The sequence below is a fragment of the Triturus cristatus genome, chromosome 4_2 (assembly GCF_964204655.1).
Source record: "Triturus cristatus chromosome 4_2, aTriCri1.1, whole genome shotgun sequence".
In the NCBI taxonomy this organism is placed as follows: domain Eukaryota; kingdom Metazoa; phylum Chordata; class Amphibia; order Caudata; family Salamandridae; genus Triturus; species Triturus cristatus.
Window position 1 is genome coordinate 895,500,442 of NC_140586.1, and position 144,179 is coordinate 895,644,620.

At 49.2% G+C, this 144,179-nt stretch overlaps 1 long non-coding RNA gene across 1 annotated transcript; it reads left to right on the forward strand.

Moving 5' to 3' along the window:
- Positions 1 to 1,580: 1,580 nt before the first annotated feature.
- On the forward strand, positions 1,581 to 110,059 carry LOC146835368 (uncharacterized). The gene is made up of 3 exons (XR_014960725.1): positions 1,581 to 1,712; positions 82,457 to 82,539; positions 101,008 to 110,059. It is a non-coding gene; the product is annotated as an uncharacterized LOC146835368 (long non-coding RNA).
- Positions 110,060 to 144,179: the final 34,120 nt, after the last annotated feature.

The window sequence follows — 144,179 nt, forward strand, 5'->3', positions numbered from 1 at the left end:
GTGGTGAAGGGAGGAGTGGCAGTCTCTCGGTACGCAAAGCTTGTGAGTTATGCTGGGGCTTGGCGTGTTCATGAGGAAGGTGCCTGTGAAGTCCTCCCTCCTGGCCCTGGAGCAGCCAAGGGCCTGACCTTACCTTCCCACATCTGGTCGTGGGGTAGCTAATGGCTGACCATGCCCCCCACTGCTTGGGGTATCTGGAAGGCATTGGTGTTCCATTCAGCACTAGTCCATGGGAACTGTGACGGACGACCATGCACCCCTTGTCCTCAGGATGTGGGACACGTTAAGGTCTGAACCTGCAACACGTCACTGTCCACCCCATGGACACATGAATGATAACAGCCAATCAGTGCCTCAAGCGCCTTCCCTCTGGAAGTGGATGAGCCCCTTCAGGTGCCCTTAAACCAGAGCGAGTCCTTGGGGTGGCTAAGGTACGACCGGACCATCACCAACTAGGGGGTGGCTAATGGCCTGTCCATTCTTCTCACTTCATGCCCCTAGAAGCATTTGAACCCCGTTTGAAACCCAAAATAAGACAAAGAGAGACAACAGAAAGACAATTAAGTAGTCAAATAAATACTCTTGAGAATTCGCTAAAGAGAATTCTTCTTTTAATGGTTTCAAAAAAGGTGCACATGCAGCCAACGCGTTTCTCCCTGAACAGGGCTTCATCAGGGCGATGTGAGCACCACCCAACGGTGTGGTGGGATGCCGGATGTCACTTCTAAGGCTGTGCTCCACTCCAGGTAATAAAGTTTAGGGTTGGAATAGCAGGTTCAAGTAAGAGCCAAACATAAAAGTCATCGGCAGCGTCACGCTTCAGCGGTCGCATTGAATGGACTCGCATAGAAATCCGTGGCTCCCTTTTGATACCCCCCCCCCCATCTCACTACACCTTGGGTGTGGCAAAGGGTCCACCCACAGCCTACCCTGCCACTGCCCATCTGGGGCCAGAACCCACCCACCCCGTGCCCCTTGCAATGACAGGTGTGGCAGAGGGCCCACGCACAGCCTACCCTGCCACTGGGGCCAGGGTCCATCCACCCGTGCCCACGCGCCCACGCCTCGACCCTGCCACTGTCCACCTGGGCTCAGGGCCCAGCCACCCCTGGCCCCCTGCCATAATGGGAGCACCCAAGGCCCCAGCCCTGCCCCCCTTTGCCTGGGAAAGTCTGAGCGCTCTTCGCCGCTCTGTACAATCTTAAACTCCGGAGCAGCTGAGGTCCCGAGTGCCCCCCACCCATCCACCCATCCACCCTCCCCCGAACTCCCTGGCCCTGGGAGCGGCTGGAGCAGACCAGCCCGGTTCCCCGTCTGCGCCCTCCCGTCTCCTTGCCAACAAAAATAACCACAGACGCAGAGATTACGCGCCCCGCCCGCCCTCGCCTCCGGCAGGCAGCCTTGGGTGTGGTTTTATAAAGTAAAAAAAAATGTAGCCGAACTTGGACGTGAAGGAGAAAGAGGGGGGGCTGGACGAGGAGGGGGGAGAGGAACCTGTGAATGACTCGCTCCCGCCCTCCTCTGCCTGGAGGAGGCCGGCCCGAGTCATTCAGCTTCTCATAAGAGACGGAGGGTGTGGTGGTGTCTTTTTTCCTGTGATATTTGTAGTTTGGGGACCCGCTCGGCGTGCTCGGAGCCGGGAAACGACGAAGCGCGGCGCGAAAAGTTCACTTTGTACCCAGAGGACGAGGGCGGAGGGGCCGCTGCTGCAGGTAAGAGCTGGAATGTACCTGTGTTTATTTATTAATCCCCTCAACACGCATGCACAGATCAACACACACATGTATTCATGGAGAGAGACAGACATGCAGAGAGGAGTTCCGTGCGTGCTGGTTTTGCTGCGCTAAAAAAATGCAGTTTCTTAAATCCGCTGTGTTTCAGAATATTTAAAAAATGAGTGTGAGGGGATAAAAGGCCGTTTAAGTAAGCCTTGGGCTTCTCTGTGCCCGTCTGTTTCCCCAGTACCCCTCTTGCTAGACTCCCGCCTTGACACTGGACCACCCTAGCACCCGGGACCCCTGCGCTTCCTCTGGGCGCTGCACGCATAGAGCTTGATAGATCCCACGCTGCCGATAGATGGCGGCCTCCTGGCCTATCAGTCAGCCCTCACCTGCACTGCACTGTATTGTAGCGCTCTCCTGCCTCGTGGAGAGGCCTCAAGGTGCTTTCTGGTTAGTCGAATAAGTAGCTACTCTGTTGTGTATGTCCACGGGAGGAGGTAGGGTTAAGGTGACAGCTGTAGGCAGACCCTACTGAGGACCTCATCTACCGGTGGCCTTAACTTGGGGGAGGGTGCCCCCCTCCCCCCATGTATTAATAATGTTACTGCACTCGGGAGGTGGATTGAGAATTGAGGAGCAAAGACATTCAGTAAAACATTCTTGAATGTATATGTGTATCTCTTTGTTTCTTTTTTTGGGCGTGTGAATATTTTTTATCTTTTGTTGTGGTATTCAATATCATTTCAATGTTTAAAACGGTGATTATTTTGTTGGACTTTATCTTTTGTTCCTTTTTCTTTTTCTTCTCTTCTCCATCCTCTACTTTATTCTCTTCTAGTTCTTTTTTTCTTATTTCTTCTGCATATTTTATTCATGTTGCCACGTATTTCTATTTTTGGACTGAAATGTTACATTTATTCAATGTTTTGGTTCTTTTTACAAAAGAATGATCAAGTTTGCGAGAAAGAGCCGTTTGGGGCGGGCGGGACATTCTCGGAGCCGCCTCTGTGCGCTCGGGGCCTCCCCGCCTTCCGCAGTCTGCATCCGTGTGTGACGTTCCTGTGATGTAACAAGAGGCCTCACTCAAATGTGCGGGAATCCACCCTTTCCGCTGGGTTGGCACGAGCCTCTTAGTCTCCGCTCTTTTTCGCTCAGCACGGTGACCAGCGCTACTAGGATTATACAATTTTGCAGCTGCATCGTCTTCTGTATAATTATGGATTCCCCGCATTTCCCACATAATTCAGCATCTGCCACATTATCTGCAGATTGTATCCCAACCGAAAACTATTACCAGCTCAGACGGATCAAAAGTTACCAAAACCGCAGTAGCACGTGTTGCTGCGCAGCGGAAGCCCATTGGTGGTTGACTAGTCCCCTTCTGTTGCGTATTGCTCTATTTGGGTGTAAAACTGGTACTAATGGGGGTCAAACATTTACCCATTGTTAAACTGTAAAAATGACAAAATAATGACGTAATACTATCACAAAATTTGCTGCATTACACTGCATAATTTGCCTTTTCATTTCGCATTATTTAGTCGGCCCTGCAGCATAGTTTGGTCCTTAACTTCCGCATAATTCCAGTGCCCTTATCCGTGATTACGGTATGAATGAATGATTGGTTGATGAGAGGCAGAGAGCGCTATGAATCTCATTTCTAGGTGCACGGTTACTCCCTTTAAGTGGGCCAGGCGGGGGAGGCGTGGAAGGGGTGCAGACTACAGCAGGGGGCTCCCACTGAAGGGAGGTGACTACACGAGGGCATAGCGGGGGCCCTGAAGAGGGAGTCGAGGCAGTGGGTAGAGGGGTAACGGCGCACCTGGCGAGAGATGCAGAAAGAATGAAAAAGGGCGTCCCAGGGGGGAGGGGCAGACTGCTGCTCTGCACCACCTTCTCTGCGAGAGACCCACCCCAGGGAGAACTGCACACACACCATAGTCCCCCATTTCTTTTATTCATAGCTTCTTTTGAACCTGTGTACAAAAAAACCTAAACATTTTGGATATTCCAGAATGTAACTTGCAAACTGAATATTTTCTGCAGAGTAACGTGACGGAAGGCGAGGTTAGTCATCTTATGTAAAGCGCCCTGACACGCATTTTACATCGAGTGGGCGCTGTAACGTGACGGAAGGCGAGGTTAGTCCTCTTATGTAAAGCGCTCTGACACGCATTTTACATCGAGTGGGCGCTGTATAAAGCAGCAGATACATGTGATCGAGGGCTGGGATGCTGCCTTCGCCGTAGAGGGCCCACCCTAGCAAGGGCTGCGCGAACATGTACGTGGGCGAGATTCCCAGCAGACTGAGGCCACCCAGGGAGAGCCGCGGCTGTATCAACATGGGATGAGAACCTCAACCGACGGAGGCCCACCCCAGGGAGAGGTGCTCAGACATGAGAGGTCCCCACAGGGCTGAGGGCCACCCCAGGGAGAGATGCTCAGACATGAGAGGTCCCCACAGGGCTGAGGGCCACCCCAGGGAGAGATGCTCAGATATGAGAGGTCCCCACAGGGCTGGGCCACCCCAGGGAGAGATGTTCATACATGTACATGGGAGGGCTCCACCGGGCTGAGGGCCACCGAAGGGAGAGATGCTCATACATGGGAGTGCCCCACCGGGGTGAGGGCCACCCCAGGGAGAGATGCTCATACATGGGAATGTCCCACAGGGCTGAGGGCCACCCAGGGAGAGATATTCATTCATGTACATGGGAGGGCCCCACCGGCCTGAGGGCCGCCCCAGGGAGACATGCACATGTATGAACATGGAAGTGCCCACCAGGCCGTGGCCCACCCCAGAAAGAGATGCACATGTATCAACATAGGGGAGTGACACACCGACCTGAGGACCACCCCAGGGAAAGATGAACATGTATGAACGTGGGAGTGCCCACCAGGCCGTGGCCCACCCTAGGAAAAGATGCACATGTATGAACATGGGAGTGCCCACCAGGCTGAGGCCCACCCCAGGAAGAGATGCACATGTATGAATATGGGAGTGCCCACCAGGCCGTGGCCCACCCCAGGAAGAGATGCACATGTATGAACATGGGAGTGCCCACCAGGCCGTGGCCCACCCTAGGAAGAGATGCACATGTATGAACATGGGAGTGCCCACCAGGCTGAGGCCCACCCCAGGAAGAGATGCACATGTATGAACATGGGAGTGCCCACCAGGCTGAGGGCCACCCCAGGGAGAGATGCACATGTATGAACATGGGAGTGCCCACCAGGCTGAGGGCCACCCCAGGGAGAGGTGCACATGTATGAACATGGGAGTGTCTCAGCAGGCGGGACTCATGCCTGGGAGGCCTATATGTATGTGGACTTGGGAGAGTGGCTTCGCAGGAGAGGCTTGCCCTAGGGCGAGCTCTGCTTGTTTGGGCATGAGGGAGTGCCGCAGTGAGCGGAGGACTGACCCTTGAGGGAGTGCCGCAGGGAGCAGAGGACTGACCCGTGAGGGAGTGCTGCGGTGAGCGGAGGACTGACCCGTGAGGGAGTGCCGCGGTGAGCGGAGGACTGACCCGTGAGGGAGTGCCGCGGTGAGCGGAGGACGAGGACTGACTCGTGAGGGTGTGCCACGGTGAGCGGAGGACTGACCCGTGAGGGAGTGCCGCGGTGAGCGGAGGACTGACCCGTGAGGGAGTGCCGCGGTGAGCGGAGGACGAGGACTGACTCGTGAGGGTGTGCCACGGTGAGCGGAGGACTGACCCGTGAGGGAGTGCCGCGGTGAGCGGAGGACTGACCCAGTGAGGGAGTGCCGCGGGGAGCGGAGGACTGGCCTGTGAGAGAGTGCCGCGGGGAGCGGAGGACTGACCCGTGAGGGAGTGCCGCAGTAAGCGGAGGACGAGGACTGACCCGTGAGGGAGTGCCACGGTGAGCGAAGGACTGACCCATGAGGGAGTGCCATGGTGAGCGAAGGACTGACCCGTGAGGGAGTGCCACGGTGAGCGGAGGACTGACCCATGAGGGAGTGCCGCGGGGAGCGGAGGACTGACCCGTGAGGGAGTGCCGCGGTGAGCGGAGGATTGACCCATGAGGGAGTGCCGCGGTGAGCGGAGGACTGACCCATGAGGGTGTGCCGCGTTGAGCGGAGGACTGACCCGTGAGAGAGTGCCGCGGTGAGCGGAGGACTGACCCATGAGGGAGTACCGCGGGGAGCAGAGGACTGACCCGTGAGGGAGTGCCGCGGTGAGCGGAGGACTGACCCATGAGGGTGTGCCGCGGTGAGCGGAGGACTGACCCGTGAGAGAGTGCCGCGGTGAGCGGAGGACTGACCCGTGAGGGAGTGCCGCGGGGAGCGGAGGACTGACCCGTGAGGGAGTGCCGCGGGGAGCGGAGGATTGACCCATGAGGGAGTGCCGCGGGGAGCGGAGGACTGACCTGTGAGGGAGTGCCGCGGGGAGCGGAGGACTGACCTGTGAGGGAGTGCCGCGGGGAGCGGAGGACTGACCCATGAGGGAGTGCCGCGGGGAGCAGAGGACTGACCCGTGAGGGAGTGCCGCGGTGAGCGGAGGACTGACCCGTGAGGGAATGCCGCGGTGAGCGGAGGACTGATCCATGAGGGAGTGCCACGGTGAGCAGAGGACTGACCCGTGAGGGAGTGCCGCGGTGAGCGGAGGACTGACCCGTGAGGGAATGCCGCGGTGAGCGGAGGACTGACCCATGAGGGAGTGCCACGGTGAGCAGAGGACTGACCCGTGAGGGAGTGCCGCGGTGAGCGGAGGACTGACCCGTGAGGGAGTGCCGCGGTGAGCGGAGGACGAGGACTGACCCGTGAGGGAGTGCCGCGGGGAGCGGAGGACTGACCCGTGAGGGAGTGCCGCGGGGAGCGGAGGACTGACCCGTGAGGGAGTGCCGCGGTGAGCGGAGGACGAGGACTGACCCATGAGGGAGTGCCGCGGGGAGTGGAGGACTGACCTGTGGAGGGAGTGCCGCGATGAGCGGAGGACTGATCCGTGAGGGAGTGCCACGGGGAGCGTAGGACGAGGACTGACTCGTGAGGGAGTGCCACGGTGAGCAGAGGACTGACCTGTGAGGGAGTGCCGCGGTGAGCGGAGGACTGACCCGTGAGGGAGTGCCGCAGTGAGCGGAGGACTGACCCGTGAGGGAGTGCCACGGTGAGCAGAGGACTGACCCGTGAGGGAGTGCCGCGGTGAGCGGAGGACTGACCCGTGAGGGAGTGCCACGGTGAGCGGAGGACGAGGACTGACTCGTGAGAGAGTGCCGTGGGGAGCGGAGGACTGACCCGTGAGGGAGTGCCACGGGGAGCGTAGGACGAGGACTGACTCGTGAGGGAGTGCCGCGGGGAGCGGAGGACGAGGACTGACCCATGAGGGAGTGCCGCGGGGAGTGGAGGACTGACCTGTGGAGGGAGTGCCGCGATGAGCGGAGGACTGACCCACGCTGGACTGAAGATCTTCTTCTTATTCCTTTATTAAGCGCGTGATTACCCAAAGGTGTCCTGGCACTGAAAAGAAAATAAGGTAAAAAGATCCACGTGAATGACTTGAACAGATGTTTTTAGAGTCTTCTGAAACTTTAACCTTATTTTAATGTCTGAGACTTGCTCAGTGGTGAAGCCCCCCGGGCCCCTATGGGACAGTGGCCAGTAAGAAAAGGCCCACCTCAGGAGAAGTGTAGATCCCTGGTCGGTCTCAGCAGCCGACCCCTCTTGGGAGAGCGGAGAGGCTGGCTAGCTGGTGGCCATGAATGACCCAGGAATTAGAAGCTCTCTTTGAGTGGCCCCAACACTGGCGGGTTCACGGCCTACAGACGTCCCCTGCCCAGCCACCACCTCAGGAGAAACATCAAATCCTTAGACTGGATGCACAGAAGTTGAGACCTAGAACTCTCAAAGGAAGTACAAACATGACGAATGTGGGGATCCTGCTGATTCAAGGGGAGCAGAGGCGTGGCACATGCAGCAGAGGCTTGGCACATATAGCAGAGGCGTGGCACGTGCAGCAGAGGTGTGGCACGTGCAGCAGAGGCATGGCGCGTGCAGCAGGGGCGTGGCACGTGCAGCAGAGGCGTGGCACGTGCAGCAGAGGCGTGGCACGTGCAGCAGAGGTGTGGCACGTGCAGCAGAGGCATGGCGCGTGCAGCAGGGGCGTGGCACGTGCAGCAGAGGCGTGGCACGTGCAGCAGAGGCGTGGCACGTGCAGCAGAGGCGTGGCACGTTCAGCAGAAGCGTGGCACGTGCAGCAGAGCCGTGGCACGTGCAGCAGAGGCGTGGCACATGCAGCTGAGGTGTGGCACGTGCAGCAGGGGCGTGCACATGCAGCAGGGGTGTGGCGCATACAGCAGAGGTTTGGCACATGCAGCAGAGGCGTGGCACATGCAGCTGAGGCGTGGCACGTGCAGCAGGGGCGTGCACATGCAGCAGGGGTGTGGCGCATACAGCAGAGGTTTGGCACATGCAGCAGAGGTTTGGCACATGCAACAGAGGCGTGGCAGATGCAGCAGAGGCATGGCACGTGCAGCAGAGGCGTGGCACGTGCAGCAGAGGCGTGGCACGTGCAGCAGAGGCGTGGCACGTGCAGCAGGGATGTGGCGCATACAGCAGAGAAGTGGAACATGTAGAAGAGGAGTGGCACATGCAGCAGAGTTTTGGCACATGCAGCAGAGGCGTGGTACGTACAGCAGAGTCATGGCACATGCAGCAGATGCGTGGCACGTGCAGCAGAAGCGTGGCATATGCAGCAGAAGCGTGGCACGTGCAGCAGAATTTTGGCACGTGCAGTAGAGTCGTGGCCCATACAGCAGAGACGTGGCACATGCAGCAGAGGTGTGGCGCATGCAGCAGAGGCTTGGCACATATAGTAGAGACGTGGAACATGCAGCAGAAGCGTGGCACTTGCAGCAGAGGCGTTGCAGGTGCCGCAGAGGCGTGGCAGGTGCCGCAGAGGCATGGCAGGTGCAGCAGAGGCGTGGCACGTGCCGCAGAGGGGTGGCACATGCAGCAGAGGCGTGGAATGTGCAGAAGAGGAGTGGAACATGCAGGAGAGTTTTGGCACATGCAGCAGAGGCGTGGCACGTACAGCAGAGTTTTGGCACAAGCAGCAGAGGCGTGGCACGTACAGCAGAGTCGTGGCACATATAGAAGAGGTGTGGCACATACAGGCACGCTGAGACAGAACTTCTCTCTTTTTGTGCTTGAACCAGGATGTGCTGGTTGCAGGAAGGAGGCCAGCAGCTCTGTGTCCACGTCCCAACTGGTTAGTACATATCTCCTGCAGCTGGCTATATGTTCTGCCAGAAGTGACATAGAAACATGCTTGGGGCCTCTGCTGTGCTTATTTTGAGCCAGTGCTTTCTGGTGCTCGGCACCGGCACTCAATTCTTAGCACCAGCACTTGTGACAGTCTCAGCCAAATTTGGGTATGAGCACAGCTGTTTATGAATTTAACATACATTAATAATTACTGCTACGTGCCACCCAAGCCATCCTTATAGCTTTGGGGTCCTGGAACAGTCTGAATTGTCTCTTGTAGGAGTGCGATGGTTGGTAGTTGTGTTGGCACAGTCATTGGCAGCGCTGGCAGGGGCAATGGACGGTGCCCTGCTGCTGACGGCCCCGGCACTTATTGTTTTACAAATTAACCACTGGGCCTCTGCTCCCCAAGACACTGGGGTGTGCTTGGGTTTGCAGTGTTATTGAGAGATGTCCGGGCCGAGCTCCCACGCCTGGATTCAAGCTGCGACCAGGGTCCCTATACGAGAGGCAGGTGAACGCGTCCCCTCCCGGTGGCCAGGGCCGAGCTCCCACGCCTGGATTCAAGCTGCGACCAGGGTCCCTATACGAGAGGCAGGTGAACACGTCCCCTCCCGGTGGCCAGGCCCGAGCTCCCACGCCTGGATCCAAGCTACGACCAGGGGCCCTATACAAAAGGCAGGTGAACGCGTCCCCTCCGGGTGGCCAGGGCCGAGCTCCCACGCCTGGATTCAAGCTGCGACCAGGGTCCCTATACGAGAGGCAGGTGAACGCGTCCCCTCCTGCTGGTCAGGGCCGAGCTCCCACGCCTGGATTCAAGCTGCGGCCAGGGTCCCTATACAAGAGGCAGGTGAACGCGTCCCCTCCGGATGGCCAGGGCCGACCTGGATTCAAGCTGCGACCAGGGTCCCTATCCAAGAGGCAGGTGAACACGTCCCCTCCTGCTGGTCAGGGCCGAGCTCCCAAGCCTGGATTCAAGCTGCGACCAGGGTCCCTATACAAGAGGCAGGTGAACGCGTCCCCTCCGGGTGGCCAGGGCCGAGCTCCCACGCCTGGATTCAAGCTGCGACCAGGGTCCCTATACGAGAGGCAGGTGAAGGCGTCCCCTCCTGCTGGTCAGGGCCGAGCTCCCACGCCTGGATCCAAGCTACGACCAGGGGCCCTATACAAAAGGCAGGTGAACGCGTCCCCTCCGGGTGGCCAGGGCCGAGCTCCCACGCCTGGATTCAAGCTGCGACCAGGGTCCTTATAAAAGAGGCAGGTGAACGCGTCCCCTCCTGCTGACCAGGGCCGAGCTCCCACGCCTGGATCCAAGCTGCGACCAGGGTCCCTATACGAGAGGCAGGTGAACGCGTCCCCTCCCGGTGGCCAGGGCCGAGCTCCCACGCCTGGATTCAAGCTGCGACCAGGGTCCCTATCCAAGAGGCAGGTGAACGCGTCCCCTCCCGGTGGCCAGGGCCGAGCTCCCACGCCTGGATTCAAGCTGCGACCAGGGTCCCTATACGAGAGGCAGGTGAACACGTCCCCTCCCGGTGGCCAGGCCCGAGCTCCCACGCCTGGATTCAAGCTGCGACCAGGGTCCCTATACAAGAGGCAGGTGAACACGTCCCCTCCCGGTGGCCAGGCCCGAGCTCCCACGCCTGGATTCAAGCTGCGACCAGGGTCCCTATACGAGAGGCAGGTGAACGCGTCCCCTCCCGGTGGCCAGGGCCGAGCTCCCACGCCTGGATTCAAGCTGCGACCAGGGTCCCTATACGAGAGGCAGGTGAACGCGTCCCCTCCCGGTGGTCCGGGCAGGGGTGCGGCCTGAAGCCCTGCGTCGCAGGCGCTCTCCGGGTGCCCGAATGTCCCGAGTTCTGATGTTGATGGGATGTTGGTCCAGATCCTGAGAGTGCAGCCAGAGAGGGCCTTTCTTCATGTCCAGCCTGCTGAGGGCCCCTCTCCTGGGGGTGGGGGCGCGCTGGAAGACTGCAGAGGAGGGTTTTAAATCCAGGGGTGTCTTGTAGACGAGGCTAGGGCTTAGGGTCGATATAAAACATTGCATTGCCCACAGCTTATTTTAACTTGCATTTATTTTTCATTTAAAGTGTGTGCGTTATTTTGTAAACTAAATAGTTCACAGATTATTGTCTTCTTTTATCCGTACCTTTGACCCCGCCCTCGGTGCATTCAGGATGACAGCTCCAGTATTGTGTTTTTTAATTGCACTTTGACTGCTGCTGTGTCTTCGTATGATGCTGGCATCCCCTGGGGTGTGCCGGCACAGTGCAGGCTTTGATCTTGGGGGAGGGGGCTCTGGGCTAGGGCCAGCATGACGCATTTCCTCCTCTCCCAACTGTAAGTCCCTTTTCGCCTCTCACCACTTCCCTGCGTGCAAAGCACACATTTGAATGAAGTCCTTTTTTTGGAGCGGTGCCCGGGCAGACGCCCCATCTTGCTCCGCCCTTGGCGTGCCCGCGGCGCTCCTACTCGAGGGCCGGCTTGGCTGGCATAGGCCCCAGCAGGAGGAGCCGGGGATTACTGGCCCCAGACGCCCTGTCTGCGCAGGTGGCCCCACCCAGGCCGTCCCCGCCCTGCGCACCAACCAACCACGGGCAAAAGCGCGCTCTTCCAGAGTTATTTTCCACAGTTGTGTGCCTGAGTCGGGTGGGACGGTGGCTTGTGGTGTTCACCGTCGCCGTGCACCGTGTGCACAGTTCTCGTCCCCCACTTACTTCCCTAACCACCCGGCGGAGCCGCCAGGAGCCATGGACGGCGTCTTCGACCACCCCAGATGGATTCTTGGGAAAGACGACGAAGGTCTTGGAAGAACTCTCCAGACGCGTCTAGAAGCGGCCTTCTGGGACTTGGACCGGGGCAGGCCTGGAGCGGGCTTGAAGACGCCGTTCAGGTGCAGTTTTTGCTTCGTCAGTGCACGTTTATAACTGAGCACGTGACACCATCGCGGTTCTTTTTTAATGTATTTGTCTTTCTTTGGGTTTTAAAGTGACCCTCGAGGGCTCCTCTCTTCAGAGATTGGTAGAGAGAGGGGGTTTTGGTACAAATTGCCCACTTAGTAGAAAGTGACGCAGAGTTTAATGTTTCGGGGCAGATTTACCAGACCCTTGCGTCACTTTTAACATGGGAAAAGTGACGCAAAAGTGGCGCAAGGAGCTTGCCAATCTGCCCCTTCCTTTGGTGGAAACGCCGGAAAATTGGTGTTTTGTGTGCGTAAAGGACCTGGAATGGGTGTGTGTGTGGAGGGGGGGCGGAGCTTGGGCCTCACACAGCAGAAGGCAGTCTGCTGGTACCACGAGTGAGGCCTGACTGAGGATGACGCATGTGGAGGCCCTGCTGGTGGCCCCTTGGCTTCTCTGGTCCAGGGTTCAGGGTCAGATGCCATCTTTAGGGGAAGATAGAGCCAATGAGAGAGAATTTAACGCCTCTGCCAATCGAGGCGCACGAAGGTGGCGCGAGAAGTGCATTCTAATGTGGGACGCTCGAGGCCTACCACCCTAACCTTTAGCCAGGCCCACAGTATAAGTCCATTAAAGCGCCTACACGCAACTCAATTTCTAGTATGCGCTATGAAAAACTCGTTTCACTTAGCAGCCGTTGGCTCGGGGTTACTGATTCGAGCCTGGCATCATCTCGGTGAAAGACTGTAAGGTGGAGGCACGGGAAGCTGCATAAGGGGGCTGCACACCCCCCCCCCCCCCCCCCCCACGGAGATCTGTGTGTCACGTGTCTGAGGCCCGGCGAGGCCCACTCCGCCTTTCATCCGTGCGGCGGCCACATAATGAGGAACCGTGCCTTGGGTGATAAACTCCGATGTTTAAAATTAAATATAGTGGTAATAATATTAATTCTGATTAAAAATTGCTCCAGTGGATAAAAGAGATTTAAGTGCAGCTTGGGCGTGGAGTAGGTAGTCGGTGATGTAAGCCTCGGGTGAGCCCGCACCACCCACACGTCTTTATAGCCTCGGGTGAGCCCGCACCACCCACAGGTCTTTATAGCCTCGGGTGAGCCCGCACCACCCACAGGTCTTTATAGCCTCCAGTGAGCCCGCACCACCCACAGGTCTTTATAGCCTCAGGTGAGCCCGCACCACCCACAGGTCTTTATAGCCTCAGGTGAGCCCGCACCACCCACAGGTCTTTATAGCCTCGGGTGAGCCCGCACCACCCACAGGTCTTTATAGCCTCGGGTGAGCCCGCACCACCCACAGGTCTTTATAGCCTCGGGTGAGCCCGCACCACCCACAGGTCTTTATAGCCTCGGGTGAGCCCGCACCACCCACAGGTCTTTATAGCCTCGGGTGAGCCCGCACCACCCACAGGTCTTTATAGCCTCGGGTGAGCCCACACCACCCACCGGTCTTTATAGCCTCAGGTGAGCCCGCACCACCCACCGGTCTTTATAGCCTCAGGTGAGCCCGCACCACCCACCGGTCTTTATAGCCTCGGGTGAGCCCGCACCACCCACAGGTCTTTATAGCCTCGGGTGAGCCCGCACCACCCACAGGTCTTTATAGCCTCGGGTGAGCCCGCACCACCCACAGGTCTTTATAGCCTCAGGTGAGCCCGCACCACCCACAGGTCTTTATAGCCTCGGGTGAGCCCGCACCACCCACAGGTCTTTATAGCCTCCAGTGAGCCCGCACCACCCACAGGTCTTTATAGCCTCAGGGGAGCCCGCACCACCCACAGGTCTTTATAGCCTCAGGGGAGCCCGCACCACCCACAGGTCTTTATAGCCTCGGGTGAGCCCGCACCACCCACAGGTCTTTATAGCTTCAGGTGAGCCCGCACCACCCACCGGTCTTTATAGCCTCAGGGGAGCCCGCACCACCCACAGGTCTTTATAGCTTCAGGTGAGCCCGCACCACCCACAGGTCTTTATAGCCTCCAGTGAGCCCGCACCACCCACAGGTCTTTATAGCCTCAGGGGAGCCCGCACCACCCACAGGTCTTTATAGCCTCGGGTGAGCCGCACCACCCACAGGTCTTTATAGCCTCGGGTGAGCCCGCACCACCCACAGGTCTTTATAGCCTCGGGTGAGCCCGCACCACCCACAGGTCTTTATAGCCTCGGGTGAGCCCGCACCACCCACAGGTCTTTATAGCCTCAGGGGAGCCCGCACCACCCACAGGTCTTTATAGCCTCAGGTGAGCCCGCACCACCCACAGGTCTTTATAGCCTCGGGTGAGCCCGCACCACCCACAGGTCTTATAGCCTCGGGTGAGCCCGCACCACCCACAGGTCTTTATAGCCTCAGGGGAGCCCGCACCACCCACCGGTCTTTATAGCCTCAGGGGAGCCCGCACCACCCACAGGTCTTTATAGCTTCAGGTGAGCCCGCACCACCCACTGGTCTTTATAGCCTCGGGTGAGCCTGCACCACCCACAGGTCTTTATAGCCTCAGGGGAGCCCGCACCACCCACAGGTCTTTATAGCCTCAGGTGAGCCCGCACCACCCACAGGTCTTTATAGCCTCGGGTGAGCCCGCACCACCCACAGGTCTTTATCCGGTCCGGGTTTGCAGTGAACACGTCATAAGCGCACAGACCGTTGAGTAAAATACTTTACGTTTGTTATGTTGTGGTGATTTATAAAGCGCTTATTCTGCCACCGCGGTGCTTCAATTATAAACGGTTCTTATCAAACACGTCTCCTTGGAAGGATGAAAGGCTTGCCAGCCCGAAAGACTTTGCATCTGCGCCCTTAAGACCGTTTTTAACCCACTGAGTTGTCTTGCCGCCTAACACACTATGGTCCGACCGGCTGCGTGCAGATGGCCGCTTTATCCTCGTTAAAAATAATGAGGTGGGCTGTAGGGTTATGCGCGCACATGTGGGATTTATGGGCCGGGCCTGCACGGTATCAACCAGGGAGGAAGGCTGGGCCCAAAAACCGAGACAGGAAATGGTTGAAGCTTTCCAGCCTGGGGCGACACGTGTGAATCGGGGTCCCCATAAAAACTGGGTAACAGGGCTCTTAAGGCGAGGCGGGGCTAGCGTAGCCTGAGAGCGGCAGTTTGTGGAGAGGGGGTGCAGTGTGCCTCTCTGGGGATGGGAAACCAAAAACATGTTTTGTTGTGTAGTCCATGTGACATGAAACAATTTGAATTTGAACCAGAGAATAGAGGAAACCAATTGTGACACTTGCACACATTTAAAAAAAATGAGTATGTAGCTCTTGCTTAGAAATTGTGCTTTTGTTATAGATTTAAGTAAAGCTTGTTCTGTAACTATACCCTTTCCACGCCAAAAAAACCAACGCTGTTTCCTCTTCTTACATTTTCAGTCCGACAGAGCGCAAAGATGAACTATGCCCCAAACTCGGCCGCATGTTCCGCATGTGGCGAATGGCCTTTCTGAAGCAGAAATAGTGCCCCCGGGGTGGTTACATTAAGTGGGTTTGCCCACTTCCTGCATGGTTCAAACTCTTATGGAACGTCACGTTTACCTCCTGACCGTGCCACTGGAATTATGCGGCACAGGAGGAACCTATGCAGCAGGTGGCTAAACTATTCGAGCAACAGGCGGATTATGCTGCTTCATGCGGCGCGTTGTGTGGTAGATTCGCTTCGCTGTGTTGCTGTGTTCTTGCTCGTAACCCTCCCTGCCTGGGCTCGTTCCGCGCGCACCTTTAGTATCAGTTTAACACCCAAATGCAGCAATAAGCAAAGCAAAGGATTCCCGTCAACTCCTGGTAGGAGCGTTCCTTGTGCGGCAACAACCTTTGTCACATTTTATGTAATTTTTGGTCCGTTTGAGCGTTTTCGTTAAAATCTGTGCAGCAGGTGATGTATTATGGGGTGAACTCCGCAAATCCATAATTATGCGGAAAATACCGAGGCCCAAAGTTATAGCCGCCGTCTAATCTTTAGTTCTCCGAGCCCAGGTCTCCCTCCTCACAGCTCTTGCTCCACAGCCTCCACTGGAGCTGGAGTGCAGTGCAGCAGCCGGCAAGACCTGAGGGTCTGCAGTGTGAGGCGGCAGCCGGCACAGACCTTGTCGTGTCCACTCAGTCGCATGCAGCCGGCACAGACCTGAGGGTCTGCAGTGTGAGGCGGCAGCCGGCACAGACCTGAGGGTCTGCAGTGTGACGGGCCGCTGGCACACACGGGTACGCGCAGAGGGCAGTAGTCTGTAGTACGACGCAGGAGCAGGCACATACTGTAGGCGCAGAGGGCGTGCCTGTGTGCGTGTAGTGTGGCGCGGCAGCGGGCGCAGACTGTAGGCCCGAGGGTCTGGTGGTGTACACCAGCAGGCACACACGGGTAGGCACAGAGGGCAGGCCTGGGGGGTCTTCAGTATGACACAGGAGCAGGCACATAGGGGTACCTGTGGGTCTTTAGTATGATGCAGGTGCAAGCACACACAGCTACGCACGGAGGGCAGGCATGTGTGCTTGTAGTGTTGCACAACAGCAGGCGCAGAGTGTAGGCCCGAGGGTCTGGTGGTGTACACCAGCAGGCACACACGGGTAGGCACAGAGGGCAGGCCTGGGGGGTCTGTAGTATGACACAGGAGCAGGCACATAGGGGTACCTGTGGGTCTTTAGTATGATGCAGGTGCAAGCACACACAGCTACGCACGGAGGGCAGGCATGTGTGCTTGTAGTGTTGCACAACAGCAGGCGCAGAGTGTAGGCCCGAGGGTCTGGTGGTGTACACCAGCAGGCACACACGGGTAGGCACAGAGGGCAGGCCTGGGGGGTCTTCAGTATGACACAGGAGCAGGCACATAGGGGTACCTGTGGGTCTTTAGTATGATGCAGGTGCAAGCACACACAGCTACGCACGGAGGGCAGGCATGTGTGCTTGTAGTGTTGCACAACAGCAGGCGCAGACTGTAGGCCCGAGGATCTGGTGTTGTTCACTAGCAGGCACACACGGGTACGCGCAGAGGGCAGGCCTGTGTGTCTGTAGTATGACGCAGGAGCAGGCACATACTGGTAGGTGCAGAGGGCGTGCCTGCGTGCGTGTAGTGTGGCGCGGCAGCAGGCGCAGACTGTAGGGCCGAGGGTCTAGTGGTGTACACCAGCAGGCACACACGGGTAGGCGCAGAGGGCAGGCCGGGGGGGGGGGGGGTCTGTAGTATAATTCAGGAGCAGGCACACACTAGTAGACGCAGACGGCCATGCCCGCTGGTCTTCATATGGCGCGGCAGCAGGCACACACGGGTAGGCGCAGAGGGCAGGCAGGCCTGTGGGTCTGTAGTATGATTCAGGAGCAGGCACACACGAGTAGGCGCAGACGGCCATGCCTTCATGTGGCGCGGCAGCAGGCACACACGAGGCCCGTGGCCTCCTCGGATCTGTGCGACGTCAAGGCGGAGTGAGGTCATGTCTCGCAAAGGGCTACCCGGCCCCTCTCCACAGCGCATAAACGACCACCGCATACACTGTGTCTACACGTGCCTGTAGTTCCCTGGCCCGCATAGCGCCTCCCTGACGAATACACCTCCCTGGCCCCACACAGCCCCTCCTCCTTTCGAGTGTTTTTTAAAGTCCTTTCCTCTTGGGAGACAGAAATGACCCACAGTTTAGCACTGAAAGGAACGGAAATAACGTGACTGGAAGCCACACTGCATTTATCATTAATGATTGCAAATGTTCTTTTTAATAACAAGATGCCAGTCGACTCCCTGGGTCCATGAGCATGCTGCAGAGAGCTGTCGCTGTGTTGTACGTCAGAGGCAGGAGTAAGGTGTTGGGGTCTCGGTATATAGGGCACACACCTGTAAGGTCAGGTAACGAAAGCTGGGCGGGGGGTCGTGAGTAACTTGTCCATGCAACGGCTGCAGGGAGCTGCCCGTGTGCTGTACGTGACGCAGACAGGGGAGCAGGAGTAAGATGTTGGGGTATCGGTATGTGTACGGACACGGCAGTAAGGTCAGGTAATGAGGGGTGTCGGGGGCTCGTGAGTAACATGTCCATGCACTTGCTGCGTGGAGCTGTCTGAGTGTTGTACGTCACATGGAGGGGGCAGGAGTAAAATGTTGGGGTCTCGGTGTATAGACGGGATACAGTTGTGGGGGGGGGGGGGGACTCGTGAGTAACTTGTCCATGCACGTGCTGCAGGGAGCTGTCTGTGTGCTGTACGTGGCACAGACCGGGGTGCAGGAGTAAAGTATTGGGGGTCTCGGTGTATAGAAGGCATACAGCGGTAAGAGCCGGTTATAAGACAGAAGGTGGCCGGGAGACTCAGGGCTGTGAACTCTGATTCTAATGCAAAATGATAGGGTTAACAGCAATGCGATGACGCAGCCTTTGACCTCTGATGGCGTAATAGGGCTGAGACCTTGTCCACGGGCTCTTAGCGGCCTGCACTTTGCAGTTGAGGAGGGATGAGAAGAGAGTGTAAACCTCGGACAGTCAACACTGACCCCAGAGGCCTATTTGTTTCTATCGATGCCACTGCCTTCATGACTCCTGAGACCAAGGGCAGTGCCAGGGGGTCCCACAGACATGCTTGTGGTTCCTGCTTCCTCTGATTGGCCCCCATGCCACAGACCTGAAACAGTAGACATGATTGTTGCGTTAATTCTCAGCTTTATGGATACACCTAGATATTAAAGCTATGTCAAGAGTGGAATGTAACCTCGTGCACCTCCTAGGAATAACCTTCTGCCCCAGGGTCACTCTGTGAATACCTGTCAGATAGTGGGTGTGGGTGCCAAACCTGATGCCACCGGTCACCAGCAGGTGTTGAAACCAAAGATAGTTTACAAGTTACAGAAATTGAAGAACACCGCATGTTGTACAGTAAAGCACAGGGATAACCTTTGATTTCAGATTCTTCCTTTGAAGTTATTCTGTCTTCGTCAGTTCACACACATCTGTATCATTTATTGAGCATGTAGCTCGAATCTCGCTCACATCCGCACGTTTTGTCAAAGGTGGGCTTTCGAAAAGTTTTCTGCTTTTTTCCAACTGGCTTGCCAAATTCACTGGAGTTAGCCGGTAATCTATCCATGAATTTAAAGGGTTGTTTGGAGCCGAAGGAGAAAGCGAAGACCTGAGATTTGGTCAAAGAACCTTCTGCTTGACAAGTCATCCACGAGCCTCACAGCAAATTGGTGCTCTGAACACCTTGCTAAGAGGAGTTTTTGGGAGTAGTATGATGTCTGGAGTATGAGATGGAGGCTGACTGAGGCTAGAGAACCCATCCGCACATGCCTTTTGACCACAAACAGAGAGAATCTTGTTTTCATGGTCTTGGGTAATGTTGAAGAACATAGATCCATCACGAGGTAGCTTAGAAATTTACAGACTAGATGCCCCTTGATTTTTATGTGTCACTTAAATCTATTCTACTTTGCGTAAGTCACACATACTTCTTGGCGTTGAGGCTCTCTTGAGTTTTGCACCTGGATCCTTCCACAGGCATCACTACCTATATCTGTGCGCACTGACATGGACTTTCCATTTCATGCTTGGACAGTGCGGCACTGAACATACGCAGTAATGATGCAGGAGCAACAGAGCACGCCCAGCAAAAGTCAGCTATGGTCTTAAAATGGCCGCTGGGATGACGACGCAATTACTGCTGGCGCCAAGCAGGAAGGTTTCCCTTTTGGGGCAGGTCTCTTAACATGTTGTAATGGGTGCAAGAGGGGAATATGTTTTATTTGTTAGTTTTCCAGTGTTGCTGTTGACAACGTTCCTTACATAGGTGATTACTGAAACAATTTTGAATAGACTGGACCTGCTTTGGTGAAGAGTAAGGTTTTGGGATGTCTTTTTTTTCTGCCGGACTCTTGCCGCTGGCATCCTTTGAAAAAATATGAATCCACCTTGGATGCAGGTGGTCCTCATCCAACTCCCGTCTACCCTCTTTCCACTTCTCAAGGCCCCTCGTCGGAGATCCGCTCCGACGCTAATGAGAAAATGAAATGTTTGCGTGTTTACGAGAAGAGACAGGAGGATCTGGACTATGTTAAATGGAAGGAGGCTGAGAACATTCTAGCTCTAAAGGATTTTGCCAGATGCTCCAGGATACATCAACTCCGCTGATTAAATTTAGAGGTCGCCGCAGCAGGGATCGTCCATTTTTAGCTGTGATTATTTCCAATTAAATGAGCCGGAGTGGAGTTTGCTTTGAGACCAAGCATTGCTTAAACAACACACTGAGCCCATCAAATGGAGCTGGGACAGACAGCTCAAATTTGGAAAATTGATTCCAGACTCAGAGCAGCATTATATCGCTTAGAGGGTTCCTCTAGCGTGGTATCCGTTCCTCGCTCTTCATCTGTTTTTCTGCTTCACGTAGATGTGGTCTGTGATTGAATATCTTCGAGAGATGCAAGTTTGTGTCCGAAAAGTAGCATTTAAAGTGGTGTTGTATATACATCGCGGCCTAATTGTTAGTTTGTGTTCCAAAAATATATCTTAAAAATATATGTGTCACTTCATATTAGCATCTGTTTGCCCCACTCCTATATCCTTGCTTCTGGCATGAAATCCTTTATTAAGTGATACAGAAGGGATGTGTGGAGCCGAGGCAACGGTTGGAAGTGTATTTTCTACTCCACAGCATTTTAGGTTTTTTCCCAATTTTTATTTGGGGTGGAAAAGTTTCCCATGAACATCAAACCATTGGCATTGTTTGGTAGAGACACTTGTGGTAAAATAAGGGTATCCATTTCAGTAAGAGTCTTAGACCATGTGGAGTTAATTATGACTTGAGATTTTGTTCGTTTCATTTCGCTTTAACATCAAAATACGCCCTTGGGAGACCGCTGCAAGCCCATCTGACTCCCTCGAATTCAGGGTGACTACATCTAGCTGAATATTGGGTACTAGTTTTTAGCCAGTGATGAAAACTGGTACCATTTGTTGCAGACAATTCTAAGGTGTCCTACCTCAGGGGTATTTTATTCCTTATAATACATTTTCACACAATTGACCTTCCCACAAACTGGTTAAATAGTTGCCTCTTCCTATTTCATATGAAAGAAATAGTATCTTAGCATTGATATAATAAGTAAGAACTCTGTAGCTTGTAATTAAGCAGACCGACATGCAACAAATTAATTAGTAACACACTCGGTGTACGCAGTTTAATGTGAGTCAGCGGCAGAAAGAGTCCTACTTTCATGTAATGAATTTTAGCACTGCAAATATTAAACATATTGCCAGAAACTGGTTAATGTTATTAACTGCTCGTTTCATGGGAGCGCGGTTTGGAGGAGCTGAAAACGAGTTCTCAGTTTCAAAGTTTCGGCAGAGACTTTCATGCAGTATTTTGGGTCTGGCAAAGGCATTGTGATGACGCATCTCATCTGTAATAAGTTATTAAAGTGGAGTAGCTGTGTCACTTTCTTTTTACAGGTAGCCGGTGATGTCACAACTGGCCGGTAATAAAGAAAACAGTCTTTTGTACACATGGTGCAGGTTTCCATGTATTGTATTAGAATGATATAAATATATGGTGATGATATTGGTAGTGAGTACTAGTTTTTGTCTCTAGTCGTTTGTACTAAATCCGTCATGCTGTCACTACTATTGTACGCCATCCATCGCATGTTCCATGACCTAATTGGTGTGTGCTACTGCTTCTGTGTACAATGCGCCGTCGCTCTACCCCAGCTAGGTGCTTTCTACAAAAAACACTAGGAAAGGGATTTGGTGGATCATTTTGAACTTGGATGTGTAGTGAAAGGTAAAAATAGTCTTTCCTTGTCATAGGAAAATTTTAGATTTTATTTATGTATAAATAAATATGTGAAGTTAGTATATAATGTGATATAAAAATTGGAGCGCCAATAACGTGGAACATAAAAAAAGATATTTCAAACAGTTGCTTGAAGTAAAACTTGAGGATTGGCGCTGCTAGTTCCACATGGGAAAGTTTGTTGCAAAACATCGCCAGGTAACCCTTTTGTAAGGAGGAACCTCAAATGCTACTAATTTAAATATTCCTATATTGAGGTTGAATATAATATACAATAATACTGCAGTCAATTCACTACAATATTATTTGAAAATGAAAATAGCATAACAAGTAGAGAAGTAGAGGGGCTTGGCCAGGTCAGCCCAGCAGATTACATTTAGTTGTTCGAATACATCGGGGATCCACCTCCTGCCTGACTTGAGGAATGAACTTCCATGGAGAATGACTGAATTATTGATAACACTGTTTGTTAAAAGCACCAAGACATGCTAAGGAGTAAACTCCTTTTGTATTATGCAGTGAAGAGAATAAAAAAGGGATAAAAAAAGAATAGGAACAAAAACAGTGTCTGAAGAAGCCTCGTTTTAATATTATGCCGCACCGAAACATTGTCAACATCTGTTTTATGCATCGACATTGTTTGACACTATTTTTAGTGATAAATATGAATTTTAAACATTTCCAAATGCATTGTATGGTGTCCCGTGTAGTGATACAGGTTGCAAGTAAACATTTGGCAAAGCAGTGACGGCAGACAGAAGTAAATGACCATTTTGACGACCTTTTCTGTTTTCAGTGTTTGTTCTCTGTGGCTGTAGTTATCTGGGAAAACCTGCTGAAAGGAGGAAACCTCACACATCTGTCTTTTAGGTGGATTCCTCACCCAGAACCCTCTGGTTTGTAGGATTTCGGGTCTGATTGTTGTTTTAGATCTGACTTGCATCTACCTGGTGCTTCTGTGTCAGAGGCGGGGCTGACAAGAGACCCGAACTAACCATTGGCTGTAACCTGACCCGGGGTAGGTTTGTGCCAAAGGCATTCATTCCCTCATGGTACTCACTCCCAGCCTTCCCTCACCGATTGCTTCATGGTACTCACTCCCAGCCTTCCCTCTCTGATTGCTTCATGGTACTCACTCCCAGCCCTTCCCTCACTGATTGCTTCATGGTACTCACTCCCAGGCCTTCCCCCACTGATTGCTTCATGGTACTCACTCCCAGCCTTCCCTCACTGATTGCTTCATGGTACTCACTCCCGGGCCTTCCCTCACTGATTGCATCATGGTACTCACTCCCAGCCTTCCCTCACTGATTGCTTCATGGTACTCACTCCCAGCCTTCCCTCACTGATTGCTTCATGGTACTCACTCCCAGCCTTCCCTCACTGATTGCTTCATGGTACTCACTCCCAGCCTTCCCTTACTGATTGCTTCATGGTACTCACTCCCAGCCTTCCCTCTCTGATTGCTTCATGGTACTTACTCCCAGGCCTTCCCCCACTGATTGCTTCATGGTACTCACTCCCAGCCTCCCCTCACTGATTGCTTCATGGCACTCACTCCTAGCCTTCCCTCACTGATTGCTTCATGGTACTCACTCCCAGCCTTCCCTCACTGATTTCATCATGGTACTCACTCCCAGCCTTCCCTCACTGATTGCTTCATGGTACTCACTCCCAGCCTTCCCTCACTGATTGCTTCATGGTACTCACTCCCGACCTTCCCTCACTGATTGCTTCATGGTACTCACTCCCAGCCTTCCCTCATGGTACTCACTCCCAGCCTTCCCTCACTGATTGCTTCATGGTACTCACTCCCAGCCTTCCCTCACTGATTGCTTCATGGTACTCACTCCCAGCCTTCCCTCACTGATTGCTTCATGGTACTCACTCCCAGCCTCCCCTCACTGATTGCTTCATGGTACTCACTCCCAGCCTTCCCTCACTGATTGCTTCATGGTACTCACTCCCAGCCTCCCCTCACTGATTGCTTCATGGTACTCACTCCCAGCCTTCCCTCACTGATTGCTTCATGGTACTCACTCCCAGCCTTCCCTCACTGATTGCTTCATGGTACTCCCTCCCAGCCTCCCCTCACTGATTGCTTCATGGCACTCACTCCTAGCCTTCCCTCTCTGATTGCTTCATGGTACTTACTCCCTGGCCTTCCCCCACTGATTGCTTCATGGTACTCACTCCCAGCCTTCCCTCACTGATTTCATCATGGTACTCACTCCCAGCCTTCCCTCACTGATTGCTTCATGGTACTCACTCCCAGCCTTCCCTCACTGATTGCTTCATGGTACTCACTCCCAGCCTTCCCTCACTGAGTGCTTCATGGTACTCACTCCCAGCCCTTCCCTCACTGATTGCTTCATGGTACTCACTCCCAGCCCTTCCCTCTCTGATTGCCTCATGGTACTCACTCACAGCCTCCCCTCACTGATTGCTTCATGGTACTCACTCCCAGCCTTCCCTCTCTGATTGCTTCATGGTACTCACTCCCAGCCTTCCCTCACTGATTGCTTCATGGTACTCACTCCCATCCTTCCCTCACTGATTGCTTCATGGTACTCACTCCCAGGCCTTCCCCCACTGATTGCTTCATGGTACTCACTCCCAGCCTTCCCTCACTGATTGCTTCATGGTACTCACTCCCGGGCCTTCCCTCACTGATTGCATCATGGTACTCACTCCCAGCCTTCCCTCATGGTACTCACTCCCAGCCTTCCCTCACTGATTGCTTCATGGTACTCACTCCCAGCCTTCCCTCACTGATTGCTTCATGGTACTCACTCCCAGCCTCCCCTCACTGATTGCTTCATGGTACTCACTCCCAGCCTCCCCTCACTGATTGCTTCATGGTACTCACTCCCAGCCTTCCCTCACTGATTGCTTCATGGTACTCACTCCCAGCCTTCCCTCACTGATTGCTTCATGGTACTCACTCCCAGCCTCCCCTCACTGATTGCTTCATGGTACTCACTCCCAGCCTTCCCTCACTGATTGCTTCATGGTACTCACTCCCAGCCTTCCCTCACTGATTGCTTCATGGCACTCACTCCTAGCCTTCCCTCACTGATTGCTTCATGGTACTCACTCCTAGCCTTCCCCCACTGATTGCTTCATGGTACTCACTCCCAGCCTCCCCTCACTGATTGCTTCATGGCACTCACTCCTAGCCTTCCCTCTCTGATTGCTTCATGGTACTCACTCCCAGCCTTCCCTCACCGATTGCTTCATGGTACTCACTCCCAGCCTTCCCTCTCTGATTGCTTCATGGTACTCACTCCCAGCCTTCCCTCACTGATTGCTTCATGGTACTCACTCCCAGGCCTTCCCCCACTGATTGCTTCATGGTACTCACTCCCAGCCTTCCCTCTCTGATTGCTTCATGGTACTCACTCCCAGGCCTTCCCCCACTGATTGCTTCATGGTACTCACTCCCAGCCTTCCCTCACTGATTTCATCATGGTACTCACTCCCAGCCTTCCCTCACTGATTGCTTCATGGTACTCACTCCCAGCCTTCCCTCACTGATTGCTTCATGGTACTCACTCCCAGCCTTCCCTCACTGAGTGCTTCATGGTACTCACTCCCAGCCCTTCCCTCACTGATTGCTTCATGGTACTCACTCCCAGCCCTTCCCTCTCTGATTGCCTCATGGTACTCACTCACAGCCTCCCCTCACTGATTGCTTCATGGTACTCACTCCCAGCCTTCCCTCACTGATTGCTTCATGGTACTCACTCCCAGCCTTCCCTCACTGATTGCTTCATGGTACTCACTCCCAGCCTTCCCTCACTGATTGCTTCATGGTACTCACTCCCAGCCTTCCCTCACTGATTGCTTCATGGTACTCACTCCCAGCCTTCCCTCACTGATTGCTTCATGGTACTCACTCCCAGCCTCCCCTCACTGATTGCTTCATGGCACTCACTCCTAGCCTTCCCTCTCTGATTGCTTCATGGTACTTACTCCCAGCCTTCCCTCATGGTACTCACTCCCAGCCTTCCCTCACTGATTGCTTCATGGTACTCACTCCCAGCCTTCCCTCACTGATTGCTTCATGGTACTCACTCCCAGCCTCCCCTCACTGATTGCTTCATGGTACTCACTCCCAGCCTTCCCTCACTGATTGCTTCATGGTACTCACTCCCAGCCTTCCCTCATGGTACTCACTCCCAGCCTTCCCTCACTGATTGCTTCATGGTACTCACTCCCAGCCTTCCCTCACTGATTGCTTCATGGTACTCACTCCCAGCCTCCCCTCACTGATTGCTTCATGGTACTCACTCCCAGCCTTCCCTCACTGATTGCTTCATGGTACTCACTCCCAGCCTTCCCTCACTGATTGCTTCATGGTACTCACTCCCAGCCTTCCCTCACTGATTGCTTCATGGCACTCACTCCTAGCCTTCCCTCACTGATTGCTTCATGGTACTCACTCCTAGCCTTCCCTCACTGATTGCTTCATGGTACTCACTCCCAGCCTCCCCTCACTGATTGCTTCATGGTGCTCACTCCCAGGCCTCCCCTCACTGATTGCTTCATGGTACTCACTCCCAGCCGTCCCTCACTGATTGCTTCATGGTACTCACTCCCAGCCGTCCCTCACTGATTGCTTCATGGTACTCACTCCTAGCCTCCCCTCACTGATTGCTTCATGGTACTCACTCCCAGGCCTCCCCTCACTGATTGCTTCATGGTGCTCACTCCCAGCCTTCCCTCACTGATTGCTTCATAGTACTCACTCCCGGGCCTTCCCTCACTGAGTGCTTCATGGTACTCACTCCCAGCCTCCCCTCACTGATTGCTTCATGGTACTCACTCCCAGCCTTCCCTCTCTGATTGCTTCATGGTACTCACTCCCAGCCTTCCCTCACTGATTGCTTCATGGTACTCACTCCCAGCCTTCCCTCACTGATTGCTTCATGGTACTCACTCCCAGCCTTCCCTCACTGATTGCTTCATGGTACTCACTCCCAGCCTTCCCTCTCTGATTGCCTCATGGTACTCACTCCCAGCCCTTCCCTCACTGATTGCTTCATGGTACTCACTCCCAGCCTTCCCTCACTGATTGCTTCATGGTGCTCACTCCCAGCCTTCCCTCACTGATTGCTTCATGGTACTCACTCCCAGCCTTCCCTCTCTGATTGCCTCATGGTACTCACTCCCAGCCCTTCCCTCACTGATTGCTTCATGGTACTCACTCCCAGCCTTCCCTCACTGATTGCTTCATGGTACTCACTCCCGACCTTCCCTCACTGATTGCTTCATGGTACTCACTCCCAGCCTTCCCTCACTGATTGCTTCATGGTACTCACTCCCAGCCTTCCCTCTCTGATTGCTTCATGGTACTCACTCCCAGCCTTCCCTCTCTGATTGCCTCATGGTACTCACTCCCAGCCTTCCCTCTCTGATTGCCTCATGGTACTCACTCCCAGCCTTCCCTCACTGATTGCTTCATGGTACTCACTCCCAGCCTTCCCTCACTGATTGCTTCATAGTACTCACTCCCGGGCCTTCCCTCACTGAGTGCTTCATGGTACTCACTCCCAGCCCTTCCCTCACTGATTGCTTCATGGTACTCACTCCCAGCCTTCCCTCACTGATTGCTTCATGGTACTCACTCCCAGCCTTCCCTCACTGATTGCTTCATAGTACTCACTCCCGGGCCTTCCCTCACTGATTGCTTCATGGTACTCACTCCCAGCCCTTCCCTCTCTGATTGCCTCATGGTACTCACTCACAGCCTCCCCTCACTGATTGCTTCATGGTACTCACTCCCAGCCTTCCCTCACTGATTGCTTCATGGTACTCACTCCCAGCCTTCCCTCACTGATTGCTTCATGGTACTCACTCCCAGCCTTCCCTCACTGATTGCTTCATGGTACTCACTCCCAGCCTTCCCTCACTGATTGCTTCATGGTACTCACTCCCAGCCTCCCCTCACTGATTGCTTCATGGCACTCACTCCTAGCCTTCCCTCTCTGATTGCTTCATGGTACTTACTCCCAGCCTTCCCTCACTGATTGCTTCATGGTACTCACTCCCAGCCTTCCCTCATGGTACTCACTCCCAGCCTTCCCTCACTGATTGCTTCATGGTACTCACTCCCAGCCTCCCCTCACTGATTGCTTCATGGTACTCACTCCCAGCCTTCCCTCATGGTACTCACTCCCAGCCTTCCCTCACTGATTGCTTCATGGTACTCACTCCCAGCCTCCCCTCACTGATTGCTTCATGGTACTCACTCCCAGCCTTCCCTCACTGATTGCTTCATGGTACTCACTCCCAGCCTCCCCTCACTGATTGCTTCATGGTACTCACTCCCAGCCTTCCCTCACTGATTGCTTCATGGTACTCACTCCCAGCCTTCCCTCATGGTACTCACTCCCAGCCTTCCCTCACTGATTGCTTCATGGTACTCACTCCCAGCCTCCCCTCACTGATTGCTTCATGGTACTCACTCCCAGCCTTCCCTCACTGATTGCTTCATGGTACTCACTCCCAGCCTTCCCTCACTGATTGCTTCATGGTACTCACTCCCAGCCTCCCCTCACTGATTGCTTCATGGCACTCACTCCTAGCCTTCCCTCACTGATTGCTTCATGGTACTCACTCCTAGCCTTCCCTCACTGATTGCTTCATGGTACTCACTCCCAGCCTCCCCTCACTGATTGCTTCATGGTACTCACTCCTAGCCTCCCCTCACTGATTGCTTCATGGTACTCACTCCTAGCCTCCCCTCACTGATTGCTTCATGGTACTCACTCCCGGGCCTTCCCTCACTGAGTGCTTCATGGTACTCACTCCCAGCCTCCCCTCACTGATTGCTTCATGGTACTCACTCCCAGCCTCCCCTCACTGATTGCTTCATGGTACTCACTCCCAGCCTTCCCTCGCTGATTGCTTCATGGTACTCACTCCCAGCCTTCCCTCACTGATTGCTTCATGGTACTCACTCCCAGCCTTCCCTCCCGGATTGCTTCATGGTACTCACTCCCAGCCTTCCCTCACTGATTGCTTCATGGTACTCACTCCCAGCCTCCCCTCACTGATTGCTTCATGGTACTCACTCCCAGCCCTTCCCTCACTGATTGCTTCATGGTACTCACTCCCAGCCTTCCCTCACTGATTGCTTCATGGTGCTCACTCCCAGCCTTCCCTCACTGATTGCTTCATGGTACTCACTCCCAGCCTTCCCTCTCGGATTGCCTCATGGTACTCACTCCCAGCCCTTCCCTCACTGATTGCTTCATGGTACTCACTCCCAGCCTTCCCTCACTGATTGCTTCATGGTACTCACTCCCAGCCTTCCCTCACTGATTGCTTCACGGTACTCACTCCTCTCCAGTGCCTGTGGAATGATGTACACCAGCTGAGTGTAGACCAGAGGGGATCGAGACCTCGGGATTCACACACTCCGGTTTTTCACCCCCCCCCCCCCCCAGGTGTGATCTGTTCCACTGCACACATCACTCACCCTTTGCAGAGCAATGCGCAGCTTTCAACAGAAACGTGTCTATCTCAAAAGGCGCGAGTGTATCTGTTGGTGGAACACAGCGCACCTGCCGACTGTCTGCAGAGGTGAACGGCCGCCTTGAACCTGTTGGTTTCTGTGTTCGGGCGTTAGGGTGGCGCGTGTGGACACATATCAGCTGGCCGCCTCACGGCGCTTTATCTGATGGCCCAGGGTTCCTCATTACACGTAAGAGCTCTGCTCAGAGTCATTGGATGTCCGACATTAGGAAGGCCGATTTCCTAATTGCGATGCTCTCTGAATCGGTATTCATAATGTACACAAATCTTTCTTGAGATCCATTAATAATTCCTAGTGGGTCGAAAATAGGCCTACCTCATGAATATTAATGAGATAGGTGGCAATTTGCGGCCCATTAGGAATCGCAGCCATCACAGGGATGGTGGCCTGCTGGGGTCAGTAGACCACCATGTCTGTGATTGCCTTTAAATAACATAATCCTGTTAAATGCAGCCTGTCTTTCTTAAAGGGAAACGGGATGCGTTTAAAAAGAATAAATTAAACTTTGCAGTTTCTGTGCGACCGCAGCCTCCTCTTACAAAATATATTTGTATTATTCTCAAAGTGGAAGCATTAGCGGATGGGTTACCACCACTGTTTAAATGGTGATAAAGTATTACTGTTTTGCGACCGGAATCTGGTCACAAAACAGTAATACATAGCAAGCACAGCGATGTGGTATTTCGATGGGACGCCCAAACACGCCTCTTCCAAATACCAAATGCTAGCTGCGATTCAGTAACAAGGTACCGAATCGCAATTCTACTAAAGGTAGTATAGTCTGGCTAGGAAAAGGTGCTGTACTGAGGTCTGACGCTCCTGGCTGTACTGAGGTCTGACGCTCCTGGCTGTACTGAGGTCTGATGCTCCTGGCTGTACTGAGGTCTGACGCTCCTGGCTGTACGGAGGTCTGACGCTCCTGGCTGTACTGAGGTTTGACGCTCTTGGACGCACTTAGGTCCACGGCTCTTGGCAGTACTGAGGTCCGATGCTTTTGGCTGTACTGAGGTCTGACGCTTTTGGCTGCACTGAGGTCTGACGCTCTTGACTGTACTGAGGTCTGACGCTCTTGGCTGTACTGAGGTCTGACGCTCTTGGCTGTACTGAGGTCTGACGCTCTTGGCTGTACTGAGGTCTGACGCTCTTGGCTGTACTGAGGTCTGGCGCTCTCGGCTGCACTGAAGCTCTCGGCTGCACTGAGGTCTGAAGCTCTCGGCTGCACTGAGGTCTGAAGCTCTCGGCTGCACTGAGGTCTGAAGCTAGCTCTCGGCTGTACTGAGGTCTGAATCTAGCTCTCGGCTGTACTGAGGTCGGACGCTCTTGGCTGTACTGAGGTCGGACGCTCTTGGCTGCACTGAGGTCCGCGACTCTTGGTTGCACTGAGGTCCGCGACTCTTGGTTGCACTGAGGTCCGCGGCTCTTGGTTGCACTGAGGTCCGCGGCTCCTGGTTGCACTGAGGTCCCCGGCGGCTCTTGGTTGCACTGAGGTCCACGGCTCTTGGTTGCACTGAGGTCCATGGTTCTTGGATACACTGAGATTAGCTTTGAGGACTTGTCTGAAAGCTGTGGCTCAGTTTGATAAAAGGTGTTTCTTCGTCTGTGTCACCACCTCCTGATCAAACATAAGGAGATGATGGATAGACGGAGCGCTTAAAGTTTTCAGACACTCAGCCCCAGTTACAGATATGGGTTGAATCCATCATCCTGCTTTAGCTCACTTTGCCACCTCAGTCCAGATCCAGCAATATGCAAATCAGTCTTGACCCTGTGCCTCATGGGAACAGTCCAGCCCGAACTGCCAAGCCATGTGTTCCCTGGACCGGAAACAAGCATCCTGAGACCAGTTTCTGGGTAACACCCTTCATCAGCCAGGATAGCTTGACTCCAGTGTCACAGTGAGCAAAGGACCCACGTCTGGGCATACCCTGCCAACCTAGGGTGAACAAAGCAAACACAAGGAGATGATGGCCGGACCTCCTGGACTGGGTTGAGTCTGAATGTGGGGTTGTCCTCACCCCAGCTAACGAGCCCAGACCCCTCCTCCCTGCCACCTTTCATGCGTGAACCCCGAGACCAATTTGTGGGTCTGCTACAGTATTGTGTTGCTCTGAAGCATTCCTATAGCGCCTCGAGCTCCCCTCCTGACCTTCTCATACGCTTTCCGGGGGAGCGGGCAAGAAGCTCCCCAGCTTGTTCTAGTGGTAGCTAGAGTGCTGGCGTGTGGCGTAGGCTCTCAGTAGGAGGTGGGTCCCGGGTGCAAGGGTTGCAGGTGCGCCCCAGTCGTGTTGGCGCTAGCTTGTAGCTGCGTCATACATGGAGGTGAACATGCGAGTGAGGGACAGGACTGCAGTTTCAGTATATGTGCTCTTATTACAGCTCTTAATGTGACGCTTCCTGGTGAATGGAATATGCGGGTCCCTGGGGGAGGGGTGGCACACGAGACTGCATTCAAGGTAAACCGGCGCCTCTACCCCTCCCCTGGGTGGTCAGATATCACTGGGGGGGGGGGGCCTCGGTGCCTCTGCACCTGCTGCACTGATAGCCACGCCTCTGCAGGGGTGAGGGGTGAAGGAGTTCAGAATGCAGATACTCACGTGATGTAAGGTCGCAAAGGGTTCGTTACATTGGCGCCGGGAAGTTCCCTGAATTTAACGTCCTGACTCACAAGTCGTGGTGTGAGTTGGCCCCAAACCTTCTTAAAAATACACGGATTCATCTAGCGGGCTGCACAGCCTGCATTCTGTAGAGCTTGCCTCCCCCCCCCCCCCCCCCCCCCCAGGCATGATGGACTCCAAGGCACTGTAATGAACTAAACTAGTTTTTCGTGGAATGATTCATGCAGCACTACTGCCGCTTCTAAGCGCTGTAACTCGCAGATATTACTACAACCTATTATATTGGTACTCAATTTACAGACCTTGGTAGGAAGACTGGGTCTGCCTTGTGGGAACTTTAACTTAAGACGCTGTGATCACAACAGGTGTTCCGTGTTCAGGATGAACTCACTGAGCAACAGTGGGTCACTGAAAGGTGTGTACACATGTTTCAAAGGTCTGCTGTTTAATATGTTCACTGTCCTTCAAGGCGCTTCTTTTATAGTAATGACAAGCGCCTCGTCTCTAGGCGCTGAGAACGGGTTTTGTTTATATTAAAGGCCGTTCGTTCTCTACCTTATGGTGTTTTTCGCAGATGCCTCTTATTCGTTATCCACTAGCCCCCTCCCCCCCCACCAAAAACAAGCATTGTAAATGCAATAGGTCTCGCCTTTCATTAAGTTAAAGCCATTTGCTTTGCTAATGGTATTGTATAGCAAAGCAAATGGCTTTAACTTAATAAAAGGCGAGACCTATTGCATTTAGGTTTACGCAAGGGTCGGAATTTACCTGCCCACTCGTAATCAGGGACATAGTGTCTTTTTCTGTACTCATTTCTTTGTTGGCCATCTAAAACAGACCGTATGATAGTGTCCTGTGGGTCGGGTTGAAATAATACAAAGGTGCAACAGGTTTTGTTCAAAGTGGTCCAAAAGCAGGTGGGGAAGCGTGGAGTTTTTATTGTGCGGGGTATTTTCTGTCCCTAGTTTGTTTACGCCTTAGTGGAGGTCTTCAGATCTGGAATGTGTTATTGTAAACTGTCTCATGGACTAAGTGTATGATCTGGATTATTTGTGAGGGGGGGGGCGTGTGCTAATCTCGTGAACATTTTTTGTGTGCCTCGGTTTATACTTGATGGAGTTTTCATAGAGTTGGGGTGTGCGTAATCAAAGTCAAAGTCAAAGTCCACTTTATTCGATTAATTAAAATCATAAAAGTATTCTACAATAAATATCTTACAGTTCATATAAAACAGGATTAAACAATTGGTAAATTTAAAAAGCAGGTTAAAAAGGCATTTACACAAAATTCATTACAGATTGCGCTCAGCATTGCATTAAACGTGGATTCAAGTATCTATCCTCATCTGTGCTTCCAATCTTAACCTTGATCTCTTACATCTGACAGATGCGGCCAAAAAGCTAGCAGTGCAGTACATGATTATAGGAGAAAGCGACATCTGTAAATACAACAACGCAGGCTTGTACTGGATAAAACCCAGCTCCTTCAGAATTAATTTTAAATATCTGGTACGAGGTTCATGATAAAAGGAACAAAAGAACAGAAAATGGGCATTATCCTGGATAGAGAAACCGTCGCATTTGCATGGAGACGATTCCTCGAGCTTGCACCATTCTTTCTCGTCCCGCAGTACCATATAAATTTGATTAAACCGAAATTTGGATAAAAGCCATCTATGAAAAGAATTGGTTACCACTGTTAAATAAGGAGCCAGCTCACAAGATGGGGTTATCAATACATGAGCCCTCACAGAGGGTTTACATAAATCATACGCTTCACGCTCAGCCATACGTATTCTAAAGAAATTGGTCTTCACCCACAGCAAATCAGCTTTACACAGGGTTTCTGGGCTGCTAAAAATTTCAGGGCGTCCCAGAAGTGCTGCCGTAGATTCAATATAAGACAGCCACTGAATATCCCTCCTGTGATCTAGTGCAAGACAATCTTTGATGATCCGATGGTTAAGGCTAAGGTTCGGGTTAAGCCAGAGCTTAATCCACATCAAGAGTGGAGCTAGATTGATTGTATCTAGAATGTAGCCCATACCCAACTCAAGATGTACTGAGTGGGTGGCAGTTGACTGGGGAAGGCCCAACAAAGAACGAAGAAATTTATTTTCCTCTATCTGGATGCTTTTAGAATTAACATATCCCCAGACAGCTGCTCCATATCTAGCGATTGCGACTGTCTTGGCTTTGTAGACGGCCAGAATAGCCTCCATAGGTTTCCCCCCCAATCTCTTAGAAAACCCCAGGATTGCAGCATATGAACTTCTTACCGCATTCATTTTAGATGTTAACTGCGGTGTCCAAGTTCCCCTTTGGTCAAAAATCACACCCAAATATGTAAAGACTTTCACACTTGTGATCACCTCTCCATCGCAAAAGAAGGTTTTTTCTTTACGCTTACCACATCCTACTGACATGGTGTGTGATTTGTTTTTGTTGATCACCAGGTCGAGACTAGACATAATATTACCAAAGGAGTCGAGTAACTTTTGTAGGGCAACTGGGGTCCTGGCTATTAGCACCGCATCATCGGCATAGAGAAGCACCGGAATTGGTGCACCCCCCATGCTCGGGATATCCTTTGTGGCAGTCGTTAGGTCGCCCTCCAAAGAGTTCACGTAGAGCGTGAACAGCATTGGCGCCAGGATGCATCCCTGACGGACCCCTCTCGTTGATCTAAAACTCTCGGTACACTTTCCGTCGGTGGTCATTCTAATGCGGGCCCTCAGATCTTTGTGGAGCTCCGCCAGAAAGTGTACCAAGGAACTATCGAGGCCCATCTTCAGGAGCATTGCCCACAGCTTAGATCTATTGACAAGATCAAAGGCTGTGGACAAGTCCATGAAGCCAAGGAATAAACTACCCCTTTTTGCTCTGGTGTATTTAGAGAGTATGAGGTGGAGGTTGAGGCATTGGTCCTCAGTACTCCTCCCTGACCTAAAGCCAAATTGTGCCTCGGATAGGATGTTGTTCCCCTTTGCCCACGCGGAAATTCTCGCCAGGACAACCTTTCCTAGGATTTTTACCGAGGAGTCCAACAGCGATATTGGTCTATAGCATTTTGGATCTCCTCTCTGCCCTTTTTTGAAAATTGGGACAATTGTAGCTAAAGACCAGGACTGAGGGAATCCCACTACAGCAGCAGCGTTAAAAACTCTTGTTAGAATATTGGCCCAAAACAGCGGATTTGCCCTGAACATATCTGCTGGCACTCCATCGGGGCCCGGGGCCTTGCGTCCTGCTGTCTCCTCTATAGCTCTAAGTACCTCACTAGTATCGAATCTCACGGGCTCCAGGGGGATCTCATTCGTAGGGATTGTGAAAGGTTCCGGCTCCCTATTACTGTCATAAATTTTTCCAAAATGTCGAAGCCAGTCCTCCTCTGGAATGTTTAATTCCAGCACTGAGTTTTGAACACCTGAAAGTAATGGGGAATTGATTATTGACCAAAACTCAGCACTGTTTTTTAGGGTGGCTTTATCCCTTAAATCCTCCCAGGCTTTGCTTTTTATTTCGTTTTTACGCAAAGTAGTGGCCGTGTTAAAATCCTTTCTTAGTCGCGCCACTAACGCCTTGTCCCTTGGGCGAGTATTGAGGGCTTTTTTAAGGCGGTTATGAGCTTTGCTACAATTTTTGTCAAACCAGCCTTTAGCCGGTTTATGTTTGCCCCCCTGCCCTTTGGCAGTGAGACTAATAGACACAAACCGGCAAATATCTTCGAAGGAAGATATAACCTCCTTGCTCCCAGCTGACGGATTTGCACACACATTTAGCTCTTCCGAGACTGAGGAGGATAGAGTTAGGAAAAAGTTGTCCGGTACGACCATCTCCCATTTAATTCTTCTCCCCTGATCCTTTTCCTTTACAGGCAATATAGTCCGATGGAAGACAACTGATTTTGACAAGAAGGAGCTATTCGCTAGCTCCAACCCCACAGGGTTGTGGTCACTCATAGGCATAGCAATTGCATTATAAGAAATCACATAATTAAGAAAACATCTAGAAACAAAAATAAAATCAATTATCGAATCGCTAGCCCTTCCCGTATAAGTGGCAACCCGTGTAATTTTATCATAAAATTCTGATTCATATAGCTCATTTTCCCGCAATACATTTTCAAGCACCCGACCCTTCTGTGTATGTTCTAGGTGAGGGGGGGACACGCTTTCTGGCCCGTCTTCTTCCAGAAGGACACAATGTGAGCACAAATGAACATTAAAATCACCCATTAAAATAAATCGACACAAAGTGGATTGCTTGTCTCTGTAGAGATTTAAAAAGTCTGATAACCATGTAAAATGCATAGATTCTGGATGGCTGTTTGGAGCATTATAACAGTTAACCAAAAGCAATTTGCAACCATCCTCTAATGTTAACTCCAGAATGATGAAACTATGGGAGGCACAATCTATCGGGGTAATTTTACCTTTTATGTTCACCGAAACTAACGTCATTAGACCTCCTTTGTTCCGGCCTGCGGGGGAAGGCAAAGCAGGTACAAAATAAGATGTGAAACCGTCTAACCAGTAATCACACTCCAAATCCCAAGTCTCTTGCATAGCGATAATATCGTGGCGCTTTACACATTTTTCCCAATTAGGGTCTCCCTTCTTAGACCGCAACCCAGCAATATTCCAAGATAACAGTCTAACCGTGTCCCCTTTATCAGTAATGATCTCTGTTAAACTGTTGTTGTCCGCCGCAGAAGAAGGTACAAGGACCGTTGGTGTTGGGTCCACTATGGCATCGTCCACTGTACCCTCTCCCTCTCCCCGTCAATCACAGAGGTCGAGGCCTGAGAGCGCATTGAATCTGTTATAAGTTGTAATGGGGGGACCAAAGGTAAAGAGGTTATCTCGGCCCTGCAACGAACTTTGATGAGCCAATCTGGGCCCCACCGGGGTAAATGGATTTAGTCTTTGTCTAGGCAAAGAGGGTAAATTGACATGGTTGTAGAAATACCCAAGCGGGCGCACTCGAATACCATTACTGTCCTCCAACAGAGATGCTGCCCGTAGGAGGACTGTGGCCACATGTTGTGGGTATTTAAAGTTTACGACCACACAATCCCCTCTACATGTTTTCCTCGAGGGGCCAATCCAGTTCACTCTCCTCGTCATGATAATGTCTCCAGCACGTTTAGTAGGAAAACCGCATTTAGCACCTAGCCAAGCCACCACTTTATTTTTAAGGGAGTCATGCGCTTCCTCTTGTGGCTCGGAAGTGCCTGGGCTATACATCGGAACATTGGCTAGCACGACGACATAGGGTGCGCAATCCGGGGGAAGGTTAATAGAATTATTGCGCCTGCCTTGTACGGCATTAGTGTTAAATAAGGGACCAGGTCTCTGATGGCACCCAGCCTGATCAACATCCAGGTCTACTGATGGGGGACGGATGGCTGGGGGAACAATAGGGTTGTTTACCGTACAGTTGACCTGAGGAATCAAAGGAGGTGGGTTTGGGGCTATTGTGGCACTTTTTCCTATGACATCGGGTCTCACTGAACTCGTTGAAGGGAGTGGGGGGTTCGCCTTAGATAGTTTGGCCAACTGTTGATCCAATAGACCTCCTAGTCTTTTAAGCTCCGCATTCACGGTGTCCAATTTGACTGCAAGGCAGTCAATGGAAGCCTTAAGTTTAAGGTCAAAAGCGGCCTCTATGCGGTTAATTAGCAAACCAAACTGCTCAGGGCTCAGTATGATATTGGGTTCCTTTGTATTCTCTACGTTTGCTTTGGTTTTAGGGGAGATTTGACTATCAGGCAAGTGGTTATCCCCTCTTCTCCTGTGGATGATCTTAACCCCCCTCTTGCTTTGCTGCCTTCTGCATGATCTGACAGGTCTCTTTCCTTTGCTTCCTTCCATTACTTCCACCTCTTCCTCAGAGTCAGAACATACCTTATCAAGCATTGTAGGATCAATCGTTATGGTATCGGGGTCCCGGTGGATCGAAGCTACTATTACGCTGGCTGAATTGCTTGCGTTTTGATCTCCTAACATACAGTCAGCGCTATTTTCGCCCTTTTGCGCAGCCTCCGGTGTAGCTGCTCTTGTTGGAAGGGGGTCATAGTCCAGAGAAGCTACTTTGCCCAAAGAAGCCCTTCTATCATCATTAATTTTATTCACCATTTTGACAAGGAAATTGTTCATGGAGCCTGCCCCCGTGACTACCTTGTCTTTCTTAGAGCCTGACATAGTAGAGAGTGGAACGTGGTTGATTATCAGCTTTGACTAATGTCTAACTGCCAGCAGACTCAAAAGGCCAAGTTACCCAGGTATGAGCCTGCAAAGTCTCGCAACTTTTAACCCACACTACTCCGGGTAATAAGGCACAGTTTATCTCTCCCAGAGTCTCAGTGCAGTAGGTGTCACTACTCTTGTCAGGAAAGTATCAATTATCAAAAAAGGTTCCCAGCCGCAAACAGACGAAATGGTGTATTGCGGCAACCGCAAACAGTATCCACATTGCGACCAATGTACGCCAACACAGACCACATCCACAGCGATACGCATGGAGCGATACACATGAATCAACAGCAGTACCTGGAATGGGGCAGAAGCCCTGATGCCAAATTTCAGAGGGAGGGCCCAGCCCTGCCTCCTCCTGCCCCGGACGGCCACAGACGGCCCGCCCTCTGCCCGGGCTCAGCCCGGCGACGCCCGCGCGCGTCCCGCGACGCGGAGGGAGCTCCTGGCGTTTATGCGCCTCCGGCCGCGAACAGGCGGCAAGTGGGCGTGTCAAAGGCCGCAGAGCAAGCTGGGAGCTGTAGTCTCCCCTGCGGCGGCCGTGCGAAGCAGGAAGCTACGGCGGCGGGGTAGAACTACCAGCGTCCGGGACCCAGCACCGTCGATGTCCGTGGCAAAGTCAGCTGCAGGTAGGGTGATATGAGCCTCCCGCTCCACCGAGGGAGCTCCTGGCGTTTATGCGCCTCCGGGCGCGAACAGGCGGCAAGTGGGCGTGTCAAAGGCCGCAGAGCAAGCTGGGAGCTGTAGTCTCCCCTGCGGCGGCCGTGCGAAGCAGGAAGCTACGGCGGCGGGGGAGAACTACCAGCGTCCGGGACCCAGCACCGTCGATGTCCGTGGCAAAGTCAGCTGCAGGTAGGGTGATATGAGCCTCCCGCTCCACCGAGGGAGCTCCTGGCGTTTATGCGCCTCCGGGCGCGAACAGGCGGCAAGTGGGCGTGTCAAAGGCCGCAGAGCAAGCTGGGAGCTGTAGTCTCCCCTGCGGCGGCCGTGCAAAGCAGGAAGCTACGGCGGCGGGGGAGAACTACCAGCGTCCGGGACCCAGCACCGTCGATGTCCGTGGCAAAGTCAGCTGCAGGTAGGGTGATATGAGCGTAATAAAATGGAGGAGTTATGTGGTCGGGGTGTGCGTAATGTAATGGAGGAGTTATGTGGTATCTTTTCCTTTGGCTACAGGGTGTACGACGGCCGCTTGCCTGTAGAGTAATTGTTGGGATGCGTGGTGTTCCCAATATTTGTGATTCTGTAGTTACTCCGATATTAGAATTGGGCTGGAAACTGAAAGAAAAATCTGGCCATGTTTAGAGCGCAACCTGAATTTGACCGATAACCTTGAAGTAGACATGCTGGAGAAACATCTACGCATCTTCAAATTAGGCAACGACAACACATACATTGGGCCCAAATTATGTATGCGCCTTTTGCCCATTCTGATTGTACAGACATGTAAACACATATTTATAATGTGTGAAACTGAGCTATATGTCGCAGAAAGCAAAGAATGCCTGTAAAAAAGGCAAGAACTGTCTCAAAAGTGTGACACCTGGCTTCACCTTATGAACGTATGACCTGCCAAGCGGTAAACGACATGGAAGCATCATGTCCATGACGGGTGTGTAAGACGCAGGTATATACAGCTGTGACAAGAGCAGACGGGTATGTGTGTACTCACATAGTCCAGTCTGGGCATTATAGTGGAGCATCCCCCCATCTTGAACTTAAGCCACTTGTATATCTCGTCCGGATGCCCCAGCGACTTAAGAATGTTCATCACGACAGCTGGCACTCCCTTTCTGCGGCACTGTTGCTGTTTCGACCGGCGGAGGCATCGGCGATGTCCCCATCCCCGATCCAACGCATCCCGATCACCCAACTCCCGGAGCGACATTTTAAAAAGCAGCGCATACGTTCCTCGGCGTCAGCCAATGGCGCACCTGGCCTCAGGGTGGGCTGACACGAACTATTGGTTACCCCCCCCTCGAATCAGGCCACCAACCAATCGCAGGACTCGGACGATGTTACGAGACCTTCGTTCTACAGGCTGATTGGATAGCGTTAAATGAACCGAAAGTGGAGCTGGTCAAGTCAGGACTTGAAGCCGGTTTATCATTCACAACAACGCAGGTTAGTCAGTGTGTGTTCGCGCTGCTGGGAACGGACCCGTGAACCTGAACCGGTGTTGTGTAATATTTGATATTCAGAGAAAAATTGTATCCACTGCACGACGGCTGTCGTCCTAAGGGACTGCTTGGATGGTTATCCGTTGCCCCGCCTACTCAAGGATATGGGCACCTCAGCGCTGCCTCTGGAGGGGCAGACAGAAACGGCCGCACTCGGAAGAGAGCTACTGTTAGAAATTCACCTCACCATTTGCCATCAGTACTGATAACGAGCGATGACAGCCTTACGGGAGAGTCTAATAAATGAAAAAAATGTTAAGTAAACGAGGAAAATAAACGATGATCTTAAACGAAACTAAAACAAATGATCGTAACTACAGAAAGAAATTAACATGAAGGTGTAAAGAACGGGGACTCCGGTAACGTTAGAAAGGCTTTATTGAACAAGTGCTCACCAGGCATCCGCTGTTTATTTTTGCATCGCGCTTTCACTTTAAAGTGAAAGCGAGATGCAAAAATAAACACGCGGCGCCATGTCTCCTTTTTTGTCCGGCCCAATCAGAGAGCCGGACTGGCACGTGCAAGGCAGCGTGACGAAGCTTCTGATAAGAAACTTCGTCTCGACAGCCATAATGCAGACGAGCCTGTCCGGGTGGGCCGGCCAAAAAAGTGAAAAGGAGGCACCCCGGAAGCCTTATTTCCAATGGCAGCGCACCGTTAACATAAACAGTGACGCGAGCCAATGGGAATAAGGGGCGGGGCTTCAAGCCCTTTCCAGAAAGTACTTATCTGCAATAAATCTAGCCGAGCGAGCTGCGCATGTGCGCAGCAACGCTAGGCAAGACCTAAAAACCACACACAAAAGTCTAGTATGAAGATTGGAAAACGTGTCATGGTTGTATAATGTCCATTTAGTTTGAAAACGCTCAGAACAAAAATAAAAAAACATCGTCAAAGCATTAAATATTGTTTTTGTAATATAAATACCAGCTCACATTGCATCATTTTAAATTGTGACCGTCCCTTTATTATGAAGCACTGCTCGATTCTAATGAGGAATTCCTGTTACTAACTGGGGGAGGGTGGGCTGCACGACAACCCTCCCCCAGACCCCAACTCCTCCCCCACACACTCACACGCTGCTCCAGTCGGGTCACGTGAACCCCACCAGCCACTCCGAAGAGCCGTCCCAATCGTACTTCCATATTCATTGTGTTTAATAAACATCTATTTTTATTCATTTTAAAGATATATTTAACAGTTCACTAAACTTAATGTATATAGTTTCCGAACTTACGTTTGTGTCTTGTGCGATGTTGACATTGTTTTTCGAACCATAGACCTCTGTGTAGCGCAAACTTTCAGTTTCAAAGCGCTGGCCCCTTGGTTCCCAGAGGGCGGGCCTGAGGTGAAGTCCTATACTGGTGAAAGGGCAGTTTTTGCCTCGTGTCTCCTGACACACGAGGGGGGCTTTAGACAGGCCATACCATACTATAAAATGAGAGGCCATACCATACCATACTAAACTTCACAATGACGGACCACGCAATACCATACTAAACCATACCACACTACTTAATAGAGGCCGAAGCGCAACCCTATTGAGCAGGTCCCCAGCCCAGGTCTCTCCAGCTGCTGCATCACTCTTGCTCCGGTGGTGTTCTTGTTTTTTCCCCTGTTTTTTGGGTGCCTTCCCTTTGCTTTCCCTTCGTTTTCATTGCGTTTTCCTAGGTTTTTTTCTGAAAAGACGTCTGGACAAGTAAGGATTGTCGTTTATGTGGAAAAGATTCCAGTACACGGTTTGCACTTGGTGAATTTTATATCATCTGACTCTTTTGATTCATCGAGTCAGCACAAGAGCCAACACGTGTTTAACCCCATAAACATGACCATCGGAATGGAGCTTCCTCAGGGCGTGAAAAGCATATTAGTGCAGGACTAGACGGTCCTGGATTTCAATCTTGTGGTCAGTCTCAAATTTCGTGGGCTAAACTCCCCGTTTCGGTCGACAGCAGCTACTCTTTTTTTGAGGGCCTTCTCTTTGCTTTCCCTTCGCTTTCTCCTTGTTTTTTCCCTCATGGCCGCTCCTGCATGCAGCCTTTATCATGCCGCTGCCTAGCCCCGCCTCCAGCGTCCCTCCCAGGACCTACTTAATGGAGGCTGCAGCGCGACCCCATTGAGAATGTCCCCGGCCCAGCTCTCGTTGTGCTGCAGCAACCCTCGTGCTCCTGTCTTCTCCTTGCTTTTTCCCCACTGCTTTTTCATTGCTTCCCCCCTCCCACTGAGCGTCGTCTTCTTGCTTTCTCCTTGTTAAAAAAAACAAAAGCAGTTAGCAATTCAAGCGCCTTGAGACCCTCACAGGTTATTTGCAGCGCTTTATAATTACCTTGATTGATTGGTTGACTTAGGGGAGAAGATGTGGGTGCACAAGTCCTTTGCACAAGATCATCTGCCTGGAGCAGGTAAACACTGGTCTAAAAACATGTTGTCACCCCGGCACCCAGAAGAAAAACGTAAATATAAACCCTTGCCCCATTAACCCCTTCGATGCGGCGCGAATTCCGCCGCAGCGCTGAGGGGGTTTGGGGTCAGCGCGGCGCCGCCATGCTCATGACGGAACCACGCCGTCATGAGTCACGGGCGAGCTGTGCTCATGACGGCGTGGTTCCGTCATGACTCCACCCACTTGCGCTGATCGCCCGCACAGGCGGGGAAACAGCGCCGCGTGGGCGGAGCGGCCGCCAACGGCCGCAGCATGACGGAACCACTCCGTCATGAGCACACGGCGCCCGTGGCTCATGACTGAGTGGTTCCGTCAGGAGCATGCAAGGGGTTAAAGGTTTACTGGAATCAGTGAATGATTAGTTGATATGGACCCATTGCCCGCCCCCATGTTTTACACCCGCTCTTCTCACTCTAAGCATCTTGCCTAGCGCCTCCTCCCCACCATACCCCCCCAAAACCAGGACATCCTCTTAAAACCATGCACCAGTAAAAATGCGAATCATTCCATTGCTACGAATAAGATGTAATTTCTTCATATCACATATGTGATGGCGACCCGGCTGGGCTCTTGTACTGTGTAATATTAAAAATAACAGTACAAATATTAACTATGGATAATGTTGGTAAATAATTTAAAAATAACGATAACCGTAACAACAAATACATTATTTATGTCACTTGTTCTTAACCTTTTGACTTCTGTGAACCCTCGCTGAATCATTATTGGAATCCAGGGACCCCCACGGAGTCATTACTCGAGCCCAGACCTTGGCCTAAGCAATTTTGATGATTTGAACCAAAAAACAATAATAGAAAATACACAGACCAGCATTCTTAAAATACAGACATTTGTATTTAATTCACACTCAAATCTATTCAATTGAGGCTAGCCAGCCACGGTCCCAGCTCTGTTCTGTTGAATGCATTTGCACTGCTCCCTCGAATCAAGCTGAGGATATTCACTTGATTTGTAGCCTCCAATGTCAAATGTATTTACATTAACAGAATCTACTGTTTACATGACTTTTTGTGCTATTAAGAGGTGTGCATCGTAACTTCTGGGTGTAACCATTTCCTCATGAGTTCATTACATAATGTTTACTTAAGAAGGCCATCAGGGCTGGAGAAAAGTCAGTCGCATGATGCAGAAGCTGTTACTTTTGAAAGACCATCAGAGCTAGGAGAGTCAGTAATGTGTCAGAGAAGATGGTGCCTCAAAGACCCCAGCCAATAGGAGTCTGGGAAGATTCAGCCACACTTTGGATTGACCAGTACCTCTGAAAGGCCAGAGGGAGGGGGGCAGTAAGCCTACAGACTGGTACCTCAAAAGGGCCATTTGAGCTAGGACAGTTCAGCCATATATTGCAGCAGGCTGAAACCTCTGAAAAACAGTAGGGCTGGAAAGAGTCAGTCATTAAAGCAGGCTGGTACTTCTGGAAAGATGGTAGGGCTGGAAAGAGTCGCATGTTAAAGCAGGCTGCTACTTCCTGAAGGCCGGTAAGACTGGAAAGAGTCAGTCATATGTTAAAGCTAGCTGGTATTTCTTGCCTGTTCCAGAGGTAAACTTATTGCATAACATCTGTTAATTGCCTTGCTAATGTACGTCTAAAGGTTATGGGGCCGATTCACAGAACTAACTTAAGACAAGATCCTAAACTTACTACTTTTGGTATTCACACAAGTTAGGATTTTGTCTTAAGTTTGTCTTCAGGCAAACTTAAGACAGACTTAAGACAGACTTAGGACAGACTTAGGACAGACTTAGGACAGACTTAGGACAGACTTAGGACAGACTTAGGACAAAATCCTAACTTAAGTCTGTCTTAAGTCGGTCTTAAGTTTGTCTTAAGACAAACTTAAGACAAAATCCTAACTTCTGTGAATACCAAAAGTAGTATGTTTAGGATTTTGTCTTAAGTTAGTTCTGTGAATCGGGCCCTATGTATTTGCCCATATGATGCTCACATCCATTACGGAAAGTCTTGCGGCCCGATTCACAGAACTAACTTAAGACAAAATCCTAAATTTACTACCATTTTGGTATTCACAGAAGGCACTTACTCATTTCGGTAGTCACAGAAGTTAGGAGTCCTAACTTTAGGACTCCTAAATGCCTTCTGTGAATACAGAAAGTCTTAAAGTTAGGATTTTTCTCAGTTTAGGTCTAGTAAAGTTAGGACTCCTACCTTCTGTGAATACCGAAATTAGTAAGTGCCTTCTGTGAATACCAAAATGGTAGTAAGTTTAGGATTTTGTCTTAAGTTAGTTCTGTGAATCTGGCCCTTGGAGAATTACTTTTGATCTACATTAAGAGACACAAAGCTTACTTTAAATTAATATCATAGAGGGCTTAGAATAACTACTACTCTGGAAAATATTTTATTTTAGTGTTCACAGACCTTCAAGTTTTTCAACACCAACCGTGTTCTCAAAGCAGGATCTATTTCAAGATGGCGCTTAAAGTCTAGAACAGCCCCAGACCAGTTGCATCTCTTTACGGTTTGATGCCTCGAGTCCCGAAGTCCATCTCATGAGGTACATGAACAGCCTGTGAGATGTACAATACTCTTCGACGGGGAGAAAGAAGGGCTTCCTGAGGCCCTATCCCGTGGACACTTCGAGCCTTATTGTGACTGTTGATTTTGGAGCTGGGCCGCCACGCCGCCGCCGCCACCAAAACCATAAGAAACCGCCTGCCAGATTACAACTTTTTTAAGTCTCTGGCGGGCGGTCCTTTGGTGTTCCCACAACAGTGCATATAAAAAAGGCACTGCAATAGGAACGCCAAAGCAAGTTCCTACACGGCATGGACTGTGAAGTCCATGCCGTGCAGGAACTGGGCATGCATGCAGACAGGGGGGCATGAAAACCATGGTGGAGAGGAAACTCGTATTATACTTGGCGAGAATGCAGCAGCCCGCCAAGCATATCGCGGCCTTATATCTCAGATCCCTGGCGGTTGATGCAGTGCCAATGCGGTCCGACAGCCCAAGTTGTAATTGGCCGGTTAGACCGCTAGTGCAGCGGTGCCCACACCGCCTCGGACCACCATAGCTATAAGAAGGCCATTAGTAAGCTAATATAACACAAGTTTTAAAACTCAACAGAAGGTGCCTATAAACGAGGCACACCTTTTAGTCAAAAGAGTACATAATGTGGGCTTCTTTTCTGCCCAGTACACAAATTATTTCACTGTGACCAAACGCTTGCAAGAAAAATAAAATCATTAACTGTTGGTGTAAACTTTTTATTTTTTGAATTTTTTATTAATTTTTAGAAATGTACAAGGGAAACAAATTAATATTGTAAAACGTGGTTCACCAGCTAAGAAGAAGCATTTTCAGTCCATAAGTGGGGGCAAAAAATGAGAAGTTTGATATTTATGCTTATATTTTATAAGCATAATTGTTTGACCGTTAGCAGGGTGGTAAACTACCTTCTTCACCAAACTCCACCCCTGTAAGGCAATTTACGAATACCATGGTGGTGTAATTTTAAATGTGAGTAAATCCATTTAGGAATGTAAATTCACATTTCAGTAAAGGTCGTTTGGATTTGTGTCCATAAAACAAGCTCTTCACTCAGCAAAGTGTCACTTAGGTATGTGAAGAGCTCGTGAATCGTGCAGAGACTGAGCAGTGTGCATAGTTCCCTGGTAGATGGGACGGGTGGCTACAGAGATGTTGTGCCCGTATCTCATTTCCTAGGTGACGGGTCCCCTTTACAAGATGTGTGACATCCCTCCTCTGGCACCAGCCCGTTCTCCAGGCACATTTTCCTATTCCCCCATGCCTCAACAGCGCCTCGGGGGTCAGCATTAGTACTCATGGCGCATTATGGAGAACTCGAAGACCCTTTCACTCGAGTGCAGGTGGGGTCGCCATTATTTCAGTTGTGTTGTCTTTTTAGTAGCTATTTATGATTTCATTCCCTCAGCAGGAGCTTGCGGGATGTGCATTCTGTGAGGCTCCATTCTGTTTCCTATTCATCATTTTTTAAACTAAGGCCACCTGATCGTGTGGAGTCTGGCTTCAGAGCCCTTTTCTGTAAATCCTTGCACAGTCCAGAGAATCTGTCTGCAAGATAAAAGCTCAACATTTAAACCAGATGTGTGCATCCTTCAACATGTGCCAGGTATTTTCAGATCTTCAGCTGTGGGTTAATGTTTCACTGTTTGAGGTTGATTTATGGGCAATGGTCCAAAACATCACATTTATGCAAAATACAGTCAGCATGTCAACAAATGGCTCACAGGAAACTGAAGGACCGCCCAGAAGGAGGAGGCCTGCTTTCTTCAGGAATGCAGCATCAAATCCATTCTTTAAAAAACAAAGTCTGATAGTATGGCTTACACTAACTCCTAACATGCCTACATACTCAGTTTTGTTGCTCATAGACTAAAAGTTGACCATGCTTACCTGAGAAGATCGCTGAGTGGTTTGAGTTCTATCGCAGAGATACAAATGAAGCCTATAACCCCAAAGTATAAATATCAGCTAGGCTGGTACACTTGTTTCTGATTTCTGATGTCGATAATATAGGTGCTATTACGTTGCATAATCCCCTACTTTCTGACTGACTAGAGGCACTTCAGTTTGTGGTGAAAGGTGTAAAGTCTTGTTGCTTCATGCTCTGTATTGTTTGGGGGGGATCTGGGAGGGGCTTTCAAAGGCATAACCCCACAAAATGACTGCTATGATATTACTTGAGAGGGAAGTGGCATGATACGAAAAGGTTCAAATGATCAATATATTTATTTATAAGCTCTGCTGACAGATCGCAGCACTGCGCATATGCCTAGTTTGAACACAAGCAGGAGTGCAACAGCCAGAACTTATGATAGTCTATTTTTCTCAGTGGCACACCCAGCTGTTCCCACGAGCAGTGTCTGCTTTTGAAAGAGTGGAGCCAGAATTAAACTGGTTTGGTAGCTTAGTGAATAAAGCATCTCATCTCTTACGAAACTAAATTGAGTACGCTTTCCGTCTTATGTTGCTTTGCTATTGTGGACAAGTGTTATTGTATAGCTTTGTGTTATTGTGTATCTTCTTCATTTTCTTTTCTTGTTTTATAGGTCTGTTGAGTTTCTTTGTTAAATCAAGAAAAAATATGGGCTACTGTGTAACTAGAGTATAACTTTGGAGGTAGTTGCTGGAGTATGCCCCTGTTAATGTAAACGTTTACTGCGCAGTTGTAGCATTCATGTGGCTATCCAGCAGGTTAGATATGTACAAGATTTTATTTAAAATACCGAAGTTATATTCTTGTAAATGCAGAGGACCAGAAATCTGAATTAAGGTGACAATTTGTCCATATTGCATCATCACTGGAGGTAATTCTGCACAAAGGCTGGTTAAGGAAATAGTAAAAGGATGCAACTTTTCTCCCGTAACAAAATATAACAATAGGAATAATATTTATAGAACATTAACATTGCAATTCTGAGTTATGTTATCAAGTTTAATAAAATATTCAAATAAAAAACAGAAGATAGCACTGAAGATCACTCATGAGTATTTTAGAGACACCAGACAATTCTTAAAACGCATACAGGCAGAATTCAAATTTTGAGCATTAGTTAATTGGGTTTTGAGCTAATTACAGTACAAGTGTCTATATTAGGGTAATTGGAAACCCAAAACCTAAAAAAAATGGGATGCATTTTTTTTGTTCAACAGATGATAAGCATTTAGTCACAGACTGCAAATATATATCTTTTTTGTAAACCGCCTTGTGAAGTATTAACCTAGTGCATAAACAGGAACTGTAAATGTTAAATTCCTGTTTATATATCCGGTTATTTCAAGTTTTAGAACTTTTAATTGAACCACCCAACACTTGTATGCTAAATTCAGTGCAAGCTTTTGAATTCCATAAGACTACTGTGATAGGCGACATTGAAAAGCTCTTTATTTTTTAGTAGCTGATACAGAATTTAGCTGATTTCTAAGCAATGTCTAATTTTGGGAGGGTGTAGGACTGTTTGATACGTAGATATATTGAAAATCTCGTATTTTGGTTGAGTGGGAAATTCAGTATTCAGACGGAGTTTGTTTTTTTGCCAAGTTAGACACTAGACCAGATCTCATTCCAAGAGGCACAAAAGACAGAATGTTTTGAGTACGTCACAGAATATAGATGTTTACATCCAATTGGATAATAGGGAATTGAGTATTTTGATTAATGCGCTGTGATGATTGTATGTTACTGTCTCTGGCAAAGATTGTGTCTGTATAAAGTGCCGGGAGCGGCTGTGAGAACCACATTGAATGGCGAATGAAGACGCGGTCTACAGAGGTATCGAGCTAACAGTGGTCGAATGGCTGATTTGTCCTAGGTGGATGTAGAAGGCCTGAGATGTACAATCTCTGCTCCCCCATCCTTCATCACCACCTCTGATGCTGGGCCGATTGTGTTACCTGCCTGAGCCTGCGTTCATGTATCTGCCATCTTTGGGGGGAGTCTAGCAATGGGCTGAATCTGGATATTAGATGCTTTAGTGAGTCTTTGATGGGGAGTTATTGGGTTGGGTTGTGATCTGCTGTTTGGCGGTGGATTCCGACGTCAATGTTTCTTGTAGTTGGTAGCAGCCACTGAAGGCTCTTTGAGTCGGTCGGTGAGTGTCATTCCCTTCGAGAGCAATTCATTACTTTTGCTGCCATGTTTTGTATCTTGGGCAACTAAATTTGATTTTTGGGGGATTCAATGGCGCAGGTGTTTTTGTGGTCCATTTTAGTTCTGAGAATGGCTCGGAGATGGAGGTCCTACCTCGCTGCTCCCCTACCCTCCCCTCCTGTAAGAAAAGATGCGAATGACACTGTCCCTGCTCTGCCAGCGCCTTAGACTCCAGAGAATGCCATGAACCCCACCCCGTTTCCCTAGTGATAGTTCGCCTCTAGCTGGGGCACTTAGGGCTGTTGGTGATAGTTGTGGGCATTTGCACCCCTCTTTCCAAATCTTCGCTCTACAGATCACGGACCAGATGTACAAACATGAGCTTGCGATTAGCAATTAGCAACTTTATGAGAATCGCTATTTGGTAATCGCAAACACTAATGTACTAAAGTGTTTTTTACACATTTTGCGATTCCCAGTGGGTCACGAAAAGACCTACCTCTTGAATTTAAATGAGGTAGGTCTCTGTTTGCGACCCATTGCAAATCACAAAAAATCACAGGGATGGTGGCCTGCTAGGGTCAACAACAGACCATGTATGTGATTGATTTGTTTTTTTTTAAATGCAGTCTGTTTTTCTTAAAGGAAAACTGGATGCGTTTTAAAAACAAATCTTTTTATTTTTTAAGTAGGCAGTGGTCCATGGCATCACGGCTCTTAAACATTTTTTTTCAACCATTCTCGAGAGGAAGAGACCCCTTGCCATTTTCGAATGGCTGACCACCAACTATGAGTTTTGCGACCACATTTGAGTTGTAAAATATTTGTACATACCATTCAGATTCGGTATTAGCAGGGCCATCAGAATAATGCCATTGTGCGGCCGCAGTGATTTCGCATTATTAAATATTTGCCGCATTTGCTACATAATCCGTCCTCTGCCGCATAATCTGCATATTTTAGCAAAATAAAGTTTGTTTCTGGCCCAAACGGTTCAAAAGTTACTAAAAATGCTGTGCCATGTTTTGCAAAGCTGGGCTGGGCACCTTTGTGTTGCTTATTGCTATATTTAGATATTAAATTGGTACTAATGTAGTGCAATCAATGCCCAGACAATGTTAACAAGTTTAATAAGCATTGGAAATGCAATCAATTTTGCATTTGTGAACTATTGGCATTGTATATGGCAGTGTCTTTTACCTATGTGTTACAGAGTGTGTGTATGTAGTGTGTAGTAGAATTATGTGTGTTGTATTGGATTAGTTAGCTGTATATTTGGGCGCCGTGGAATTGTGTGGTGGGTCGTGGATTTGTGTAGTAGAATTATGTGGCATGGTGTGTTATGGAATTATGTGGCTAGTAATTGTGTGAAATTGAGTGTACTGGAATTATGTGGAATGGTATTTTGTGTTGTGGAGTTGAATTATGTGGTATGCTGTTGAATTTTGTGGCATGCTGTGGAATTGTGTGGTGTGGATTGGTGTGGTGTAATTGTGTTGTTGAGTTGTATTATGTGGTTTGGTGTCAAATGATGTGGTTTGGATTGGAAATATGTGGATTTGAATTGTGGGGCATGAACTGTGTAGACAGCTTTGCCTTTTTTCGTGATGAAAATTAACAAATAGGTAGGAGCTAAGCCCCAGATCTGTGTGTTTGAGTGTTTGTAAAAAATTGAAAGAGTTTTGGTTTTGTAAATATCTCTTACCCATGTGTTATTGATTGGAGTGGATGAATGTGGTGTGTAGTGGATGTATGTGGGTTGTATTGGAATTGTTAGTTGTGGAATTGTGCCGTGCAAATAACACGTCAATAGGAGCTTGCACTTGCAAAAGCCCTTTGAGAAAGTCCTGCAAGCCTTTTGGTGCTATTGGCCACTACTGCAGTGAGGTTGCTATTGGAAAGTCAGTTTAGCAGGGGTGGTCGGCACAACTTGTAGGTGGGGGGAAGGAGCGTGCAGGCTGCTTCAATTAAAAAAAAAAAAGACTTATCTTGCAGCCGCTGGGTCCCGCGTCTTCTCTCCTGCTCGCCGGTGTCCGACTCCAGGTCGGAACAGGAAGCAGGCAGCCAGGCTCCTACCCCAAAGCCAATCACAATGCTGCAATGCAGCCTTCTGCTTGGTCTGAGCACCATGACACGGCGCTCAGCCAGGGGCTGAAGGGGTGGGCATGTTCTCCATGCAGGCTGTAATGCAGCTTGCATGGAGAAAAGGGAAGTGCGCATGACTGTTTTGGGCGGCCCGTGAGGGCCAAGCAAACAGTCATTTCACGCAGGAGTGTTCCATCACTCCTCCCCTGCGGCGCCGCCCCCTCAAACACTGCCGCAGCAGGAGGAACAAATAAAAAGATAACAGCATTCTGTTATTATCATTTCATTTTTTTCCTTTCTTTGTTGCTCCTGGCAGTGGGGCGACGCTCCTCCGCCTTAGAGGAGGGGCCGCCACTGCAGTTTAGACCGGCTGTGGGAGGCACAGCATTACGTTCCCATTCTTCTGAGGAGACAGTAATGTCCGTTCCACCATAAACAAAGCAGCCTACACTGAAGGCAGCACAAATACAATCTGAAAGGCAACACTTCGGGCATCATTGCTTGTTTCCCCCAAGCACTTTAGAGTGACTTTTGACACCAGGGCTGAAGCCATCCTTGATACTCCACCCCACAGCAAGCTTGCTGATGGTCCCTTCTCAACTCACGCTGGAATGCTGCTTTAAGGTAGGATTTGATGAGGGGGAACCCACACACCCCCAATGGTGAAAAGCTCCTTAGCCGTGGAATTCGAGCCCAATCTTTTGATATCCGCCTATGACCACTTGGCCATGGAGGACTGATGCGCAGTCCTAGACCTTCAATGTACAATCGCTTCAAACAGCCTAAAGATTCAACGTACATATTCCAGTGGGTATTGAACATGCAGCTGTGAGTGACAAACCAGTGTTGGATCAGAGTTCAGTGTCATCTCCCCTGCTTTTTTCTAGGCACCCTCATCAAGCTATACCGGCCTCTGGCAGGGAGACGACAGAGGTGAGGAAAGGTGCAAGAAAGTAAGTGAATTCTCATAAGCTGGTCAGCCATTGTTCCAGTGCAGCACAGAGGGCTTTTGTTACACTACCCTGGCACAGCTGGCCTAAGACCACCATCTGGGATGCGGTGTCTCGAGCCTGTGATCGTGTTGCCAGTAGCATCGTGGAGTCCAGGAGCTATCTTCATCCGCGTCTCAGCCATGCTCAGATGTCACCCAGAGAAGCCTCGCAGTGGATCGAGCCAGACCCCTTCGCCACATCTTCACAGCAAGAAACTGCTACAGAAAAAGGAAACGTGCACATTACAGTTTAGTGACAGAGAAGGGGAAGCAATTTCTCACACATGCTGCAGAATAGAGGGGTGTCTGCATCTTCCGTGACCCAACCCCCGGTGCACTGAAAACAAGGCAGGGTGGGGGGCGACCCTCTAACAAATGAACACTTTGGGGCCGATTCCGATGTCGGACGGAACTGAGTCCGTCCGACATCGGTCAGGAGCCGTAACTGACTGACCTGCTGTCGTCGGTTACGGCCCTGCTAGTACAATGCGACCTAACAGGGTTCGGTCGCACTCGTATACAAGACAATGCAGGTATGCATTCCGAGCGGAATGCATGTCTGCATCCTTGAAAGCGGGTGCAGTTCATCCCTGCACCCTGTGGGCGGCACCCCAAGGTGCCCGCCACCGGGTGCAGGGATCCACAGAGGGGCACCATAGTTGCCCCCAGGCTGCCATTCGGCAGCCTCACACCCATGGGGGCACTACTGGGGGCCCCCAAAGACAGTTTCCGACTGCCTTTTCGTGCCAGAAAAACCAGCACGAAAAGGCAGTGAAAAACTGCCATCGTATTCCCTCGGTCGCAAAGAGGCGGCCGGGGGAGTACTGGGAGATTTCTGGACGGCGGACAGGCTCCGCAATCCGGAAATCCATGTCGGACTCCTTTCCGACCGAGCCCATCGGAATGGCTCGGTTGGAAAGGAATCCGGACAACATGCTCCGAGTCGGTTGGAGCCCTTCCGACTGGAATCTGAACCTACCCCAGAGTATACAAAACCACCAGTCATGTGAAAAGTGTCAGGAGTTAGGTTCAAATAACTTTTTGGCCAATAAACACTGTTGAACGGTATTTTAATGCTCATCAGTCGGCCAACAAGGGGCTTTTCACGCAGTAAAAAACTAAAACTAAGTTTAGTCGTCGCTGGGAACGAGACAAGCAAATCACAATGGAAGATAAACAAGCATCCTGTTATTGTGCGAAAATAATGGACTCTCCCTGTGCCTGTAAATTGAATGTGTCCGTCTGTGATGCAATGGTGGTCATGTAAAGCGCTCTGATCCTATCCGGTGGAGTTCGCTCTATATAACACTGCAAAAAATAAAGTATAAAAAAGCAGTGTTGTGGGGGCAGCGCGGGAAAGTAAAGTGGCGGAAAAGGTGCAAAAAAACAACAACAAAATGCAGTGTTGTGAGAGGCCTGAGGGGTGAGCAACAATGTGCTTGGGACGAAGGGTAAACAAAGGCTGCATGCCCCGGCCCTGGTGCACAAGTGCATGCGGAGACTGCCGCTCGCGCCTGCCACAGTTTATCCCCTAACCCTCGGGACGATCAAAAACCTGCATTTGTTATTTCAGACTGTAAAAACATTGTGCTTACACATTCTGAGCCCGGTGATTTCGGGCTCGTAGCTTCATTGAATACCATACCGCTTTTTAGAAAGATTGTGTCAGCTGTACGCCAAATAACAACAAGCATTGGCAAATCATGAGCGAGGCATGCCTAAAAGGAGTGACCATGTGAGCATGAGGAAAGAGGGCTGAACAAGAGAGGAGGGAGCAGCGGTCTGATGTGGCGTATAGCCAGACCGGCCGAACGTCAAGCTAGGGAACCAGGTTCGAGTCTCGGCTCAAGCATCCTGTGATTGTGGGCAAATCATTTAATCTCCAATAACTAAAAATGTAATGTGCCCAACTGTAATGTAACTGATGGTCATATAAAGCACTCTGATCCCTTCGGTCGAGTATGGGCTCTATCACACTGCCAAAATATCAAATGTAAACAAGCAGTGTTGTAGGGGGGTGAGGTTGTGGCTTGGGGAGGGGTAGCACAGGACAATTAAATGGCGGCAAAGGTGCAAAAAACAAATAAAAGCAGTGTTGGGTGAGGCAGTGGGTGGGGGGGGTCAGCACGAGGAGATGAAGTGGTGGCACAAGCTTAATAAACACCGAAGCAAACAGCACTGCAAATGAAGCTGCAGCTGCGAGTAAACACACGGCAGGACTGGGACCCGTAACGGGCCCTGGCGAAGAGGTCGGCCGGCCCCAGGGGGCGGGTGCTAGTGGAAAGCTTTGTGCCACTTTTGTTACTTGGGGACGATATTGCAACTGGCCCTCGGTAACCAAAATGGCCCCTCAGGGGTCTAAAATCAGCCCCCACCCTGGTGGCCCACCGGAGAAACTCCCGGTGCCCAGTACTACCAGTCCGGCCCTGAGTAAACAGAACACTCAGCAGGAGCAGAGGCAGGCCAACAACAACAAAAAAAGAGTGCTCTCGAAGTTTCGGGAATAACCTGAAGAGTAAGAGCACATGTAATAGGGGCAGTTCTCATGGGAGGAGACAAAAGTCTAAGAGGAAGAACTACAGAGCCTATTCGCCAATTAGGACAGCAAGAGGAGCCAATTGAAAAGATGGGCGGGGCTCAAAGTCCATATTCAAGGAACAGCATATGCACTTCCTGGGCAAGATCTAGAAATGACAAAGTAATGAAGTAATGCTATTACAAAATGTGCCACGTTATGCAGCATAATTTGACTTTTCTTGTTTCATATTTTACTCAACCCTGTTACATAATTTGGCCCTCTCCTGCTGCATAATTCCAGTGGCCCAAGACATTAGGAAGAGACGCCCTAAACACGGCCCTTCGAAATACTGAAATGCAAACGCAAATTGAGATTAGGTAACGTGTTACCGAATCGCAATTTGTGTTTTGCACATATGTAAAATCATTTTTCCGGTCAGAAACAGCCCGTTTCCCACTGTAAAAATGCTTCATACATGTGTTCATCCTGCAGGTCAATGCAGTGAAACTGGATGCTTATTATATTATATTTCAAGACAGTTCAATGAGACTGAAAGATGATTGTCTAACTGCGTAACCAGTGCAGTGAAACTGAAGGCGCATTATATAGCTGTGCAGGTAATATGCAGTGAAACGGAAGAACATTGTATAACTACATATGGCTGAAACTGAGTTTTCTCTAACTGCTGAGAGGATGCAGTGGAACTGGAGATGCATTATAGAACTGTCAATGCAGTGAAACTGAAGGCACATTAAATAACTGCACAGGTAATCCAGCGTCACGGAAGACACATTATATAACCACATAGCATGACTCAACTTTCTAACTGCACGGATGATGCAGTGTTTCACTGCATCATCCGTGGAGTTAGAAAATTAGCATATTATATAACTGCATAAGGTGAATGAAACTGAACGAGTACTGTCTAACTGCAGATAATGCAGTGAAACTGGAGGCTCATTAGTTAATCATGCAGGTCAATGCAGTGAAACTTATTATAGAACTGTACAAGACAGTTCATGAAACTGAAGGATTGTCTAACTGAGCAACCAGTGCAGTGAAACTGAAGACACATTATATAACTGCATAAGGCTCAAACTGAGTATTGTCTAACTGCAGAGACGAAGCAGTGGAACTGGAGAAGCATTATATAATGGTGCAGTTAAATGCAGTGAAACTGAATCACATTATAGCACTGCCAAAGCTAACTCTGCGAAACTGGAGGAGTATTGTAAAATTGCACAGACGATGCAGTGTATCTGAAAAGCAACTTATAAATTCGCATAGCAATGCAGTAAACTGAAACCGCTCTATACAACTGCACAGGGAGGAACAGTATGAGGGTTGCAACTATATATTATCTGAAGCGGCACCATTCTCCTGTGCACTGCAGTGCAGGGAATCAGAAGCAGTTTTCTACAACTGCAGCATTCTATAACGTTTGCTACTGAAGCGGTGTTCTACGCCTGTGCAGAGGGATGCATGGTAACTGCAGCAGGATGCAGTGATTTTGTACACTGCATGCCTGCTGTAATATAGTGTACCTGCAGCTCTGCTGACTGTAAAACTTTTCAAAGTAACATTGTAAGCATGTGTCATAATACAGTGTCATGAAGCTGTGCTAGAGCATATCGAATGTAGTATATCATAGCTATGCAGTGTGGTGCAGTATTGTGTCTATGGACTACTATGGTATAGCTGAAGGAGTGCTCCATGCCCCTGCATTAATGCAGTGTATCTGAAGTAATACTGCTTGTGTATGCATCCGAAGCGGCACTGCAAGCCTATGCAGAGTATTTACAGCAGTCCAGCATCTCTGTTCAGTAACACAGTATCTCAGAAGCAGTTTTAGGCATGAGCAATGCGTGCAGTGTTTGGCACAGTGTGGCAGAGTTCTGGCACTGCAAGCCTACGCAGTGTATCTACAGCAGTCCAGCATCTCCGTTCAGTAACACAGTATCACAGAAGGCGTGTTATAGGTCTGTGCAATGCATGCAGTGTTTGGTGCAGTGACAGTGTCCTGGCACTGCAAGGCTATGCAGAGTATTTACAGCAGTCCAGCATCTCTGTTCAGTAACACAGTATCTCCGAAGCAGTTTTAGGCATGAGCAATGCGTGCAGTGTTTGGCACAGTGTGGCAGATTTCTGGCACTGCAAGCCTACACAGTTTATCTACAGCAGTCCAGCATATCCGTTCAGTAACACAGTATCTCAGAAGCAGTTATAGGTCTGTGCAATGCGTGCAGTGTTTGGTGCAGTGTGGCAGAGTCCTGGCACTGCAGGCCTACGCAGTGTATCTACAGCAGTCCAGCATCTCTGTTTAGTAACACAGTATCTCAGAAGCAGTTTTAGGCATGGGCAGTGCATGCAGTTTTTGTTGCAGTGTGGCAGAGTTATGGCACTGCAAGCCTACGCAGTGTATTTACAGCAGTCCAGCATCTCTGTTCAGTAACACAGTATCTCAGAAGCAGTTTTAGGCATGAGCAATGCGTGCAGTGTTGGGCACAGTGTGGCAGCGTTCTGGCACTGCAAGCCTACGCAGTGTATCTACAGCAGTCAAGCATATCCGTTCAGTAACACAGTATCTCAGAAGCCGTGTTATAGGTCTGTGCAATGCATGCAGTGTTTGGTGCAGTGACAGTGTCCTGGCACTGCAAGGCTATGCAGTGTATTTGCAGCAGTCCAGCATGTATGTTTAGTAACACAGTATCTCAAACATTTATAGGTCTGTGCAGGATATGCAGTGTGGCAGTGTTCTAGCACTGCAGGCCTTTGCAGTATATCTACAGCTGTCCAACATCTCCGTTCAGTGCCACAGTATCTCAGAAGCCGTGTTATAGGTCTGTGCAGTGCATGCAGTGCTTGGTGCAGTGCGGCAGTGTTCTGGCACTGGAAGCCTATGCAGTGTATCTACAGCAGTCCAGCATCGCTGTTCAGTGCCACAGTATCTCAGAAGCCGTGTTATAGGTCTGTGCAGTGCATGCAGTGCTTAGTGCAGTACGGCAGTGTTCTGGCACTGGAAGCCTATGCAGTGTATCTACAGTAGTCCAGCATCGCTGTTCAGTGCCACAGTATCTCAGAAGCCGTGTTATAGGTCTGTGCAGTGCATGCAGTGCTTAGTGCAGTACGGCAGTGTTCTGGCACTGGAAGCCTATGCAGTGTATCTACAGTAGTCCAGCATCGCTGTTCAGTGCCACAGTATCTCAGAAGCCGTGTTATAGGTCTGTGCAGTGCATGCAGTGCTTAGTGCAGTACGGCAGTGTTCTGGCACTGGAAGCCTATGCAGTGTATCTACAGTAGTCCAGCATCTCCGTTTAGTGCCACAGTATCTCAGAAGCCGTGTTATAGGTCTGTGCAGTGCATGCAGTGCTTAGTGCAGTGTGGCAGTATGCTGATATTATGTTGGAGTCAGGAGTCTAAAGGTTGATGCGCTACAGTGAATTTTCAATGTCACTGCGTCTTACCCTGCCTGCTCTCTGGTGTGTAATTCCTGGATAAAGGCTAGTGTTTCTGAGGGGCTAAAGGCGCTGTTTATTGTCAAAGGGGTCTGTTTTCATTTATTTTGCTAAATATCGGAAAATTGACTATTTACTTTCGATCCTGTCCTGCATCGAATATATTTCAGGCCTCTGCAGAATAACTCCCAGCTGTGCGAGGCTTCTGCGGATGTACATTAATTATTTATTATCCATATTTTAACGCCCATTAGGGAAATATAAACGAAAACCCAAGCTGCTGCCTTCTCTGAAATGCATTATCTGGCAAAAAGCATTGATTGGGCCGCACAGGGCGATGAGTTCACTGTGCACCTAAGTGCACGTGCCACAGTCTATATATCAGTATGGGGGGGCGGGGTTTGTTTGGCGGCCCTTGCAGTCTCCATGTCATTGGGTATTTGCCAAACAGCGTTACCATCATCACCGGGCATTTTTACAGCCGTAGATATTAAAAACGGCGGGGCAAATTTACAAGCCCATGCGCCACATTTACGCCGCCGTTGCGTCATTTCTGTGACGCGGCGGCGTAAACCATGTGCCACGTTGCGCATTATTTACAGCATGACGCATCTAGGGAGATGCGTCACGTTGTAAAGCCCTGTGCCACATGAAACCTGCGTTGGGTTTTATGTGGGTGTTCCAGCGGAGGGTAGGCGTTCCCTCGCAGGAACACCTCGTAAAAGTGATGCAGTGACATCTACAAGATTTCACTGAGTCACTTTTATGTCCATGCTATGTCAAAACCCTGCGCCTGCTTGAAGCAGGCGTAAGGAGTGACGCAGCATGTCAGGCAAAGGGTGCCCCTGAGCATTGCTGGAGCCGCGTCGCACTTGCGACACGACTCCAGTAATGTTCCGCCCTAACGCCATAGGATGCGACACGCATCCCTATCTTTGCGCCACGGTGCGCCGCATTGTAAATGCGACGCATTCATGGTGGCGCATGGAGGGAATTGTGTGTCGCATCTTTTCTGGCGCATCCCTGCTGATTTGCAGAGATGCGCCAGAACTCTTAAATTTGCCCCATTGTTTTCAAGTCCGATAGTCCGGTGAGTTCACTCTATCTTAACCAAGACTACAAGTCCCAGAATGCTCTGATGTAATTAAGCCCAACACTGGAAGCGAGGTGTCCCCGAACATGATGGCCTATGATAATCTTTCGAATAATGCATTAACTGCCCCAGACTGTACTTGTTTCGGCATAATTGTTATTTCTAGCTGAAGCGAATGAATAGACTGGCCCGCAGCTGAGGTCCCGTGCCCGCCTTCCCCCACCAGAGGGTCCCAGCACTCCTGCCCCGCAGCTGAGGGCCCGTGCCCGCCGCCCCCCAGCAGAGAGTCACAGCCCTCTTTCCCCGCAGCTGAGGGCCTGTGCGCGCCTCCCCCCCAGCAGGGTCCAGGTCCCTTCAACCCCACCTAAGCAGAGGGTCCGAGCCCGCCGCCCCCGAGCAGAGAGTCCCAGTCCTCCTTCCCCGCAGCTGAGGGCCCGTGCCCGCCGCCCCCCAGCAGAGAGTCACGGCCCTCTTTCCCCGCAGCTGAAGGCCCGTGCCCGCCTTCCCCCACCAGAGGGTCCCAGCACTCCTTCCCCGCAGCTGAGGGGCCGTGCCTGCCCCCCCAGCAGAGAGTCCCAGCCCTCCTTCCCCGTAGCTGAGGTCCCGTGCCCGCCTTCCCCCACCACAGGGTCCCAGCACTCCTTCCCCGCAGCTGAGGTCCCGTGCCCGCCTTCCCCCACCAGAGGGTCCCAGCACTCCTGCACCGCAGCTGAGGGCCCGTGCCCGCCGCCCCCCAGCAGAGAGTCACAGCCCTCTTTCCCCGCAGCTGAGTGCCTGTGCGCGCCTCCCCCAGCAGGGTCCAGGTCCATTCAACCCCACCTAAGCAGAGGGTCCGAGCCCGCCGCCCCCGAGCAGAGAGTCCCAGTCCTCCTTCCCCGCAGCTGAGGGCCCGTGCCCGCCGCCCCCCAGCAGAGAGTCACGGCCCTCTTTCCCCGCAGCTGAAGGCCCGTGCCCGCCTTCCCCCACTGTAGTGTCCTAGCATGGACACGTTCTAGTGTTCAGCAGTGTGTCCTACACTGTACACCCACCCACCACAGACGTCACTGAGTCAGGTGACGCTGCTAATAAAAGGGCCGAGCGCACGTGCTCGTGGCCAGTTAACCCACTACCTTATACCATGTGTCTGCGTCCGTTATTACGAGCATGAGGGCCTAGGGCCCCAACACCACACCCCACCAGAGGGTCCCAGCACTCCTTCCCCGCAGCTGAGGGCCCGTGCCCGCCTTCCCCCACCAGAGGGTCCCTGCACTCCTGCCCCGCAGCTGAGGGACCGTGCCCGCCGCCCCCCAGCAGATAGTCACAGCCCTCTTTCCCCGCAGCTGAGGGCCTGTGCCCGCCGCCCCCCACCAGAGGGTCCCATCCCTCTTGCCGCGCAGATGAGGGCCTGTGCCCGCCGCCCTGAGCAGAGAGTCCCAGCCCTCTTTCCCCGCAGATGAGGGCCTGTGCCCGCCGCCCCCGAGCAGAGAGTCACAGCCCTCCTTCCCCGCAGCTGAGGGCCTGTGCCCGCCGCCCCCCCGCAGAGAGTCACAGCCCTCTTTCCCCGCAGCTGAGGGCCTGTGCCCGCCGCCCCCCACCAGAGGGTCCCAGCCCTCCTGCCGCGCAGATGAGGGCCTGTGCCCGCCGCCCCCGAGCAGAGAGTCCCAGCCCTCTTTCCCCGCAGATGAGGGCCTGTGCCCGCCGCCCCCGAGCAGAGAGTCACAGCCCGCCTCCCCCCAGCGGAGGGCCAGGTCCCTCCAACCCCACCTAAGCAGAGGGTCCGAGCCCTCCTTATGCAGAGGGTCCCTGCCCTCCTTCTCCCCCCCTCAGCAAATGTGGCAGACCCATAATTATGCGGTAAAAGCCGCAGCCACAGAATCGAATACATCCACTGCAATTTCATCGTGAGCCACTGTTTTAACAACAATTTATTTACCTAAAGGTAAACAAAACCGTAACACTGTACTTCCTATCAGTGCCCAGAGTTAGTAGCACTTAGAAGGCCACTTTTCGAGCGAACTACCCCAAAATAAACATGTAATAGAAAACAATGCATCACGGGTAAGGTGTTCTAATGTCCAATGTTGTCATCTCAGGGTTCTGGTGACATTTACAAACCACTCCTGCCATTGACTCTGTGGTTTATAATGTCACAAGTACTCCTCGTTGGCAGAACTGGGCCACATGACAGTTACCCCATTATGCATCTTAGCAAAGTAATTTGTGTATTTCACAAAAATATTTTTATGGCTCAAATGAATAAAAATAATACTGCTACAGTATGTGCATAGAAATGACACTATGCACCAAACCCTCGTCACACTAAACATTTGCTTTTCATGAGCCACGCCCGCTACAGTGTAGCGAGTCAGATGGCCCTTCCTCAACATTGGTGATAAATTGAATATTATACCCTGTACACCGCATATATGGTGTAATCAATGGTATTTTTTCCATGTGTACATATTTGAAAAGAAGGTATTTAACAAAAACACGGATGCAGGTGATGTGTGTGAATTAATGGAAAACGAAAACTGAGAAACCATATTGGAGGAAACTAAATCATGGAAAACCAATTTTAAGGAAATCAACAAGAAAAAGAAAATGAAAGTAAACATTTTAAAAGAAAGATAATTTTAAGGAAAATTCAAAAATTACATTAAACTGGAGTGGAGTTTAGGACACTGTAGGGTTTTTGGGTTCAGGGATGAGTAATGTTTCGGGTGATGAGGGGTTTTAGGGGCCTGGAATATTTGTTGTTCAGGCATAGATAGGGGTTTTTAGGTTTCAGGGATGGGCGGAGTGTATGTGTATTGAGGGGTCTTAGGGTTCAAGGATGGCGGAGTTTAGGGCTGGTGAGGGTTTTTACGGTTCAATTATGGGTAGCGGCCAGAGTGGTGAAGAGTTTTTTTTAGTGTTCAGGGTTGGGGTGGAGTTTGGGGTGGGGAGGGGTTTTAAGGATCTAGGGATGGGTGGAGTATAGATGTAGGAAGGTTTTTTTAGGGTTCAGGGTTGGGTAGTTTAGCCTGATGAGTTCTTATGGGTCATGGATGGCTGGTGTTTAAGGGCGGTGAGGGTTTTTTAGGATTCAGTGATGGATGAAGTTTGGGTGTGCCGAGGTGTTTTAAGGCATATGAAATAGGTGGGGTGTTTTTAGGGTTCATGAACGGGTGGACTTATGGGGTAGTGAGTGAGGTTATGGTTCGGAGATGGGGGAGTTTGGGATATAAAGGACTTTTAGGCTTCAGAGATGAGTGTAGTTTAGGGTTTGTGGCGGTTTTAGGGGCAGGGATTGATGGTGTTTAGGAGTTGAGGGGGGTCAACAGTGGTTGGTGTTTACAGGTGGTGATGGGTCGGCAAATGTAAAGCATTCAAAGTAATTGTTTGACAATGTAAAAGTTATAAATTTGAAATAATCTCTGCTGAAGTAGAGCACTGAAATAAATATCTTGAGAAAACTCTTTCTAAAAGTAATCATTCAAAAGCCAATTTCGATCAAAAAGATATTCTATGAATCAGTTTCTACTGAAAGGTAAATGCCATTCATTCTGAAAATGTCCATTAAACAGTTCAGAAGAAATGGTTTCTCAGCAACGGCATTCCATGAAATTGTAGTTATATGAAATCGCACACAGCCGGAGGCCGGGGATAAAGTCACTTTGAAGAGACCTCATGACTTTTAGGAGAGCTATTTAGGCTGTGCGGCTGGGATGATTTGTAGTAACAAACCTTTATATTTTTAAAGCATTTTTATGTTTTATATTAATGCCTGCGTGTTTCTCACGGTCATAGTAGCTACATATCAATACACCAGAATGTGCTACACAAATTCAACTCCCCCACACTGGGGCATATCTACAAGGCGGCGATATAAAATTATCACCGTATTTGCGGCCGTTTTGGGCCAAAAAGCGGCAATAATTTTATCGCTATATTAGCAAGGTCACGCTATCGCGTGAAACCTTGCCTTAGCGCCTGAATTCCTAACGCCCATCTTTGCATCTCTAATGAGATGCAAAGTGGGCGTTCCTCCCCAGGATAACGGGAGAAATGTCGCTAAGTGACATTTCTCCTATTATCGAGCCTCACGCAAAGCAGCATAGCGACAAGAAAAGTAGCGATAACCTCTGTTATCGCTACTTTCCTTACGCCTGCTTTAGGACTGACTTAGCCATGATATCCACCTTACATAGGATATCATGGCTAAGTATGTGAGGCCCTATCATCCAGCTAACGCCAAACTTCGTGAGATTATCGCTGGGTTTCCAGCGATAATCTCACGTTTGGCAGTTAGCGCTAGGATTTTTATCGCTTTTGAGATAAGCGTTGCTAATAGCACGCTATCTCAGCGATAAAAATCCACGCTAGCCGGCGATAATTATCCTAGCGCTAAGTGCGCTTAGCGATAATTATCGCCGGTTGTTGCTGATATAGAACCCTTAGTATGCCAAATAAGTATCCTTTTCCACAGTACATACTTTATTCATGCATTGCCCCATCGCTTCGGTGGGCCTGGCAGGCAGTTCAAAATTGTGTTGTTTTAAGAAACCCTGCCCAAGAGCACCCACTCAGTCTGAGGTGTTTAGAAATGGAAACCTCGGTGAGGGGCTCTGGTCGCTTTGCTAGCTTTTAGTCTTTGATTTCAAATGTAAACCGGGTCCGTAAGTGGGCCGGGTCCCTCCGGGTCTCACACCCAGTAATTGAATACGGACATTGAAACGGGTCCCTTCTGGGAACTGTATTCATGGTGTTAACTTTATAGCCAAAAATTGTGATAGGTTTGTGAAAAATGAGAGTAAGGAACGCTAAGGTGAACCTTGTCCTCCCTGGTCGTTTGACATGCTTTACCTAATCGTGCTTGCCCTGAGCATGTTTGCTTTTCCCAGGATGCTGTTACTGTGTGTTTTCTCAGGCAGTATGTTACTCTGGTCTAGTGCTTAATTTGTATTGAGTCGCATCCAGGTGTTTATAACGGAGCACAATTGGGTTGCGGCTGAAGGCAGTGCGAGCTCCTCCCACTGCCAGTCAGTGGTTCAATAAGATGTTCAGAAGACATGGCCATCCAATCCTTGGCCTCTCTGCAAGGTGCACGGAACAAGGGTCACATATGCAACTTGCAGTTGTGATTCTATATAAATGTATGGGGAGATTGTCACTCTAGGTGAATTTCTATTTACATATTTAAGCTACACCATTAATTATATAGGCCACTCCCCGTCAGGGTTCACACATTTTTTAATCTCACTTAAAGCCTTGATGTAAACTGTGCTAGACTTAAGGGTGACATCGTCCCTGGCATGACGTCATCTCTGCACTTTGAGCTCCCAGGAGAACATAGACCAGTGTGTAAGTGCAGGAATATGTGTACTCGTGACCGCACACTCGCTACACGTCAAGTTGTTTTAGTAAGAGCTATACACATGCTTTACCTCCGCGTCCGTCTTCCTCATCACCGTCCTTAGGTCATGAGCGTTGCCTCCTTACCTATACGGAGTTTACCTATGCTATGGCCATAAAAATATCTTACGACCAGTAAGTAGCAAACACTTCCTAAAGTATTGTCTTAACACGTGAAAGACAGCCATATTTACTTTATGTAAATACATTAATTTTCCCTATTTTTGAGAACCTGCTCTGGCTGTAGCAGCGGGGACCATACATTTGTACATATCAAAAATAGTTTATTTCTTTGTGGCTGAAGCAGGTAACGGTGCATGTTTGAGACAGAAAAAGAGCAGGAGGAAGTCACAGCGGCTCCCCGTTTATCCCAGACAGGAAGGGGCGGAGTCAGGACCACCGCCGGCCAATATACAGCTGTTTATAGGATTGGTAAAATCTGTGCATACATTCAGGCAAAACCCCTGACGTAATCACTGGAACAAGGAAGACTAGTACACGGCGTAATGAAGATTTCAAGTAATTCCAGCAGCACTTCACGTGGTAATGAATCTGTAATAGAGTGCAGTAATGCTCAATACAGTAGCGCACGTTTTACACATCACATCCCATTAATAATGAGAAGCAACACACAGTAGCAGTGGATTGCACACATCCTATCACTCTACTCTAACTCTGTAGGGCAAAGGTGCATACTTCATTATTCCGTGACAGCACACAGTCATAACACTAACCCTGGGCGTAGTACTACGCTACGCTCACGGAGCATGCGTAGTTTGCGCTTCTACACACTATGCCAAATGCATGTAGCATAGTGCAAAAACTTAGCATAGCAGCATAATAAACAACACCCACAAATCCTTTGATAAAGCAATTTTACATGCTATAAAGCATATAACCTATTCACTAAAGTGAACATTGAGAATAAAACTATTAAGCAATGAGAGAGGTGATGATTTTGGGGTCCCCTCTAACCTAGGGGGAGGACCAAGCAGATGCCTTGAACACAAAGAGCATATCATGCTGGTGAATCGATTCTGTGGTGGTCCCTTCCTCCTAGGACCACCCCAAGCACAGTTATGGGCAAAAATACAATCCCAACCAAAGGCCCTGCAAAGCATTATGGGACAAGATTAGCAGTGGGCAGTGAATATTATAGTGTCCAATATCAAAATAATTCTACAAAGAGCTGCAGTTCTACTAGTCGTTACTAGATGTCCCTCACGAGTCAAATGCAAAAGCATTGAAACCCTTTCGTGAAGTTTTTGCATAGAGGCAGATGGGCAGAGGTGTCACTCCCTTTCTCTCGCTGGGCCGGCCCATTAATGTAGTGAGGGCAGGGGGCCTGAGCAGAAGTGGTCTCACTTGCATTGATATGTGGCTCTTTTCATAAAACTAAACTGAAGCAGTGTTTTGCGGGAAGGCAATACGCAAATGTGGGCCACATTTTTTTGGGTGTGCCCGGGCCGATTTTTAATCCCAATCCAACCCTGATTCTGTGACAGCACGCAGTCATAACTCTAAAGGGCATTGGTACATGCTTCATTAACACGTGACCGCACGCAGTCATAACCCTACAGGGCAATGGCACACGCTTCATTAATCTGTGACGGCACGCAGTCATAACTCTACAGGGCGATAGTACACACTTCATTAGCATGTGACAGCACAAAGTCATAACTCTACAGGGCAATGGCGCACACTTCATTAACGTGACAGCACACAGTCATAACTCTACAGGGCGATGGTACACACTTCATTAACATGTGACAGCATGCAGTCATAACTCTCCAGGACGATGGTACGCGCTTCATTAACATGTGACAGCACAAAGTCATAACTCTACAGGGCAATGGTACACACTTCATTAACATGTGACAGCACACAGTCATAACTCTACAGGGCGATAGTACACACTTCATTAGCATGTGACAGCACAAAGTCATAACTCTACAGGGCGATAGTACACACTTCATTAACATGTGACAGCACAAAGTCATAACTCTACATGGCAATGGTACACACTTCATTAACATGTGACAGCACAAAGTCATAACTCTACAGGGCAATGGCGCACACTTCATCAACATGTGACAGCATGCAGTCATAACTCTCCAGGACGATGGTGCACGCTTCATTAACATGTGACAGCACGCAGTCATAACTCTACAGGGCAATGGTACACACTTCATTAACATGTGACAGCACACAGTCATAACACTACAGGGCGATGGCGCACACTTCATCAACATGTGACAGCATGCAGTCATAACTCTACAGGACGATGGTACGCGCTTCATTAACATGTGACAGCACGCAGTCATAACTCTACAGGGCAATGGTACACACTTCATTAACATGTGACAACATGCAGTCATAACTGCAGGGTGAGGGTACGCACTTCATTAATGTGACAGAACGCAGTCATAACTCTACATGGCGATGGCACACACTTCATGTCACACACTTCATTAACACGTGACAGCACACAGTCATAGACGGACCTGAGTTCAGTTTCAAAACCACACCAGGCAAGACGGTGACATGTAAAAAACAACAAATGAATACAGTATACTGTCACAGAATGCACCGCAATATTCTGCTTAATCGCCTTTTGTAGCTGCATAACTTAGTTAACACTGCTACGTAATTTGGTCCTCCGCTGCATAATTCCAGTGGCCCTGTTAACGGCTACCCTTGGGACGCGTACAGGGTGTAGTGAACTGGTCACTGCCATTGGTCACAGTCAGCACCCGGAAAACCACAAGCAAGCTTGACTGTGGTAGCTCCCTGTGTGCCGGGATCAACAAAAAACTCAGCCACAGGCTGCAGACCATTCAGAACTTGTGGTGAATCACTTATAACCTCTCACGCCACACTCACACCACACCACCTCAAGGTGCCCAACTGGCTCCCCATACATGAACAAGCACAATTCAAAGTCCTCACCCACACTTTCAAGGCACTACACAACACTGGCTCAGCGTACCTCAACAGTCTCATCTGCTTTGTCAAACCTTCCAGACGCCGGCACTCATCCAGACTTTTGAGCTTCATTCTGGAGAATTACTAATATTAGTATTTATACAAAGAAGAAGTCAAATACTTCAATATGTAATTCCAGCAAGCAAGCATATCCTCATAAACGAATTGCAGTTTATTTCGTATTTGCTGTCATACTTCATTCCTTTTTTACAAAAATCAAAACGAATTAAATAACCGGATTCCCAGTCCATTATTTTTCATTTGTTTACAAATAATACAGTTCACTCCAGACAGCTTAATTAAGTTCAGTTTATTATCCTGGAGCAGACAGCCTGCAGCAGCCGACACGCGTTTCAATGTGATCTCATTCTGGCTCTTCAGTTATGTGATGAGGGATCTATATCATGAGTTTTGGATTTGAAATTCGATATATATAAATACCTCAGTACTTTGGAGGCTAGATATGAAACTAATGTCGGTTTTCCTGGGAATACGATTATGGTGTCAAAAGAGTATAGAACAAAAACGCTTTGAGATTTTGTCATTAATTTTGGGTCTCTCTAGAATGATGCATGGATTTTGTACAGGGATCTCGTAGAGTTGGCTTCACTAGAGATTTATTTCTTAATAGACACTGTTTTTAGATTTTTTGTTGGCCCTGAAGAAGCAGCGAGATCACAGCGAAACGTGTTGGCTGTTACATGCTGTCTGTTTGAGGATGATGAACCTGACGTTATTAAGGTGTCTGGAGTGAAATCTATTATTTGGACACAAAGGAAAAACAATGAAGTGAGAATCATGTTGTTCAATGAACGTTGATTTTTGTTAAAAAAGAATAAATAATGACAACAAATACAAAATAATTTTAAATTGATTAATGAGTATATGCTTACTTACAGTATTATGTATTTAAATATTTGACTTTTGGAAACTCCCCACACACAGTACAGAATATGTTGTTGTTCACGGTTATTAATGAGAATCAGTTAGTAATGATAGCCTGTAGTGATCTTGTCACGGTGTATGGATATAAACTGAGCTCAAGTTTGTTAGGACTTTACTCAGCACTGAGTATGTGCTGGTGTAAGGATATCAATGAGAATGAGTTTGTAATGACTTTACTCAGTACTAAGCATGTTGTGTTGTACGCATATGAACTGAACACAAGTTTGTAATGACTTTATTACAACGTGTTGTATGGACACTAATGAGAATGAGTTTGTAATGGCTTTACACAGCACTGAGCAGATCATATTGTACGGATACTAATGCGAATGAGTTTGTAATGACTTTCCTCCGCACTGAGCATTTTTAGCATTTTGTGTTCTACAGATATGAACTGAGCTTGAGTTTGTAATGACTTGGCATTGAGCATGTCGTGTTGTATGAATACAAACTGAACACAAGTTTGTAATGCATGTATTACAACGTGTTGTATGGATATTATTGAGAATGAGTTTGTAATGACTACACAGCACTGAGCAGGTTGTGTTGTACGGATAATATTACAAATGAGTTTGTGAGGACTTTACTCAGCACTGAGCATGTTGTGTTGTACGGATATGAACTGAGCTTGAGTTTGTAATGACTTTGCACTGAGCATGTAGTGTTGTACGGACATGAACTGAACATGAGTTTGTAATGGACATATTACAACATGTTGTTTGGATACTTATGAGAATGAGTTTGTAATGACTACTCAGTACTAAGTATGTTGTGTTGTATGAATATGAACTGAAGTTGAGTTTGTACTGACTTGACACTGAGAATGTCCTGTTGTACGGACATGAACTGAACATGAGTTTGTAATGAATGTATTACAACGGGTTGTATGGATACTAATGAGAATGAGTTTGTAATGGGTTTACTCAGCACTGAGCATGTTGTGTTGTACAGGTACTAATGAGAATGAGTTTATAATGACTACTCAGTATTATGTTGTATGGATATGAACTGAGCATGAGTTTGTAATGACTTTGCACTGAGCATGTAGTGTTGTACGGACATGAACTGAACATGAGTTTGTAATGGACGTATTACAACATGTTGTATGGATACTAATGAGCCCTGAGTTTGTAATGACTACTCAGTACTAAGCATGTTGTATTGAACAGGTACTAATGAGCTTGAGTTTGTAATGACTTTACTCAGTACTAACAATGTCGTGTTGTGCACATAATAATGCAAATGAGTTTGTGAGGACTTTACTCCGCACTGAGCATGTAGTGTTGTAAGGATATGAACTGTGCTTGAGTTTGTAATGACTTGGCACTGAGAATGTCATGTTGTACGGACATGAACTGAACACGAGTTTGTAATGGATGTATTACAACATGTAGTATGGACACTTATGAGAATGAGTTTGTAATGACTACCCAGTACTAAGCATGTTGTGTTGTACAGGTACTAATGAGCTTGAGTTTGTAATGACTACTCAGTACTAAGTATGTTGTGTTGTATGAATATGAACTGATGAGTTTGTACTGACTTGACACTGAGAATGTCGTGTTGTACGGACATGAACTGAACACGAGTTTGTAATGAATGTATTACAACGTGTTGTATGGATACTAATGAGAATGAGTTTGTAATGGCTTTACTCAGCACTGAGTGTGTTGTACAGGTACTAATGAGAATGAGTTTGTAATGACTACTAAGTATTATGTTGTATGGATATGAACTGAGCTTGAGTTTGTAATGACTTTGCACTGAGCATGTAGTGTTGTACGGACATGAACTGAACATGAGTTTGTAATGGACATATTACAACGTGTTGTTTGGATACTTATGAGCTTGAGTTTGTAATGACTACTCAGTACTAAGCATGTTGTGTTGTACAGGTACTAATGAGCTTGAGTTTTGTAATGACTTTACTCAGTACTAAGATAACGTGTTGTACGGATAAAAATGCAAATGAGCTTGTGTGGACTTTACTCAGCACTGAGCATGTTGTGTTGTATGGATATGAACTGAGCTTGAGTCTGTAATGACTTTCCACTGAGCATGTCGTGTTGTACGGGTATGAACTGAACACGAGTTTGTAACAACTTTATTACAACGTGTTGTTTGGCTATTAATGTGAATGAATTTGCAATGGCTTTACTCAGTACTAAGCATGTTGTGTTGTATGGATATTAATGCGAATGTGTGTGTAATGACTTTACTCAATACTAAGCATATCATGTTGCATGAATATTAACTGAGCTTGAGTTTTTAATGACTTTACTAAGTACTAAGCATGGCGTGTTGTACGGATATGAACTGAGCTTGAGTTTGTAATCACTTTATTCAGTACTAAGCATTGCGTGTTGTACTGATACTAGTGAGAATGAGTTTGTTATGACTTTGCTCAGTACTTAGCCTGTTGTGTTGTACGGATACTAATACGAATGAGTTTGTAATGACTTTACTCAGTACTAAGCATTGCGTGCTGTATGGATATTAACTGGGCACAAGTTTATAGTGACTTCACTAAGCATGCCGTGTTGTACGGACATAAATGAGAATGAGCCTATAATGACTTTAATCAGTACTGGTCACCTCGTGGTGTACGGATATTAACTGAGCAGCAGTCTGTAATAACTGCTCACTACTGGTCACCTCGTGGTGTACGGATATTAACTCAGCAGCAATCTATAATAACTGCTCAGTACTGGGCATGTCGAAGTGCACAAATGATATCCCAATATGAGAGTATAACATCTGTACTCAGTGCTGGACATGTCACTCTGTGTTGACGTTGGCTGAGCTTGAGTGTACAGTGCCTTTTACTCTGTACTCCGCATGTCATGATGTACGGATACTTTTCAACTATGCCTTTGTTCTGCGCTCATCCTAACTATAGTTATCGACATCTCTTACCAGTTACCTGCACCGAATGTCGCTATTTTCGAAGCGTCTTCCAAAGATGTCATTTTGGAAAAGGTTGTTTAGAACAATGTGACCGAGGAGGTGTTGTGGGGATAAATCGGTGTAAAATATACTTTACCAAACAGGTTGTAGCATCTTTGGAACCAGCAGTCCGTGGAGAACTTGAAAACCTTACATCCCAGAATGCTTAAGTTTTACTGAGAAGGAGTTATAATTTGTCATGAGCAAAAAGTTTTACATTTCTCATAAATAGCAAAGAGGGAAGATGGCAGCTGCTCATTTGAAGCTTTTTGTTGCATAAAAAGCAGCAAAAGTTGCATTGGGGATAAAAATGAAACCATTCCTTGATTCTGGCCTCTTGTATTGTGGGCCACTTAATGCCAACAATGTGCTGGTGGAACATCCCCTTCAGCATGTGACTAGATCATTGTTACTTCCACAAGCACATACAAGTCTGTTAAAGCTGCTGTTTCTTTGGGAAGTTGGGCAGACAACCATGCCTGGTTTTTACACTGAAACAGGAAGAGCCACTGAATTAATATGCACAACTTTCAAAACCATTCACACATATGGCCTATCGGGGATTGATGTCAGAACATGTCTCAAAATCCAAGCAGCTATCATTAAAGGAAAGTTCGGGATGCTTATTGTTGGCGAGTGAGGTCTGAGTAAAGAGAAATGGAGGCTCCTATAGGCGACAAATCTTTCTGTAACCTCTGGCTGCTGTGTGTTACAAAGACTGAGCGTTCGCTCTGTTCCTTTGTGTGAGACCTTTGAAAGGGACCGTCACAGGCATATTGTGAGCTAGGCATGATATGTTAGCACACGGTTGAATGTTTCCTCCAAACTGACAAGGTGTCTGCTGTTATATACAGCTAGGAGCACTACCTGATGATCCTGTGATCTGCTCAGCAGCCCCTGCCTCTAAACATCTTAACTGCTATGGAAGCAACAAGAGCGCAGTTATGTTTTCATATAAGGTTACTCAATGCTCCCGTCCAAACTGACAAGGTGTCTGCTGGTATATACAGCTAGGAGCACTACCTGATGATCCTGTGATCTGCTCAGCAGCCCCTGCCTCTAAACATCTTAACTGCTATGGAAGCAACAAGAGCGCAGTTATGTTTTCACATAAGGTTACTCAATGCTCCCGTCCAAACTGACAAGGTGTCTGCTGGTATATACAGCTAGGAGCTCTTTCCAATGATCCTGTGATCTGCTCAGCTGTGCATCTTCTTAACTGTTATGGAAGCCTATGGAAGCAACAAGTGTGCAGTTATGTTTTCATAGAAGATTACCAAATGTTTTTATTGTTAGATAAGGAATGCCAAAGTGAAATATGTTTGTTTTTCTTGTCACATGAGGTTAGATTTATGTACTTTTAGGACTTGGTGAGGATTACAGTATGGTCAGATATATCTCAGTATGTAAACTATAAAAATTTAAAAGGGTGCGCCTTCTGTTTTTTACAATCGTTTTGTGTAGTTACAAGGTGTGGTGTGCGGTGGTAAGGTGTGAAAATGAGGTGTGATGAAATGTGGGCTGGCATTATGCTGTGTGGTAAGAAGGGGGAGGCGGTTTTGGGCATGGTGTGAGCTTGATGTGGTCTGATGCTCTGGTGCGAGATGTCGGTTGCTGGTGAATGGTCAGATGCAGTGGTGTGAGGTGTCGGTTATAGGTGTGTTTCATCACTAGTGAGTGGTCTGATGCTGGGGTGTGAGATGTCGGTTGCTCGTGTGTTTGAGCACTGGTGAATGGTCTGATGCTGTGGTGTGAGATATCGGTTATTTATTTATTTATTTATTTATGGGCTTGTAACGCGCCGGCATCACACCCGAAGGTGTATCTCCGCGCGGTGCTGTGAAGAAACAGGTAGGGCAGCGCTCCAACTAGAACAGGGTTGTCTTTAGGCGTTTCCTGAAAGCTAGATAGCTCGGGCAATCTCTGAGGGAAAGGGGAAGACTGTTCCACAGACGCGGGCCCATAATGGAAAGGGCGCGACCTCCCTGTCTGGTCTTGTTATGTCTAGGAACCTGGAGTAATAGCTGATTGCTGGACCTAAGAATGCGGGAAGGGCGGTGGTATACAAATTTCTCGGCCAGGTAGTGTGGACCGAGGTTGTGAAGACTCCTGTGCACCACACAGCAAATCTTGAATTCCACCCGTTTCCGGATGGGAAGCCAATGGAGGGCCTTGAGGAGGGGCAAGGATGGGGTTCTAGGGGGGGCATTGGTCACCAGGCGGGCCGCAGTGTTCTGAACCACCTGAAGTTTATTAAGCACTCCTTCATTGGCTGCTAAGAATAGGCCATTGCAATAGTCCAGGCGGCTCAAAACGAGGGCCTGGACCAAGGTCTTTCTTGTATAGTCTGGTAGAAGGGGGAACACCATCCGAAGGAGGCTAATGATGTGGAAGCAGGATCCCGCCGTGGTGCTGGCATGATGGGCAAGGGTGAGATCATGATCTAGACGGACCCCCAGGTTTTTCACCACCTGTTTAGGGGAAGGGGCCTGACCCAGACTGGAGGGCCACCAGTCAGGGGTCCACAGGATTTTTGCCTCTCCAAATAGCATGACCTCAGACTTTCCCACATTACACTGGAGAAAGTTCTGGGCCATCCAGCTGGCGATCGCAGTCATGCCGTTATTGGTGTGTTTGATCACTGGTGAGTGGTCTGATGCTGTGGTGTGAGATGTCGGTTGCTCAAGTGTTTGATCACTGGTGAATGGTCTGATGCTGTGGTGTGAGATGTCGGTTATTGGTGTGTTTGATCACTGGTGAGTGGTCTGATGCTGTGGTGCGAGATGTCGGTTATTGGTGTGTTTGATCACTGGTGAGTGCTCTGATGCTCTGGTGCGAGATGTCGGTTGCTCAAGTGTTTGATCACTGGTGAATGGTCTGATGCTGTGGTGTGAGATGTCGGTTATTGGTGTGTTTGATCACTGGTGAGTGGTCTGATGCTGTGGTGTGAGATGTCGGTTGCTCAAGTGTTTGATCACTGGTGAGTGGTCTGATGCTCTGGTGTGAGAGGTCGGTTATTGGTGTGTTTGATCACTGCTGAGTGGTCTGATGATCTGGTGCGAGATGTCGGTTGCTGGTGTGTTTGCTCACTGGTGAGTGGTCTGATGCTCTGGTGTGAGAGGTCGGTTATTGGTGTGTTTGATCACTGCTGAGTGGTCTGATGCTGGGGTGCGAGATGTCGGTTGCTCAAGTGTTTGATCACTGGTGAGTGGTCTGATGCTGTGGTGTGAGATGTCGGTTATTGGTGTGTTTGATCACTGGTGAGTGGTCTGATGCTCTGGTGCGAGATGTCGGTTATTGGTGTGTTTGATCACTGGTGAGTGGTCTGATGCTGTGGTGTGAGATGTCGGTTATTGGTGTGTTTGATCACTGGCGAGTGGTCTGATGCTCTGGTGCGAGATGTCGGTTATTGGTGTGTTTGATCACTGGTGAGTGGTCTGATGCTCTGGTGCGAGATGTCGGTTATTGGTGAGTTTGATCACTGGTGAGTGGTCTGATGCTGTGGTGTGAGATGTCAGTTGCTGGTGTGTTTGATCACTGGTGAGTGGTCTGGTGCGAGATGTCGGTTATTGGAGTGTTTGATCACTGGTGAGTGGTCTGATGCTGTGGTGTGAGATGTCGGTTGCTGGTGTGTTTGATCACTGGTGAGTGGTCTGATGCTGTGGTGTGATGTCGGTTGCAGGTGTGTTCGATCACTGGTGAGTGGTCTGGTGCGAGATGTCGGTTGCTGGTGTGTTTGATCATTGGTGAGTGGTCTGATGCTCTGGTGTGAGAGGTCGGTTATTGGTGTGTTTGATCACTCCTGAGTGGTCTGATGATCTGGTGCGAGATGTCGGTTGCTGGTGTGTTTGATCACTGGTGAGTGGTCTGGTGCGAGATGTCGGTTATTGGAGTGTTTGATCACTGGTGAGTGGTCTGATGCTGTGGTGTGAGATGTCGGTTGCTGGTGTGTTTGATCACTGGTGAGTGGTCTGATTCTGTGGTGTGATGTCGGTTGCAGGTGTGTTCGATCACTGGTGAGTGGTCTGGTGCGAGATGTCGGTTGCTCAAGTGTTTGATCACTGGTGAGTGGTCTGATGCTCTGGTGTGAGAGGTCGGTTATTGGTGTGTTTGATCACTGCTGAGTGGTCTGATGATCTGGTGCGAGATGTCGGTTGCTGGTGTGTTTGATCACTGGTGAGTGGTCTGATGCTCTGGTGTGAGAGGTCGGTTATTGGTGTGTTTGATCACTGCTGAGTGGTCTGATGCTGGGGTGCGAGATGTCGGTTGCTCAAGTGTTTGATCACTGGTGAGTGGTCTGATGCTGTGGTGTGAGATGTCGGTTATTGGTGTGTTTGATCACTGGTGAGTGGTCTGATGCTCTGGTGCGAGATGTCGGTTATTGGTGTGTTTGATCACTGGTGAGTGGTCTGATGCTGTGGTGTGAGATGTCGGTTATTGGTGTGTTTGATCACTGGCGAGTGGTCTGATGCTCTGGTGCGAGATGTCGGTTATTGGTGTGTTTGATCACTGGTGAGTGGTCTGATGCTCTGGTGCGAGATGTCGGTTATTGGTGAGTTTGATCACTGGTGAGTGGTCTGATGCTGTGGTGTGAGATGTCAGTTGCTGGTGTGTTTGATCACTGGTGAGTGGTCTGGTGCGAGATGTCGATTATTGGAGTGTTTGATCACTGGTGAGTGGTCGGATGCTGTGGTGTGAGATGTCGGTTGCTGGTGTGTTTGATCACTGGTGAGTGGTCTGATGCTGTGGTGTGATGTCGGTTGCAGGTGTGTTCGATCACTGGTGAGTGGTCTGGTGCGAGATGTCGGTTGCTGGTGTGTTTGATCATTGGTGAGTGGTCTGGTGCGAGATGTCGGTTGCTGGTGTGTTTGATCACTGGTGAGTGGTCTGATGCTGTGGTGCGAGAAGTCGGTTGCTGGTGTGTTTGATCACTGGTGAGTGGTCTGATGCTCTGGTGCGAGATGTCGGTTATTGGTGATCACTGGTGAATGGTCTGATGCTGTGGTATGAGATGTCGGTTGCTGGTGTGTTTGATCACTGGTGAGTGGTCTGGTGCGAGATGTCGGTTGCTGGTGTGTTTGATCACTGGTGAGTGGTCCGATGCTATGGTGTGAGATGTCGGTTATTGGTGCGTTTGATCACTGGTGAGTGGGCTGATGCTCTGGTGCGAGATGTCGGTTATTGGTGTGTTTGATCACTGGTGAGTGGTCTGATGCTCTGGTGCGAGATGTCGGTTATTGGTGTGTTTGATCACTGGTGAGTGGTCCGATGCTGTGGTGTGAGATGTCGGTTGCTCGAGTGTTTGATCTCTGGTGAGTGGTCTGGTGCGAGATGTCGGTTGCTGGTGTGTTTGATCACTGGTGAGTGGTCGGATGCTCTGGTGCGAGATGTCGGTTATTGGTGTGTTTGATCACTGGTGAGTGGTCTGATGCTCTGGTGTGAGATGTCGGTTATTGGTGTGTATGATCACTGGTGAGTGGTCTGATGCTGTGGTGTGAGAAGTCGGTTTTTGGTGTGTTTGATCACTGGTGAGTGGTCTGATGCTCTGGTGCGAGATGTCGGTTATTGGTGTGTTTGATCACTGGTGAGTGGTCCGATGCTGGGGTGTGAGATGTCGGTTGCTCGAGTGTTTGATCTCTGGTGAGTGGTCTGTTATGGGTGTGTTTGATCACTGGTGAGTGGTCTGATGCTCTGGTGCGAGATGTCGGTTGCTCAAGTGTTTGATCACTGGTGAATGGTCTGATGCTGTGGTGTGAGATGTCGGTTATTGGTGTGTTTGATCACTGGTGAGTGGTCTGATGCTGTGGTGTGAGATGTCGGTTGCTCAAGTGTTTGATCAATGGTGAGAGGTCTGATGCTGTGGTGTGAGATGTCGGTTATTGGTGTGTTTGATCACTGGTGGGTGGTCTGATGCTCTGGTGCGAGATATCGGTTATTGGTGTGTTTGATCAATGGTGAGTGGTCTGATGCTGTGGTGTGAGATGTCGGTTATTGGTGTGTTTGATCACTGGTGAGTGGTCTGATGCTCTGGTGCGAGATGTCGGTTGCTGGTGTGTTTGATCACTGGTGAGTGGTCTGATGCTCTGGTGCGAGATGTCGGTTATTGGTGTGTTTGATCACTGGTGAGTGGTCTGATGCTCTGGTGCGAGATATCGGTTATTGGTGTGTTTGATCAATGGTGAGTGGTCTGATGCTGTGGTGTGAGATGTCGGTTATTGGTGTGTTTGATCACTGGTGAGTGGTCTGATGCTCTGGTGCGAGATGTCGGTTGCTGGGTGTTTGATCACTGGTGAGTGGTCCGATGCTCTGGTGCGAGATGTCGGTTATTGGTGTGTTTGATCACTGGTGAGTGGTCTGATGCTGTGGTGTGAGATATCGGTTATTGGTGTGTTTGATCAATGGTGAGTGGTCTGATGCTCTGGTGTGAGATGTCGGTTGCTGGTGTGTTTGATCACTGGTGAGTAGTCCGATGCTATGGTGTGAGATGTCGGTTGCTCGAGTGTTTGATCTCTGGTGAGTGGTCTGTTATGGGTGTGTTTGATCACTGGTGAGTGGTCTGATGCTCTGGTGCGAGATGTCGGTTATTGGTGATCATTGGTGAGTGGTCTGATGCTGTGGTATGAGATGTCGGTTACTGGTGTGTTTGATCACTGGTGAGTGGTCTGGTGCGAGATGTCGGTTGCTGGTGTGTTTGATCACTGGTGAGTGGTCCGATGCTATGGTGTGAGATGTCGGTTGCTCGAGTGTTTGATCTCTGGTGAGTGGTCTGTTATGGGTGTGTTTGATCACTGGTGAGTGGTCTGACTCTTGTAAGTACTGATTGCTTGTAAGGGTGAATGTTGCTGCTGCATTTTGTCACCAGGGAAGATAATCCGTGCTTTGAGGAGGCGCACGATTCGTTCTCACAGAAACGACTGATGAAATAAATTTACGATTTTGCCGCATTCTTCTCTTTACTCGTAAACTGGTTTTGAGGCACCCAGACCTTTTGTTTACACAGCGTGCGCTTCAGTCGTCGCCCCAGCGGAAGATGACGGGCAGTGTGCGGTCTTACAGAGCTCATAGCGCAAGAGCAGTTCGATGTGTTGTGTGGCGCTATATTGCAGATGTCCTCTGGCAATGCTGTGTGTTCAATTGTTTGTTTTGTGGGGCCTGGCTGTTTTAGTCATCACTTTTGCAATGTGTTACTCTCTTCGTACTTTTGTACGTGTGTGGTGTGTATCGACCCAACTCAATAGTACTCAGATCTGCAGCCTCAGAAGGATGCAGTGTTGAGACAGCCCTGCCTTGCTTTCCACGTCTGACGTGTATGGTGCACACAGATATCGGTGATTCCTTCTAGGGTTACTAAAGCACCGTGGGCACAGTTCAGTGCAGCGTGTCTTCGGTTAGGCTGTGAGCAAGACAGTCTGCTCTAGTGTTTTATGGCAACGCACCGTGAGGTTTGCACATTCTAGTGCAGCGTCCCTATAACATGCTGCCTTCGGCACACTCTAGTGCAGTTTCCCTTACCATAGGGCAGATTTACAAGCCCCTTGCGCCTCATTTACACCGCCGTTGCGTCACTTTTGTGATGCAGCGGCGGCGCAAGTCCTGAGCCATGGTACGGCGTACTTACGACGTGACGCATCTGGGAGATGCGTCACGTTGTAAAGCCCTGCGCCACATGTAGGCGTTCCTGCGCAGGGGGGCTTTCCGGCGCAGGAACGCCTCCTAAAAATGGCTGAGTGAAATCTACAAGTCACTTTTAGGTCCATGCTGCGTCAAAACCCTGCGCCTGCCTGAAGCAGGCGTAAGGATTGACGCAGCATTAACAAGATAGGGCCCCCCAGAGCATTGCTGGAGCTGCTTCGCGCTTGTATCTAGTTATATTAGCGGCCCAGACTCTGTAGAATACCGGGTCACCCCACTAGTAAATAATTGGGGTACTGACTTTTGCCCTTTGCACAGTCCTCCGCCTCTCCTCTCTCACCCTTTTTTGGAGAACCCTTGAAGTAGCAGTTGTGGGACACCTTGGTCTCGTGCTCTCCCAATCAGGGGGACCACCTTCTTCTTGGTCTGCTGTATCATAAGCAGGGTCACGAATTATGCGGCAGGTTAGCACCAAATTATGCGGCTGGGTTGAGTAAATTATGCAGCAAAAAAAGGTAAATTATGCAGCATAATGCTGCACTTTTCTGTAATAGTTTTACTTCATTATTTTTGCAATTTTCACACATGAGAATAATATCTGTAGAAAGAGTTCACCTCATTAGTACCAGTTTGACAACCAAGTACAGAAATGAGTAACTGAAAGATAAGTAGTTGACCTTTACAAAAGGCCTTCCACTGCGAGTGAACACATTTTGCAATGTGTTTAGTAATTTTTGATCCCTTGGGCTAGAAACAATTTCTTTGTTAAAATTTGCAGACTATGCAGCAGTTCTTGGAATATGTGGCAAATGCGGCAAATCCCGATTTATGTTAAAAAGCTGCAGCTGCAGAATCTCATAATTCCAGTGGCCCTGAATATAATAAGTCAGGAGCTTTGACTCTTGGGGGCCTGGCAATCCCCTCCCTTCCATCTCTGCAATCCCTGTCTACAGATACATGCGCTATAGGATGACTTCAGCTGCACAGGAAGAACAGGTTGTGGGAACTCTCTACTGCTGCTCATGTAGTGGATGCTGTCCAGGTTTGGACCAGGAAACTCTGTGTCTGCTTTAGATCTCGGCGGACCGGTTACTCCATCACAACGGTGACGGATATCCTGTCCACCTAAATATAAATCCCATTATATCCTATGGTATTAGGATTTATATTTTGGCCGCGGACGGGATATCCGTCACTGTGACGGAGTAACCCATCCACCCAGATCTAAATCAGACTCTCTGTCTACGAACTATCCACCGCTCCTCTCTCCCTCCTTTCTCCACCCTTTGAGTACTACTCCTTGGAGTAGTGATGCTCTTGTATATAGATGGGCGAGCCAACAAACTAATGGGGTGAGCCGAGGAAGAGCCAAGCCAAGAGTCTGGCTCGGGTCTTAGAGCCCGTGCACTAGCCGAGCCCTGACAATGTTTGCTATGTGATTATAGACCAAATATCACTTTATATCTTTATGACGTGGAAGCTTTGACATTAATAAGTCACATTCAGGGCCAGACTGGGAACCGAAACCGACCCTGGCAAACTGCTTGGCGGGCCCCCGGGGGTATGGGAGGGTGCTGCCGAGCTTATCACAGAGGGGTGATATTGCCGGCCCCTCGTAACAAAAATGGCCCCCCAGGGGCCCAAAACCTGCTCCACCCTGGTAGCCCACAGGGGAAATGCCCGGTGCCCGCTATGGCCAGTCCAGCCCTGGTCACATTATAGCACAAAACTGAGAAGTACTTATTAAGAGTGGTAGTTTTTAAACATGAGCCATTAGTGAACCAAGACTCAAGGCAATTGTCATGTAGATCCTGTACTGGTCCAGATTATTACAGAGCAACATTCCTTGTGTTAAGGCTTTGTTTGTGTCTCTTTGTGCACCTTTTGGCAGTTTTCACATGGCGTGAACTCGACCCGAAGGCATTGGAGCGCTTTACATAAGCTTACATTACATGCCACAAGGTCACCATTCATTGCTTACACGGAGGGGAAAATGAAGTGATTTGCCCAAAGTCAGAGGATGTTGAGCTGACGCCGAGCCGGGAATCTGGTTCACCAGGTCCAAAGTCTACAAATCTGGCAATAACGCCACACCCAGGGTGTGTGTATGAGGTGGAGGGAAGGAGGCAGAAGCCACATAAAAGCGTGGACAGGATCTCGAGCTGAACCAGAGCCAGGCTTCCTGCTCGAGTCTGGCTTGAGCTTTCAATGGCTCTCCCACCTCTAGACTTGTACGACTGCACACTCCCTCCCCTCATTGTCCTGCATAGGTGGTGCTTGGATGCAGTATCTGACATCTTGAACTTGACCATTGGCCCTGCCAGTCTTCCTTTTCTCTCCTCCCTCTTCTTCTTTGGGCACCCCCTCCATGGACAGATGGTGGTCTTGTTGGAACCCTCTCACTCCCCCTGTACCTTCTGTAGATGGACTGCGCCCCTCCTTGCTATGCAGTTTGGAATGGGGACCATTTGTAAGAAGCTTGGCCTCGCCTAAGACCTCTCCAGCTCTGGGGGCAGCATTGGCAGCCCCGTTCGATACGTTAGGGGCAGTAGCCACGGTCTTTGACCCGGAGATTACCTCTTCCGATGAATTCATGGGGTGCGTTGGCAGGCAACGCTTTCCAAGTGCAACCCCAGGGGAAGGGACTTGAGTCATCGCGCCTTGGGTGTATTGAATCTCTTCTTCCCTTCCCTATGCAAAGCCTGCTTGTTCCCTTGACTTTTCCTTTTTGATTGATTGACACCTTTTGTCTACTGGACCAATTGTTAACAATACTTTAAAATGCACATACAATGGTATTGGCTCCGCCCAGAGGAGCATTTCTCTCCTCTAACACTATTGGCTCTGAGGTGTAACCTTCTCCCTTCTGTTGAGTACTTTCATTGTAATGCAAGAGGAGCTGTTTTACATCCCCCAGGTACACTGAATTGTCGCACATTCAATGTTTTATGCATCGTAAAAAGGAAGTCCTTGTTTTTGGATTGTTTTAAAATTTCACTCAGGGCTCAGAATGTAAGCCAGTCCTTTTGGTTTTGCCAATGCTTGTTCCCATTGTAAATTGCACAGTTGAACCTCTCAAGTGGGTCCATGTAGGGGATGATGTTACTCTATAAACATGAAGATGATTATGACTTTAACACATTCTTAAATTGTTTCTGTCCTGTTTTTCAACAGAGGGAGCGCACAACAGGCGGAGGATGGGTAATGCGGGAGCTCCTGTCACCCATCGGATTAAGAAGCGTCTGTCGGTGAACCTGGTATGTTGGATTCCTAGGCCTTCATATTTGGTGCTTATGAAGAGTTTATAGATTTCATGGATGCAAACTGCCTTACCTTGTCACTTTTATTACTATGCTGCCGTCACTGAGAACGTTAAAGGCTGAGAATTGGAACTAAATATGTTCCAGGTTTTGCGCTAACAGAATTTACAAGGTAGCCCATCCGACCCACGTCTGACGGACTTTACAAGATGTCCGACAGGCTGAGACTCCACAGAGGTTACAAAATGGCTGCCTGGCCCAGACCAGGCTGATTGCACAAGATGGCCGACGTGCTCGGATGCTTGGGGCTTCTTCCACGTTCTGCTGTGAGTGGCTGGATTCCTGGCAGAGTGATTTGTCTGTAACTGTATAAAATCACATTGCCAGGGATTTCCAACCAACCACAAACCATGTCAGCTGCGCACAAAAATTGGAGTATTTAGGGAAGCTGAGAAATGTGCGTCATCAATCTCTATAACGGGCTGAATTGGTTGTGCAATATTTGCCATGAATGAGGAACCATTGATAATTACATCTGGAAATGGAGACCGAACAGGTCTGGTGCCTGAGGCGGCACTCCTTGGTTGTTTGGGACACCAGGCCGACGATTTCTCCTCAGCAGCGGGGAAGGGGGAAGGGGGGAGGAGGGGGCGGGGGGGGTCATCCAGGAGCACATCAATGGCGAGGAATACAACCTGAACTAAAGATAAAGGTATTGCAAAGAGAGAGAAAAATAAGAAATGTTTTGCTTGCTTAAGTACTCTGGTCGTTTGTAGCTCATTCCAGCTTCACTTCAGGTGTCTCGGGTGGAAGGACATTTGCCTTTGTTCCCCCACATTTTTTAACTGTTGTTGTTTCTATTTCTTACCGGAGTAAACAATATTGTCCACGTTTCCTGAGAATGAGAACTGGCATTTTAAGTGATTGATGGTAGAACGATTCTTTATATGTCTGCTTCAGTACAGCCCCTTCTTCTCACATAGAAATACTATTTATTGACAAAAATATAACGAGTCGGATGTCTGACTATTTTGGGAAATGGTAGTTTGTAGGTGTTGATTACGACATGTAGTAAAACGCAGGCTCATGATGGCTTTTTGGTATAGTTAGCTCAGTTCGGATGAGAGTCTAGTTTCCGTGAGCAGTGAAATGAGTTTGCATCTGTAGTGGGCCCTTCCAGGCCACCCCCGTTACTGTTCTTCCGGATTCCCCGATACTCCTGTTCTTTAATGCATGCCTTTTTAGACCGCGCATGTGGCTTACCAACAACATAGAGGGGCTTGGAGCCCGCCCACTGCTTACCACTGGTTGGCTTTCCTTGTCACTCTCATTTACCTGCTTCTTATTCGTGCACCAGCTTGTCAGTCTTGTGTTTGTCCCTCCCATGGCCTCTTTACAATCACTTTGATTGGCTGGCATCGCTGCTTCCGCTACTTGATTTTCTGCCACTACTTTTCTTCTTTTGTGTGAAGCCCTCCATGAGACTGCATGAGTTTCTGAGCCGACTCCCTCATGTATGTTGCTCCCCTGCACTCTGTGTTGCTGATTGCTGCCCAACTGCTTTTGCTCCCACCCTCCCCTGCTGCTTTCCCTCCCGCCCTCCCCTGCTGCTTTCGCTCCCACCCTCCCCTGCTGCTTTCCCTCCCGCCCTTCCCTCTCTTGCTTGTCTATCTCCTTCTATGCTGCTTCAGCGTTCTCCCAACCCCCGAACCCATGTTGCTTCCGTGCCCCTTCAGCCAACCCGGTTTGGAAAAAAAAATCTTTTATGCATTTTTTTCTTTTTAATTACATATACAACTCTGATGGGGAACTAAATAGAAGAAAGTGCCTGCTTCATTTTGTAGGTGCGTTCATGTGTTGCTTGTTTTCCTCTTTAACCCCTTCAGTGCCCCGCCCTTTCCCCCTCCTGTGCCGGCCGTTACATTAGCGGGCGGGGTTCATGACGAGATTGTCTCGTCATGGGCACAGCGCAACCGTGCTCCATGACGAGACTATCTCGTCATGGGCACAGAAGAGGTTAACTTTAGCCGCGCTGCACAGCATTTGTTTTTAGTTTTGGAGGCCTCCTTCATGGCATTATGTGTACAGTTTTGAGCCACACCTGCAGTACTTTGTTCATTGTTCTGTACCTCTTCGGTCCTGCATTCCAGCTGTGGTGGCCTCATCTGGAGTACTGTGCTCAGTTCAGAGGCCTCCTCGGGGGTATGGCATGTTCATCTCCGGTGGCCTCGTCTGGGGTACTTTGCTCAGTTGAGAGGCCTCCTCGGGGGTATGGCATGTTCATCTCTGGTGGCATCATCTGGAGTACTGTGCTCAGTTCAGAGGCCTCCTCCGGGGCATGGCATGTTCATCTCTGGTGGCCTTGTCTGGAGTACTGTGCTCAGTTCAGAGGCCTCCTCCGGGGTATGGCATGTTCATCTCTGGTGCTCCGGGGTATGGCATCTTCAGCTCTGGTGGCCTCGTCTGGAGTACTGTGCTCAGTTCAGAGGCCTTCTTCCGGGGTATGGCATGTTCATCTCTGGTGGCCTCATCTGGGGCACTTTGCTCAGTTCAGAGGCCTCCTCCGGGGTATGGCATGTTCAGCTCTGGTGGTCTCGTCTGGGGAACTTTGCTCAATTCAGAGGCCTCCTCCGGGTTATGGCATGTTCATCTCCGGTGGCCTCATCTCCAGTACTTTGCTCAGTTCAGAGTCCTCCTCCGGGGTATGGCATGTTCATCTCTGGTGGCCTCGTCTGGGGTACTTTGCTCAGTTGAGAGGCCCCCTCGGGGGTATGGCATGTTCATCTTTGGTGGCCTCGTCTGGAGTACTTTGCTCAGTTCAGAGACCTACTCCGGGGTATAGCATGTTCATCTCTGGTGGCCTCATCTGGGGTACTTTGCTCAGTTCAGAGGCCTCCTTGGGGGTATGGCATGTTCATCTCTGGTGGCCTAATCTGGAGTACTTTGCTCAGTTCAGAAGCCTCCTCCGGGGTATGGCATATTCAGCTCTGGTGGCCTCGTCTGGAGTACTTTGCTCAGTTCAGAGGCCTCCTCCGGGGAATGGCATGTTCAGCTCTGGTGGCCTCATCTGGAGTACTGTGATCAGTTCAGAGGCCTCCTCCGAGGTATGGCATGTTCATCTTTGGTGGCCTCATCTGGAGTACTTTGCTCAGTTCAGAGGCCTCCTCCGGGGTATGGCATGTTCATCTCTGGTGGCCTCATCTGGAGTACTTTGCTCAGTTCAGAGGCCTCCTCCGAGGTATGGCATGTTTATCTCTGGCGCTCCGGGGTATGGCATGTTCATCTCTGGTGGGCTCGTCTGGGGTACTTTGCTCAGTTCAGAGGCCTCCTTGGGGTATGGCATGTTCATCTCTGGTGCTCCGGGGTATGGCATGTTCATCTTTGGTGGCCTCATCTGGAGTACTGTGCTTAGTTCAGGGGCCTCCTCCGGGGTATGGCATGTTCAGCTCTGGTGGTCTGGTCTGGGGAACTTTGCTCAGTTCAGAGGCCTCCTCTGGGGTATGGCATGTTCATCTCTGGTGGCCTCATCTGGAGAGCTTTGCTCAATTCAGAGGCCTCCTCCGGGGTATGGCATGTTCATCTCTGGTGGCCTCATCTGGGGTACTGTGCTCAGTTCAGAGGCCTCCTCGGGGTTATGGCATGTTCATCTCTGGTGGCCTCATCTGGAGTACTTTGCTCAGTTCCAGAAGCCTCCTTTGCGGTGCTGGATCCTCGGATGTGGACCCCGGTGTCTTGCATTCTGCTCAGTTCTGGAGTCTTCTCTAGACCAACATACATTCATTCAGCAGGACCTGGCGGTATTGTGTTCAGTTACTCACTCCTCACCTGGAGTATTGTGTTCAGCTCTGAGGGCTTGCTCTGGGATGTTGTATATTCAGTTTGGGGACCATTCCTGAAATACTCTGTGTTTTTATATGGCCTCCTCCGGGGCGGGGGGCGGTGTATTCTGTCCTGCAGACTTTGCTTTAAGGATTGTGCTGAGATCTATAGGCCTCCTTGGGAATTGTATGTTCCTTTCTGGAGGCCCTACATAGTCTGTTGTGCTCAGGTCTGTGGTATTGTGTTCAGTTCTCTAGGCCTTTTCTGGAGTGGTCCAGTACTCCCTTCTAGAGGCCTTCCCGGGGTATTGAACCTTCAGTTTGGGAGGCACCGGCTTTGCTGTATCTAGTTCTGGAGGCCACTTCCAGGTTGTGTTCAGTTTTGTGAATCTCCCTGGCACTATTGTGTCCTAAACTGTGCCCGCTTTAGAGTGCTGTGTCCTGTTTTAGGGTCCTCCCCTGAATCGTCTTATTCATTTTGGAAGGCTTGCCTGAATGAACCAATGAATGTACAAATACATTCATAAGCCCTCTCCCCCACTGGCATCTTGGCGCTAAGAATGATTTAGCGTCGAAGATATAAAATAACGGACGAACTGGTGAAAAGGTGAGGATTGTGTACAGTTTAGGAGGCCGTTGTAGAGGCCTAAAATGTGTGTTTTTGTCACTTGTGTATAGTGCTTCCTAGCATGCTTCTATGGCACCTTCCTCACCTGCACACGCTTTTGTGCCAAATCGGTCGAACTATTGACCGGCCCCAAAAGCTGTAGAGTGATGAAGGCAAACCAGGGACAGCCTTGAAAGTTTCAGGCGGACGGGTTCATGATTTAAACTACACACACTAGGAGGGGCTTGTAAATCTAGACACCCATGTGTTTATGTAAATGAAATCAGAAATGAGCATGTTGAAAACTAGCAACATGTGGTGAAACATGTTAGTCTAAAAACGACATCGCCTCTGCAAGATCTCAGACTGTCCTTTTTACACTCTAAATGCTCTTATTCTGGCTAACACTTTTACTTTTCAAAACGTGCACATGAGGGTGAACTGTAAGCAATCCATATGGGAAATAAACAGTGCAAAAGAGAGAGGTTCTCATGGTCTAACTGGACAGCACAGCTGTCGCCAGACAATTATGTGAGAATCACTAGAAAGGGGCTCCGGCTCCGCCCACATGTGGGGTGGCAGGAGTACAGGTTCTGATCGGCAGATGTCGTGTGCTTCCACAAACAAGTGCTCGCCCTCCACGCAGCTGTGATCATTTTTTAATGTATCCAGCTGCCTGAGGTTGTTTAATTTATCCAGCTGCCTGAGGTTGAACTTTCAGGGCACACACATGACATTGAAATGCTATTAAAGTGTCTCGGATAACTAGATAATTTATGTTGATTTGGTCTGGCAGCAGCACAGATTGGAGTCATTAACCTACATCAGGCACGGCGCTTGTAGGTAAGAAAGGTGGGGCTGGCTGGGGGGGGGGGGGGATTTCGACGGACGAGGACCAGGGAAAAAGTATTATTAATTTAATTGTTCCTCGTCACCGTGCGTCGAAACCCCCTACCCCAGCCGGCCCCACCGCTCATACCTCCACGGGCCGCGGCTGACCTACATGGATTTTAGGTCTGGCTTGACAGTCCAGCTGTCACTAGACTTTAAACCTAGACCTATAATGTTCTACTGGTCTTTGGATCCACACAAATACATATTCCTCCCGATGCTTCCTTGTAATGCTTCACATTACCATACAACATTCTTTCAAAAACAGACCTAGTGGCGTTGCCAATGCTTGTTGTTCTAGCAGACAGACTTCTGGATTTCGGGGCCATGTGCCAAGGGTGGAGTAAGGCTCAGTAGGGAGAGGTAGAAACAAGAGATTACAAGGGGCGGCTCATGGGATGGCGCCCACAAACTGGTTCGGGGCTCTTAGTGAAGGATGTAAGATACGGTACTGGAGCAGGGGGCTGTGGAGTAAAGAGACCACCATCTGAGAGCGGGGGGAGCCGCAGGAGTAAAGGGCGCAATTAATATCTGACTAGGGGGTCATAACTTTGCGCTCAGAAGCACAGGAGTAAGTTCAACTGAGCAGTCTGGTAGACGCGGGTCGCAGGAGTAAGAAAAGAAGCCGCAGTATGTTGTTCGGGAGGGGCGGGGGTTGCTCAGGAGTAAAGGGGCATATTTACAATAACTGGCGCATCCCTGCATATCAGCAGGGATGCGCCAGTTATTATGCGCCACAGCTCCGCCACCATGGATGCGCCGCATTTATAATGCGGCGCACCATGGGGCAAAAAAGGCACAGATGCGTGATGCATCTGTGCCGTAAAAGTGGCACATTGCTGGAGTTGCGTCGCAAGCGCGACGCAGCTCCAGCAATGCTCTGGAGGGCCCTCTCTTGTTAATGCTGCGTCAATCCTTAAGCAGGCACAGGGTTTTGACGCAGCATGGGTCTAAAAGTGACTGAGTGAAATCTACAACATTTCACTCAGCCACTGTTAGGAGGCGTTCCTGCGCCGGAACGCCCCCCCGCGCAGGAACGCCTACATGTGGCGCAGGGCTTTACAACGTGACGCATCTCCCAGATGCGTCACATTGTAAGTACCCCGCACCATGTCGCAGGATTTGCGCTGCCGCTGCGTCACAAAAGTGACGTAACGGCGGCATAAATGAGGCGCAAGGGGCTTGTAAATCTGCCCCTTAGAGTTTAGGCAACGTGTGTCAGGAGCAATGGGGGTCACGGTGACGCAAGCAATAGGGTGCAATAAAGCACGTGGGACGGGTGTCTCGAGAGCCAGTGATGTGCCCGATTTTTTGTTTGACTATAAATCCCAACGAAATTGATACATTGTCCTAAAACTTTCTAAAGGCGTTTAACGTCCGGGGGGGGGAGATTTCGTTTCACTTCACACAGTCCCTCCCTGTTTCGTCAAAGGCGTCCCACAATGGCCAAAGAGACGCAGTTGTGCCTAGATTCATCAACGCCGAGTGAAAGGGCACACTACCGTCTTCATCTTAAGACAGCTTCCTCTAAATGGCCCTTTTCCAGTCCGACATGGACCTGCTCAAAGGCGTCCAACAATCACAGCCGTGTGCCGCCCCCTCTCGGCGCTCACGTTGATGTGACCTGCGCTGACATTCGTGCAGCTCGGTGGGCCAATATAGGGAAAGCATACCGTCCGACGACATCCTCCGGGCCCCGCCTCCTGGCCGGCTGCCTTTTTACTGTGCACTGGTTTGAATTCTCACAAATGTCTACGTCTTAATAAAGAGTCCTTTGTTTGAAACAGACTCTGCAGAGAGGGAGCCGCCCGGGCCCCGGAGGGGAGAAACCTGGGCTCGCGTGGGGGTGGGGGGGCTTTCTTTAGTTCTCGAGGGCCCCTGCATGTGCATTAGCAAAGGCGGGCTGGCCTGGTCCCCAGGGACATGCTCCCTGACAGGTCTATGCCGACGAAAGGCCGGTTGTTACTGACTCTGACCCAGCCCTTCTAGAGTTCCTCAAGGGCAGGGATGGTTAGGAAATCTCACAGTTCTCCGGACTGGCTCCACCTGTGGGCAGGGATCTGCAGATTGGCATCTGTACCATGGGCGGAGAAGAGAGCAGGTACAGACACCCTCCTGGGATCCATACAAACCTTCCATGCCAAGGGGTCCGAGGTCAGAGTCGGGGCGAACAGACCTCAGCCATGCTCTAAGGAAGGCCCATTGGTAGGACACTGGGGGTGGCCCTGCTGACCCCCCACTCTTCCAAGGAAAAATGGCGGCCCAGCTGGTCCGTTTCTACAGTGGCTCTGCAGACGCTGCGTCAGGAAGTGCTTCCGGGGGAATGCTACTGGACAGCAGCAGACGGCGAACTTGTGAGATAACATGGCGCCCCTGGCAGGCAGCTTCTCCCTACAGATGCCGCTGGCCACTCCCCGAGGAAGACTTGTCTGTGTGCACTGAGCTCCCCGCCCACCAGACTTGAGAAGGAACATGGCGCCCACGCAGAGTAGGGTTCAACCACCACTGCCAGACTCCCACGAGGACGCGCCCGGAGTAGGGGCCTGAGTAGGAATATGGTGGCCCACACAGAAGGTTTCAGCCTCTTTCCATGAGCAGGGCCCCCTGGACTTAGGGAGGAACAAGGCCCCCAAGGAATACGCGTCCCATGAAGAAGTTCCCTTGGTAGAGTGGTAATGAGAAACTCGGAGGAAACATGGCGGCCCACGCAGCCCTGATTTCAGCCGATGAATTGTCTTGACCGGTCGATGACCCCTTTGCAGAACCTACACTAGGGCTAGGCAGGCAGGTGTCCATGGAGACCACCCCAACGCACCTTCTCCCTACAGTGGATAGTAGTACCCCAGTTGGTAGATTGCTACCCCCTGGACAACCATGGTGACCCCCAATGATGCAGAGGTTCTATCTATGTCGTCACACCGCTACACATGGATGGGCCCTTGTCGTGAGGGACCGCCTGCCCTCTGGCCCACTCCCAGGGTAGCCTCTGTTTGTACTTCCCCAGACATGCTTAAATAAGCCCCTCTGGAGTTATTTTACAAAAAGGGTGGTGTCCAGCTGGGCCTTCAGACGAAAATTAACAGCCCACCCTGACACAGCTTTTTCCCCGTCAGTTCTTTCCATATATGTCTGCGATTTACTGCAACACGGGTAGAGTCCACGGCAAGTGTGCATATGGGTCAGCGAAAGGCCCTGATGCCCGCTGTGCACACACAGGAAGTCCTCTGTTGTGTCTCCCAAGTGTAACACTCATGCTGCTCAGGGGCTTCCATGCCAGTATCTTCAATCCGCCCCCCTCGTCTCTCACCCACCATACTTTTCATCTTCCACCCAGTGCTTTAACTTGAGCCGGTGCTTCCCAGTTCCCGGCACCAGCACTTAATTGTCAACACCGGCACTTATGACAGCTGCCACATGGTGGCGCTGTGTGTGTAATTTAGACATGAGCAGAACAGCAGTTGTTTATTACTCAATATGCATTAAACGCAACCAATCCCTGCCGTCCAAACCATTTTTATAGCTTTGGGGCCTCGTACAGTCTCATTGGTCACACTTGTTGCTGTGTGATGGCCAGTGGCTGTGCTGGCATTGGCAGCACTGGTAGGGCCAGTGGGCGGTGTAAGGTGTGGTCGCCGCCTGGCAAGGGCCCTGGCACTTATTTTATATTTACAAATTAAGCACTGGCCCCACCCTTCACCTCCCACCCGCCTCATTCCTCTCCCATTCACTACATCATCTCCCGCCTAACCCCTCTCCCACCCACCCCACCATCTGCCTGCCCCCCCTCATTCCCCCCAACCCCCATCATCCCCCTGCACCCCACCATCCCTCGCATGTTAGCTTTGAGTAAACGCCCTCTGCACACGTGGTCACGTGCCGCCCGTCCTCTGTGGGCAGACAGACTGCAGGACAAGGGGAGGTGTCACCACATAGATGTCGTAGAAAGTCTGTAGGGTTGTGGCAGGGTCAGTTCATGTCTATCAGACCCTTAAACCAGGGGGCAAAGGCTCTCTGGCATGTTTGATCCAAAACGTGTCCACCGGATGATTGCAATTAAAAAATCGTTTTGAAAATCGTTCCCGATGCTGCTGTTTTACTAGTGATTTTTTTTTTCATTTTCACCATCGTTTTATTCTTATTTGCGGAGGCGACCAGAATAAGTCACAGCCCTAAAGACTCGAAATCCCAGGCACTTCTAGTCTTACTATATCACTGAAACAAGCCATAACTTAACATTTATGAGTGAGTGCAGGCAAAATAGCCAGTATTTAACAATTAATACTGTTTAAAACGGTTACTTTGAACCAGTTTTGGGACTCTGGATAAAAGAACTATTTATAGCGGATGTGGACGATGCGCACAGGCTCTGTGCAGTCACTCAGAGTGAAGGGAGCCAATGGGCAACGTGGGCTGACCCATTGCCTCATGCAGGGGTGAATGACAATTTAACAGACCAATGGAAAGGCCCCTCTAGTCTGTATTTCGGATACACATTTTTGGTGATGATTGGGGGGAATTGTAGTCTAGTAAAACATTCAAAGCAGTCCTAAAGGCCGCACCGGAAAAGGGCTTTTTAACTAGGCCATCCCACGATCCGAATTGTGCCTAGGCGCTAACATGGCAGATGTCTCGAGCACACATTGGGGCAGATCAACAAGGAAGCGCCGCAGCGTGGCACCTCAAGCCCTTTGGCTGCGCCACGCTGCGGCACGTCCGAAGCACAGGGATGCGACATATTTACAATAATATGTTGCATTCCTGTGCTCTCCCCTGCGCTGGCGCACAAACTGCAGCCATGCGCCGGCGCAGGCACCCGTGCACCATGGTGCAAGGATGCCTGCAATATGCGGAGATTGTTTTTGTGCAGGAAGGGCCACCTTCCTGCACAAAAGCAATCACAAGCATTTTCCTCTTTCAATGCGTGCTGTAGAATGCAGCACGCATTGAAAGATGGAAAAAACGAGGAGAAATGAAACATTTCTCCTCGTTGCACCTCGCTACGCCCCTAGCATTGAGACACATCTCGAGATTTACGAGGAATCGTAAATCTGGAGATGTGTCTTGTTCCATGGGTGTTGCGTGGGAACACCCACAGCAACACCCATGGAACGCCCCTTCCACGCAATGTGCTGAGTGTGAAGGGGCCATATTTACAAGGGGCAGATTTACAAGCCCCCTGCGCCACCAGTACGTCACTTTTTGTGACGTATTGGTGGTGCAGGGGGCTCCTCCATATTTACAAGGACAGGAAAAGCCACCCTTCCTAACTTTCCCTCTCCTTGTAAATACGGCCCCTTCACACGCAGCACTTTGCATTGACGGGGGGGGGGGGGTTCCATTGGTGTTGCACCCATGGAACAAGACAAATCTCCAGATTTATGAGAAATCGTAAATCTGGAGATGCGTCTGTAAGCTACGCCACCCTAGAGGTGTCGTAGCGAGGTGCAACGAGGAGAAATGTTTTCATTTCTCCTCGTTTTTTCCTCTTTTAATGCGTGTTGCATTCTACAGCACGCATTGAGAGAGGAAAACGCCTGTAGTGATTGTTTTTTGTGCAGGAAGGTCACCTTCCTGCAAAAAAACAATCTCCCCATGATGCAGGCATCCTTGCACCATGGTGCAAGGGTGCCTGCGCCAGCGCATGGCAGCTGTTTGTGCACCAGCGCAGGGGAGTGCACAGGAATGCAACATATTATTGTAAATATGTCGCATCCCAGTGCTTCGGAAGTGTGGCAGCGAGGCGCAGCCAAAGGGCTTGCGGTGCCACGCTGCGGCACTTCCTTGTAGATCTGCCCCAGGGAGAGGAAAAGTTACGCAGGGTGGTTTTTCCTCTCCATGTAAATATGGAGAAGTGAAATGCGCCTCGACGTACTGGTGGTGCAGGGGGCTTGTAAATCTGCCCCACGGTCCTTTCACCAAATGAAGGAGAAAATCACGATTTTAAGCGTGTACGTGACACACTGTTCTCTGCAGCCGGTGTGGTAACCAGCGGAACTGTCATAATTAGCTCTTTCTAGAAGCCTCCACCCATTATAGAGCTAAAAGTTGTGGGGTGGGCTCCTTCTTTTGACTTGTAACACCTCCCACTTCTCTGGGGGTCGAGCCATATGTCAGTCGAGTTCCCCCTGCTGGAAACGAATGTTCTAGAACCGTGTTTGCGCTAATCCTGCCCCCGGGGCCCAGCGTCTGGAAGCCCGCCTGAGCCTTCCCCCAAGATGGATATTAAACCGTGAAAAACGAAACACCCGTGCCAGCTCAGTCCAAGCAGCAATGTGTTCACCGGCCCAGAATACCCTATTGTCGCACGCGAGCCATGCCAGGACTGTCATTTAACCCTTGGCGTCCTTGGGAAGAGAAGGTGGGACTCTATGAAGCGCTATAGGTTCCGCGAGTGCGAGGTTGGCATCTCGTTCTGCTCCTGCCAGTGCCCACGTGTATACCCATGTGCAGCAATGTGATGCCCAGAGGGCGCGAGTACAAAGTTACACCGCCTGGAAGAGGATAGCCCAACGCTGCCCTCTAGCGGTGAGTACAGGGCGCGCCTTTCAAACAATGCATCTCTACACCAGACAGGAAGGACTGTCACGTGCCAGCAATAAAAACCAGCGGGCCTCGGTGAGCTATAAATAGTAGGTGGGGAGGCTGCTTCTAACCTGGGGTGAGGGAGATTTACTACAGGAAGTCTAAGCTATGGGACCACAGGCTCGGGCAGCTTTACAGAGGAAATTGCAAATAATAATACAGGCAGAGAGAAAACTGTCTGGAAAATAGCAGGGTGGGGGCGATGGTCGGATAATGAGGGGTTTAGTAAACAGAGCTGTGCGTGTTGTGGGGTCCTACAAGCAGAAAGACCCGAGTTTAAGAATGGTGTCTATCCAAATGCCTCGCTAGGCTGTCTGTTGCAGAGTAACTCGTTGTTATGTCTCACCTTTATTCTCCTTGCAGTATTGTGTTCGGAAGGAACAGATCTCCGCAGCAGGCGCACTAGTCCACTCAGCTGCGTTACCCTGAGAAGCGGGCTGGTGTTGGAGATACGTAGGGATCAGGATAACACATATGCAGCCGGCGTGAACAGAGAGCTTGTCCCCCAGAGGGAGAGGGCTTAGCTCACTTCGTGAACAGGTCATTAGGCGCTATGTTCACAGTGGCTAAGTTCCACCCCACTGGGAGGAAAGTCGACGAGTGGGCACCCTCGACGCCAGAACGGACCACATGGAGGTACCCGATTCAGCAGCGGCGGCGAGTAAATGGTTAATGCTGTAAAATGGTTTAATGTTCCGCACGTCGAGTGTTTTTGTACTGCAACGGTAGCAATGCTTGTTTGTTTGTCTGCTCCAGTGCTATTCGCAGTCCAGCGGGAGCAGTGCTGTTACAGGGGGTGTTCTTCCACAGTATCGAAGTAAACTGCAACAAAAGCCATGTGAGAGGGCAACTGAAATTATGCGATGGTGACCAAATTATGCGGCAGGGCTAAGTTATGCGACAAGGAAACGTAAACTATATGGCACGTCAAGCGATTTAAGGCAAACTATGCAACACATTCTGTGCTACTTTTACTTACAACTCCCAGCACGTGTTTCACACACGTTTCTGCGAACAGGATGCTACTAAACTGCAAAGGTGTCTTAAAAAAGTAAACCATATTGCTTCAACAAATCTGATTCCAAATGATATTCACTAACCATTATTAATGATGTCTTTAATTGTGTAAAACATGTGCAGTGTTGTACTCTGCAAGTGCATACTTCTTGCACTAAAAGGTGTATGTGCGGGGGGGCTGTTGAGACTGCACAAACCTAGCCGAAAGGAAGCGGAGTGCTGTACTGGGCCCAAGGCCTGCCTCTCTGGAGGACCCCAGCTATGTTCTAAAACTTCTAAACGTAGCTGCTTGCGTGCTCACAGACAGCACAGGGTGCCCTGAAGCAGGCGTGGAACCCTACACTCGGGTGTGCCTCACCAGGCGGTGCTTTAGTACTCAAGACATCTAGGGGCAGATTGACAAGCCCCGTGCGCCACTTTTGCGTTATTTTTAACATGGGAAAAGTGGCGCAAGGGGCTTGTAAATCTGCCCCTAAGTGTTCTCCTGAGAAAGCCTCTGTGATGTAAGTCTGCATTTTCATGACAAAGAAAGAATCGTCTGTGCAACCTTGTTTACATTACATTTAAGTATTCGCAACTTTGTCTGCTGACGCAGCCGAAACCTGTCAACTGGGGATGTTTAAACAATCTCAGCAAAACTGCCACTGCTATAAATGTAAAAATGAACAATTAACGATAAAAAGGTGATCAGTAAATCTCTTTCATAAAGTCAGGCGCTGTGGTTCACACACTCTGCAGCAATTGTAATAATTGTTCCTCCATATGAGCTAGAAATGTGTAAGTTGAATTCTGAAAGTGATGGCGCAGATGGAGTGTTCTGTCGCACGCCATGTTTACTCAGAGCAGCATTCTTTGGGTCCATCAGGCCTGGTTACAGCGCTTGTCATTCTACAGGATCCAGATGTGGACCCTACAGGAGCAACGCAAGGAATATCGCTCTGGCTGTTCGACTGCAGATATCTAAGTTCAGTCTTGAATAGTACAAAGCCTCAGTCAGCGTGATACCAAGGTACTCACACTTCCTTCTATACAGGAAGTGATCTAATATGCTCTCATAGTTCATCTTTAACAGCAAGTGAAGAAAGACTCAGTCAGGGAGACCCTCAAAGTCTGCAATCAGTTAAGAACAGGAGCAAAACAGTACAACTAGGCTCACTCATGAGGTTCTCCGCACTGTGGCTCTTCGGCTTCAGCTCCAGTACAGGGTTCACCGTGTTACCCTTCGGCTTCAGAACCAAGTAAGGGGCCGCACCGTCGCCCTTAGGCTCCAGATCAAGTGCAGGGTCCGCACTGTCGTCCTTTGGCTTCCCATCCAATACAGGGTCCACACTGTCGTCCTTCAGCTTCCCATCCAGTACAGGGTCCGCACTGTCGTCCTTCGACTTCTGATCAAATACAGGGTCCACACTGTCGTCTTTCGGCTTCAGAACCAAGTAAGGGGCCGCACCGTCGTCCTTCGGCTCCAGATCGAGTGCAGGGTCCGAACTGTCGTTTTTCGACTTCTGATCCAGTACAGGGTCCATCCACACTGTCATCCTTTGGCTTCCCGTCCAGTACAGGGTCCAAATTATCGTTCTTTGACTTCCCATCCAGTACAGGGTCCACACTGTCATCCTTTGGCTTCTGATCCAGTACCGGGTCCGCACTGGTGCTTTTCGGCTTCCAATCCATGTATGGGTCCACACTGTCTTTCTTTGGCTTCCCATCCAGTACAGGGTCCACACTGTCTTTCTTTGGCTTCCCATCCAGTACAGGGTCCACACTGTCGTCCTTCGGCTTCCCAACCAGCACAGGGTCCACACTGTCTTTCTTCGGCTTCCCATCCAGTACAGGGTCCACACTGTCGTCCTTCGGCTGCCCAACCAGTACAGGGTCCACACTATCATTCTTCGGCTTCCCATCCAGTTCAGGGTCCACACTGTCTTCCTTCGGCTTCCCATCCAGTACAGGGTCCACACTGTCTTTCTTTGGCTTCCCATCCAGTACAGGGTCCACACTATCATTCTTCGGCTTCCCATCCAGTACAGGGTCCACACTGTCTTTCTTTGGCTTCCCATCCAGTACAGGGTCCACACTATCATTCTTCGGCTTCCCATCCAGTACAGGGTCCACACTGTCTTTCTTTGGCTTCCAATCCAGTACAGGGTCCACACTGTCCTCCTTCAGCCTCCCATCCAGTACAGGGTCCACACTGTCGTCCTTCAGCCTCCCATCCAGTACAGGGTCCACACTATCATTCTTCGGCCTCCCATCCAGTACCGGGTCCACACTGTTGTCCTTCGGCTTCCCATCCAGGAGGGGTCCACACTGTCGACCTTTTGCTTCCCATCTTGTACAGGGTCCACAATGTCCTTCTTCCACCGGTGATGCCCATATTTCCACGTATGGAAAGGTTGCTTTTCTGTACTTGCAGTCCATGGTCCACCAGGGATGTCCATGTTTCCCTGTTGGGGTAGGCAGCTTTTCAGTACTGTTGGTGCATTGTCAACAGTAATGTGCATGCCTCCCCTCTGAAGGACGGTGGCTTCCTGTCCTCGGTGGACGCCTCCATCAATGTCCATGCTGCACTGTTAAAGGTAGGTAGATTATTTGCACTCACACTTACCTCTGAATTAAGGCAATGAAAGAGTTGCAAAGCAAACCTCCTTGGGGGTGGGGGCGCGGATCAGTCTCAAGGTCACTACCTGCCCTCTCACCTGAGCTGGGACTGTTCAGGCAACTGCCGCTCTGCAAAAAAAAAGCAAATAATTCTGGAGTTTAATCGCTAAAGTAACCAGCACTAAAAAAATCCTTAAAAACCTCTCCAGTATCTCAGTGTGACGGGGAAAAATATCTCCTCGACCTATATAATGGACATATCATTTCCGATAGCCTTAGTGTATCCTGTAACAGGAAGTCCACCTAAATGGATCAGCACATAACAGCTCCATCCGAACAGCAAATCGCTCAATCCCTAAAGAATGCCGGAGCTTCAGCAGCTGTGGGGCCAGACCAGATCCCGATGGAAGTCCTCCAGAGCAACCCACAAGGCTGGAGCACATTTCTAGCCCCACTTTTTCTTACTGTTATGAAACTGGCAAAATTCCAAAATCGTGGCTGGGGAGCATCATTATACCACTCTTAAAAAATGGCTTTCGCCTTGTACCCAGTAACTATTGCCAAATTGCTCTTCTGGATGCTACCGAGAAGGTCCTTGCGGCCAGAATCCGGGATCATCTGTAAGACTTGGCCTTCTCCGGAGGGGCGAGTCCTATGGTCCAAGCTGGTTTCCGACCAAAACACTCTGTAACGGACAACATAGCAAACTTGCAGACGATTATCAACAAATATGTAATGTTTGAATCTCAGGTTGTTTACAGTGTGTTTGCAGATTTTACAACCGCTTTCGGCAGAGTAGATGGACCCACGCGGTGGAGGAAGCTAAAGAGAATCCGGATGCCAGTAAGCCTCCAGGGCTGGTCGTCTCATAGCACTCTCTAACCTGGTGCAGAGTACAAAGGGGGGCGGGGGGGGGGGGGGGGGTTCGGACTCGAATGGTATCGACACCGAATGGCCTAGAGTGGGGATGCCTTCTAGCCCCTCTTTTGTTCTCCCTAGTTATAAGCTATCTACCAGATTGCTTTTTAAATATAAATAATTTTCCTCCAAAAGCAGCAGCAAATAACATATATTTAATTATGTGTGCCGATGATGTGGTCATCCTGGACCTTACACCGAACGGCTCACAACAAAATATAAATGCACTATTTAGCTACAAAGAAGAACATTTCTTAAAAGCAAAAATTTGTAGAACAAAGGTGGTGCAGTTTAGGGGGAAAAACTCTATACTCCCTTTGACTGGGCACTTGGTGGGAGCCCCATTGAGGTAGTTAAAGAATAAACCTATCTGCGGAGAATTTTGTCTCCGACACCACAAGAGTCCTCCCATCTCCATCATATAGGTCTTAAGGGGGAGGCCCACATTGGAGCCTTGAAGAGACCATACTCTACCTCTAGAAAGAGACTTCCATCCCCTATCAGAAGTATATCGCGTGAAGATCCCTCCTATCTTATCACACGCCCTAGAATGCACCCCTACACATAAATGGCATATTATAAATACAAAAGAAGGGAATTCGCTCCAAAATATCACAAAGGTAAATCTAGCGGTCCCTGTCCAAGCACTGCGCCTCGAGCCCTCCATAGTAAGTTCTTTCTCCAGAGCCATAGCAAACATAGTAAGATGGGCATATACCTCATTACACACCGAAGCAGAATCCCTAAGGGACCTATTAAAACTGTAAACATTTAAAACCGAATCAGGGCAGTATACTTTTAATAAGAATCTCTGCACCGCGTTAGAACTCTCGGGGCGCAATAGCACTTTTACAGTTTGGGACTCCCGCACTTTCGAAGTTTCTTGAAGAATCTGACGCCAAGCTGAAGCTTCGAGTGGATCTCAGGCATTGCTCTGTGATCACTCCACAAATCTTACGCAGACACCTTAGAACATAAAAATCATCAAAGATACCTGCGATTTACACTAGTGCTTAGTGTTCGACGCTCCATTACTCTGTAGCGCCTCGGGATTCTACCACTAGAAATGTATGCAAAGTATTGGAATAACTTTGGTGATAAGACAGGCCTATACGAACTCTGCAGCAGAGGGGCCCAAGATATAACCCATGTGCTGCATGTTTGCCCAAATAATACATTGGTAGAGGCCCACCGCTGTTTTCGAAAACCACTGGGGCATATTATCAAGCAGGGCGTTAAAATTATCGCCGCTTTAGCGGCAGAAGACTGCCGCTAAAGCGGCGATAATGGGCTTGATAATATGCACTTGAGAATTGCAATAGAAGCCCATATTGCCACCAAAACATGGGCTTCTATGGGAATTCTCAAGGGCATATTATCAAGCCCATTATCGCCACTTTAGCGGCAGGTTTCTGCCGCTAAAGCTGCGATAATTTTAACTCTGTTGCTTGATAATATGCCCCTAAATGTTTTAGATATATTTACTGTTCGAGATCTAATCGTGCTTTTAAGATCCCCGCCAAATGGATTCGTTTGCTATAATTTGTATACATTTCTTTAAACCTTTTAAAAATGTATTCTAAAAGTAGTACTGTGATCGGTTTTATTATAAAAGTCATGCTATGTAATAGTATTAATGTTGTTATTTTTGTTGATCTCTGAAGAGGTCTAAATCAAATTAAAAAATTTGACTTTGATTTAGCCAACTGCCCCTTTCTAGGGGTTGGCACTGGAGTTGTCCAGTTTTTGTGTAACTCCAAAGAAAGGGTAGCCACCCTCCACTACGAAAAGATACAGGGAAGTTTACAACTAAGGCACACATATAATTTCCTTTTGAGCACCCTCAACCAATGGGACTCCATGTTTGCTTATCTAGACCAAATGGACCATTTGGTCTAGATAAGCAAACATGGGGTCCCATTGGTTGGGGGTGCACACAAAGGGATTATATTTGTGTCTTGGGCTTTTGTGTGGCCTGTGAGTCAGAACCGTACCTCCAGTTCAGTAACTAATTGTCTCCTTTTGTGTACCCAGCAGGAAGACTTCTGACCCAGTGAAAGGACCGCTCCGGATCTGAAGATCTAGTCTATCGTCTGCAGCATTAAAGCTCTAAGAAGGGGCATCGATCACCATGGAGGGACACAGCACTACACACGCGTTCCTATTATGGCGTACACAAAATGGCCGACAGTAACACTGAGCCCTGCTGTCACCACCATGGGCGCGTCTAGCTCTGCACTTAAAATGGGATACAGCCGGACTAAAAAAAAATAGGATAATAACACTGCATGCCCTGCAATCAAAATGGTGGGCGGCAGCACTGCAAGCCCCCTACTCAAAATGGAGGACGGCAGCACTGCAAGCCTGCTACTCAAAATGGCGGTCAGCAGCACTACAAGGTCTCTGTTCAACATGGCGGACTGCAGCACTTCAGTTCCTTCACTCCTCTGGACAGCAGGACAAGAACTGGGCTCCCCCTCCGGTGCCTACTGAGCTGATATCAGTTGATATGACTCCCACTGGCTCAGTTCAGCAGGAACCGGAGTTGAGCCCCTTAACCAGAACCGAAAAGGGGTCGAGGCCCCCCAGCCTCCAACAGACCACCAACTCTTCGTGCCCCACAAAACCCAGCAGAGAGCTGTCGAAGGAACACCCAATGGACGTGGGCAAGCCCTCAGCCCCACACTCATTTTCAGGGTCACTCGGTATGGCTGAGCCTGCCCTATCGGTCCCACAGGGGCAGTTTCGGTGGGACACTGCTCCCCTCACCTGTAACATGCAGTCCAGGTTCGTGGGGTGGTGTTCTTCCGGTCACAACTGCAACGTGAAAGCGATAGCGTCGTGAGACGCCAAAGAAGGAGCTACACTTGTGGCATATTGTGAGAACACAAGCATATAGGGCTATGGTGAGAGCATACGAAACCAAGATGAAGAAACATGGAGGGCAACGCTGGGTACACCAGGGCGAAGGAGAGAGCACATGCAGGCCAAGGGATGGCGGACGGGAGGGCTCATGAGCACACGAGGGCCCAGGGCAAAGCACGTTGGAGGCCTCGGTGAGCCGCACCAGGGCCCAGGCACGAGTATAGGTTGGCAAATGTGGCAATATAAGATGACCAAAGTGTGGGTACATGATGAGAAAATAATGGCAGTCCAGGTGAAATGCCAACAACTGCCAAAGGGACTGCACACAGTTCCAAAGTTAGCATGCACTGATGACCATGGTGAAGCACGCAAGCATGAAGTCAAGTAAGTGCAAACTAGATCAGGTTGCGCATGAATCTGGGAAAAGATTAGAAGCACATCAGGAACAGGGTCAGCACAAAGGAGGGCCAGTGAGAGAGCACAGGAGAATGGACAAATGTGAGAGCACAAGTGAGCCAAGGTGAGGGCACACAAGAGCCCGGGAGAATATGGACGATTGTGAGAGCACAAGTGAAGCAAGGTGAGGGCACACAAGAGCCCGGGCGAATATGGATGAATGTGAGAGCACAAGTGAGCCAAGGTGAGAGCACACAAGAGCCAGGGTGAATATGGACGAATGTGAGCACACAAGTGAGCCAAGCTGAGGGCACACGAGCCGGGGTGAATATGGACAGATGTGAGAGCACTAGTGAGCCAAGGTGAGGGCACACAAGAGCCCGGGTGAATATGGACGGATGTGAGAGCACTAGTTAGCCAAGGTGAGGGCACACAAGAGCCCGGGAGAATATGGACAAATGTGAGAGCACAAGTGAGCCAAGTTGAGGGCACACAAGAGCCCGGGTGAATATGGACAAATGTGAGAGCACAAGTGAGCTAAGGTGAGGGCACACAAGAGCCCGGGTGAATATGGACGAATGTGAGTGCACAAGTGTGCCAAGGTGAGGTCACACGAACACGGGCAAATCTGTACGAATGTGAGCACACAAGTGAGCCAAGGTGAGAGCTCACACAAGCCCGGATGAATGTGAGAGCACAAGTGAGCCAGGGTGAGGGCACTCTAAATCCTCGGTGAGGATGGACAAATGTGAGGGCACAAGTAAGAGAAGGCAAGGGCGTACATGATGGCCCATGATAGGATGGAAAAATGTGAGAGCACAAGTGAGCTAAGGTGAGGACACAAGGGCCCAGGTAAGGATCGACAGAGGAGAGCACAAGTGAGCCAAGATGAGGGCCATTAATGGCCCAGGTTAGGATGGACGAATGTGAGAGCACAAGTGAGCCATTATGAGGACACAGAGCCCAGAAGAGGGTAGATGAATGTGAGAGCACAAGTGAGCCAAGATAAGGGCACACAAGGGCCCAAGTGAGGATGGAGACGAATGTGAGAGCACAAGTGAGCCAAGGAGAGGGCACACGAGCCCAGGTGAAGATGGATGAATGTGAGAGCACAAGGCAGCCAAGATGAGAGCACACAAGAGCCCAGGTGAATATGGACAAATGTGATCGCACAAGAGAGCCAAGGTGAGAGCCCACAAGAGCCCGGGTGAATATGGACGAATGTGAGAGCACAAGTGAGCCAAGGTGATGGCACACAAGGGCCCAAGTGAGGATGGAGACGAATGTGAGAGTACAAGTGAGCCAAGGAGAGGGCACACAAGGGCCCAGGTGAAGATGGACGAATATGAGAGCACAAGGTTGCCAAGGAGAGGGCACACAAGGGCCCAGGTGAAGATGGACGAATATGAGTGCACAAGTGAGCCAAGGTGACGGCACACAAGGGCCCAAGTGAGGATGGAGACGAATGTGAGAGCACAAGTGAGCCAAGGAGAGGGCACACAAGGGCACCAGGTGAAGATGGACGAATATGAGAGCACAAGGTAGCCAAGGTGAGGTCACACAAGGGCCCAGGTGAAGATGGACGAATCTGAGAGCACAAGTGAGCCACGGTGAGGGCACACAAGTGCCCAGGTGAAGATGGACGAATCTGAGAGCACAAGTGAGCCACGGTGAGGGCACACAAGGGCCTGGGTGAATGTGGGCGAATGCGAGAGCACAAGGAAGCCAAGATGAGGGTACACAAGAGCCCTGGTGAATATGGACAAATGTGAGCGCACGAGAGAGCCGCGGTGAGAGCCCACAAGAGCCTGGTGAATATGGACGAATGTGAGAGCACAAGTGAGCCAAGGAGAGGGCACACGAGCCCAGGTGAAGATGGCTGAATATGAGAGCACAAGGTAGCCAATGTGATGGCACACAAGGGCCCAAGTGAGAATGGAGATGAATGTGAGAGCACAAGTGAGCCAAGGAGAGGGCACACGAGCCCAGGTGAAGATGGCTGAATATGAGAGCACAAGGTAGCCCGGGTGAGGGCACACTAAAGCCTCAGTGAGGATGGACGAATGTGAGAGCACAAGTAATAGAAGGCAAGGGCGTACGTTACGGCCCATGATAGGATGAAGAAATGTGAGAGCACAAGTGAGCTAAGGTGAGGACACAAGGGCCCAGGTAAGGATGACAGAGGGGAGAGCACAAGTGAGCCAAGATGAGGACCATTAATGGCCCAGGTTAGGATGGACGAATGTGAGAGCACAAGGTAGCCAAGTTGAGAGCACACAAGAGCCCAGGTGAATATGGACAAATGTGAGCGCACAAGAGAGCCAAAGTGAGAGCCCACAAGAGCCCGGGTGAATATGGACGAATGTGAGAGCACAAGTGAGCCAAGGTGATGGCACACAAGGGCCCAAGTGAGGATGGAGACGAATGTGAGAGCACAAGTGAGCCAAGGAGAGGGCACACAAGGGCCCAGGTGAGGATGGAGACGAATGTGAGAGCACAAGTGAGCCAAGGTGATGGCACACAAGGGCCCAAGTGAGGATGGAGACGAATGTGAGAGCACAGGTGATCCAAGGTGAGGGTACACAAGGGCCTAGGTGAGGATGGAGACGAATGTGAGAGCACAGGTGATCCAAGGTGAGGGCACACAAGGGCCCAGGTGAGAATGGAGACGAATTTGAGAGCACAGGTGATCCAAGGTGAGGACAAAGAAGAGCCCAGGTGAGGATGGAGACGAATGTGAGAGCACAGGTGATCCAAGGTGAGGGCACACAAGGGCCCAGGTGAGGATGGAGACAAATGTGAGAGCACAGGTGATCCAAGGTGAGGGCACACAAGGGCCCAGGTGAGGATGGAGACGAATGTGAGAGCACAGGTGATCCAGGGTGAGGGCACACTAGGGCCTAGGTGAGGATGGAGACAAATGTGGGAGCACAAGTGAGCCAAAGTGAGGGCACACAAGGGCCCAGGTGACGATGGGGACAAATGTGAGAGCACAAGTGAGCCAGGGTGAGGGCACACAAGGGCCCAGGTGAAGATGGATGAATGTGAGAGCACAAGTGAGCCAAGGTGAGGTCACACGAGCACGGGCAAATCTGTACGAATGTGAGAGCACACAAGTGAGCCAAGGTGAGGGCACTCTAAATCCTCGGTGAGGATGGACAAATGTGAGAGCACAAGTAAGAGAAGGCAAGGGCGTACATGATGGCCCATTATAGGATGGACAAATGTGAGAGCACAAGTGAGCTAAGGTGAGGACACAAGGGCCCAGGTAAGGATCGACAGAGAGGAGAGCACAAGTGAGCCAAGATGAGTGCCATTAATGGCCCAGGTGAGGATAGACCAATGTGACGGCACAAGTAAGAGAAGGCAAGGGCGTACATGATGGCCCATGATAGGATGGACAAATGTGAGAGCGCAAGTGAGCTAAGGTGAGGACACAAGGGCCCAGGTAAGGATCGACAGAGGGGAGAGCACAAGGTAGCCAAGATGAGGGCCATTAATGGACCAGGTTTGGATGGATGAATGTGAGGGCACAAGTGAGCCAAGGTGAGGGCACAAGGGCCCAGGTAAGGATGGACAGAGAGGAGAGCACAAGTGAGCCAAGATGAGTGCCATTAATGGCCCAGGTTTGGATGGATGAATGTGAGAGCACAAGTGAGCCAAGGTGAGGGCACAAGAGCCCGGATAAGGATAGATGAATGTGAGAGCACAAGTGAGCCAAGGCAAGGGCACACAAGGCACCAAGTGAGGATAGCGACGAATGTGAGAGCACAGGTGAGCCAAGGTGAGGGACACAAGGGCCCAGGTGAGGATGGAGACGAATGTGAGAGCACAAGTGAGCCAAAGAGAGGGCACACAACAGCCCAGGTTTGGATAGATGAATGTGAGAGCACAAGTGAGCCAAGGCAAGGGCACACAAGGCACCAAGTGAGGATAGAGATGAATGTAAGAGCACAGGCGAGCCAAGGTGAGGGACACACGGGCCCAGGTGAGGATGGAGACGAATGTGAGAGCACAAGTGAGCCAAAGAGAGGGCACACAAGAGCACAGGTGAGGATGGAGACAAATGTGAGAGCACAATGTAGCCAAGGTGCGGGCACACGAGCCCAGGTGAGGATGGACGAATGTGAGATTACAAGTGAGCCAAGGTGAGGGACACAAGGACCCATGTGAGGATGGAGACGAATGTGAGAGCACAGATGAGCCAAGGTGAGGACAAAGAAGAGCCCAGGTGAGGGTGGACGAATGTGAGAGCACAGGTGAACCAAGGTGAGGGCACACAAGGGCCTAGGTGAGGATAGAGACGAATGTGAGAGCACAAGTGAGCCAAAGTGAGGGCACGCAAGGGACCAGGTGAGGATAGAGACGAATGTGAGAGCACAGGTGAGCCAAGGTGAGGGCACACAAGAGCCCAGGTGACGATGGAGACAAATGTGAGAGCACAGGTGAGCCAAGGTGAGGGCACACAAGGGCCCGGGTGAGGATGAAGACAAATGTGAGAGCACAGGTGAGCCAAGGTGAGGGCACACAAGGGCCCGGGTGAGGATGGAGACAAATGTGAGAGCACAGGTGAGCCAAGGTGAGGACAAAGAAGAGCCCAGGTGAGGGTGGACGAATTTGAGAGCACAGGTGAGCCAAGGTGAGGGCACACAAGGGCCCGGGTGAGGATGGAGACAAATGTGAGAGCACAGGGTAGCCAAGATGAGAGCACACAAGAGCCCAGGTAAATATGGACAAATGTGAGCGCAGAAGAGAGCCAAAGTGAGAGCCCACAAGAGCCCGGGTGAATATGGACGAATGTGAGCGCACAAGTGAGCCAAGGTGATGGCACACAAGGGCCCAAGTGAGGATGGAGACGAATGTGAGAGCACAAGTGAGCCAAGGAGAGGGCACACAAGGGCCCGGGTGAGGATGGAGACAAATGTGAGAGCACAGGTGAGCCAAGGTGAGGGCACACAAGGGCCCAGGTGAGGATGGAGACGAATGTGGGAGCACAAGTGAGCCAAGGTGAGGGGACACAAGGGCCCAGGTAAGGATGGACAGAGAGGAGAGCACAAGTGAGCCAGGGTGAGGGCACTCTAAATCCTCGGTGAGGATAGACCAATGAGAGGGCACAAGTAAGAGAAGGCAAGGGCGTACATGATGGCCCATGATAGGATGGACAAATGTGAGAGCACAAGTGAGCTAAGGTGAGGACACAAGGGCCCAGGTAAGGATCGACAGAGGGGAGAGCACAAGGTAGCCAAGATAAGGGCCATTAATGGCCCAGGTTTGGATGGATGAATGTGAGAGCACAAGTGAGCCAAGGCAAGGGCACACAAGGCACCAAGTGAGGATAGAGATGAATGTAAGAGCACAGGCGAGCCAAGGTGAGGGACACAAGGGCCCAGGTGAGGATAGAGACGAATGTGAGAGCACAGGTGAGCCAAGGTGAGGGCACACAAGGGCCCGGGTGAGGATAGAGACGAATGTGAGAGCACAGGTGAGCCAAGGTGAGGGACACAAGGGCCCAGGTGAGGATGGAGACGAATGTGAGAGCACAAGTGAGCCAAAGAGAGGGCACACAACAGCCCAGGTTTGGATAGATGAATGTCAGAGCACAAGTGAGCCAAGGCAAGGGCACACAAGGCACCAAGTGAGGATAGAGATGAATGTAAGAGCACAGGCGAGCCAAGGTGAGGGACACACGGGCCCAGGTGAGGATGGAGACGAATGTGAGAGCACAAGTGAGCCAAAGAGAGGGCACACAAGAGCCCAGGTGAGGATGGAGACAAATGTGAGAGCACAATGTAGCCAAGGTGCGGGCACACGAGCCCAGGTGAGGATGGACGAATGTGAGATTACAAGTGAGCCAAGGTGAGGGACACAAGGACCCATGTGAGGATGGAGACGAATGTGAGAGCACAGATGAGCCAAGGTGAGGACAAAGAAGAGCCCAGGTGAGGGTGGACGAATGTGAGAGCACAGGTGAACCAAGGTGAGGGCACACAAGGGCCTAGGTGAGGATAGAGACGAATGTGAGAGCACAAGTGAGCCAAAGTGAGGGCACGCAAGGGACCAGGTGAGGATAGAGACGAATGTGAGAGCACAGGTGAGCCAAGGTGAGGGCACACAAGAGCCCAGGTGACGATGGAGACAAATGTGAGAGCACAGGTGAGCCAAGGTGAGGGCACACAAGGGCCCGGGTGAGGATGAAGACAAATGTGAGAGCACAGGTGAGCCAAGGTGAGGGCACACAAGGGCCCGGGTGAGGATGGAGACAAATGTGAGAGCACAGGTGAGCCAAGGTGAGGACAAAGAAGAGCCCAGGTGAGGGTGGACGAATTTGAGAGCACAGGTGAGCCAAGGTGAGGGCACACAAGGGCCCGGGTGAGGATGGAGACAAATGTGAGAGCACAGGGTAGCCAAGATGAGAGCACACAAGAGCCCAGGTAAATATGGACAAATGTGAGCGCAGAAGAGAGCCAAAGTGAGAGCCCACAAGAGCCCGGGTGAATATGGACGAATGTGAGCGCACAAGTGAGCCAAGGTGATGGCACACAAGGGCCCAAGTGAGGATGGAGACGAATGTGAGAGCACAAGTGAGCCAAGGAGAGGGCACACAAGGGCCCGGGTGAGGATGGAGACAAATGTGAGAGCACAGGTGAGCCAAGGTGAGGGCACACAAGGGCCCAGGTGAGGATGGAGACGAATGTGGGAGCACAAGTGAGCCAAGGTGAGGGGACACAAGGGCCCAGGTAAGGATGGACAGAGAGGAGAGCACAAGTGAGCCAGGGTGAGGGCACTCTAAATCCTCGGTGAGGATAGACCAATGAGAGGGCACAAGTAAGAGAAGGCAAGGGCGTACATGATGGCCCATGATAGGATGGACAAATGTGAGAGCACAAGTGAGCTAAGGTGAGGACACAAGGGCCCAGGTAAGGATCGACAGAGGGGAGAGCACAAGGTAGCCAAGATAAGGGCCATTAATGGCCCAGGTTTGGATGGATGAATGTGAGAGCACAAGTGAGCCAAGGCAAGGGCACACAAGGCACCAAGTGAGGATAGAGATGAATGTAAGAGCACAGGCGAGCCAAGGTGAGGGACACAAGGGCCCAGGTGAGGATAGAGACGAATGTGAGAGCACAGGTGAGCCAAGGTGAGGGCACACAAGGGCCCGGGTGAGGATGGAGACAAATGTGAGAGCACAGGTGAGCCAAGGTGAGGACAAAGAAGAGCCCAGGTGAGGGTGGAGGAATTGGAGAGCACAGGTGAGCCAAGGTGAGGGCACACAAGGGCCCAGGTGAGGATGGAGACGAATGTGGGAGCACAAGTGAGCCAAGGTGAGGGGACACAAGGGCCCAGGTGAGGGTGGACGAATGTGAGAGTACTAGAGATATATGGCAGAGATTCTATGGCTCATCTTGTGAAGGTTCTTTTGAGCCTGGGGGGTTTCTGAGTTCTTTTATTGTAACCCCGAGTGCAAAGACACTGCTGCAGAAGAGCGAATACAAGCCCTGTTTTTGAAGCCTTGCTTTCGGGCACTCTCTGAGGAGGCAGACACTCTACAGACAGTGCTTTGATCCCCACCATGAGGCTGAATCCTGATCTTGAATTTATATGCAATACAGGTTCTACCTCACACGCCTTCGTCTTATCACCCTCCACTTCATGGTGGCACCCCCTGTGCAGGATTCAAGAAGCTTTCAAAATGCCCATGTGATAATGTGAAATGTGATAGGTAAAGGGTAGGCCCAATAAACCCTTGAGGGCTTAGGCGGATGAATTGGTATAGTGAAATTGCCAACAAGGGATTTTGTTTGTGGTCACTTAGTTCAATTTCTTTATAGTTAAGTTTTGGAGTGTATTTTAAACAAATTATACACGAACTATAAATGTTATCAAAAAACTATTTGTAGATAAAAGGTACACACACGGGATTTGTTTTTGTGAATAAAACACAAGTCTTTTTATATAAATCAAAATCAGAAAGGGAGTACAAAAGGAACAATAAATTTCAAGCAATACAGCATGAAAGATGGGTTAACTCAAATCCACATTTCATCAAAGAACATCTATTTCCAAATGATTTTAACAGAGACTAATTTCATAAATGAAAAGAAATCAACTGTGTTTATCTAATGGTGTGGAATTAGATGATGGAGTCGACGTTTCGGTCTTGGTGGCAGAAGTCCGTTAGACCATCTTCAGGACAGTTAGTAATTGCATAAAAAACCCTTTGAGGGTTCAGAGAAACACACGTAGCTTGTTTTTTGTGTTTGTTTGTTGTTGTCAAGGCGTATTAGTTGATTTTATAGCCTAATGGTTGACAAACTTTCTCCTACCAGGAGATTAAACGGGAGAAATCCTCGTTCGTTCTGGTTTCTTGTTCCAGAGCTTTGTAATTTCCAATTGTCGATTCGGCTCGAAAAAATCCGCCACAGTCTGGCGTTCCCGACTGTGGCGGATTTTTTCGAGCCGAATCGACAATTGGAAATTACAAAGCTCTGGAACAAGAAACCAGAACGAACGAGGATTTCTCCCGTTTAATCTCCTGGTAGGAGAAAGTTTGTCAACCATTAGGCTATAAAATCAACTAATACGCCTTGACAACAACAAACAAACACAAAAAACAAGCTACGTGTGTTTCTCTGAACCCTCAAAGGGTTTTTTATGCAATTACTAACTGTCCTGAAGATGGTCTAACGGACTTCTGCCACCAAGACCGAAACGTCGACTCCATCATCTAATTCCACACCATTAGATAAACACAGTTGATTTCTTTTCATTTATGAAATTAGTCTCTGTTAAAATCATTTGGAAATAGATGTTCTTTGATGAAATGTGGATTTGAGTTAACCCATCTTTCATGCTGTATTGCTTGAAATTTATTGTTCCTTTTGTACTCCCTTTCTGATTTTGATTTATATAAAAAGACTTGTGTTTTATTCACAAGAACAAATCCCGTGTGTGTACCTTTTATCTACAAATAGTTTTTTGATAACATTTATAGTTCGTGTATAATTTGTTTAAAATACACTCCAAAACTTAACTATAAAGAAATTGAACTAAGTGACCACAAACAAAATCCCTTGTTGGCAATTTCACTATACCATGTGATAATGTGTCACTATAAAGTACCACCCACCTTACACTTTTTTGCACCATATATTACTCCCACAAAGTCACTTTTCGGCACCGATTTTGCGAGAAGCCAACACAAGACAGTACAAGATATTTTTCCAGCATCTAAGGTCCCCCACAAACTTGTAATTCAGAGATTAATTACATTAGTAGTGCCCTTATTGTTCAGAAATGATATGGAGTTCCATAGGCCCTGAAAGTATTAAACTGAACTATCCTTTTAATGTATGGTTAAAATGTTTAATGAAATGAAGATTATTGGTCCTATTAACTCTTATTTTATTTTATCCTGTGTGTATTTTGTATTTGGTGATTTTCCTTTTTGAAAACTTTTTCACAGCTCTCTAAAATGGCCCACATGATAACCTTGTACATACAGCACCCCTCATTTTATGTCTTTTCACAGCTCACTCAGACGTCTTGTCCTGGCATTGATACTGTGAGGCCCTAATCGTAAGCTAGTTCTAGATTGGCATAACACGCTTTTAGTGGATAGAGGGGCATATGCACAAAGAAATGACGTAACGCTGCATTGCAAACAATTTAGCAGCGCCACGCTGCGTCATTTCAAAACAACACGGCACACTCCTATGTTTTCCCCTGAGCCGTAGCTAAAAAAGCTGCCTAGCGCCAAGGCAGACACCCTTGTGCCATGATGCAAGACTGCCTGCTTTGCAGGGATGATTGTCTATGCGCAGGAAGGGACACCTTCCTGCACTTAAACAATCGTGACAGGCGATTTTCTCCTTCTATGTGTGTTGCAGAGTGCAGCACGCATAGACACACATAGAAAGAGTAAAAACGCTTGCTTTTCAGTGGCATTAGTTTTTGGCGCTGCCTCAGATTTACAGATCCTTATCATTCTAGGGCAGTGTCAAAAAGCAATGGGTGTTGTGCTGGACCGCCCATAGCAACACCCATTGCACGCCCATTCACGCAGAGAACTGAAAGGGTACCATATTTACAAAGCCGTGTTGAGCCACGTAAAGTGGCGGACACCCACCTTCTAACTATGGAGCAGGGCTGAGCGTCGAGAAGTGATTCTCCGGGTGTGCAATGCCCTTGTGAATATTCCCCAGAGTCTGTGCAAATCCAACACATCTTCCATTAAGTAATTAATTAACAATAATGGTGCCCCAATTGTCAGGAAAAAACATGGACCACTGAAGTGTTTACAATATTTGAAGGATACATTTCAAATATACAGCTCAATTTCATAAAATAATGCTTTTGTTTTTAAGTATTTTTATCTGTTTTATATCAGGTGTATTTGCTGTTTTACACCTTTGTGGCTTTTTAGCCGAATAAAGGAATTTTGCCTTGGCTTGCTCTGTGTATACAGTGCATGCATGTCAAAGAATTGAATGCGTGATGACGGAATGTAATTTATAGATGTAAAGTAGTCCCTGGTGCGTGCAATGAAAGCTTTCTATAGGAGGTGGAATGATGCACCAAATAGACAATAGTACAAGGTGAGGGAGAAATAACCCTGTGGTTGGAACTGAAGCCCACCCTGTGTAAAGATTAAAGCACTGGTAATGCCATGAAGACAGCTGGGCTACCAAGTCAGACCTAAAACGTATACTATTGTAAAAGTTATTGTGTTATGTTTGGCGCACAAATGTTTTGATTAGCCTGTGCTTTGGAGTCCGTTTATCTAGTCGATGAGGCAATGCAGTAATATGGCACAGACTATTACAGCAAATGCCTGACCTCAAAATGGTTTCTGTGAAGACAAGCCTTCTATTGTACCAGTGCCAAGAATCATAAGCGCCCACATTAGCATGGCACATCTGCACTCCATAGATCACGTATGCCGCTGGCTTACCATGACATGGTTTGTTATTCTCAAAGGACACCCAGGTCTCTTGTTCTCAGGTTGGCAGCTTGCAGCATGGACATTTAAGTGTAAAATGGCGCCTTAGGGTTTCTGCAGAAGCATTCTTGGTTTATTTCAGCTACAGTTCCGTCAGATCACTACGCATCCACAGCTTTCCACTAAAATGAACCTGTGGGCTTCACTACACTCAAGGGGTGCCCCATAGAGCAGAGAGTAGAGGTGTGGAGAAAGGATGCCCAGGCAGCTGCCCAGAACCGTGCCAACTGGCAACACAAGGCCTGGAGCCAACGCCGCTTGTCAGATGTTCTCTTATTGCCAGGTTTCGGAGGCCCTCGTGGCCACCAGTTTGAAGATCCAAACTGCAGGAAAAGCGTTGACCGGTGAGTGATGCAGGCCACCGAGGGTTGGCTCCCAGTACTGTGTGATCTCTGTACTTATTCTCTGCAACAGCAAGAAGAAAAACTCACCCCTTCAAGGACATCACTTTTCCAATCCCCCACCAGTGCGGCCCACCACCCACATAACTCGTTGATCCATCAATACATCGTCAACCACACCAACCAACACCCACAATTCCACACATGCTTAAATATATTTTGGAAATCCATTTTTCTCTAAAAGTCAGCTAATGAGTTCTGAAAACACACACATTCATCGTGGAGACACACCTTTCAATTTTGGGATATATATAAATTCAACCCAACAAACGTTTCTAATTTAGTATGCAATGCTGCACACTGGCCTGATACTGCCAGGCAGCTGGAGAGCTACCAGTAGCTCACGAGCTACTCGTTGAAGAAGCCTGCCGTAGACCATTCCATGTCTTACTCGTTAATTTATCCACAAGCACCCCAAACACCACCCACCATTCCAGACGTGTAGCTTTGCAACCTCCAGGCTGAAGAATCCAACCTGGACGAACCCATTCCACCACCTCTCCAGCCATGCCATCCAACACCCAGCATCCCACACATGCAGCTCTGCAAACCACCAGGCTTCAGCACCCTTGCCAAGTCTTACGCATTCATGTATCCGTAATCACACCGCCCACCATTCCAGACACACAGCTCTGCAACCTCCAGGCTGAAGAATCCAACCTGGACGAACCCATTCCAACACCTCTCCAGCCATGCCATCCAACACCCACCATCCCACACATGCAGCTCTGCAAACCACCAGGCTTCAGCACCCTCACCAAGTTTGACTCATTCATGTATCCGTAATCACACCACCCACCATTCCAGACACGCAGCTCTGCAACCTCCAGGCTGAAGAATCCAACCTGGACGAACCCATTCCACCACCTCTCCAGCCATGCCATCCAACACCCACCATCCCGCACATGCAGCGCTGCAAACCACCAGGCTTCAGCACCCTCACCAAGTTTGACTCATTCATGTATCCGTAATCACACCACCCACCATTCCAGACACGCAGCTCTGCAACCTCCAGGCTGAAGAATCCAACCTGGACGAACCCATTCCACCACCTCTCCAGCCATGCCATCCAACACCCACCATCCCGCACATGCAGCGCTGCAAACCACCAGGCTTCAGCACCCTCACCAAGTTTGACTCATTCATGTATCCGTAATCACACCACCCACCATTCCAGACACGCAGCTCTGCAACCTCCAGGCTGAAGAATCCAACCTGGACGAACCCATTCCACCACCTCTCCAGCCATGCCATCCAGCACCCACCATCCCACACATGCAGCTCTGCAAACCACCAGGCTCAAGCACCCCCTACCATGTGTTACTCATTAATTTATCCGCAACCACCCCAAACACCACCCACCATTCCAGACATGTAACTGTGCAGGCTGCAGCCTCCCCCCCCTGACAAACCCATTCCACCACCTCTCCAGCCATGCCATCCAGCACCCACCATTCCACACTTGCAGCTCTGCAAACCAAAAGGCTCAAGCACCACCTACCATGTGTTACTCATTAATTTATCCGTAACCACCCCGAACACCACCCACCATTCTAGACATACAATTATGCAGGCTCCAGGTTGCAGCAACCCCCCCTGACAAACCTGTCCACCCATTCCTCCACCCACCATTCCAGACATGTAACTGTGCAAGCTCCAGGCTGCATCGTCCCGCTTGACAAACCCATTCCACCACCTCTCCAGCCATGCCATCCAACACCCACAATCCCACACATGCAGCTCTGCAAACCACCAGGCTCAAGCAACCCCTACCATGTGTTACTCATTAATTTATCTGTAACCACCCCAAACACCACACACCATTCCAGACGTACAATTCTGCAGGCTCCAGGTTGCAGCAACCCCCCTGACAAACCTGTCCACCCATTCCACCACCCCAAACACCACACACCATTCCAGACATGTAACTCTGCAAGCTCCAGGCTGCAGCATCCCGCCTGACAAACCTGTCCACCCATTCCACCACCCACCATTCCAGACATGTAACTGTGCAAGCTCCAGGCTGCATCATCCCGCCCTGACGAACCCATTCCACCACCTCTCCAGCCATGCCATCCAACACCCACCATCCCACACATGTAACTCAGCAAACCACAGGCTCAAGCACCCCCCACCATGTGTTACTCATTAATTTATCTGTAACCACCCCAAACACCACACACCATTCCAGACGTACAATTCTGCAGGCTCCAGGTTGCAGCAACCCCCTGACAAACCTGTCCACCCATTCCACCACCCACCATTCCAGACATGTAAATCTGCAAGCTCCAGGCTGCAGCATCCCGCCTGACAAACCCATTCCACCACCTCTCCAGCCATGCCATCCAACACCCACCATCCCACACATGCAGCGCTGCAAACCACCAGGCTCAAGCACCCCTACCATGTGTTACTCATTAATTTATCCGTAACCACCCCAAACACCACCCACCATTCCAGACGTACAATTCTGCAGGCTCCAGGTTGCATCAACCCCCCTGACAAACCTGTCCACCCATTCCACCACCCCAAACACCACACACCATTCCAGACATGTAACTCTGCAAGCTCCAGTCCAGGCTGCAGCATCCCGCCTGACAAACCCATTCCACCACCCCAAACACCATTCCAGACATACAATTCTGCAGGCTCCAGGCTGCAGCATCCCGCCTGACAAACTCATTCCACCACCTCTCCAGCCATGCCATCCAACACCCACCATTCCACACATGTAACTCCGCAAACCACAGGCTCAAGCACCCCCTACCATGTGTTACTCATTAATTTATCCGTAACCACCCCAAACACCACCCGTCATTGCAGGCAGATTTTTTAGCTCCGGCGCAAGGGAAAACAGAAGGGTGCACAGGATTCTTGTGAATACGGTGCATCCCTTTTCTTTTTTAAATGACGCAGCTTGGCCATACACGCAGCAGAGTGCACAGGGTGACGTGCAGTTGAGGGCATATTATACTTTGAGTGACGTCTGCAGTTCATGCTGTGTGCACCTGCAGCCAATTGGCGTTGTAGTTTGTGATATCGATTCAGTACCAGGTTACTTTTCAACATGAAATGTACATTCAGGTAGACAGATATACATGTGCACGTGTACTCCAGTATATATGTACTGCTACACCTGCATGTAACTTTTCTGTGCTTTCACCATTTCCAAATGCAGACTTGCACCCAGGTGTAGGTTTGTGTGTCTCCACCCACTCATATCAGAGGGTAGAGCTTCCTATAGCAGGATTTACAAGAGTAAAGTTGCTACCTGTAATTTTTGCACCTGCAGCTGAAGAGCTCTGCGCCGCTGTGGGGATCCCACTGGGGAGAATATAGGGAAATTATTCAAGTTTATTATGCTTTTTTTTTTGTGTAAAGAAAAAGGTACACATTTTTTTTCTTTTTTTTACAATATAAATGTCAATTATTGGTTCATATTTATTTTGAACTTAGAACTAATAAAATGTTAGAACACTTTAGCTAATCAAATTAAATGTGCATAAAACAATTAATTAAAATATATTCATTTAACTTACAAATAATAATTTGCAAACAATAATTAAAAAATCATTCCCTGTCTGCATTATTATGTCGGAAATGCCACGCTGTTGAATTAATTTAAAGTATTTTAATTTTTAAATAAAGTTTAAAATCTTAATTTTGTAATTAAGTGTATTTAACCTATCTAAAATAATGCAGTATTTATATATATATTAACATTCAAAGTATATATGTAATTTGAATGAGAAAACTATTTAATAAATGTTACATCAGTTCCTATGGAGTGTTACTTCATTTCCATGCCTTGGTTTCCTTTGAGTGTGGTAGCAGTACCTGTGAGAGGCCATGTGCAGTGTTTGACTTACTCCAAGGCTGGGCTGGCGTACATTTGCACCTCCTTTGACACCCTTAGGGCTCCAAGAACTTTAGGAGAGTCGTTTGTGAATAGCACTGGCCGTCCTCATTCGTGGATGTGCGTAAGCATAGCCTTCCCTAAACCCCTTGCATTGACTGCTGAAATGTATACATGCGTGTGCAAAGAGAGACCTCTGCCACTTTGGGACATGAAAACTGGCAAAACAGCTGGTGGGGGCAGCCTACATGGAGAAAATGGAGAGTGCGCACTTTGACAGGGGTCTCCACTTGGCAAGCTGCAGGCATAGGTGTGTGAACATTATGCAGTGAGTAGGACTGCTTTATGTTCTACAGAGGTCCCTGAAAACGAAGAGACTAGTAATACAATGAATATAGCCAAGGTTGGTTCTATATTGCAGCCAGTGTCCAGCCGGACAAAGGCACCTTTAATAAGTTGAAATGGTTAACACTAATCCAGAGAATGTAAGTACAATCTTAGTGGGATACAAGCCTGTATCCTGAGACTTACATATTGTAAGGACAACATGTGAAAGACGTTCAGGCAATTTCAAGGATGTTTCTATCTAAAGAATATATAGAGTAGCGAAACATCTGATACATATACTGTCACCTTCACAATACGTTCTATACAAAGAGTAGAATGTGTAAGGTAGACAACTGTGTCGACGGCGTTTCGATCCATATCAGGGGGATATCGGATCATCATCAGGACTAATCAATTAAATTGCCCATGTTCAAAAGCCTCGGTGATCAAAATTGAATTCTTGGGTAATTGGGTGGGGGGGCGTCTAGGACGGGTAGCGAAACTGGAATAGTCCAAGGGACGCGTGTCTAAGTTCAGAGATGGTAGGGCAATGCCTACGGGTTAGGGATTCCGGGAGTACGGACCCCCGCCCCTCTTCCCGATCACATGACCGACCACATGACTCCTTATACCAATAGCATGACGGGAGTTTCACATCCGCTTCACTTTCGTTTTTACGTTATCCGAGCGAGTCGCAATTGACGTGGCCACGGAATTCCATTCTCTCACCACCTTGAGACGAACAGCATTTCGTACCGTGACCTGTACTCCCGGAATCCCTAACCCGTAGGCATTGCCCTACCATCTCTGAACTTAGACACGCGTCCCTTGGACTATTCCGGTTTCGCTACCCGTCCTAGACGCCCCCCCCCAATTACCCAAGAATTAAATTTCGATCACCGAGGCTTTTGAACAGGGGCAATTTAATTGATTAGTCCTGATGATGATCAGATATCCCCCTGATATGGATCGAAACGCCGTCGACACAGTTGTCTACCTTACACATTCTACTCTTTGTATAGAATGTATTGTGAAGGTGACAGTATATGTATCCGATGTTTCGCTACTCTATATATTCTTCAGATAGAAACATCCTTGAAATTGCCTGAACGTCTTTCACATGTTGTCCTTACGATATGTAAGTCTCAGGATACAGGCTTGTATCCCACTAAGATTGTACTTACATTCTCTGGATTAGTGTTAACCATTTCAACTTATTAAAGGTGCCTTTGTCTGGCTGGACACTGGCTGCAATATAGAACCAACCTTGGCTATATTCATTGTATTACTAATCTCTTCGTTTTCAGAGACCACTGTTTCCTGTAACATATAACCTCTCAAGGTCCCTGTCTAATTACTTTGGGTGCCCTTGTGTTTTGTTACTTATGTTCTACAGAGTGCAGCTTGTGAGTATGCACACTCGTGTATTCGGCTGGTGTTGTCTTGTACCTTCGTTATCCTGCATCCGAGGGAGTTGAATCATAAAGGGTCATAGGACAAAAACAACTGTGCTGCGTGAACGTCTCCTGGGTTCGGCTCTAAAACCTTTCATGGGCCCATGTGTGCATTTCTCTATAGACTGGAGGGGTCCTGGGCTGAAATAATAAATTGTTGTAATGGGTCATTTAGGAGAAAACGTTCCCGCTGAGTCATGCTGGAAGAGATGACTTGGCACATATAGGTACAGCAACATAGATAAGGACAAAGGCGACCACAGCAAAAGCCTGGCTGGGAAATGGTTTCTGTGGAGAAAGGATTAATGTTTAACCGAGCCATGAATGAGCAGGCAGCTGGCCCCATCGCATGGGGTCACAGGTCAGCTGCACTCTGGAAGAAGGAAGTTTGCATCCACCTGTGACTCCGAGCCAACGAGATAAGAACGGACACCGGTCTTTTTCTTATCTGGAAACGATTTGGTTAAGTTGAGACCACAAGTGGCTTTTTTTGCTTTTTCTGAGCACGAGCCAGACCCGAAGGTATCCGAGCGCTTTACATGAGCACCAGTTGCATTACAGACGGACGCTTTCATTAAGCAAAACCGAAAACCGAAAGGAAACGAACGCTTCTGTAGCCCATGTTTTTCCATTTTACTAGACCAGTACAGAGCACATCAACACAGGCAGAAGTGAGGGCCTGGATCACAAAGGTGGTTCTATAAATAACTGTGTCTTACCCTAGAATTAGCTTTGACTTACGCCTGAATATATTGGCTTGTTTCCAAAGCACCCTTCTGTGAGTAGCTGGGTCTTACTCCAGGCGTAGGAGATTCACACTCCTGAATTTCTAGGAGTAAAGGAGTTGTGCTAAACATGGGAACACGGTTTGGGATTCACACAACTCTTCTCTGTGTAAGGATGGCTTGCTCCTGGTAGGACTCGCTTACTCTTGGAAATACAAGAGCTGGCACCTAACAGGAAGTGTTCCATGAGCCAGGCATGAAAGCCAGTGGCGTAACGAAAGTTGAGGGGCCCCTATGCAAGGTACACAGAGGGGCCCCTGTCTGGAGTCAATCCGGAGCTCTCAGGCCTGAGTACTGTGCTGAGGGGGCCCCTTGCAGCCCGGGGGTCTTCCTGCAGCTCAGGCCCCCCCCCCCGCACCGCAGGGGCTGCGGGGGCCTGTTTTACGCCCCTGGTGAAAGCTCGTACGAAATTCACATTTGTGCCAGGAGTGAAGCATGGCTACTCTTAGAAACACTTTGTGGCTCAAGCTTTATGTGTTATTTGAAAACAAGTTTACTACACTGCTTTCAGCTCAAGAGTCAGGTGACCCAACCCAGCTGATAGGGCCAGGAAAGATGGCAAAGCCCCTGGGTTGACCTTCTGACTAGTATCACTAGCGGTGGCTGAGAGGATTACTTCTGAAGTGATGGGTGGAGGCAGGGCGCCCGACAGGTGAACCAGAGGGTCTGATGGCTGAAAACAGATACAGCTGCAGGCAGGGCCCTCGGCACAAGAACTAGAGGTGATGGAATTAACAATATTGTGAATGTCAACATTGCTGGAGGCCGGATAGCTGGCAGTAGAAACTCAGAGCAGGAGTGCTGGTCAAATCCCTGCTGGGGGAGGATTACCCAGAAAATAAGTACTGTCACTTGATTACCAGCAAACATATGGGCATGGAACCTGAAAGCCAAACCAGTGAGGCATGACTACTAACAGAAGAACAATGTGTATCATAATGCGTGACAAAATAACGGTAGCAAGCATGGATGCTGGACACCACTTGAGTAGAACAAAATTATTGGCTACATAACTAGTGGGGAATGAGTCTTGGAAAATACTTCATTATGTGACCTGCTGTTCATTACCGCCTGCAACGTTTTTACTCTACCAGTAGATTGGCATACACTGCTGGCAAGATTATTGAGAAAGCACTCACCGGCGGCATATTTACCGACAAAGCACCTGCCTAATGATTGGCAAAACACCAGTGGGGACAAGCCTACTGACAAAATGCCTGCCGGGGGCATGTATACCAACAAAACGCCTGCTGCTGGCATGTTTACTGACAAAACACCTGCCAGGGCATATATACCAACAAAACACCTGCTGCGGGCATGTTTACTGACAAAACACCTGCCAGGGCATGTATACCAACAAAACGCCTGCTGCGGGCATGTTTACTGACGAAACACCTGCCGGGGCATGTATGCTGACAATATATGTGCCCTGGGCATACACTGGCAAAAAGCCTGCCAGGGGCATGTAAACTGACAAAACACTTACTGGGGGCATGTTTTCTGATAAAACATCTGCTGGGGCATGATTACTGACAAAACACCTACCGGGGTCATGTATACTGACAAAACACCTACCGGGGTCATGTATACTGACAAAATACCTGCCAAGGGCATGATTACTGAAAAAACACCTGCCAGGGACATGTATACTGACAAAACACCTGCTGGGGGCATGTTTCCTGATAAAACATTTGCTGGGGCATATTAAGTGACGAAACACCTACCAGGGTCATGTATACTGACAAAACACCTACCGGGGTCATGTATACTGACAAAACACCTACCGGGGTAATGTATACCGACAAAACACCTGCCGAGGGCATGTATATGAACAAACACCTACCGAGTCATGTATACTGACAAAACACCTACTGGGGTCATGTATACTAACAAAACACCTACCGGGGTCATGTGTATTGACAAAACACCTACCGGGGTCATGTCTACTGACAAAACACCTACCGGGGTCATGTCTACTGACAAAACACCTACCGGGGTCGTGTCTACTGACAAAACACCTACCGGGGTCATGTATACTGACAAAACACCTACCGGGGTAATGTATACCGACAAAACACCTGCCGAGGGCATGTATATGAACAAACACCTACCGAGTCATGTATACTGACAAAACACCTACCGGGGTCATGTATACTGACAAAACACCTACCGGGGTCATGTATACTAACAAAACACCTACCGGGGTCATGTGTATTGACAAAACACCTACCGGGGTCATGTATACTGACAAAACACCTACCGGGGTCATGTATACTGACAAAACACCTGACGAGGGCATGTATATGGACAAAACACCTACAGGGGTCATGTATACTGACATAACACCTGCTGGGGGAATGTTTCCAGATAAAACATCGGCTGGGGTATGATTACTGACAAAACACCTACCGGGGCCATGTATACTGACTAAACACCTACCGGGGTCATGTATACCCACAAAACACCTGCAGAGGGCATGTATGGGAACAAAACACCTACCAGGGTCATGTATGCTGACAACATATGTGCCCTGGGCATACACTGGCAAAAAGCCTGCCGGGGGCATGTATACTGACCAAACACCTGCGAAGGGCATGTTTACGAACAACACACCTACCGAGGGCATGTAAACGAACAAAACACCTACCGGGGTCATGTATACTGACAAAACACCTACCGGGGTCATGTATACTGACAAAACACCTGCAGAGGGCATGTATAGGAACAAAACACCTACCGGGGCATGTATGCTCACAAAATATGTGCCCTGGGCATACACTGGCAAAAAGCCTGCATGGTGCATGTATAGTGACAAAACACCTGCCAGGGGCATTTTTACTGACAAAACACCTGCTGGGGGCATGTTTTCTGATAAAACATCTGCTGGGGCATGATTACAAACAAAACACCTACAGGGGTCATGTATACTGACAAAGCACCTACCGGGGTCATGTATACTGACAAAATACCTGCCAAGGGCATGATTACTGAAAAAACACCTGCCAGGGGCATGTATACTGACAAAACACCTGCTGGGGGCATGTTTCCTGATAAAACATTTGCTGGGGCATATTAACTGACAAAACACCTACCGGGATCATGTATAATGACAAAACACCTACCGGGGTCATGTATATTGACAAAACACCTACCGGGGTCATGTATACTGACAAAACACCTACCGGGGTCATGTATACTGATAAAACACCTGCCGAGGGCATGTATCCGGACAAAACACCTACCGGGGTCGTGTCTACTGACAAAACACCTACCGGGGTCATGTATACTGACAAAACACCTGACGAGGGCATGTATATGGACAAAACACCTACAGGGGTCATGTATACTGACATAACACCTGCTGGGGGCATGTTTCCAGATAAAACATCTGCTGGGGTATGATTACTGACAAAACACCTACCGGGGCCATGTATACTGACTAAACACCTACCGGGGTCATGTATACCGACAAAACACCTGCAGAGGGCATGTATGGGAACAAAACACCTACCAGGGTCATGTATGCTGACAACATATGTGCCCTGGGCATACACTGGCAAAAAGCCTGCCGGGGGCATGTATACTGACCAAACACCTGCCAAGGGCATGTTTACGAACAACACACCTATCGAGGGCATGTATACGAACAAAACACCTACCGGGATCATGTATACTGACAAAACACCTACCGGGGTCATGTATACTGACAAAACACCTGCAGAGGGCATGTATAGGAACAAAACACCTGCCGGGGCATGTATGCTCACAAAATATGTGCCCTGGGCATACACTGGCAAAAAGCCTGCATGGTGCATGTATAGTGACAAAATACCTGCCAAGGGCATGATTAGTGACAAAACACCTGCCAGGGGCATTTTTACTGACAAAACACCTGCTGGGGGCATGTTTTCTGATAAAACATCTGCTGGGGCATGATTACAAACAAAACACCTACCGGGGTCATGTATACTGACAAAACACCTGCCGAGGGCATGTATATGAACAAAACACTTACCGGGGTCATGTATACTGACAAAGCACCTACCGGGGTCATGTATACTGACAAAATACCTGCCAAGGGCATGATTACTGAAAAAACACCTGCCAGGGGCATGTATACTGACAAAACACCTGCTGGGGCATGATTACATGTTTTTCTTCGTTGGAGCTGCCCTAAATAGTAGGAAAGTTCGAAGATTAACAAGAGTGGTAGAGGCTGTGACAAACCAAACCGCTGCTGCTCTTGGGAATCTTACGGAAGAATTGCAGATTACCAGAATTGTTGCATTGCAGAATCGTATGGTGTTAGATGTTATGTTAGCTGACCGAGGTGGAGCTTGTAAAATTATCGGAAGTAGTTGCTGTGTGTTTATCCCTGACCACACACCGTCAGTCTATAATGCAATTAACCGGTTGCATAAAATTGCAGCTGAAATCCATACAGAAAACGGCACTTGGTCCTTTTCTGGATGGTTTTGGGCATTGATCACTGCTTGGGGTTGGAAGGTTTTAACTGGTCTCTGTATAATTATAGCAGTTCTGTTTTCTTGTTGCATCTGTGTCCAATGTGGTCCCTTGTTCTGTTCCTTATGTGTATCATTCTGTATTCCCGATAAGAAAGCTATTGCCAATGTCACTTATCAGAAACGTTTAGCCAAAGAAGTAGAAGAAATGATGACAATTGACATATACGATGATTATCCTAACAAACCGGATGTCTTCAGTAAATGCTGAAAGGGTCGTCTGTTGTAAATTGAAACCACGATGTGATTAAGCATTTACTAAAGACATGAATTCTCCTGCCTTACACATGTCTCTTTCGTTATGTTGACTGAAGTTTGGACTCCATTTTGTATTGTTATGTCTCCACGTGCTCAACACGAGAAGAGTCCTATCTTCGTGTTAGTTGCTCTTGTAATCTGCCTAGTAACAGTCTATAAATAGTTCCTTTGTCCGCCTGGCGCATGCCCAGGCTTGACCACATCTGTTATCAGTTAGTCCTTGCTTGACCATGTTTTCGCGGGCTCAAGGAGTATGTCAGCTCCGCCCACATATTGATCTTGTATCGAAAATGTCCATAAAAGGTAACATTCCTTGCCTCATGTTGTATCCTCCCACTTATGAGCCCCTCTGTTGTGTATAAAAGGGGACCGTGTGCGCAAGTTCTTTGTGCTACTCTATGCAATACTGAAGGGTATCGTATGGATTGTAGGACCACCCTTAAGGGTTAATAAACCTTGTCTTTGTACTTTGCAGTTTCCGTGCCAACTTCCTTATAGATTCCATTGCAGGAGAGCGAACCCTTGTGTCCTGTGGGCCTAGCTGGGGCCTGTATTCATCAATTGGCGCCCGTCACGTTGGGCTCATCGGCGACTCGGATGCTCGAAGGATTGGTCGCGACGAAGGTGAGGAATTTGGCCGGGGATGTGATCACTGCCAGAGGCACTTTAGTCCTGGCATCCCGAGGTTTTTCTTCCTTCCCTTCCGACCTGACCATCTGGGTGGCGCCGGTCCTCGACTGAGACCTCTTCTGTCGGTCCTGCCGTGACAGCCGTTTGGGCGAATTTTGGAGCTTGGCAGTTGGAATCTGGACTCTTGATTGGTAAGAACTGTTGTACGGTACTTGCTCCGAGTTTTTGAAGCCTGGTTTGGCTATTTGAGTTTGATTTGTGATGACCGGTCATATCTTGTATTGATTATTGTGAGAATATATGCGTTGCAACACATATAGGCAGGTAATGTGGAGATATTTCTCCGGAACTGTGTCACTTTGAACGGCACAACGTTTAAGTGCCATTTTTTTGATAATACTGCATATTCTGCATTATTTTTGAGCATGCCTGCTTTTAGCGCACTCCGTAAGTGGTGCTGCTGCTTTGGAAACCGGTTAAACCTCGAGGAATCTGCTCCAGCTCCCCCAGAGGGGACTCCTAATAGGGATATGTATGTGAAGCATGGTCTTTCTTCCATAATGTACAGCACAGTATGGAGGAAATTTACCAGAAAGGATCCTGAGTTACGGTGGCCGTTGTATGGGTCGTTTGATATGCGTAAGATTGAGTATGTGGAACAGTGTATGTGTAAACGGCGTGCTCGTCAAGACATGTTTGAATGTGTGCGATTATGGGTGAAGGAAGTGCGTGAGCGAGAGAAACGTGAGAAAGCGCTGTTTGATAAAGAGCAACGAAAGAATGATCATGTGAGAGCGCAGGAAGCAAAGCGTCGGGAGGAAAGAGAACAGACGGAGAGGCAAGAGAAAGAGCGTAGGTTACAAGTCTCGGGTCAATATGCTGTTCGTCAGTCACTCTATCCTGTCCTTAATAATCATGACGATGATTTTTATTTATTAGATCGTTCTCCGCCTCCTTATGTCGGCGCGTCTGCCCCGAGGCCACAAGATTCTGGATCGGGTTCGGGTAAGGTAGACACGCGGTCCATGTTATCGGCTGAGCGAATGGGTGAGCTTTGGCAAGTTTCCTATCGTGCACTTAAGGGCAAGTTATCCCTTGCTGAGTTGTTGGATTCTTGGGAGTCGTGGCAGGATAGAGAAAGGTTGTATTTTTTGGGCCACTTTTCTGAGGAAGTGATTGCTGCTTTCCGGAAATATTCCAGTGTCTTTGAACCTGATGATGTGGTATTAGATGCTAAAGCATTGCGTAATGGTGTTTTCTCTCCCTCTAAGGCGCCTGATGCGGTTCGGCGACTGTTTGCGTTGCGGGATGCGGCGAAAGACCTTAAAGAGAAAGCACGCCAACAAGTCGAGGAGGAGAAGCGGTCGGATTCGCGTGCCGGAGATGGCCATTCATCCACCTCTCAATCAGATAAGAGCGATCTAGTGCATGCTAAACCAATGCGAGAGGCGGCGCCTTTGTATGTTCCTCCTAAAGGAGCGGGGACTAGCTCAGATATTACCTCCGCCGATGCTAAGGGATATTTTGTGTATAATTGGGTTTATACTCCCTGGCACATGGCTGACGTCATGGCGTTAAAGAATGCGTTGCCTGATCCCCGCAAGAATCCAGCGGCCTTTTACGAAGAAGTCGAGGGGGCCTTGAATTCTTGTACTATGACCTTAGCAGATATAGATTTGTTCTTTGGGCTTATTCTACCACCAGATATGTGGCGATCTGTGCGGAAGGTGGACGATGTTGCCGCTTTTAAGGCTCGGTGGTCTGAGCTTGAGGATGAGGATAGGGAGAGAAAGCCCGCGCAGAAACCACCTCAGATTATCTTAGATCTCCCTGCTGCTATTCTGGCTAAGTTGAAGACAATTATTCCCCCTAAAAAGATTGACTGGAATATGCTAGCCTCGTGCAAGCAGAAAGTCGATGAATCAGTTGCAGATTTCTTTACGCGCTTTGAGGAGACGTTTCATGATTTTAGTGGTCAGTCCCTTACGGACGATACGGGTCGACACCTCTTTGCTGATAAATATGTGGCGAATTTATTACCGGCGATCGCAGCCCGCCTAAAAGCGAGTGAAAGTTCTTGGTCTACTGCGACCCCGACAGCCCTCCTGACTATAGCTCAGTACTATGAGCGCCAGGAGCAAGAAGCGAAGGGGCAGGAGGAGAAGAAATCGAAGGATTTAAAAACGAAGGTGATGTTAGCACAAGTATATGGTCCGCCCCGACGGGGTGTAAATAGAGGTAGGGGAGGATTTTATGGTCCTCCCTCGGGCCGATCTGATTTGAACAGGAATCAATGTGCGTATTGTAAGCAATCGGGACACTGGGCCAGAGATTGCCCGGCGTTGCATGCTTCGCGTCAGGGACACAATCAGGGTGGTCCGAGAGGTAGAGGGGGTTTCTCGAATTTTAGAGGGAATTCTAACGATCACGCTCGTTTTGACCCTGCCGGGCAGCAACGAGATAGGCCTAATGTTTTCGATCGACAACACCAGTATCAAGTGTCGGGGATTGACCGTTCTGGGTACCATGATTCTCAGCATGCATAGGAATGCGTTGGATGGGGGTTAGAATCAGTTGAGGTGCCGGTTGATCAGAAGGGTCCTTATGTATCAGCTGAGGTTTTGGGTTCTACTGATCAGTTCCTAGTGGATACAGGAGCGACTCGTAGTGCGCTGTCTAAACAATTGGTTCCGAGGGCTCCCCATCTGGCTTAATGGTTACATCAGTAGGGTTTGATGGTACACTCTCCCGAAGCCCTCTTTCACGGCCCCTCACATTTCAGGTTGATTCCTTTTCTGCACCCTGTCCGTTTTTGCTTGCCCCGAACACGCCGGACAATATTATGGGCCTTGATATGTTGAAGCACTTCAGAGCTACGATCCGCTGCTCCCCTGCTGGAGTGCGGGTGATATTAAATGACAATTACCCCCTGTCTGAACGGATGTGTGTGGTTGCAGAAGATGCTGTGTTAGCTACCCTCCCTTGTGCTCTGTGGGCCACCTCGGATACTGATGTGGGACAGATGGTGATTCCGCCTGTTCACATTCGTGTCCAGGAGGGGGCGGTGTTACCACGCCTCCCACAGTATCGTATTTCCCAGGAGGGGGAGGAGGCTCTTATACAGATTGTGCAGGATTTGATTAAGGTGGGAGTAGTGGAAGAAGTTCCCTATAACGTCTGTAATAGCCCGATTCTACCCATTTTGAAAAAGGATACGGATGCCAAAGTCTATCGGTTTATAATTGATTTGAGAGAAGTAAACAAGATCGTGATACCTCAGTACCCAGTGGTTTCTGATATCACGACGTTGCTTACTTTGGTCCCGCCTACGATGACCACGTTTTCAGTTATTGATTTGAAAAATGCCTTCTTTTCAATTCCTATTCATCCCGATAGTCGATACCTCTTTGGTTTCACTCTAAATAATAGGTCTTACCGATTTTGTAGAATCCCTCAGGGTTACACGGAAAGCCCTAGCATTTACAGTCAAGCTTTGAAAAGACAATTGGACTCCTTTGTTCTGCCCGAGGGCGTCGCCCTCATTCAATATGTCGATGACATCTTGCTGGCGGCCGACACTCCGGAGTTGTGTGAAACGAGTACGTTGTCTTTGCTTTCCTTTTTGGCATCCCACAATCACAAAGTATCTCGGAAAAAGTTGCAATTCTGTAGACCAAAGGTGACTTATCTGGGTCACCTTTTGTCTAAGGAGGGGCGTGCACTCACACCAGATCGTGTCCAAGTAATTCTGGACACGCCGACGCCGTCCATGCAGAAGGACGTGCGTGCATTTTTGGGTCTCGTTTCGTTTTGTAGGCAATGGATACTAGGGTTTTCACACATAGCTAAGCCATTGTTAGCCCTTTTGACAAAAGACACACCTATTCCGCTTCCTTGGACGAATGAGTGTGACACTGCCTTTCAGAAATTGCGACAGGCTCTCTGTTCAGCACCAGTGTTGGGGACTCCTGATTATACCAAACCTTTTTCGCTGTATGTGCATGAGAAAGATGGATGTGCATTATCAGTTTTAGTGCAGATGCACGGCGACAAGCAGCGCCCTTGTGCATATTTTTCGGCTGTACTTGATCCTGTTGCCCGAGCATTGCCTGGTTGTTTTCGCTCGGTTGCGGCAACAGCTGTGTCAATACGCTAAAGCGAGGGAATTGTGTTATCTCATAAGCTGTTGGTATTAGTCCCCCATGCTGTTGATGCCCTGCTTAATCAGACAAAGACGCAGCATTTGACCAGTGCCCGTTTAACGGGATATGAGCTGACGCTTTTGGCTCCTCATATTACGTTAAAGAGGTGCGTGACGTTAAATCCGGCCACATTGTTGCCATACCTCGAGACTCAGTCTGAAGCACGGAAAGCACATGATTGTATTCTTGTGACTGAGGAACAAACAAAGGGTTGTATTGATCTCCAGGATACGCCCTTTTCAGATGTAGATGGAGAACTGTGGGTGGACGGGTCCTGCCTGAAGCTACCAGATGGTACGACTTCAGCAGCGTATGCAATTACCACATTGCAAACAATAGTGGAGGCAGCACGCATACCACAGAAATCAGCTCAAGCAGCGGAACTGATAGCATTAACACGAGCATGTGAGCTCAGTACAGGATTGTGTGTGAATGTTTATACAGATAGCCGCTATGCCTTCGGAGTAGCGCACAATTTCGGCCTGCTCTGGAAGGAGAGAGGGTTTTTAACGTCACATGGAGTACAAATAATGCATGGGGAGTTAGTTCATAATCTTTTAACTGCATTGACATATCCGAAGAAAATTGCCATCATTAAATGTAGCGCCCATAGGAAGGTAGTCGATAAAGTTGGAGAAGGGAATGCGTTAGCAGACCGGGTGGCACGGGAGACTGCGATGCAGCCCGGTGCTACTGCCATGTATGTAGTGAAGTCACAAGTAGAGAGATGGCATGATGCGAAGGAAGAAGTGCGAGAAATACAGAGGACCGCTTCTGATAAAGAACGGGAGCAATGGTCCAGTGAGGGAGAATTGGATGATGAGGGTTGCTGGAGAAATAAGCAGATGGATAGATGGAAATTACCCATGGCTTTTGTACAACCTATGGTTCAGATGGCACATGGGCTAGCACATGTTGGAGCTTCCGCAATTGTAAAATTGCTTACCCAAGTCTGGGAGCATCCAGAGATTGCTAGCACGGCAAAGAGGGTGGTGCAGACCTGTATGATCTGCCTGAGGTACAACCCAGGAAAGGGTACCCGAACCCCAGCAGGAGGATTTGTAACACCTACTGCACCCTTTGAGGTTCTGCAGATGGATTACATCCAGCTTGAGCGCTGTAACAATTTGAAGTATGTTCTAGTAGTGGTTTGTGCCTTTAGCAAATGGGTTGAGGCATACCCTACGAAAGACAATACTGCAATGACTACCGCCAAGATGCTGTTGAAGGAGTTCTTCCCTCGATATGGCGTTTGTAGACTTCTGTGGAGTGATAACGGACCCCACTTTATAGCGGATGTTATAAAGTATGTTTTGAAGGGTCTGGGCATCACCCAGAAGTTCCACGCAGTATTTCACCCTCAATCTGCAGGACTAGTCGAGAAGTATAATGGTACACTGAAGCTCAAGATCGCTAAAATCCAAGCTTCGACGTCTTTGACTTGGCCAGATGCTTTACCACTGGCGTTATTGACAATTAGGTCGGTACCGCACTCTCGAACCGGTCTTACACCGTACGAGATTGTCTTTGGACGCCCAATGAATATTTGGGGTCCGCCAAAACCTAAGACTGTGTATGATGTACCTTGTGTAATGATGAATGATTATCTGGCGCAGTTAACGGATAACTTGGTTTCTATTCATCAACAGGTCCGGGAGGCGCTCCCTGATCGGTCCACCGGTGAAGGACATGGTCTCCGGCCTGGCGACCATGTCATGATAAAAATCTTTGACAGGACGAACAGCTTGGAGCCGAGATGGGTTGGTCCTGAGCAAGTCTTACTTGCAACGAGGACGGCTGTGCGAGTTTCCAACAGAAAGAATTGGATCCATTCCCTGCACTGCCGCAAAGTACCGCCCGGATTGGTGGAGCCTGCTGTATTGACCGATCAACGAGAGATTCTGACCACAGAGAAAGGCCGTGCTGTGGAATCGAACGACGCTGAGGAGCTCTTTCCGGACCACGCGACTCCTGGAGGAAAGCGATATCATCTGAGGCCAAGAAAGTGAATCCTTCAGTGTTGGGACATGTTGTCAGAACGGCCCTTGGGTTAGTGAAACGGAGAGCCAATGAGGCAAGGGGGGGGGGATCAGCCCTGCATTAGTGTAGCGACACCCGTCTTGGCCCGTTGGTGAAGAAATCGACCGCTGCCTAAGGGGAAGAGTTCTGACAAACCTTTTTAGTTTCAGGAAGATATTGATTCTTTATTCTGACATGGAGAAAAAGAAAATTCTTTGTGCAACAGGCTTTATGCTCACAGTAGCTATTGTTGGGATAACCACATGGTTTGTGGAGGATGTGACTCCTGCTCGAGAGTTACTTGTGTTGACCACTCCAGTGCCTGAGGAGCACTACTTCTATACTCTTCCGTATCAAGAATTGAAGCATCGTCAGTCTTATTTGAATAACACTTTCATCCAGATGTTGCATCATACCCACGTTGCCACGAATGCTACGAACTGTTGGATATGTGGTATGATGCCAGCTCATCAGAAGAAAGGAGGAACGCCATTCATACCTCTTCCTTTCTCTCATAATGGCTCTTGTAGAGCATGGTACACTTTGCTTTTTGCCACACGGAAACCCACAGTGGGACGATTACTCTTCAGACTCAATAAAGAATGTCATCAGGATAAAGATGGATATCCGCAAGCGAATGGGACAATTTGGGAATGGGAAGAGTATCGACCAGACAATGAATCGATTCCTTATGTTTTCACGAACACCAGAGACACTGTGGGAAAAGACAGATTTGTGATTCAAGTGGCACAAGCTCAAGCGGACCTGTGTGTCCAGAGTGTGGGTTATATTCCTGTTGGTGTTAGTGATTGTATTACCATATTAAACATCGACAGGTTGAATAACAGTACCTTCTTAGCATCCCATAATACATACTTCGTATGCGGAAATAAAGGTTATTACCGTTTGCCAGCCGGTTGGTCCGGAGTATGTTATGTAGCATTTTTATTGCCTCCTGTATTTTTGGCACCTGCATCCTATCATAAGGATTTGAAGTTGTTAAATAATGTAACTGTAAATAGGTATAAACGTACTCTATCAATTGATGATGTGGACCAGACTGACACCAGTCTGCAGCAGTACATTGATTTTAATTTAGGATTGTTTTTCTTCGTTGGAGCTGCCCTAAATAGTAGGAAAGTTCGAAGATTAACAAGAGTGGTAGAGGCTGTGACAAACCAAACCGCTGCTGCTCTTGGGAATCTTACGGAAGAATTGCAGATTACCAGAATTGTTGCATTGCAGAATCGTATGGTGTTAGATGTTATGTTAGCTGACCGAGGTGGAGCTTGTAAAATTATCGGAAGTAGTTGCTGTGTGTTTATCCCTGACCACACACCGTCAGTCTATAATGCAATTAACAGGTTGCATAAAATTGCAGCTGAAATCCATACAGAAAACGGCACTTGGTCCTTTTCTGGATGGTTTTGGGCATTGATCACTGCTTGGGGTTGGAAGGTTTTAACTGGTCTCTGTATAATTATAGCAGTTCTGTTTTCTTGTTGCATCTGTGTCCAATGTGGTCCCTTGTTCTGTTCCTTATGTGTATCATTCTGTATTCCCGATAAGAAAGCTATTGCCAATGTCACTTATCAGAAACGTTTAGCCAAAGAAGTAGAAGAAATGATGACAATTGACATATACGATGATTATCCTAACAAACCGGATGTCTTCAGTAAATGCTGAAAGGGTCGTCTGTTGTAAATTGAAACCACGATGTGATTAAGCATTTACTAAAGACATGAATTCTCCTGCCTTACACATGTCTCTTTCGTTATGTTGACTGAAGTTTGGACTCCATTTTGTATTGTTATGTCTCCACGTGCTCAACACGAGAAGAGTCCTATCTTCGTGTTAGTTGCTCTTGTAATCTGCCTAGTAACAGTCTATAAATAGTTCCTTTGTCCGCCTGGCGCATGCCCAGGCTTGACCACATCTGTTATCAGTTAGTCCTTGCTTGACCATGTTTTCGCGGGCTCAAGGAGTATGTCAGCTCCGCCCACATATTGATCTTGTATCGAAAATGTCCATAAAAGGTAACATTCCTTCCCTCATGTTGTATCCTCCCACTTATGAGCCCCTCTGTTGTGTATAAAAGGGGACTGTGTGTGCAAGTTCTTTGTGCTACTCTATGCAATACTGAAGGGTATTGTATGGATTGTAGGACCACCCTTAAGGGTTAATAAACCTTGTCTTTGTACTTTGCAGTTTCCGTGCCAACTTCCTTATAGATTCCATTGCAGGAGAGCGAACCCTTGTGTCCTGCGGGCCTAGCTGGGGCCTGTATTCATCAACATAACACCTGCTGGGGGCATGTTTCCTGATAAAACATCTGCTGGGGCATGATTACTGACAAAACACCTACCGGGGCATGATTATTGACAGAAAAACACCTACCGAGGTCATGTATACTGACAAAACACCTACCGGGGTCATGTATGCTGACAATATATGCGCACTGGGCATACACTGGCAAAAAGCCTGCCGGGGGCATGTATACTGACAAAACACCTGCCGAGGGCATGTTTTCAAACAACACACCTACCAAGGGCATGTATACGAACAAAACACCTACCGGGGTCATGTATACTGACAAGACACCTACCGGGGTCATGTATACTGACAAAACACCTGCTGAGGGCATGTATACTGACAAAACACCTACCAGGGTCATATATACTGACAAAACACCAACGCCTGCTGCGGGCATGTTTACTGACAAAACACCTTGCGGGGCATGGATACCAACAAAACGCCTGCTGCGGGCATGTTTACTGACAAAAAACCTGCCGGGGCACGTATACCAACAAAACGCCTGCTGCGTGCATGTTTACTGACAAAACACATGCCGGGGCATGTATGCTGACAATATATGTGCCCTGGGCATACACTGGCAAAAAGCCTGCCAGGGGGATGTATACTGACAAAACACCTGCCGGGGGCATGTATACTGATAAAACATCTGCTGGGGCATGATTACTGACAAAACACCTACCGGGGTCATGTATACTGACAAAACACCTACCGGGGTCATGTATACTGACAAAACATCTGCCGGGGGCATGTATACTGACAAAATATCTGCCGGGGGTATGTATACTGACAAAACATCTTCTGGGGGCCTGTATACTGACAAAGTGCCTGCTGGGGGAATGTTCACTGAGAAAACCCCTGCCGGGGTATGATTCCTGACTAAACACCTGCTGGGGGCATCTATACAGACAAATTCCTGCTGGGGGCATGATGACTGACAAACACCCGAGGGGACATGTATACTGACAAACACCTGGTGGGGGCAGTCTACATGGAGAAAATGGAGAGTGCGCATGACTGGTCTAGTGCCGACCAAACAGTCAGGGCCCGCAACATTGGGCTAGCCACTCCACCACTGCCCTGTTGCAGGACCACCCACCCGTCCGCCCACAACAAAATCCTTCTTCTGCTTTCTCGCCGTGCAAGAAGCAGAAACATAACACAGTATTTATAATACCATTTTATGTTTCTGCTTCTCGCACTGCCGCATGCTATAGAGGAGGGACAAATGCAACAAGGAAAGTCCACACAGGCTAACGTAATAGAAGCAAGCATATGAGAGTGACAATGAAGACAACCAATGGTTAGTAGTAGGCTGTTTTCACGCTCCCTGTAAGCTAAAGATACGTCTGTGGCAGGCAGCGCATGCGTTGTCTAGTAGAATAGACCTAAGAACGCGAAGAAACGACTCCTAGTCAGCCATTTAATTAAAGAACGAGTCCTGTCTAGGAAATTATCTAGAGTCATCCTACAGGAGGGCAGCAGTGATGGAACTATCTCTAATGGTGGGGGCCCTGAATGCTAGTTCTAATGGGTGTACTTGGGTAACAGGGCCAGCATTTGGCATGGGCGACCTGGGTCCATTTCGGAAAACTTCAGAGACGGGGTAAGGAACTGTCTGCATTAAGGTTATGCAGACAGCAGGGCCCCTGCCACCTGGTTCCAGTGATTCAAGCACTGTTTTTACCCCCCCCACCCCCAATCAGCCTCCCTTCTTGTCCTCTCATTTCCCTCTCATCCTCCTGCTGCCACACACTATTAACCCCACCCCCTCCAACAAACAACCCAGCACTAGAGTAAGGAGCTAATATGTGGGTGATTCAGGGGAGCTGGCGGAATCTAGGGTAAGGCGTTAATATGTGAATGATTCAGGGGAGCTGGGGGACCGTAGGGTAAGGCGCTAATATGTGGGTGATTCAGGGCCGCTGGGGAGGCTAGGGTAAGGTGCTAATATGTGGGTGATTCAGTTGAGTTGGGAGACCCTAGGGTAAGGCACTAATATGTGGGTGATTCAGGGGAGCTGGGGGACGCTAGGGTAAGGCGTTAATATGTGGGTGATTGAAGGAACTGGGGAAGGCTAGGGTAAGGAGCTAATATGTGGGTGATTCAGTTGAGCTGGGGGACCCTAGGGTAAGGCACTAATATGTGGGTGATTCAGTTGAGCTGGTGGAAGCTAGGGTAAGGAGCTAATATGTGGGTGATTCAGTTGAGCTGGGGGACCCTAGGGTAAGGCACTAATATGTGGGTGATTCAGTTGAGCTGGTGGAAGCTAGGGTAAGGAGCTAATATGTGGGTGATTCAGTTGAGCTGGGGGACCCTAGGGTAAGGCACTAATATGTGGGTGATTCAGTTGAGCTGGTGGAAGCTAGGGTAAGGAGCTAATATGTGGGTGATTCAGTTGAGCTGGGGGAACCCTAGGGTAAGGCACTAATATGTGGGTGATTCAGTTGAGCTGGTGGAAGCTAGGGTAAGGAGCTAATATGTGGGTGATTCAGTTGAGCTGGGGGACCCTAGGGTAAGGCACTAATATGTGGGTGATTCAGTTGAGCTGGCGGAAGCTAGGGTAAGGCACTAATATGTGGGTGATTCAGTTGAGCTGGTGGAAGCTAGGGTAAGGAGCTAATATGTGGGTGATTCAGGAGTGGTGGGGGACGCTAGGGTAAGGCGTTAATATGTGGGGGATTTAGGGGTGCTGGGGGATGTGCTGAGATTTTTTGTTCAGAGGCCAGTCACAATCCTGATGTGGACATCCAGGGGCTGGCCTCTGAACACAAAAGGGGCTCTTTTTAGTCATAGGCAGCGAGGGCTTCAGTTGACTGCCTTTATCCAACTGCTTGGGAGGGGTCAACCACTCCACACCTGCGGCCTAGTTCGTTTTGTCTACAGAATGTACACATACCTTAGTTATTTGGAGATTTCTGATATTTTGCTAATTTTCTGCAATCTTTAGAAGTTGTTTTGCAGATTGGCTGCACCTACAGTGACCGACGTCCCGGATTTCCTCTGACTGTCCCGGTTTTCAGAAGACTGTCCGCTATCCCAACGGTTTCCTTGATTTTAGATACATGTCCCAGTTTTTGGGAAAAGATCAAGTCATCCTGAAAGGAGAATTGAAAGGCGTGCTCTTGTCAAGTAATGTGTCGGTTTCTTTCAGGCAGCCCAGAAGGAGGTCGGATGCACGCGGCACCAGAGGGCGATGGGGTGGGGATAAGGCTGGGGGTCTCAGGGTAGAGGCCCTACTGTAGCTGTCGAGCAATTGGGGTGCGAGCACAGCTTGTAAATGTCTATATTTAAGGCCTTTTCAATTTCACATCATATCAACTTTTCAAACTTTTCAATCTAAACAGATTTATTCATTGTCAGGATGCTGAATTTCAATGGAATATGTACTGATTAAAACATTAAAGCAGTTGTCGGTGATTGAAATTACGATGGTCGGCTTTTACACAAATCTAAACTAAATAGAAGACATTTTTTAAATACAATTGTCACGCCCGTATTGTACATATTCGATCAATGGATTTGAGGATGAAAAAATGTATGTATTGAATAATCTTGCAAATTATATGTTCGGAACAATATATTTGTAAGATTGCATTATGATAGGAGATCAAAATGGTGCCCAGGGGAGGATGGATGAGAATGAATGCAGGGTTAACGTTCTAGACTTGCCATGAACATGAAGGAAGGACTGTGTATAAATCACTTTCACTGTTGTATGACGGTGTTGGCTCAGTTGAAGGTGTTTGCCATAACATGTCAGTTACTAGCATCATTGTATGGAAAAATAAAATAAGCCAATTATGTACAAAGAAATGGCACATTTTTACTCGTTTGCTACTACCCTGAGCTGGTTCGCTGAGTGATGCCAAGATCCAATGCTGAAACCCTTGCACTATGGTGCAAGGGGGCCTGTGTTGCAGGCAGGATTGTATGCGTGCTGCAAAATGCAATACACGTGGAAATAGGAAATAACAAGAAGACATAAAGGTATTTCTCCTCATTACGCCCCTGTGTGGTAGATGCACCCTTTCAGTGCAATTCCAGAATAACTACCTTCCTATTGCTTCTAATTCCATGGAGGGGATGCACAGAAACACCCATTCTCCACCCAGGGAACACCTACTACAGTGAAATGTAAGGCATTGCATCGCAAGCCGCAGCGTTGTGTTATATTTCTTGACAAAGTCACACAAGATGGCATAAATAGCCCCTTGTGTGGCTTTCTAAATGCCATTTAAGGACTTGCATTGCCTTGCTACAGCTTGTGTCACGCAAGGACAATGCAAGCCCTTAGTAAAGCTCCATAAGTCAAGTTTGGTTGGCATGTGGTGCTGATGATGTGGGCAGCTCAGGAGGGGAATCACCGCCCAAAATCCAGGGCATGTGATTCCTTCAATCATTCATTCAGCATTGGTGCAGCACAGTCCTGCCACACAGAGTACACATTCAGACCGTCAACCACAGCGACAGCCACTGTGCTGAAGACATATTAACATACGCGCCTGGCCATCACAAAGGTCCATCATTATATTTTGCATCCAATTTCATCAGGTATGTGTCCCAAATCGTTCCACTGGGTTCCTGCCTCTTCCCTACGCAACAAGGTAAGTGGCTCAGCCTCAGCGGTGGCCCATTCACGCAAATCCCTAAGCCAACAACTCATGTCCAGGACAGTAAGTGACTTCCAAGACATGGCAATGCACCGCTTCAACAGGATAAGCGCCAGATCCACAAATGTGCATACATATTTGTCCTTTTTAGGTCGAACCTAGCGCAGCACGCATGCGCTGCAAGACTTTATGTAAGGGCTTCAAAAATCTGACCACACGCTCGTACTTTTGTTTTTGTCACAGGCTATTGGCCTTTGCATGTGTCTTTATAAGAAAGACAGCAAGCAATTGGGCAAAGGCGGGTGCATGTCCCGCCTTTGCTCCGCCCACGGCCTAATGCTTGCGGTTACCCGCACGGTCGCCATCTGTTTTGAATTATCGTGCCCAGACGCGTGCGCAATAATTCAAAACAGATGGCTCGCTGTGGCGCACGCGCGCGCACCACTCGCATGCTTGTCTCATCGTTCTTTCCGTGTGGGAATTTCTGAGCTTGTGTTTGTTCCTTATTTAGGACAGAGTTATAGTAATTTCTAAGGCAATGTTTACGTGTTAAGAAGTGTTATGACAAGCTGTTTCGGATTCCAGGAAAAAGCGCCTCTGCACGCGGAGTGGGAGGCGAGACACGGATCTGACGTTCTGCGCTGTGCAGCTTTCTCTGTCGTGTTTCACGGCATCCTGTAAATCTCGCCGCCATTGTGGCCAACTCCACTCTCGGGGTCTCCTCCATTTTGATAGTGTGAATCGAACAAAAGGCTCGAGACCTTCCATCAACCTGCGAGAGAAAACGGAGTCCTAAAAGTACGATCCATTTTAACAAGGACATTCAGCTACATTCAGTATGCGAATGTGCCTTTTCCACTTCTTTTATTCCAGGCCTGGGCTGCCTTTGTAGGCTAAAGGGCGGCCAATGACGCAACCACTCAGTGGCTGTAGGAGGGAAGTTACAGAGCGCACAATGGCCTTAGAGCTCCGTGTGTGATCTTGGACGAGTCACCCTGTTACAGCGCACGCGCTCTAAATTGTGTGCTGAGCATGGTGTCTGCTTTAGGGACACTGCGCTCAGCTTAATACAATACAGTGACAGGAGGATCAGGGTGTGAAGGTGAAGAAGGGAGATATGGACAATGCTAGGTACTTATACCAATCAGCGCAGTTAGTGAATGGTCGGCTTTGTTAAAGCAGGTCAGGGGGTACTGACAGCGCTGTTTTCTTAAACCGCTCTATACAGACAGGTGAGGATTTACATCACTCCGTCCAGTAAGAGAAGGGTCACCGGTGTGAAGCGTCACACTGAGAGCGCTGTTTGCTTGAACCGCTCTGCACAGAAAGTGAAGTGTTGGCTGTGTTAAGGGAACTGCATGTCATTGACAGGGCTGTTTGCTAATACCGCTCTATGCAGACAGAGAAGTTTCAGCGGGGTGACGGAAATGAAGGGTAATATTGATGGACCTGTCGGCTTAGATCGCTCTTTAAAGCTAGAGAGTAGTCGGCTGCTTTAAGCAGTGAATGGGCATACTGACCGCAATCCTCTGCCGAGAGTGGAGTCCCGGCGGTGTAAGGCACTGAAGGGTATTTTGACACTGATGTTAATATTTGGTTATACCGCTCTATACAGTAAGAGGTGAGAGGTGTGATATTAACAGCAGTGAGTGGAGTTCCAGCAGTGTAAGGCACTGAAGGGTTATACTGACACTGCTGTTTGTTAATATTTGGGTATACCGCTCTACATAGTACAAGAAGGGTAGGGGGGATGATATTGATAGCAATCCTCTGCCGTGATTGGATTCTCAGCGGTTTAAGGCACTGAAGGGTTATACTGACGCTGCTGTTTGTTAGCACCGCTTTGTGGGTGGGTGGGAGGGGCTCGACGGTGTGGTAGCAGTGACTGATATTTGGTTATACCGCTCCATACAGGGTGAGAGGCGTGGTATTGGCAGGGCTCTGGGTGCGCACTGTTAAATGGTAGCGGCAGTTGCAGTCGATAACCTTTCAAGATTTGCCCGGCGGTAATCGCCTCTTATACCATTCGATGATTTAACCAACAAAAGAGGCAGGCGCCGGAGACTGGAAGGCAGGAAACAAAGTTTTATTCCGTCGGAGTGGAACACATCAGATCAGACAGCAAGGTATCGTCTCGAGGTGCTCTAACTGCATCTCTGAGGCCTGGCCTCTTATACACAGGTTTATTGTTTTATTATCGGTTTACAGCACATGGCACATTCTTGAGATTGTTTTGGTACATGAAAGAGCATCCTCGGAATCCCCGGCTTAGATCCGCTCCCACACATAACTACAGTGAAAGTCCCCACCCCACAGTAGGAGATGGCTATCACACAGCTGGGCATTCCATCTATTCCCGGGGGGTGAGTGCGACTGGTCGGGTCTCAGGGGGTGGGGTGCCTTGATCTACTGCGATCCCTTTGATGTGAGGTGTTTCCTTTACAGTAGGGGCAATAAACTGAGTCCGCAGGGCTAGGTGATGGCCTGGGATTAGTTCGGACGATCAGGCATGGAGGAAGGGGTTACCGAAAGGATGTATGACCATGTATGGGATGAGAAAAAAAAGGGGGGTGTTGGTCAGGCGCGGGAGGTGGTTCCATGGCAGGGTCGCGCAGAAGGAGAGGGTTTATGGCCCATGTATGAGAGAGCGGGGGTGGCCAGCGCGCGGGGGGGGGTGTTTGCAGCGCCTAGGGAACGCGCTGGTGATCGGCGAGGGGCAGAGGGGCCATGGCGCTTTCAAAAATGGCTACTGCTTGAGGGAGCATGCGGGTCTGAGAGGGGACAAGATGGCGCCGATTATGTTGACATCGCAAACCAGATTTTTAACAGTCCTCCCTTTTCAACATATCTAGCCAGCTTGTCTGGCCGTCATTCACCTTCGTTTAACCTTTTAGCCATAATATCGTAAATGTTTTCATGCGTTCCTGTTTTAAAAGTACAGAGTCTTAGGACGGGCGGGAGCAATCTGACACAATTGTACATAGTTACATGTGGTTGACGTGACAGTCGAGGAGGTAGCGTATACCATCAGCTGCGTCATATATCAGACACGGAGATAGGTGGAGGGAAACTTGCTTGAACACAAACTCGATACTTGAAAAAGGTTTGGTAAAACAAGGGATAATTACGCTCATTACTTAAGGCCTAGACTTCGCGTGGATCAAGCTAAACAGCATAGTCATGTGTACGGTTGATGCTATACAATTGTCATTTATAATAAGCTAATGTTTCCTCATTTATTTAGTGTGCAGTTGGAAGCGACTGATAAAAGATCTTGGAAACTTGATTGGGAGGTAGTCAAATCAAAAAGTGGTTGGGAGAGGAATACAACTCAACATGAGTTACAGTCAGGGGGGGGGGGGGTTCTTCATTCCAGTGTCTTATTGCAGTGAGCCATCACTGGTAAGCTCTCTCTTCTTCTTTCGTTGGCACTGTTGAGCACCGGCGGTGGAGCTAAGGTCCAGCTCAAATCCAGATTTTTCGCGTTGCAGGGTGTGATCATCCTTTGCTCTTGGATCACAGTCCAGTTCTGTCCTGTCTCTTGACTGGTCTTGTCATAGGTACCTTGAGACGGGGTACCCGCTTCTCATTTTTCTTTTGTAAAGTCAATGTCAAAAATAGGGGTGCTTTGGGAGGCCGAGGGAAGAGGGGGTGGAGTGGGATCGGATCAAAAGTGGACCAAGGAGAGCAGAATCTTTCAGCACTGGGCCCACCAATTGGGCCCGGCGGGTTGGGACTTCAGGCACGAGCTGATCAGCGAGCAGGGGGCTTCGGGATAGCCCTTCGTTCAATTGCTTTCTATGCTGAGAATGGTGCCTCGTCCCGCATCCTTTTGCTTCGTGGCTCCCCCTTGGTCGATGCCATAGATGTTCCATGGTCCGCAGCCAGGCTGTGCGTCACGTCCGACCCCTCTCTTCCGATGACCGCATGTTATCTTTGAATGAGCACAAGAAAAACAAAATCTTAGAGAGTTGGTAGGGAAGACATTTACACACTTCGTTCTCTCTCCCAACCACCGAGTAGTCGGGGAAATGCTTTTATCGGTCGCTGTATGATTGATGTCTATTAACTCTTATGTCGGTGTGTGTTACTAATTTATTAATCATTGCTGTGGTGCAGGTTTCTGTGGGTGTTCCTGTAAATTTCCATCGTCTGGCCTGCTAGGTGTCGATTCCTGTACCCTATAATCGTGGCAGGAAGCCTGACATCTGTCAACTTTCTAGTCTATCAAAATTCGAACCGGCTTCTCCGGCAGAGACTCGTTCTTCTTAACACAAGTTCTGTTAATACACATTTTCCTCCGAGGACTGCTAAGTTTATGAAAAAGTGCGAAGTGCTACTGTCATGGATTCACAGATATCTATTTCGGGGAGGGACACAAGCTAAACATTTTTCTTTTCTTGCTGGAGACAATAGGTAACCCTCATCAGCTTAGGCGATGTACCTTTAGAAAATAAAGTCATCAGCTGTTTTGTTCGAAATACTCTGGGACGGCTAGTACAGAGCTGGGGTGATTCTGGGAGGACGGGGTGCTTAGACATTCTAGTTCGGAGCAATTGGGCGGGGGCAATTCTGGGCGGTGGAGATGGTGTCGTTAGAGCTCTAAAAACGAAAACCACTGACATATAGTCCCCGTGGTGAGGGCCAGATTGGGAGACATCAGTCGTCTTACCTGTCCTTTCTTTCTCAGCCAATTAAGTTCAACATTTTGCAGAAAGAAGAGGTAGTAACGTGGTAAAGTACGGTCGTTTTTGTTTCTGTCAATTTGTTCGAACACCGCCGTGTTTTAGGCCAATTATACACATTCTGAGGAGGTATAGGGTCGTTAATTTATTCAAAAAGAGGGCAAGAGAGCCTTCAGCGAGGGAGGGGGGGAGAGAGAGAGAGAGAGAGAGAGAGAGAGAGAGAGAGAGAGAGAGAGAGGGAGAGAGTGTGCATCAAGTAGGCTATTTGGTATACGTACGACATAAAACGAGAGAGAGAGACGTGTACGATAATAGGCTACTTGGTGTACACACAACATGGAGTAGCATGGGTCAGTTCTTCGTAAGAAAACACAAGCGGGGAAAAACATGAATTCAGCGTTCACGTACACACAAATACCGGATAGGGCGTAACAGTACATGCAACAAGCGCAGAAACTTAAGACGGAGACACAGGGCTACGTTGAGTAAGGGGACCTCTCTTTTCCTGTCCTCTTTCCTATGCATGCTGCGTATTTTTAGTATTTTCCGTAATTCATTTTGGGGGGGTGTCGGACTTTTTACTCCCCTCCCTTTGATCGATAGACAAGCACTTCAGTCATACGATGTCGATCTCTTCCAGCGACCCAAGCATGTGTAATGCATACACATTCATACCGTACAATCAGGGCACATACGCACAGTCATACCATACAGTTTTTCACGTTCCCAGTGGTGGTCTGTGCTTCACGCACCATCCCACAACGTTTGTCTATGTTTTTCCCTACATTGAGCACGGTGCGGTCCATGTTCACTCCATTCTCCAGTCGGTATTCCGATGTGACCTATAGGGAAGAGAAGAAGGGGGGGGGGTGCGCAGCAT